This window comes from Mustela nigripes, chromosome 13 (genome assembly GCF_022355385.1).
Source record: "Mustela nigripes isolate SB6536 chromosome 13, MUSNIG.SB6536, whole genome shotgun sequence".
In the NCBI taxonomy this organism is placed as follows: Eukaryota; Metazoa; Chordata; class Mammalia; order Carnivora; family Mustelidae; genus Mustela; species Mustela nigripes.
Window position 1 is genome coordinate 80,805,927 of NC_081569.1, and position 144,179 is coordinate 80,950,105.

Genomic DNA, 144,179 nt, shown 5'->3' on the forward strand with positions numbered 1-144,179 from the left:
ACTTCTTCCAGCAATTTCTTTTGTCTGTTTCAACCACAAGCTTTGAATGAATTGGTGATAAGAGAACTTGGTCATTGTCATTCCAAAGGCATGGAGATCTGTGAGTGTGTGTGCAGGTAACTCAGAACCCCACAATTCAAAATAGAAAGTTAGAAAAGAGAATAGTGTGTGCTATTCAGCTATGCCCCCTAACTCTTAAGAGACAACACTGGTTCTTAGGATTTCTTAGCATCTCTACTGGGGCTGTGGAACCCAACAGCCCCTACAGGTGAGTGGAGAGGTGTAAGGATCCATTGCTGAGGGTGCTGCTAGGACATCCCAGGCTTAGAGTGGTCCACAAGTTCCTTCTAAGGAGCTCCTCCAGGCAATAAGGTTTTCCCAGTCAAAGTGACAGGAGTAACAATTCCATCTCTCTAACAGCCACTTCCCACAAATTTAGGTAAAGAGTTGCCTGTTTTCCCCAATACCTTGCAGGGAGACTTGTCCCTTGGAGTGTGTTCATAGAGGCTATATTTCCATGTCCCTAAATGTATTCTCAATGCCAGAAAAATTCCTATTGAAAGAATAACAGATTGTACAGGTCAGGTCTTCTGTGCCACTATCACATTCCTAAATTAATAGTGTAGTTTCTGAGGTATTAAATGAAATAAATTCCTTTTAGTACGACACAATGTAGCATAAATAAAAATGTATAAGTTCCTCATTTAAATCTCATTTGAACATTTTACACTGCTTACCTTAGAGATTGTCTCATTACCTTGGCAACTAAGGACAGGTAGGCAGAAACAAGCTAACCATTGTACAGCTGGAACTTGTAGACAAAAGAGGCCTTCTGGGAGATGGTATATCATATGGTCTATAAACATGTCAGATCTGGAACCCTGCTGCCTGGGTTAAATTCTTATCCTGCCATTATCACCTATGAATCCTTAAGCAAGTTGCTTAACTCTTTGGACTTCAGTTTCCTCATTTGTAAAATGGAATATGTAATTTACACATCTCAAAGGATTATTACAGAGGTTAACCTAGATCATTCGTGTCAAATTCTTGATAAATTTTAGCTGCCGCTAAGTATTTATCTACTTTGATATTCCTTCTTCTGCCCTTTCAGACACTGGGATTATTCAGAATTATTATTAGTTGGAATTGTTATTGAGACTAGTCTACCCAAATTTTGAATGTCTAAACAATTCTAGAAAAAGCTATTTGTTTTTTAGGTACAAAATAGACACATTTCCAGTAAAGGCCTATCTGTGTTTCTCTCAACATTGACAAGATATTCTTACACCATAATTATACCCAAAGTTATTTAAGTGGGCCCAGAGCCTCTACAAAATTAGGTAAATGCAAACTTTGCGGGTTAACTAGCATTCTGACGATTTCTGAAAGTCATGATTATAGACATCCCTGGCCCGCTAGGGACATAGTTTTCTCACTTGTCTTGGTAGAGAAAGCTTTGGAGTTCCACTGGCCCCTTTCAGGCTCAGAGAATTGTTTAGTTCATTTCAGAAGATGTAGTAAAATGTGAAGGGAGAAGATGCTTGAGCATCTACATAGCCTTGTGCCCACCTGGCCTTTGATGGGTTGTTAGTGGTTTGGTTCTGGAGTTCATATTTTGAGTTATATGTGGATTAGAGGCTATTGGCTGGCATTTTTTTAAAGCCAGGACAAAAAAAAGTTACTTTTGTTTTTTTAGGTCATAACACTATGAATGTTATTAAAGATTAGTATGGAATATAAAAAAAATTGTTTTCCTTCGAATTCTTGACCTAAAAAAAGTAACCTTTTCATTTTAACTTCTGAGCTTACCTTGCAATACAAGCAAATAGACTGTAGCAATATTATACTCCTTAGCTGCAGCAGAAAACATTTTATCTTTCTTGGATGCTGCAAAATCATAAACTGGAGAAGTCAAAGTCAATTTATGAACGCTCCAAGATCTTGCTAAGAAAGTAGCTAGAAAATACATAGAAAAGGAATATTTATCCTTATGATACATGTGAAATAATCTCAGAACACTTCCCTAAGTGACTCTACTCTTCTATATAGGCTATGTGAGATTATGAATGCTTTGAGTTTACTTAACATGATGCTTTTGGGAATGTGGTATAATTGAAAGCTTTGGAGATAAAACTAGCGTCAATTGAGTTGAAAAGTTCCTTTTTAAATAAGAGCTGTTAAATTATACTGCAAAATGTTGGAGGAAATATTACACACTATCTAAATGTGAAATTAATGTCTCCCTCAGCATTGCTATAAGTAGTGCATCTCAACTTAGTTCATAATTGAGCAAATTGTTTCTTTTGTTTCTGGTGATTCAGATTTCTCTTATAATAATATTCCTTTTTCTTATATCTCTATAATCAGGTTCTGTCACTAGGCTAGGCTGAGCTATCAAATTAATGCCTCCCAGGAAGGTGTTAATAAGTCATGGAACAAGGAGGTAAATATCTACGTGTTTTTCTGAAAGTGTAGCAAATTTGCATCATGATTTTCTTTGGTGAGTTAGAACCTAGACATTTCACCAGTGCTCCTCTTTTGCAACTTGTGTCTTCATTTATGTGACTCATTTCCTTTGTTAAGCTTGTCTCCATGGACACTAACCATTCAATAAGCCACACTTTGGGCATTTTAGAGGGAGTGCGCACACAAGTGGTGGGGGAGGGTAGAAGGAGAGGGAGAGAGAATCTTAAGCGGACTCCATGCCGGTGCCCATCCCTAAGGCAGGGCTCAATCTCATGATCCTGAGATCATGACCTGAGGTGAAATCCAGAGTTGTTCTCTTAACTGACTGAGTCACCCAGGCACCCCCACGTTTGGGCATTTAAAAACAGGACATAAATTAGCAATTCTCAACCTGTATTTTCAGTATCCATAAGTCAAGGCCACCTTTAGTTCTTTAAAAATAAGCTCAAAATAGCTCTGAACTTCTAGATGCTACTGAAAATTAAAATGAATAATTATTGTGTAACAACTTGCTTTCTAAGATTGGAAACACTGTATACTTGAAAAATTCTTAGTATAGATACAACTGCCTGATTGAAGAAATTGGTTGTTAAGCAAACAACTGAATTGTCTTAGAAATATAATATAAGTTACACCTGCTTTCATTTTTGGATTCCATTCCCTTCCCCTAAACCCATGATATTTAGAGACACTGTGTTGATATTTAAAAGTTTATGAAGAAAATAGACTCTGGATCTTTCTTTTTACCATTGAAATGTCTAGGCCCTATAGATCATTATCAGTTTAAAAATTGGCTTCCTTCAGCAAAATGAAATCATAGATGTGCGATTTTAGAAACTCTTCATTTTACAAATGAGGAAAAGTAGTCCCACAACATTTAAAGGAATTGTTTGAGTTTACCCAACTAGTTAGTAATAGAGTTTTCTATCAAGGCCTCTCCCACCAGTATTGTATTTCTTTTTCCGCTACACCAGGCAACGACTATTATAGCATGGCTCCATCTACCCTTTTTTTTTTTTTTAAGATTTTATTTATTTAATTAACAGAGAGACAGAGATAGCACAAGTAGGCAGAGTGGCAGGCAGAGGGAGAGGGAGAAGCAGGCAGAGGAAGAGGGAGAAACAGGCTCCCCACTGAGCAGGGAGCCCGATGCAGGGCTCAATCTGAGGACCCTGGGATCATGACCTGAGCTGCAGGCAGATGCTTAACCAACTGAGCCACCCAAGTGCCCCTCCATCTGTCTTAGAATAAAGCAAGTGACAAGGCAACGGAATAGTGAACTGAAATGTGGCAATTTGGGGTAAGGTCAATGACATTGTTTTTTAAAGTGTGATCTGAGGACCACTTATATTAATTACCTAATTGCCTGTTAAAAATATAAATTCCTAGACCCTACCCAGGCCTATTGAAACTCATTCTCCTGGGGATAGGACCGAGGACTATGCAGTTTAAACAAGCTATATAGGTAATTTTTTGGTATGCTATAATTTGCATCCATGTGCCAATGATACCCTACATGTTTCACTAAAATATCACCTAATATGTTTTAAATTGTCATAATAACATAATATATTCCCATTTGAGAAGAGTGTAATGTTTTGCAGTGGGTTCTAATGTGTAGTGCAGAGGAGTCCTGTGGTGAAAGGGAAGGGCATTGAGTTTAGGTTCCAATCCAGGTTCTACCACCTTGCTGTGTAGGTCTGGGCCAGTTACTTAACTCTCTGAGCCTCCAGTTTTTCTTCTTTAAATAAGAATAATGAAGCCCTTTCAGGATTGCTGAGAGATAATGGATATAAAATACTTGGTAGGCCCTGGGCCTAGTGTAGTAGAGGCATATACTTATTAATTACTGTCATTACCTAAGTTAATACAACTATGAATTTCCATGCCTCTTCCCTTACCTTGCAAAGTGGAAATACACTAAATTCTACACTGGTTCGCACCTATAGCTACCTCGTGTGGATTATTCCTGTCCTGTGCTCCTCCCTCTCTCCTCTGTGGCTTCCTGCCTACTTTTTGGATCTTTGACTGCTCGTTAATCACCTCCACCAGGAAGAAAGGTAAAATAAGAAATTGGACTCAAAGCATCCATTTTCTTCATATATCATTACTTTTAGTAAAAGTTTCAGTTTGTGGGAAAGAGACCGAATCACCAGCCAAAATAACATATTTTGGTTTTCGGAGAATTTAATTTACCTATTTTTTTAGATCGTTTCTGTTCCTGCTCTTATAATGGATAGCTTTACATGCTCTTGTTTGAAAAAATGACTTTAAGCGACACTGCATGATAAAAGGACATTTCTACATGAATCATCTTGATTTGGTTTTTTAGGGAAACTGAGAAGATTCGGTTCAACAAAAACTCATTAAGATCCTATGGAGAAGGAGGCAGAGTATGAAGTAGGTCAAATTCAGTCTTCCTGGTCATGCCCTTCAGGCATTGCTGACAGGAGTTTCTAGCTTGACAGAAGTAGACTGTGTGTCGATGAATTCCTCGTTTGCAGAGCTCCTCGGCACAGGCTCAGACCTAAGAGTAAAGTGCTTGGCAAGGCCTGTGGTCAGGAGTCTCGATTTTCACATAAAATGTTCTCAGTTTTTTAATTTGTTTCACGTTCTCCTCATGAAAGGCTCCATATTGGTGCTTCGTGTTAGGTATCTTCTGGAACTGAAAGGAGAGCGACAGGTTCAGCCACAGGAACTGAGCTAGAGGTGGTCACCACCCAGAACATCACACAAAAGAGAGTGAAGCATTAGGGAGAATTTTTCTCAACCTTGCTGGTATGTAGTCAGACTCCAGCAGGAGAGTGAGGTGAGGGACAGTGTAGGGGGAGGGAGGAGTGTCAGCTGTGTGGAGGCCTGGTCTTCTTATCTCCTCATTTTTATTCTTCTTCTTTTTCTTTTTTAAAATATAGTATTTATTTATTTACTTATTTGAGAGAGACAGAGATAGCAAGAGAGAGCACAAGTGGGAAGGACGGGGAGAAGCAGACTCCCTGCCAAGCAGGGAGCTCCATGTAGGACTCGATCCCAGGAGCCTGGGATCATGACCCAAGCAGAAGGTAGACACTTACTTAACCCACTAGCCGCCCAGGCACCCTTGTCTCCCCATTCTTTACCCATTGCCAAGCTTGGGTTCTGACAGGATGTCTGATACTGAATCCTAGCTGACTGATGATCTGGTTGAGATGCATGGCCTAATGGAACCACTACAGTGGAATCTTCTGGAGGGCAGGTATTTTTGTCTGCTTTATTCATTGCTCTCATCCCACATCTGAAACCAGGTTTGGCATAGAGTAGGCACTCAGTATATATTTGCTGAATAAATGGATGAATTAATTATGAGAGTTAATAAATGTTTGTTGAGAGCACCTGGGTGGCTCTGTGGGTTAAGCCTCTGCCTTCAGCTCAGGTCATGATCCTGGGGTCCTGGGATCAAGCCCCACATTGGACTCTCTGCTCAGTAGGGAGCCTGCTTCCTCCTCTCTCTCTGCCTGCTGCTCTGCCTACTTGTGATCTCTCTCTCTCTCTGTCAAATAAATAAATACAATCTTAAAAAAAAAATGTTTGTTGAAGAAAAGAAAGAAGAGGGGGGAAATGGGAGAGGGAAATGATGTGAGGGTGATGTGTTGGTCGAGTCAATCTGATTATCTAAGACTGCCTCTTCCAGACAAAAGAAGATACTTCTTTGGTCAAAGGCATATGATATTCTGCTACTGGGAGACCCTCCAAATAGTTTTAGGGTCTACCCCTGATAGTACTAAGGCTGGTGATTGGTTGGATTGGGAAAACACCAAAAGTGATGATGGATAACAACAGCAGCAGCGACTAACATTTATATAGCACTTACACCATGTGGATAATCTTTTCCAATCTGTTTGTAAAACTTGATGAATGATAATAGAAGTCTAATGGCACTTTGCCACAGCGGTGTGAATATTATATATCACATTCTGATATTATATGGTAGCAAGGCCATTTAGTCATTGGAATGTGATGTTACAAACAGGGCCTAAGGGCAACAGGCAAGTCTGGTTTTTCTAAAAGATATTTGGTGTGTGTGTGTATACATCTAAATGCCTAAAGCCTCCTCAAAATCATTTTAGTAATAGCCTCAATTCTGGAAGGTGGGTTGCTAGGTAAAGCTAAGTGTCATTTTTACCTTAATACCACATTCTTTTATTCAGATCATAGTTTTCTGGGAAGTTTCCAAAACCACAAATGCAAATGACACATGCATCTCTAGAAAATTCCCTTTTAGGAGAATGGCAGTAAGCCAACAAAGGTGAAGTATAGAGCATATTTTCAAAAAGAGCCCCAACTAGGCCTGTATTTTATAGATCTGCTATGGGACTCTTATTTTGTTCTCTCTGCTGCTTTAACACTTTGGCTCTTGAAGGCACTCTATTTAAATTCAGTGAAGGCAAACTGGAATGAATGGAACCATTAAATAAATTGTAGTGTCCTTGAGTGTGTCCTCTGTGAAGGGCCATGGGTTTGGGAGGAAGACAAACCTGATTGGTGTGAATTCCAGCTCTGCCAGTGATCATCTGTATGACCTTTGGTAACTTTCTTAGCAACTAGAATTCCCCACAAAATAAAGAAATAACTTCTGAGTGTTGTTATTAGGATGAAGTGGTTAATGGACATAAAAATGTGTAGCACAATAACATGGCATTGATAAGGTGTGTGCGTAATTACTTCTCTTATTCCTTGGTCTCAATAACCCCGGTAGCACCCTGCACAGTATAGACTGCTGGAATACCTGCACAGCCCAGAACTAGAGAGAATTAAGGAAAAAACTCAGTTGTTCCTTCCATCTTTCTTCTTTACTTTCACACAAAAACACTTCGCTTCGATACTCTGGTCAACAAATGTTTGGTTTTTTTCCCCTACAACAAGCAATTCTCTGTGACATCAGCTGGGTGTCCTACAATTTAACTCAATTCTAACACAATCTCCTTGGAGACAGTATCCAGATCCCACAGTTCAAGGGATCATTCCCACAAGATAGCTCCCATCGCACATCAGACACCAGTCTCAAGTAATAGGTCCCCAGGTTACCCAAAATTTCTGTCTGACTTGGTTTCAAGTTGGAGCGTCCCACCCATTTGCTAGAGCAGCTCACAGAACTCAGGAAAACTCTTATATTTACCATTTTATTAAAGGATAGGTTAAAGGATATGGATAAATGGGGCAGTTGGGTGGCAGTGGATTAGGTGCCCAACTCTTAGATTTGGGTCAGGTCATGGTCTTGGTGTCTAGCCCTCAGCTCAGAGTCTGCTTGGGATTCTCTCCCTCTCCATTTGTCCCTCCCCCAGCTTGCTCCTGTGTGTGTGCACACATGCGCACACACACACTCTCTCTAATAAAATAGATAAATAAAATCTTCTTCTTCTTTTTTATAAAAAGGATACAGATGAACAGTCAGCTGAAGAGATACTTAGGGTGAAGTCTGGGAGGATCCCAAGTACAAGAGTTTCTGTCACTGTGAACATGAGGCACATCACCCTCCTGATGTGGTTATGTTCACCATCCTGGAAGCAATCTGAACCCCATACTATTGGGATTGTATGGACACTTCCTCATACAGGCATGATCAAATATTAACTCCATTTCCCACCTCTCTCCCCTCTCTGGAGAAGTGGGGGTGGGGAGGACTGAAACTTCCAAAATTTTTTAAAAATTTATTTTATTTTTATTTTTATTATTTTTTAAAAGATTTTATTTGTTTATTTAACAGAGAGACAGTGAGAGAAAAAACACAAGCAGGGGGAGTAGGAGAGGGAGAAGCAGGCTTCCCGCTGAGCAGGAAGCCCAGTGCGGGACTAGATCCCAGGACCCTGAGATTATGACTTGAACCGAAGGCAGACGCTTAATGACTGAGCTACCCAGGCAGCCCCAAGAATTTTTTAAAAACATTTTTTAAAATCTGAAGCGCCTTGGTGGTTCAGTGGGCTAAGCCTCTGCCTTCGGAGGCCCGCCCACCTCTCTGTCTGCCTCTCTGCCTACTTGTGATTTCTGTCTCTCAAATAAATAAAAATTTAAAAAAAAACTTAAAAATTTTTTAAAAAATTTATTTAATAGAGAGACAGAAAGAGAGAGAGCGTACATACGGGGTGGTGTAGGGGTGTTAGGCAGAGGGAGAGGGAGAAGCAGGCTCTCTATGGAGCAGGGAGCCTGATGCGGGACTCAATCCCAGGATCTTGGAATCACGACCTGAGCCGAAGGCAGATGATTAATGACTACTGAGCCATCCAGGTATCCCAAATTCCAACCTTCTCATCCTGGTTTAGTCTTTCTGGTGATGAGCCCCTAACCAGGAGCCATCTAGGAGCCCTTTCAGAGTTACCTCATTAGAACAAAAGATGCTCTCAATGCTCCTGTCACCTAGGAATTTACAAAGGTCTTAGGAGCCCTATATCAGGGCCTGAGGACATAGAGCAAATACATATTTCTTATTATAAATCACTTATGAGCCTCAGGGAAGCCCATTCCCTCTCCCATACACTGTTGCAGTTATAAGTAGACATGGTAATCTAGCCCACTCTGTGACACAAGCATTATCTTAAACAAACACACACACACACACACACACACACACAAATTTTTATTTTACTCCCTTCTTAGCTTTCTGCTGCCTGCAGAATAAAGCCCAAGCTCCTGTTCAAGCATGTGAACTTCCTCTCTAGCTCTAGGTCTGTTGACTCACTTCTTGCTGATCCTCATCTGTTTCTTCAACCTTGCCATGCCCTTTTACACCTCCGTGCCTTTGCATATTTTGGGATTTTTGGTTTCGTGTTTTGTTTTCCAGCCTAGAATGCCCTTCTAGAATGCGTTCTTCTCCACCCAGGGAATATCCAGTATTCCTTCTTTCAAGGTAAAGTTCACATGATATCTCCTCTATAAATAATCTCTGGACTGCCTGAAGCCAAGTCAGTCACTTCCCTTTATGCCTTTCTGGCTCCCACAGCTCTTTGTTTATATCTCTGTTATAACAATATTATATAGTAATTAAAATTCAAACACACCTAGCAATGCCACTTTCTGTTTTGTGAGCCTAGGCAAGTACTTAACATCTATTAGCCTTGTTGTCTTCATTTGCAAAACAGAGACAATATTTGTGCCTGACAGTTATTTCTGATATTAAATGAGATAGTCTATGTAAAGCACAGAATACAGTGCCTGGAACATGGTCTTTTTCTTTGTTAGACTGTGAACCCTTTCATTTTTATATTCCCACCACCTAGAACAAAACCTGAAATATAGTAGGTATTTAATGGATGTTTGTTAGAAGAAAAGAAGGAGGCAAGCAAGCTACCATTCTTCCATTAACAAAGAAAAAAATGTTAAACTGTATTTCTGAAGAAGGCTCATTAACTGTTTTTTCTTCCATACTTTAGTTAATATTCTTGTATCTTCGGTTTCACCAGCTATAAAATGCAGGCCTCTCCCCTCCCAAAAAAGTTTACTAGGTATAATACATAAAAATGACACAGCCTTAAGTCCTCTAGATATTTCTTAGCTACAGAAACTGAGCCAATGCTGTCCCCAAAAAGGGAAGAAAAATTATCTCCTATTTTAGGAATATATATAAACAGTGAAATTAAAGAAACATGGTAAAATGGAGATAAGCCATTCAGTAGTTCAAGAATTTTCCATTTTTGTGTATAGTGTTAACACTTTTTTTTCCAGGAAAATTCATTTGTCCATTTATCAATTCTTTTCTAATTAATTGTTAATCATATAATACTATTGTCATTTACTTAAAACTCAAGACCCAATTATTAAAAATGAATACTGAGTTTTACTGTAATGATCTACTTCAGCCCATTTCTTTCTGTTCATTTAAAAGTTGAGCATTGGCAGTGGGTAGCAAGATTTTTGAGTTCTGGCGCAGGAGCAGGTATTGACAAATCAATGACTCCAGCCAAGTTTATAATTTGCCATCTTCATAGCATTGCTGATTATTTCTCAGATGCTTTGAAAATTTTTAACACTATTTTTTCTGCAATTTGAGTTCCTCATTTGCAAAAAGGAAGGTATAAATACTTGTGTGAAAGTATGAAGATTAAATTTAAAGGTTAAATGAAAAATGTATATAAAACATCTAATATCGTGCTTTGCCTGTAGTAGACACCCAGTAAGTGTTATGTTCTTTCTCATTAGGATTTTGTTTACAACACCATGTTTTTGTTCAGATTAACCTGTTTGCATATGGATCTACCTTACTCTACTATAGACCCACACAAGGCAGAAATTATGTCCTACTTCTCTTTGGATCCTTAACAGCAGCACACTGACCCATTACAGGAGTTTAATACATAATGATGGAAGGCAGGAAGTAAGGATGGGAGGAAGAAAAGCAAGAAGAAAGGGAAGAGGAAGCAACTAAATGCCATGAGTACCATGGGACAAAAGTCACTGTATAGTTATTCAAGTTATTGTGTTTTAAGTATTTATGTTTTATTATATTAATTCTAATAATTCTAAAACATTAACATTATAAAAAATATAGTTGAATTCTCTTTCATACTTTTGAAACAAAAAAGACTGATATATGTCTCCTTTTGTTTTATGCCATTTCATATGAACAAACATTACTGAATGAAAATTGCTTGTCAAAAATGTGACAAATGTGAGATAGGGCTGTGATTTTGAGAGCATGTGTCATTTATGCCAGCAAAATGAGGAGTGTCACCACATTTCAGGGCTCCTACATGGTGCTTAAAAAACCCTGTAGTCTGCAATCTACTCATTCTGTGACCTAGTCAAGGTGATTTATCACAGGTAAAAACCATACGTTTCATGCCTTTTTAGTGACATGCTTGACACATATTATAAAATGATATAATCTATATGGTATAAAGTCATAGTGCATACCAATCAGAGATGTTATGCTTTGTTGTTACTAATTCACTGTTTGAAAATAGCTTATCTGAGGGTGTCTGGGTGGCTCAGTTGGTTAAGCAGCTGCCTTCAGCTCAGGTCATGATCCTAGAGTCCTGGGATCAACTCCCACATTGGGTTCCCTGCTCGACGGGGAGTCTGATTCTCCCTCTGACCTCTCTCTTCTCATGCTCTCTCTCTCTCTCAAAATAAATAAATAAAATCTTAAAAAAAAAAAAACAAACCTTATCTGAGATCAAGAAAAGAAATAAGAACCCGCTACTAGGATAATTTTCAGTCTGCTCAAATAGGCTCCCAGTACCCTTTCTCTGATGTGTACTGGGACTCTTAACTTTCTTCACTTTAGGCTTTTTGTTGCATTGCTGTTCTTTTCCCTTAGTCAACAGTTAGTGAATGCTGCTTTCTTTTTAATCTTTAAAAAAGTTTTAATCATTCCAGTGTCAACAACAGAAAAGCGTTAAGAAATAACAAATGCCTCTTTGCCATCTTCTGCCTCCTTTCCACTCATTCTATCCACTTTCCCCACAGGTGGGCATCCTTCCCAACCTTTCCTACATATCAAATATATAGATATAGGTACCTGTACCTGCATATGCATTGTTGCATATGAATGGGATCCAGCTATACAGATGCATTATCAAGCAACATGTTTTTTTCACTTAATTTGTCTTGGAGATCTTTTCATGTTAGTACACATAAATAGATCTCATTCTTTCTAATGGTTGCATGATATTTCATACCATTGTTCTAACATAATTGATTTTTCCATTCCTCTTTTTAATCAGAATAAGTTTCTTTTCCATTTTTCATAATATAAATAATACAGCCATGGACATTCTTATCTTTACCTCTCCATAGGCCAGAGTCCTAAAAATAGAATTGCCCTGTTAAAGAGCACATCTCTTTTTGGAGTGCCACTGAAAGAAGGTTATTGCAACATTTAGTAAACACTTTTTTTTTTTGTTATTCTTCTCCATTTTGCAGGAGGTTGAAATTCCACCCTGTAACTGATCCTTCAAATATATTGAGATATCAATATAAAGAAGATTTAGTTTCTTAAACAGGAGGGGGAAAGGAAAGATTATGTCACTAATGTTAGTTTAATCAAGAAGTGTTAATGATGTGATATTTGGGTTTTCACCATAACAAGATTCATTTTTGAGTTCAGCTTAAGTTGTTTTTTTTTTTTTTTAAGAGTTTATTTATTTATTTGAGACAGAGTGAGAGAGGTAATGCACAATCAGGGGGCAGGGAGCTAGGGAGAGGGAGAAGTGGGCGCCCCACGAAGCAGGGAGTCCAATATAGTCTTCAATCCCAGAATCCTGAGATCATGTGGAGAAGGCGGATGCTTAACTGACTGAGCCACCCAGACACCCCTCAACTTGAGTTTTACATTGATTTTATCTTGTGCCACATCTGGGATTTTAAATGGGTATTTAAATGGGTAGTCATGTAAAAAAAAAAATTATCCCACATCATAGATTTGAGGAGTGAGGCAGGTAAATATGGGATGAAGTGCTTCTGAACATATTAGACAATTAAAATCCAGTTCTACTCAACCCCTACAAAATGATTTCTGTTAAATTTAATGTACATTTTCTGTTTTGGTTTATTTCTGTTTTTGTAATCACATAAATATTTCTATTATTTCCTTTAAATTAAAGAAAGGGAAGCACCTAAGAATTCTGACCTTTTAAGTGTTAAAAATGAGGAATGTAGGCTACAATTATGTGGGTCATGCTTTGAGCTAACTTCTAAAAAGGTAATGGAGATTTCCAAGAATGGGGATATATCACAGCCTCTCAAACAGAAGGTTATGAATAATGTTCAAAGAGGTTTGAGGAGCTAGGGCCACACTGGGTGATGTTTTTGTGGGTTATTTGATAATGTCTTTTGGACTCCCTCCTTTATTCTCCCAGTTCCCTTCGATACCTATCCTGACTGCTATAGTCACAAATGAACATTGACCTTTCTTACCACTTTACTGTTAAGTTTGTGTTGCAGCTTCAAAAATCAGATAATTTTAAGTGGAAAAGGAGTCCTTGGCCATTGATTCCTTTCTCTTGCCCTGAAGTGATAAAATTCTGAGCTGTAATCTAATGTAAACACACATCATCTGTCTTTCAAAAAAAGATTCCTATTGAGTTTCTTTCACCTTTTTTTGTACTTAAGAAAAGATGGTTGATGAGAATGGAATGATCAAATCCAACTCCCCTCTCTATGTCCTGTGCACATGTGCCTATTCCTTGGTCCTTTCTGACTCCATCCACCCCTACAGCTCCTTCTCCTCTTTCCAGCTCTGGTTGAAAGCCTTCTTGCTACATTCTCACTCACAGGGGAGAACCTTATTCTATCATGTTTATCACTATAATTTGAGAGGGTTCTCCTGTTTGTCTTTCCTATTAAACAGTGAGGATAGGGGATCTATTTTTTCTTTGTGTCTCTAGTACCAAACACAATATCCAGCACTGAATAATGATTAAATGAATGAATGAATGAATGAGCAAATGACTGACTAAACCAATTGGGAAAATAGTCCCAATTTATTTCATAAATATATTTCAATATAGAAGAAGAAAACTGGGTTTTCTCCTCTCAAGTTTCTGAGTCCAGGTTAAAGCAATATTATCTTACTTAGAATCTTTAAAGTCTTTGTGGAGGGGTGATAACCACTTACTTTGGAAAATGACTACTACATGATTTGGTGTTTGTTAATGTGTCAAAAGCCATCATGACGGCATTTGTCCATCCATCATTTGGTAATTTTCTGGATTCTTACGTAATCAATGGAAGTGGTTCCAGAGGTTTGTTGTAGAGACCTCTGATCATTTGGACTGGGCCAAACTAATTAATAAAAATTTTAATTCTCTGGGTGCCTGGGTGGCTCAGTGGGTTAAGCCGCTGCCTTCGGCTCAGGTCATGATCTCAGGGTCCTGGGATCGAGTCCCGCATCGGGCTCTCTGCTCAGCAGGGAGCCTGCTTCCCTATTTCTCTCTCTCTCTGGCTGCCTCTCCATCTACTTGTGATTTCTCTCTGTCAAATTAATAAATAAAATCATTAAAAAAAAAAAGTCAAATCTTAAAAAAAAAAAAATTTAATTCTCAGGGGCATTTGTACCAAGAAATATTCCAAAATTTTTGTGATTGTGTTTAGATTTCATTGCCTTTTTTTTTTTTTTAATTTGTAAGTTGAGGGCAAGAATGATAAGACTTGTATCAAAACAAAATATATTGTGAAAACTGCTAAACAGTGGCATTTGGGAAACATGGTGTGTGCTTTTGTAAAAGTGATTAAATGGAAACAGGATTAGCAAAAATTTAGGGTTCAAGATTAGCATAGAAATTAATTTCTGAACAAGCAGGTTGTCTTGTTTCATTTAATTGCTTCCTGTGTGATTATGTAAAGCTGAAATTAATTTCTGAACTTTTTTTAAGGCTTGCAACTATAGTTGTGTCTTTCAACTTCTTGTTTGTGTCTAGATTCCCATTTTGTCTCCTCCCGTCATGCAGGGGCCAACCAAGAGCCTATATTTTAAAACCCTTGTGAATTTCTTTCTTTCTTTTTTTTTTTTTTTTTAAGATTATATTTATTTAGAGAGAGATAGCGAGTGAGAGCATGAGCAGAGGAAGAAGTAGACTCCCCACTGAGCAGGGAGGACTACGCAGGACCTGGGATCACGACTTGAGTGACCTGAGTGGAAGGCAGCCGCTTGACCAACTGAGCCATCCGAGTGCCCCCACCCTCATGAGTTTGAGTTTCTGAGCAGTTGTTTCTGCCCCTATTTATCTCATGCAGCACTTTCTAGACTGTATCTGAACTATTCCTTAATCAGTATATTTTTGAGGAAGATCTTTACCCTGCTGAGCAATCCTGGGAAAGTTTTATGAAGTTTTTATGAAGTTTTATGAAGAAACTGCTCATCAGCACATCATCTTGGTGTGACTTCTCAGATTCTTACTCAGCAGAAGTTTTTACACCTGGGTGGAATGTAAACCTACTAAACCATTGTTAGACTGGGACTGGTTTGTTCTGGCAGAGTTCTCTTGTTCCAAATTGAAAGCTACTCTTCTTCCAAGTCCATTAGGTGCTCATTGCCCTTAAAACACTGGCTACCCAAAGTTTCTTGAAGGAACAATCTTTTTATTTCTAGACTTCCAAGATTCTAAAACAAAATGTTTTCCTGTAGTTCAGCTTTAAAATGATGGTGCAATTACAAATAGAAGCTATTCCTGTGGCTACCTAAAATATCTACTGAGAGTTCAAAGTGATCAAGAAGAGGAAGAGATATGTGCATGGCATTTATATGTGCATGCTTGTGTGTATGGTTATATTCGTTTGTATATAAACTCACTTCAGGAAAAATATAGAAGGGTAAAATAAATGATAAAAATAACACTAGAATCATATTACTGAAGAAAAGTAAACATATCGAGTAGGTATATAAACATTAAAATATGACTTAAGAAAAATGTATAAATATAAAGGGGGGAATGCCTGGTTGTCTCAGTCAGTTAAGCGTCTGCCTTTGGCTTGTGTCATGATCCCAGCATCCTGGGATGGAGTCCCACATGGGGCTCCCTGCTCCACAGGGAGTCTATTTCACCCTATACCTGACACTCCCCTGCTTGTGCTTGCACATGTGTGTGTTCTCTCTCTCTCTGGCAAATAAATAAATTAGATCTGTAAAAAATATATACATAAAATGTGACTTGATATTTTAAAATTTAAAAGTATATTTTAATTAATTTTATTGAAATTTACTAAGGACAACACCTGATAGAATTTCACTAACTCATTCATTCTCAAAATTTTCCTAAAAATGCTATTTACAGAAGAGATAATATTTCTATTAATTATTTTAAGGTAGAGTTTAGTTTCAACATTTAAGAAACACAGAAACCCAGATATAGCAGCATTATAATCTTTTAATCAATTCCAATCAAATAGCATAAACTAGAAAAATACTGAGTTAATAGTCATCAGTAATTAGGACAGTGATAATTTTGGAGAAGAAAATCACCTACAGTGATTATTTCAATAACTTACTCATTACTGTGAAGAGAGCATAAACAGCTTATTTTAGTGTTCTTTGCAGAAATAATCTCCTAATGACTGCTCCATTCTAAACTATGTCATTGACTTACTATGTGATTCTTTGGACAGACTTCATTGTTCCCATCTATGATATAGGGATAAACATGTTGAAACCTAGTTTTGGAGATCTATGACTAAATGAAATATGAAAAGTAAAACCATATTTAAGAATAGGCAAGCTGGATATTTAAAATGGGTTCACTAAACATAAACACATAGGAATATTGATAAATTTTTTGTAAGAACAACTTCCCTAGCACGAAAAGCATATTAATAGTGCCACACATTGACATTTACATCTACTTGTGACATTTAAATCCAGTTGTATATGGTTGCTAAATAAAAGACCTGATATAATCAAAGAAGTTTTAAAGCTCAAAGGATTCTTAAAGAAAGCTAGTTTAACCTCCTTATTTTTTTCTTTTAGAGATTTTATTTATTTATTTGACAGAGATTATAAGTAGGCAGAGAGGCAGGCAGAGAGAGAGGAGGAAGCAGGCTCCCTGCTGAGCAGAGAGCCCAATGGGGGGCTCAATCCCAGGACCCTGAGATCATGACCTGAGCCAAAGGCAGAGGCTTTAACCCACTGAGCCATCCAGGCGCCCCTTAACCTCCTTATTTTATGAATAAGAAAATTAAGGTTCAGAAAAGAGAAGACTTTTACTCATGTGTTTAAGGAGTTACTACAAATCCAGATCTCCTTGCTAGGGTTGGGTAGTTATTTCTCTTAGAGGCCTGAATTTGTTGGGACTGTGAATATGTATGCCAAACGTTGTCTGGAAACTTAACGCATAGTGTCCCATAGGTACAATTTTTCCAAATGTATATATGCCACTGGGATTAAAAAAATACATCCATTTAAAAAAATGCTAAAAAAAAATTGATGGTAGGTTTTTGTTTTTTGGGGTTTTTTTTTGTTTGTTTGTATTTGGTTATCATTTTGTATTCATCTCATCAATAGATTATCAAAATACAAAATATCACACAGAAACCATGGAAAATTTTTGAAGTGTATATGATGTTTGAGAACCATGACACAATATCTCTTTTCCTCTCTGTTCATTACAACTTGTAATGATTCAAAATGTCACAAAAATTAGAAAAGGGTAATGATTTCTTTATTTGTTACTATTATTATTATTAATATGAACTGAGGGAACAGAGGGCCAGTAGTACTGATGAAAAGATGAGTGAGACTAACGAAACAATAGAAGACAGTAGTAACTCTGACACTGGTAGGTACTCCATGCCCCTGGAGCATTGGTCACCATGCGCTTGTGTCAAGTGAAGGTGATCTCCTTGTTTTACACACATGTTAAGATACATGGAACATTTTATTTTAATGGCATTTTTCACTTGAGAAAAGAGGATCATAGGAATATCTACCTAGTCCTTTATCCTAACTTACCAGTGGCACCCCTGACTCTCTCTGTTGTTTTGTTTTTAAAGATTTGTTTATTTATTTGAGAGAGAGTGAGAGAGAGAGAGCTTGCACAAGTGGGGGCAGGAAGAGGGAGAGAGAAGCCCAAGCAGACTCCCTGGGGATTGGGGAGCCCAGTCCAGGGCTTGATCCCATGACCCATGAAATCATGATTTGAGTAGAAACCAAGAGTCAGATGTTCAACCAGCTGAGCCCCCCAGATGCCCCTACTCTCTCTGGTTTTTCAACATCTCTAGAGAAAATTACAAAATCCTATTTTTACAATCAGCACTGTCAGGTCTTCCTTCTTTTTAACCTTATTGCCATGTAAGCTCATTTCCTTTTGTTCATTCTTCACTGCATGCTTTATATGCTTCAAAGTAGTTTTCCTTTTCTGAAGCAAAAAAAAATCCAAGTTACTTCAACTCTTATGGAGCCTATTTCCCCCAAAGGAGCACCCTCTAAAGTATCTGTATTAAATTGTGCTGTGCGAGTAGGCTGTGAGCAGCACATCCCTAGAACGAAACACTCTGCCATGAGTCTGCACAAAGGCAGGGTTTGAGAAAATATGCCAAGCCTTTCCCAGATGAAATGAGGACCCGGAACACACAGCCCTTATTACAATTCAGCAAACCAACTGCTCATTCACTGAACGTTCTCAGAGTCTCCTCTGCTATTATAGTCTGTGGGTTCCATGCTCGCCTTGATGTATGCGGCTTCATCCCCATTAACTTTAATGAGTTTTACTCGCACATCAAAAGAGACTGACCCACGTATGTGGGGAGCTGCCTTCCGCTTTATTTCTCAGGAAGCAAGATGCCACAGGGGTAATCTTACATGGGATAATAGCCAAGGTCTTCCTTAAGTCCTTCTCCCCATAGCAGATTTTTTCCTCTTTCTCTTTGCATTTGAAGTGCTTGCAGTCCAACTAAACTTTTGCATTTGAAAGAAAAACTAAGATTTTTTTAGGCTAAAAATTTGGCAACCCAGAAAACCTAGTTTTTATTTAAATGATTTGAGAAATAGCACACATTGTTAAAGAATTGTGCCTGTTATTGTATTGAATCAACTAATACATGTACAAAAGGACATTTTTAACTCTTGGATTTTCTAGATTTGTTTAAAAGGGTTGGTGTTTTAAGTGTGTAGCTATATTACAATTATTTTTCTATACTACTATTTCTACTGGTCCTGCTGTTGCTACTATTAATATACTACCAAAAGTACTTGCTGAGTAAGAATTCTGCTTTGCTTGTCTTAAAACACCTCCTTTTCTCACTTTTTTGGGAATGTCCTGCTAAAAGTTTAGTTACATTGAAGGAAATGGAAACCGTATATGAAGGAGGGATGGTTTTTAAGAAATGGAATTTGTGGAATGCCCTTATTTTGGATGACTTGCAGACTTCCAAATTCCACAGAAACCCAAATAAAAACAGTTATATGCCAGTTAAAACAAGACTTCACTCAGTCTTGGAGCAGCCTGTATGTCATTTGGTGGTATGGCACTAACCTAAAGACTGCAAAAAACAAAGCCACAAGACTACAAAATTGACAACAGAAGAGAAAAATGAGTTGATTCAAAGTGCCTTTAACATTCAGAATGTAAGTCTGAAAATATCCTAATCATGAAAGTAATTTGAGAAAGTTAGTTGGTTAATTTGATTAAGAAGAAATTATTGCCCATTCAAATTTGTCCTTCTTCAGCAGTTTATCTCTATATTTATATACCCACAAACCAACTTACCTACCTACCCAGCTATCTATGCTTGTCATGTTTAAAATGAGAAATTGCACATGACAAATCTATTATAGCATAATTGAGATTGAAAGACTTATTTGCTCTTTGTTAAAAGATGCAAACTATGAGCCTACTTCTAAGACATGATACAATCCTGACATGAAAATGAGCTCATTGCAAATAGGAACCATGTCTTTCATGTTTATATTTCTAATTTGAACAATCTTTGGCACATAGTGGGTACAAATCGATGATAGTTAAATGTGAGGATATATCAAAGTAGTATTTCAAAGAGATAGCCTCCCTAAGTTTCAGAACTCCCGTACATTGTATCCTTCCAGTCAGTGTAATTTTAAGAAATGTTGTGAATGAGAAGGTATAATTAGTATGTGCAGCATTAAACAAAAAATCCTCTATTTCAAATTCTAAGAAAGTATGTAGATATATGAGAAAGTTTATATAAGGAAGTATCTAGGATGAACATATAAGAAAGTATATATGATGAAAATATTTCTCAGAAAATTACCCAGGGGTAGCAACTATTAATATTTTATGTATTTTTATCCAGGCTTAATACTTAATACTTAAATATATTCATATGTTCTTTTATATTTGAACAAATTTGGGATAATATTGAATCTCCAGAATGTATCTAACTCCAGATATATTTCATATACAAAATGTAGGAAATAAACTAAAAATACCCTATAGCCAGTATTATATTATACTTAATATAATATTACTTTGAAACGATAAGAGTTCTCAACAAGATTAAACTAAAAGCTAAAACCAAATAAGATTTGGGGCCAATGAGACTAAGGAGGTTCCTGGATCTCTAGATTGTCAGCATTCCTAAAATGTTTCTTATTCATATGAAGACACTTCTATTTTTAAAGGAGGACATTCTATCTCAGTAACTTAGGGTATTTATTCTCTATGATTTAGGAGAGTTTGATAGGCAAGTCTTCCCTTTATGCTGCAGGTGTATATAGTAGCATTTGATCTAAAAATATCCTTGCAAATACTTATTATTGGGATGATTTAGCTAAAAATACTTACCCGAATGGTAGGTTGTGGCAGCCGATTTCGGGCGACTTAACTGATGAGACGATTGGGGAAAGTGAAGAGTTTTACCCTAAGGTAAATTCAAAGAATTGTCAGCAGCCTGTTTCAATACAAGGTGAACATACAGAACACTGTCATAGCCAGGGTTCTTTTATTAGAATTAGGATGACACTTGGGATGCGTACCACAGTAACATGAACCCGCAGGCCACACCGTGGATGTACACACAGTAAATCAGAAGGCAGGATTGGAGCTGCAGTAGCCTCTTTTCTTTCTAATCCCTGAATCACTGTGGCACATGATTTCTTTGGTTGCCTTGCCCTGCAAAATATTAAAAGGCTTGGCAGTATTTTGAGGTATCAAATGAAAAGATCACTTTGAAGTGCTCTAAAATTATAGTCCTTTGGTTTAAAAGAGTTAACTCACTTTCAAAAATACTTATAACTGAAAATGAATCAGTCGCCAAGGAGGAAAAGATTTGTTGTAGTTACTCACTTTTGATTGAAGTGACTCAAAAGTCCTGCTCAAGGCTCATGTTATTGAAATCCTAATTGTTGTGGATCAGGAAGCTCACTGTTGAATAATTCTTTACCCAGTTTTTCTGATAGAATGAATATACTGCTTCTAACAACAAAATCAAATAAAATAATGGCATGAAGCTATCCTGTTTGAGTAAGGAGGAACTAGGAAATAAAACCTAAAAAACAATGCATTGCCAAATAAATAAACTGGCTGTAAGAATGTCCTAGAAGAGAAAAAGTACTTTACTTAACGACATCTTATCTTTTCCAATTTTTTGCAAGTTGGGAAAAAGAAATATTGCGATCATGCAAGGAAGTGATTCTTGAGAAGTATTGGGAAATATTAAAATCAAGTCATCATTGCCTTAAGAAAAAATCTTTAAGATTGTTTGTGGAAAATTCAATCCAAGTATTTAAGATCCGGTGAGGCTCAACTCAATTATAAGGCCAAGAGCCCAATTAAAAAATGGGCAAGAGCTAAATAAATATCTTATCAAAGAAGAGATACTGAAGCACGTAAGAGATGCTCAACATCATTTGTCATCAGAGAAATGTGAATTCAAACTGTAATAAGACATTACTTCATATCCACTAAAATGGCTATAATAAAAAAGACAACAAAAAATATTGTCCAGGTTGTAGAGGAACTAGAACCCTCATACATTGCTGACAGGACCGTAAACTGCTACAGCCACTTTGGAAAATGTTTGACATTAGCTTATAACATTAAATATACATTTACCATATGACCCATTAATTTTACCCAAAGGTATCTAAGAGAAATGGAAACATATATCCACAAAAATATTTTTATGGTCAAAGAAGCATTATCCACGACAGCCAAAAAAGTGTAAACAATCTAAATGTTCACTAACTGATGAATGGACAAATGTGGTATATCCATATTATTGAATACTAGTCAGCAATGAAAAAAGAAGGAATTATTGATGCATGCTAAAATATCAATGGACCTCAAAAATGGAATAGCAAATAAAAGAAGCCAGATGCACAAGACCACATATTGTGTGATTCCATTTATATTAAATGTCCAGAATAGGCAAATCCTGAGAGAAAGAGGGGCTGAAGATGGAAATAGGATTGACTACATGGACACAAGGGAGAAAAGACAGAGATTGTGGGGACCCAGTACTGGCTACTTGGATGCTCTGGATTATACTGCTTGTGGAGGATGCAAAGTGATGAATACATTGTGGGAGTATAAAGAACTGTGGTATTAGAAACCACAGAGTGACCTTTTGGCAGAGAAGGTTAAGAGCAGTTGACCTTATAATGAGGATGGGGCAGGGTTGCTCTGGGAAATCCAGAGGTTCAAAGCAAATGAAATAGATTTTAGGAAGGAGTTTTAGAGGAATATAAATTAATTCAGTTTCATCAGGATGAAGTTTGTTTTGTTTTTTCTCTTGTAGGGAGAAACAAAGTAAGGGCACTAGATAGAACTGATAGGGAAGCTGAGAGTAATAGCTTTATCCTGGGTGTGGTGGTGGGTATGAGTGGGTGTTAAACTAAGTGTGAACCAGGAAAAAGTGAAGCCTGGCTCCTGGACTAACCCTGCAAAATAATTTCAAACTTAATAATGTCAGAGTGGCAAACAGACAATTTTGTGGATGCAGAAATTTCAGCTCAGGAAGCTTCAATGTCTTCTGAAGGTCATACCATAAGCAAATCTTGAGATACAAATTCAGGTTTCCTGACTCCCAGTTTGGTGGGCATTCTACTGCAGATGAATTTGTGCCTCAGCATTCCTTTGCACTGTAGTAAGACCATTTAGGGATCTTCTTTAAACTGGTAATTGATTGCACTGTGTTGAGGAGGATAGTGAACAGGAATGCTAGAAGAGAAATGCCCCAACTTAAAACAGTAACCCTCAGTTCCCTGGGGTGATGGAAGCCAACTGTAACCTAAGTATCAGCAAAGCCACATGGGAAACCTTCCAAATGGAACACATTTTATCATAATTCTTGTGGTCCAAAGGGAAACACCAGACTATGTGGAAATCAGCATTATCAGCATTAGAGATACTATCTATTGTCTATACCTGAAAGCTTTGGAATAGAGTTTTAGTGCAGAAACAGCTTAAAAATAGAATCTGTGCTACGAGATCACCAGGAATATAGACAGTATTATTGGCAGATTTACATAATTAAAAATAAAGTCATTAAGTAGAATAAAATGTATTTGATATGTTTTGGTCTCTAAGACCTTTAAAGAAAAGAAGGCATCATCAATGACAGGCTACAATCCAGTGGTGGCAATAATATGTTTACCTATACCATTTCATTCCATTACATCAGAGGTTGCTCAAATGGAACCAGTCAATGCCCAAGGTGGCCTGTAAAAGACCCAAGAGAGAATGAAGAGAAAAGCAAAAGCAGATAGAGATTAAAAAAATAAAAAAGAAAGATAGAAGAAATGATCTAAAGTTGGGGTAAGAGGGAAAAAAGAGAAAAAAGGAAGTAATAAAAGAGCAAAAAATAGATTTATGTGGTAGGCAGTTATTGCTTCAAGAAAGTTTACCTTAAAAAAAAAAAAAAGAAAGAAAAGTTTACCTAATCCTGCTTTATATATTGTATCTCTCCATTTTTAAATACCATTATACTCCAGATTTTTATTTATTAATTTATTAAAGATTTTATTTATTTATTTGACAGAGAGCAATCACAAGTAGGCAGAGAGGCAGGCAGGCTCCCCGCTGAGCTGAGAGCCCAATGTGGGGCTCGATCCCAGGACCCTGAGATCATGACCCTCGCCAAAGGCAGAGGCTCAACCAACTGAGGCACAGGCACCGCTATACTCCAGATTTTAATGGCACAAGAAATAATATGTTCATTGTAAAAAATTAGAAATATAAAAAAGCAAAAAGGAGAAAATTAATATTAGCTATAATCCAGTGATCTAGACTAGATCTCTGTTAACATGTTGGTCAATAATATTGTCATCTTGTTTTCAAAACATTTTCTTTCTACAAAAATGGAATCATACTACTTTTATTTCTTTGTAGCCTGATTTTTTTTCACAGAAATCATTATGGATATTTTTCTATCTCAGAAATCTATACTTTTAAAATATTTTAAATATTTGCCTTCACTTAAATGTAATTTTACAAAAATTTGATCTACAGGACACGTTATGAATTTTTGCTACTTTACTTTTACTTTTATTACCATGTTTGTAAAAACTCAGAATTTTTTCTTTTAAGATTTTATTTATTTATCTGACAGAGAGAGAACACAAGTAGGCAGAGAGGCAGGCAGAGAGAGAGAGAGGGAAGCGGGCTCCCTGCTGAGCTTAGAGCCAGATATGGGGCTTGATCCCAGAGCTGAAGGCAGAGGCTTAACCCACTGAGCCACCCAGGTTCCCAACAACTCGGAATTTCTAAAGTAAATACTTTTTGAGGAGGAAATAGAATTACTTGTGGGTACTAAAGCTAGAAATAAATGAAGCATATGCTATCGTCCTGTGCTAAACTATGCTGAAGAGAGATTAGAAGCCTATTTCGGGAAGGAAGAGTATTATTATCCCTCTCTATGTAATAGATGTGTTTGAAAGAAGTTGTGTGTCCAATCAGAAAAACAGCATTATTATTTGAGAGGCTTTTTGAAGAAAATGCAAAAGCATGGATTGGCAAAGCAAACATTTATCATCTATTGCAGCTTGTAATAATAGAGAAAAATAACAAAGCCTTAAATGTGAAGTGATTAGACAGCTTCTCATTGATTTCAGAAACTCTTGTGCTGCACCAATTCTTTACAATGTTCCTTAATGTTATTACAGTTATTTGTTGCTAGTAACTCAGTTACCTTCTAGAGAGATGTGACCTAGAAACTATGGGTTACACTCAGGGTAAGACATCTAACTTGACTTTCACAGGTAAATCCAGCAATTTCTTTAAATGATTTATATTTTCCAAAGTGATTATCTCAGCTAGTATTTCAAAATATAATCTAAAGCCTTCCGTTAGTAATCCACAGAAATCCATAAAACCTAGAGTGTTTTATGTTATTATTCATCAAACATTCATTGAACTTTCTACTAACTATGTTCTACTTATTATACAGGGCCAAACATTCATTTGCATTTCTTACCTAGAGGGGCTCACAATCCAAAGGTGGCCTAAAGAGAGCAGGAATAAGGGGTATTCACAAAAATTATGTTCTTGCAGTTAAATAGTCAAGCAATATGAGTTCTTGTTACCCACTGTAATGATACAAATCACAGTGGTAATGATCTCAGAGAGAGAAATCAGTTAGCAACCTTTGCAATTATTTTTTTTAGCTTTGTGGGGTTAACCTTATTGGGGTTGATTAAATTCAAGCTGTGATCTTTCATAACAACTCAATGGAGGGTCCAGATGGCCCAATAATACCTCCTTTTGTGAGAGAAAATAACTTGAAGATTTTTGTCTAATGAAAGTATTGTGCCGGTGGGACCTGAATGAATTGTTATCCCTTTAAAAGGAGTCTACATTACAAGTAATCTTTATGAAATACTAATTATTCAAAAAGAGAGGTCTGCTTTCACTCTTCCAGTTATGTCCTAGGACCAGAGTGGCAAGAACATGACATTTTGAAGCTAGACTCTGATACCATCTTTGGGATTTCAGTCTGAAAGTACAATTCTGGAAAATCAACAGAACAAGGCTCCGTGGAACAAAATGCCAGGAAGGTCAATGCATTACTTTACTGCTATTCCAGTCCCATGCTCACAATTACCTTAACTCCTATGAAAATATTTTCTACAGTAACAGACAAGACATAATTAGCACCTTTTATTCATGCTGCAAAATATCATTGGTAGCCATAAAACAAATTTGAACAAAAGTCTTTCAGCGCACAACTCAGTGCATGGTTACTGGGCTTATTGGTTATATCACAATTTGCCACTTGTGAGAATAGCACTCCATCCCACTCAGCCTTCTGTCCACCTGATAGTCCTCACTATATCAGACGGGCGGAAAGAGAATTCTAGGCAAGAGGTGAGGGTTAGGTGGGAGGAGGAAGTGAGTTGTGAAATTCAATAAGAAATTACACAGTAAACAATCCTTTACTGCTTTGGTTATTTAGCTAATTTGCCTTCGTTATTCTCCAACTTCTTTGTGTAGCCTGTCTGTAATCAGGTGACATTCTGAAGTAGTTTGTTCTCCAGAAGCTTGTCTTGTATCAGACAAGCAACAAGTATTGGTCAACTTTATTATGAATGCAAAGGCCCTTTATTTGGCCTTTCATTTGTTCTTAGTTGAGGCTATAAAAGCCAAAGTAGTTATGATCAGAGATTTCCAGCAGGGGGTGCAGCTGCTTCTATAGGGTAAATTCTTTTGAAGTCAAATCACATCAAACATCTAAATATTGTACTGTTACCACTGATGATAGAGCTGGGATTTTGATAACATTTATGGCTGTCATTTCTTTTGATCTTAGAAAGACCATGCATATTAATATTTTATTAGGATGTGTTAAGGAACTAGCAATTTGTGGAGAATATTTAACTTAAAAACCTAAAATGCCTGACCAAAATCTTACTCTGCTAATTTTTTCAAAGTAAATGAAGAACAAAGCTTCGGGTATTTTAAATTGTCCAGTACAACAGAATAAGTACTTAATTTTTTATTTTAGAAAAGAAGAGTAAATGATCTGCGATATCTCTCTCTCTCTCTCTCTCTCTCTCTCGTGTGTGTGTGTGTGTGTGTGTGTGTGTGTATGTATGTGTGTGTAAAAAATACATTACTTATTTTTTTTCAAAATTTCTCCTTTGGGGTGGCAAGCGTGGGTGTTTAAAGCTATTTCTCTGAAGTTATGGCTCCTGATCAACTTTAAAAATACCATCTTATTCCTTGTTTTTTTTTCCCCTTAATTGCCTTTTATTTGTAAATATTTGAGCATTTTCAAGCACAGAACTTTGGCCTCCAATTCCCATGTTCAGATTTATATTTGTACATAAAAATGTACGTTTTATTTTCTGAGTAGAACAAGTAATATAAAAACAATAAAATATGTTAATTTTTTTATATTGGTAAGCAGCTTTAGATTACTAGTACTGATAAGGAGCAAAGTTTTAAAGTTCCAGACCCCATAAATCAAGATAGATGATGTAGGAGGACTAACAGTAATGTCAGCTATGAAAAGTATCCTTTGAAAATCATGGCTTTGTTTGTTACATTTTCTGGGTCTTCATTATGAGAATGTAACATTTCAAGACTTGTTTTTCCCTCCAGAATCATGTCTTGATCCTTTAGAATCATGTCCTGTTTTAAACATTATCAGGTAAAAGGTGTAATTTTCACCTTCTTTATATGATGATGCTTCTTTTATTTTTTTTTTTAAAGATTTTATTTATTTATCAGAGAGAGAGAGGGGGAGAGAGAGAGCACAGGCAGACAGAATGGCAGGCAGAGGCAGAGGGAGAAGCAGGCTCCCTGCTGAGCAAGGAGCCCGATGCGGGACTCGATCCCAGGACGCTGGGATCATGACCTGAGCCGAAGGCAGCTGCTTAACCAACTGAGCCACCCAGGCGTCCCTGATGCTTCTTTTAAAAGCCCTGATTTATTTGACTTGAATTTATGTTGATACATGTCCATAGTTATGAAATTTCTGATTATTTAGGAAGTAATTTTCAAAATATCTTTAGGGTGGACAACACTCCATAACAGTTAACATTTTAGAGTGTAAGTCGTGACTCTGAATCGATTACTGTATTTTTAAGGACTCTTAGTACAAAGGTCAAGAAATAGATTTAAATGCACGAACTTTCTAACCTGCACAAGTGGTATGGGTACTTATGGCATTAGAACCTCACATCGACAGTTCCATTCTCTTTTCCCAATTTCTTCTTCTCCTCTTTTTCCTTCCTTTCTATATTTACTTCCATCGCAAGTTTTCTTTTGCATCTTTCCTTGCCTATGGTTTGTAACTAAAAGAAAGAAGTGCCTAAGGATCTTAACTACTTAACCTACTTGGTACCATTCAGATGCAAGAAAGTGTCTGGAGTAAGGGATTTCAGTGATGCCTTTTTAAAATTAGGGAGGAGTAAGAGACATAGAGAAATTAAACATGTCTCTTCTACTTTGTTAAGTTTACCTTTGAGAAATGTGAACAGTAGAGGGGGAGGAGTGTGGAACAAACTTGTGCTGGAATATTGTGATAGATTTACTGACAAATATTTTCTGATTTTTACCAAAAGGCAGTTTTTGTTTTTCCAGTTTACCAGCAGACCATAAAGGTACTTCTGGTTGGCAGTAGCTGTATCATTATAACACAAAGAAGCAAACTTGGCTAACTTCAGTACCTTATGTAACATAAGAAATAAAGAGTAACTGGAACTTAAAAGATTTTTCATACATTAACTTTACTGATGATGAACTGTTTTCAAGATAGGAAACAAAGCTTTCCCCAGAGAGAAGTTCTCCCCCAAATTACTTCTTTTAGACTTAACAAATTGGGGGTGGATTTATGTTTCTGCTCATTCTTTTATCTACTGGCAACTATTTTAAGACCTCTCTATGAGACAGATTCTGATGACCTTGGGAAAGTCACAAGACTTCAGTTTCTTCAATGGTAAAAAACAAAGGTATTTTTTTCCACCGTCCATCTTTTCTTCACCTTTCAATACCAATGCTCGGAAGAGAAATACAACGAAAACCCAGTGTACCCCCAAACTTGAAAAATTTCCATGTCTCAAAAAACACTGAATACACTTAAGGTAGGATAATAAAAGCCTGGTTCCTAAGGTTGGGCTGGTAGTGGTGTGAACCGGGTCTTTGGGGCCACCCTAAGCCCCTAAATCTTGGTATCTCGCTTAACTTCCATAAGAACGGAATAAACCATGGGCCTGTCTGAGTCCGTGCGGTGTGGGCGGAGAAAGGGATTCTAGCTCGTATGGAGTTTTGCCTTCTGGGTGAGCATGGCACCAGGTCCGGGGCGGGTGATGTCTGTAGTTGGCGAGCGATCCCCAGGCGGAAAACTGGCTGCACACGTAGGAGCAGACATGAGAGCATGTCCCCGCGAACAAGCTAGGGCGCATATTTTTCTCCCTTGAATTCTTTAATGCTCTGAGACCGTAGGGGGATTTATCGAGAATCTTTCGGTGCCCGTACGATGTTTTGCAACGGCTAACACAATATCAGGTTCCTTTGCAGTATTGTGGTTCGCTCTCAGTTTCAGCCAGAAACCGGAACGGAAGGAAAGGGAGAAAGCAGGGAAGGTTCGGAGACGACCGCGCTCAGGGCTGCATGGTCTGCAGCTTCTAAAGCGTGGAGGATGGGACGGAGGAGAATACGGAGAAAGGGGAAAGCTGAGGAAAAATACCCACGCCAATGGGTAAAAGGGAAAAGGTGAGAAGGAATAGAGTAGGAGAGGGAACCAATGGGTGGGAGAGGCGGAGGAAGAAGGGGGAGGGGAGAAGCCAATGGGGGAGCCCGGACGCGAGCGAGGACGCGGCCCCGCGCCTGCTCCCCTCCCTCCGGCCCGAGCGCTCGCGCCTTCCCAGGCTCCCCGGAGACGAGGGCAGGGGCGGGCCCAGTCGGGCGCGCGGCGCGGGAGGCGCCGCGAGGTGAGGGCGGCGGGGGCGGGGAATTGTGGGGAGGGCGGTGCGGGTGCGCGGGTGCGCGCTCGCGCGCGCCCCGTCGAGGCTGCGCCGCCGCTCCGCCCCCGGCCGGGTGTGTGGCTGCGCGCGCGCGCGTGCGTTCCGGCGGTGCGCGCCGGGAGAGATGCTGAGGTAAAGTTCGGGAGAGAGGGAGAGAGATCCGTCAGCGCGAGGGAGCCGGAGTGGCCGCCATTACTGAGCCCGGCGCGGCGGCGGGCACAGGGGAAGGGGGGGAGGGACGGGGCCGCCGCTGGTGGCGGGAGGGAGGATGGGAGGGTGGGTTACCCGCCTGCGGGAGCTGTAGGGCTTAAGGTTTCGGGGCGTGTGTGTGTTGGGGAGGGCGGGGGGAGGTGGCTGAAGGGACGCGGCGCTCGGTGAGCGCGCCGGGGAAGAGAGGCGAGCAGAGAGTGGAGGAGGAGGAGGCGGCGGCGGCGGGAGCGCTCCCCAGGAATGTCGCTGCCGCCGCCACCGCCGGGGCCGCTGCCGTTGAGGAGGAGACGGAGGAGACCGACGGTGTTAGGTAGGACCTTGCGATCCCCGCTCTTCTGGGCCTGTCCGCTCTCCCCCCTCCCCGACTGGGACCCTCCCGCCACCGGCTGCCCCGCTCGGTAGCCGCCGCCGGTTGTAACCAGTTCAAGGCGCTGGGGCCCCGCAAGCACGGAAGGGAGCCAGGCGCCGAGCTCTGTCCTCGCAGGCCGAGCGGGGAGCGGCTGCCACGGGGGGCGGGGGTACGGTCGGCGTGAAGGGCAGAGAGGCCGGGGGAGGGGGCGCTTTCTCCACAGGTGACGCGGCCGGGGTCGGTGGAGGCCTGGTGGTGGCCGAGGATTGCGCCGGCCCCGCCAGGCGTCCGCTTTCGCCGCCGCCCTCACTTGCCTTGCTCTCCGATGGTACGAGGGGAGGGAAGGTGGCGGTGTCTGTTGGCTGGGTTGCTGCTGTTAACGAGTTCCACCTGGAAGGGGAGAGGGAGTAGGCGCATATTCGCGGAAACATAATCTTGGTTGCAAACTTAAGCGCCTTTCAAGGGGATCGGCCCTTCCACTTTTTCCCGATCTCCCCCACTTCTCCTTGGGTTCTCTTCACCAATTTCCCATCTGCGAAAGCTCGGGGTAGGGTGTGAGAAGTTGCACTGCGCAACGAAAACGCGGAGTCTTACCAGTTCACTGCGGCTGGGTTAAGGCTTTGATACTGAGTTTTTGTGAGAATAACCTCTAGATTCTCCCTCTGTTTCCACTAAAGAAAAGTATCGGGGTGGGGGTGGGGAATCGCGCGGGAGCGCGCGCGCACTTATCCACACATAAATACTCACTCCCTCACACCCTCCCTCCACAGCGTTATTAGAAATGCAAGTGAGGTGGAGACTGTGGGTGTAGCTGGCGCCGAAAGGTGCTCGGAAGTAAAGGCAAACTATTAGGGTGTTTGGTAAAAATTCCGGGAAAGTTGTAAGGAGACGCTTATACTTACGCCATATGATAGAAATCCAGTTTTGGCTCATGCTTAATAAATGGGAGTTTTAAGTGTTTTTAAACCTAGACCAAAATAGGCATACAGATTGTGTGTACACCCATTTTTAAGCTCCTAACGAAAATTTGCTTTTTTCTTTGTTATAGTTAAGAAACTACCCTTTTTTTTTTTTAAGAGTCAAGTGTAAAACGGTGGAGTACGTTGTATTTACTGATCTTTGCCATTGCTGCTTTCTACAGGTGTTGGCGGGGCATGTGTAGGGAAGGGTTTGCGGTCTTCATTTTGAACATCCAAAACCAGTACCCAATTTCAAAGTATATGGGGACAGGGGAGTTATTTGCATTCGATACACTTGGATTCACTTCAGGAAGTATTTCTCAAAATCTTCTAAAATGTTTCTTGTAGCAAAAATTTGATCCAGATACAACTATTTGGAAAAATACTGAGATATGTTAGTAAAATGTGTTTTGGAGATGTTTTATTGTCAATTCCAGTTTATTTGACTTCAATATGATAAACTTTTTTTTTTTTTTTTTTTTTTTTTGGACAGAGAGCACAAGTAGGCAGAGAGGCTGGAAGAGACAGAGGGTAAGCAGGCTTTCTACTGAGCAGAGAGCCCGATGCAGGGCTATATCCCAGGACCCCGAGACCATGACCTGAGCCGAAGGCAGAGGCTTAACTTGCAGAGCCACCCAGGCTCCCCTTGATAAAACTATTCTTAATGAATAGTTTTAGATATACATACTATATAGGTAATCTACTGGAAAGTTTGCAGACAGTTTCCATTTTAAATTCTTTCTCACTTTTGGCCCTTTCATCCATCCTTTCAGATTGACTCCCATTTCCTATATCTGTAGTAGAGCAGAGGAGATGTGTTAAGTTGTTGATCACCAAAAACTTTCATAGCCCTTAGAGCACTGTATGAACAAACATACATGATTGAAAAGCTGGGTATAGCTGTGTATTTAACTCTCAAGAATGGTGCTATTGCGCTATCGATCTGATTGACTTAAAGCAGACTTTAGTCAAGAGGACACAGATGACTAGATAACAATTGATTTGGTTGTCCTGTGCAGGCTACATTTTTTTTAACCCTCCTCAGCATGTGGTGTTATTTAACCATTCTTTGTATATGTTCGTTATAAAAGCATTGGGGAATGGGTGGGTTACACTTTGCTGTAAAAAAGACTTGTCACAGAAGTCTGGTATCTCTGTCATTTTTAAGCACCCACCCCATTTAAATTACTGTAGCAATTTTTAAAATGTATTGCAAAATTCATATTTTAAATTCTGTCACATCTCCAAAATGCTTTGAAATCCCTCCATGCACATACACTTTTTTCTGTTTGAAAAGCAGATTTAGTATACTTACTTTTTGGAGAAAATTATTTTGACTTTGAAAGTTAAGTTTTATTTTTTTAAAGAAATAGAATATCGTTTCTGCATTCCTTTTTTGGAATTGAAGTTGTGATACAGCTTAGAAAATAGTTTTGTAACTCAGTTTTTTAATACTGAAGGAAAAGTTTTGTCTCAGAATTCTACTAAAGTATTTTCAACATTAGCAGGCCCTAAGGTAAATTTTGCCTTTTAGTATGAAATGGCATAATAAAAACTTTCTGGTGGCTACAGAGTAAGTTTCAAACTATAGTTTCTATACAAATTATTTTAAAACTCGTTCTAGACCTGTAAGACCCATGATTTTTTTCTTTGCACACCAAGAAGTTATGCAGAGAATGTAATTTACCCAAGAAGTGCTGTGTTGTATGGTGTTCTGTTTAGTAATATCTGTGTTCCTAAAAAATGTTTATAAAATACATTTAAAGTACACCAGGGGAGCTTGGTTTTCTATAACAAATGGTGAAGAAACCTTGATAAAGTGACACATCATTTGGTGACTTAAGTAATCAAGCTCCTTATTTGTTTAAATGAAGGCTTTAGTTAATCATTTTCTCAAACCAGGAAAAACTGTATTAGAAATTTTAAAAAATAGTTCGGTGTGAAGGATTTTAAGCATGAACTTTAACTTAATTGGTTTTAAAACTCTGTTACTTGAACCCCTTATGGATTTTTCCTGGATGGCTTGAGACTTCCTCTGAAAACCCAGCAGTTACTATTTTTGTTTGTTAAATGTATTGTACTTAAATCTAAGAATTTCTTTGTAGAAAGAAATCTGCATGTAAAGGAAACTTAAAGCCTGTGTTTTTTAATTCATTAATTCATTAATTCATATTACCTTTATTTAGCATTTACTGTGTGCCTTGCCTTGGGGATACCAAGATAAATTAGAGATTGTGTAGCTTGAGCTTTAGTTGAAGAGGAACTATAAAGGAGTAAAAATCGGCGAGCCTGGGTGGCTCAGTGTGTTAAGCCTCTGCTTTCTGCTCGGGTCATGATCTCAGGGTCCTGGGATGGCCATCGCCCCCGCCCTTTCTCTGCCTACTTGTGATCTCTGTCTGTCAAGTAAATAAATAAAATCTTTAAAAAAAATTTTTAAAAAGGAGTAAATATGTACATACAAGTACTAAGAAATGCAGAAAAGAGAACTATTATCTAAGATGCTCTTAGGGAATCATTTACAGAATAATCATTTGAATATGGATGTATTAACTGCAAATAGGAGTTTGAATATAAGAGGGATGGTAAACAAGGTTGGTCTTTCTGGAGGTTAACTCTACAATACCTTAGATTTGCAGTAAAAATAGATTGTTAATGTTTGGTCATGTCTTTTTTCTTTTTGACTCCTTAGAACTATTACTTGGGAATAAGAGTTACAGAACTTCATAAATTTTAGGTTTAAAATATGACCTGTGTATCATCTGGTTAGATTCTCAAGTTTTTTTCATCATGAAGAGTTAGTGGTAAAAGTGAATTTTCATTTTTCTAGCTTCATACTAGGTTTAACTGTTTTGTTCCTACACGTTATTTTATTGAGCAGCTAGGGCATTGTGAATAATACAAAGAAGTATAAGATACTACTCCCTTAGAAGAGCTTACAGCTTTGGTGGGGAGAAAGCTTGACAATTTAGGAATGGTTAGATGCCAGTTCAAGATAGAGTAGAAGAGCCATATAGAAGGCAGGGCATAATGATTTTTAAAATTGATGTAAAGGAATTTAGATAAAGGAAATAAGATTTAGAATTTGGGGAAGATGGGGATGAGTGAGAAAAAAGACAAGTTAAGGACACTGTGGACCAAAAGCACAGGGAAGTGAAGATAGATTGGCTGATGAGGGGAAAATATAAAGTAAAAATTTAAAAGCATCTGTACCTTTTGAGTGAAATGCTTAGGGGAAAGTTTTTAACACAAGGTTAATAGAAGTGTTGGGGAAATAGCTTTTGTGTTACTCTTTATCTTTGCTGTGTTTGGCATTACAAGGAACCTTGCAAAAACTTGTACGTTGATTATTTTATAGTTTGTTCATTTTCTTCCTGTTGATGATGTATTCTTCCTGGTCCAAAAATTTGTTTCTTTCTATACTTATTTTTTTCAGAGCCAAATATTAACTCTTTTTATTTACTTATATTTTTATTTTGGTTGACTGTTTAGAGAACTAGTGGAAAATTAACATTTCTATGATCTGGGGGATTGAAAGATCCAGATTTCTTTATTAACTAATAACTAGGTGTTTCTTATAAGAGTATTGAATTAAATACGCTCTTAAATGATTTTTCTTACATTTATGATCTTGAGATTTATGTTATTAATTCTAATGTTGCCTTATTTAATTTCTGTATTTTCATTTTTCTTTAGAAATACTGTCACCTGAAACTCAAGTGACACCACCATCTGTTGCTGAAACTGATCAGTTTTTTGTTAAGAAACACTGACTCATTTGTCTTTATTTCTTAAAATTAGCAGCCAGTCATCAAATTCTTTTTCTTGGATTGTTCTTTCGAATTCTTTGGTAGTTGAGGTACTTTCAAGCCTCCAGGATTTGTCCATCTTTTGGGCTTTGTGCCTCAGCAAATTAATTTTGTATTCCATTTCTAGCTTATAATGATTTCTTATTGCTTATTATAAGGTCTAACACCTGCTTGTCCTTGAAGACCTTCTATAGTCATACTTTATATCTTCAGAAACAAAATAAGTTTGCTTTTCAGCATGGCAGCTGTGCTCAGCCACTCCACCCTAGTCACACACCTGGAATGACTTCTTTCTAAAATTCAAATCCAGTTTATTTATCCTTCTTTCTTTCTTTTTAAGATTTATTTATTTGACAGAGAGCCAGCAATCACAAGAAGGCAGAGCAGCAAGCAGAGAGGGGGGAAAGCAGGCTATCCCAGGACCCTGAGATCATGACCTGAGCTGAAGGCAGATGTTTAACCCACTGAGCCACCCAGGAGCCCCAAATCCAGTTTATTTTTCAAAGTTGGTTCAAATCCTTTCTCCTCACTATTACTTAATCTATTCCAGGGGTCTGCAGTTATGGCCCTTGGATCAGATTGGCCTTCTGTCCTGTTTCTGTATAATGGCTTTTTACGTTTTGAAATGGTTGAGGATACAATTGAAAGAATAATGTTTTGTGGTTCATTAAAATATATGAAAATTCAAATTTGTGTTCATAGACAACAACCATGGTCATTCATTTAAGAATTGTTTATGGCTGTTTTTGTGCTGTGACAGCAGACTTGAATTGTTACTGACAGACACTATGTGGTATATAAAACCTAAAATATATACTGTCTGGCCAGTTTTCCAAACCTCATCTGTCCCAGCTTACACTGATCTTTCATGTTTTGGAATTCCTGTTGCATTTATCAGTTCCATGTTATGGCACATCACCTTTGTCTTCTCAGCTATGGTACCATAAAGTTTCTTTTAAAATTGTGGGGAAAGTGGTTTTGAGCCTTTTTTCCCCTGCATATCTATACCTTCTTTTTAGTCTATATGTCTTCTTGAGATTCTTATTTAACCTTAGTGTTGCCATCAGTAAGAAAATTGTTAAGACTTATCTATATTATTTTGTATAATGAAAATAATGATTTTCCGTTGTTATAGCATTATAATCTTGTATGTCAAAATCATGACCTTTCCCTCACTTCTCTGTTCTCCGGTGAGAATACCTCAGAATCTGGAAGGGAGGTGAATATTCATAGCACTAGCTTAGTGGACTTCCCTATACTATATACCTTTGTACCCTCGAAACCTCTGACATAAAGCTGAGATAGGCACAGTAAATACTTACTGGATTGTTCACAGAGGTTGATATAAATGAAATGACCTTTGTTTCTTCTGTTTTCACCACAGAATGAGGATATGGTCTAGAAGGAGTTTAGAATAACTTCATACCAAGGCGTTGGACATAACGTGTTGTTAGAGGAAACTGTTGATTAAATAATAGGGTAGTTAATCGGTTTGGAAATAGTTTAGGTCATTGGTTTTCAAAGATATTTAATGAAGTGAAACTTTTTTTCAAACAAGAAGTACTTGAAATATCAAAAGATAAAAATGAATAAAAGCAGAATTGTCTTTGTTGAGTAGGACTTCACTGCTCCCAAAGTACTGCCTCCTCGGACCCTCCTGGAAGTATTTCCAGTGAGCCTTCAGGGCTACCTAATCTGTCTTAACAAGTGGACTCTTGAAAAAAACTGGAGACTTTATTTTAGAATATATTGCTATACTAATAGTGTTTGGGCCCATAACATGGTTGTAATTTTTGTTAATTTTGACTATAAATACGACTTCAGGATTGCTTAGTGGTTTAGGATCTGAGTCTGGAGATTGACCCATGTATTCATCAGTAAGAAAATATATGAGTACCTGCTGTGTGTCAGGTGCTGTTTAGGGTGTTGGGAATATGGTTAAAAATAAATAACAACAACTACAACCAAAAAAACCAGAATAAAATTTCCATCCTAACATAGTTTAATTCTGAATCCTACCAAGATATGCTTCCAGGTTATTTAGTTGCTGTGTAAGTTGTTGAAATTTTTAATAGATTTTCTTTTCATTAACTTGGTTATAGTTTTGTGTAAAGAGCAGTTCATATGAATGATGTCTTTAGCATTCCATTCGGCCTTAAGATTATGTGCTTATGTGGTAGAAAACTTGGTCAAAGACATTATTATGGAATATAACTGACTTTTCTACAGGTATCACATTGTTTTTAGTTATCTTGTATGTTAAAATGGCTTTCCCCTTGTGATTTTTCATGGCATTGATAAATTTGTTACTGAGAATGAGCAGTGTTAAGAAAAGTAGTGCTATATCGGTATTGTGCCGTATTCATCTTTAGTAATTCAGTTGCTACTTTTATTAAGCTAGTCTAGATTGTCTGACATTGTGAAATATATGATAGTCTTAGGGCTTGGAACTGTCTTTTCTCAAATATTTGTTTATATAAGGGATATTATATTTGGCCTAAAGAAGATGGAATGTGTAATTTCTTATAATTATGATTCTAAAAAATATTTTTGAAAAACTAGGTGGTTATTCTGACTGAAGATACTATAGATATAGATCATAGTCTTCATTTTGGTGGCTTAATTTTTGACTTGTAATGACCTTGAAATCCATGTGCACTTACTCCATTAAAGCTATCTATCTATTTATCTATTGATTTATTTTAGTGAGAATGGCGTGGTGGGGGTAAGGAGAGGGACAGAGGCAGAAGAAGAGGGAGCGAGAGAACCTTAAGCATACTCCGTGCTGAGCACAGAGCCTGACTCAGGGCTAGATCTCACTAAACTGAAATCACTACCTGAGCTGAAACCAGTACGATCAGCTGACTGAGTCACCCAGGCTCCCTTCCATTAATAGATTTAGAAAACTTTTAGATTAATACGTTACAGAGCTTATTTAGTAAACATCATGTGATTTCCTCTTTTTTTTTTTTTTTTGGCCAAAGAATTAACAACATTGTGATTTGAACATTTATTAAGATTTCATGAATTTATTGAGTAGCTAATACATGGGAAGCACTGTTGGAGGCTTTTGGAATACATTGATGAAATAAAGATTTGAGCCTTTGTGGATCTTTATTAAGTATGGTCTGGGGTGGGGAGAGGGAAAGAGTTAATGACAAGTAATAAATAAATAAGTTGTATAGTAACTTAGGAGTTAAGAGGCAAGGAGGATTTGGGGGGTTTTCGGGAAAAGCAAGTGTAAAAGCAGAGATGCTGAGGAACAGTGTTCCTCTATGTGACTGGAGCAGAATGAGAATGGGAGAATATATGAGAGTAGGTCAGAGAGCAAGACAAGATTGGAGAAGGTAGATCTTATAGTATCCCACAGAAAGGATTTGACTTTGACGTTTAGGAGTCTCTGGAGGGTTTGGGGCCTAAGAATGGGAAGCTATGACTTAATGTTTTAAAGGAAATTCTGGCTACTCTGGTAGTAATAGATGGGAAGAGGAGCAGGAATGGAATCAGGGAAACTAGTCTTTGGAATAATCTGGGGCCAGATATGTTGGTGGATGGGGTAAAAAAATAGAGCAATAAATGTAATGAGAAGTAATAAATTCTCAATATATTTTGAAGATAGGACCAAAGGGAATTTCCTGACAAAGTATAATAATTTAAAAGTATAAAATAATTTTTAAATTCCACCTTATATTTATGAACACAAACTTTGTGAGAAGGTACAAAACGAATTTTGGTTTAAGTCCAGAATCACTAAGAATTGATTTTTCCTAGGTTCCCTGTAGGACTTAAAAAATTTTCTTGCAGAAAGCACTTGATGTTATTACAACTCCATCAGAGGTAGTATGTTGTGTTTGAATGGCTATCACGTATCTTAGAAAATTCCGTCATATAGATGGCTTCATTTTTAAGACAGTTTTAGGGACCACTCAACAATATCAGGCAGATAGTTGGTGTATCCCTCCATCTCTCTCATCAGCTATAGTTCTACTCAAATTATACATTGTTGTTAATTTCTGGGAAGGTACTTAATCTAAACATTTCCTTGAAAGGGTTGTAAAAGAACTTAAAGGTAGAATGAGAAAGAAACTGCATTGCTGGGGCACCTGGGTGGCTCAGCTGGTTGAAAGCCAGCCTTCCGCTCAGGTCCTGGGATCGAACCCCACATCAGGCTCTCTGCTTAGTGGGAGTCTGACACCCCTCCCTTCTCTCTCTCTCTCTCTAAAATAAAAAAATCTTTAAAAAAAAAAAAAAAAAAAAAAAAAACCCCAAACAACTGCATTGCAAACTGCTGAAAAGCAGTACTTTGCTTAAGAGAATAAAGATTGGTCATCCAGAGACTCCTTTTAACTGGATAGCTTTGAGTCGATGATTGCTACTTTTGTCATGGTTTCTTCAGGGTAAAGATAAGAGAAAATGAGAACGAGTTACATGAAAGTAAAGTCACATCAAAAATCGGGCAGTTGGGGGCACCTGGGTGGCTCAGTGGGTTAAAACCTCTGCCTTCGGCTCAGGTCATGATCCCAGGGTCCTGGGATTGAGCCCCACATCAGGCTCTCTGCTCGGCAGGGAACCTGCTTCCTCCTCTCTCTCTGCCTGCCTCTCTGCCTACTTGTGATCTCTGTCTGTCAAATAAATAAAATCTTAAAAAAAAAATCGGGAAGTTGTATGGATCAACATAATCAAATATTATCATTAAACATTTGAAAGGAATTTTCAGATTAAATTGAATAGCCTGCATACAGATATCAGCTATTAGTTTATTACTAGGAGCACACACAAAAAACAGGGGATTCTTTTATTCTTTTTTTTTTAATCAGTGCAGAAGAAAAACCACCTTAGTTACTTAATGGATAGTAATTTTGACCTGGATGTTGAGGGCCAGTAGAAAATTCATGTATGTGTAAACTATCCAGGTGGCTGAAATTAAATGCCCTTGTATCCTGTTACAGCCAAATTCATGAATGCTATCTTTCTCTCATGAGGTGGTAACACCATACTCTCCCAAACAGATAGCAAAATGTTTTTGAGGGCGGGTTATAGCAGTTTTTTTCCTAGTCTTCTGGTTTCTCAAACTTTTTAAACTCTGAAAACATTTTTTAAATATTAAAGCTTTTGGAAAAACATTTTAAAAGATCTTTTGAGTTAAGTAAACCCTGTAAATCAGATAAAGCATGTACTGCTTTTGATGATTGAGTTGGAGGGAGAGAGCGCTTATTTGTCCAATATTTTTTACTACATGTAAGTGAAAGAATTTTCCACCACCGTTTGAAAATCACTTTGTAGTGACTCATGACATAAGCTCTGGAGCTGATTTCAGAGTAACCAGGTAGCCTTCCTGGAAGAACATGGATGTTCTTCAGTGTCTAATTGGTAGTTTACCGTGAATTTGGTGTGAAAACCATAAATGTCACACAAAGCTACCTCATTTTTAATTTAAACTTTAATATTCATGATTCAGAGCCTGCCACTATCAAATTTATTAGGATGTGTGTTGAAACCCCAATATTAAAATTTATCCTCCATATAATAATTTTATTCTCATTAGATATAAAGCCTCCCCAAAAGGGTGGTAACTTCATGCTCCACTCATCTCCATTTAATTTTAAGGCCCTTTTCTTCCTGTAGCTTTAAAAATACATTTTATGTTAAGAGTGTTTTTATTTCTGCTTACACTCTATAACTTAAAGTAGAAAGTATTCTGTATTCTCAGTATTCTGAGGTATATGCTGTAGGAGAGCAGGAATGTTTCTTTTATTTATTTTTTTATTTTTTTATTTTTTGGAATGTTTCTTTTAATGTGTTTGGAATAAGCATATGAGAAATGAATAAAGTGACTTAGGGCAAGGGATTAGGTTTGTAGTTGAGAATTTTCTATAATACTTAGGTTCATGTGACTTTGTACTGTTAACCTTTCTATTTGTGTCTCTTAAACTAGAAGGCAGGGAACAGTCTTACTTGTCTTTGAATTGCTCTTAGTTTTAGAACAGATTTTTGTTTAATAAAGAGCTGCATGTAGTACTAGTGTATATACTATTTAACATGAAAATTCCCCAGAGTAACCACTAGGTATGTTTTCTTTTGATGTACATCTTAAAGTGTACTGTCTGCAGTTTTCTGCTTTTCTAGTAAGAAGGAGGGTAGGCCTTGTATTTTCCTTTGTGTGTTTTCCATTTTTTTCTCAATTGTTATAGAATCATGCTGTTTTTGTGAATTTTGTTTTACCTTTTTATCGTTGTATATAACTTTGTTATCCAGTTCATTCCCTTTTGTTTTCTTATCAGTAAATACAAATATTTTTTTATGTAGGTTAGGTAAAGAAACTGGTGCTAGGTGCAAGTACCCAATTTAACCAGATGAATATTTTTTAGAAGTTCCACTAATGAAAAAGAGTTATCAGGATTGGATGGGACTCCCCTAATTTCTTTTACTTCTAATTATTGTATATACTGCTGCCAGGTAGATATTTTAAAGTTGCAATCTGATCATGTAATTTTTTACAAAAAATCTTTTGACAGCTTCACGGATTCCAAGAGTCAGACTGATACATTACTTATTAAACTTCTTTTGTTTGCTAGGCACTTATTTTAAAAAATGATTTCATTTTTAAATTTGTATAGATAGCACAACCCCATTTTATAGGTGGGGATGCTATGACTCAAAGCAGTTTCGGTTTTGCTGTTTTCATAAACTCATAAATAATAGATTTAAATCAGTTGTATTTGTGGTTTTCTACTTCTTGTGTTGCTCCTTCAACACAGGATTATTTTATCATGAAAGTGAATCTAATAAATGCTTTGTTTGTATATCATATGGCAGATACTAATATTTGTAGTTGAAGCTAATAGAATACACTTCAGAAGTACAAAAGTAAATCTGAAATTTTAACTTTTAACATTGTTTTACCAAAACTATTAGTCATAATTTTAAATTCTAATAGTTTTTTTAATCATTAATAGTAGTATAGTAAATGTATAGTATAATTTGAATAGATGTTTACTTCACACCAATAGCTGTTTACTTATTTACTTGCAGTTGAGGTCAATGTAGAAGCCAGGTATTTGGGGGCAAGTGATGGTTCCTTTCTTTTTTTCCCTGTGTTCTTTATTTTGTCTGGATTGAAGATAATTTTCATGTATGTTGATGTATACAACTGGATATTTTCCCTGTCTTGTGAAACTTTGGCGTGGGAGAAATGATATATTACTTTTAATTCAACTTCAAAAGTATGAAGAATCTGCAAATAAAACTTACATAAAAGACTGACTGACTGCTTTCACGTAAATAACGTAAATTAAATTACATTCAATTCTTAGGGTTATTTCATGTTGCTGGTATGTCAAATAATTCTAAACGATTGTCTCAAGTAGACAATCTCAAAATTCTTCAGCTTGGTTCTACTCAAAATGTTATCCATGAGCTTTTTATAACTATTCTGACAGGAAATGAATATAGAAATCAAGAACATTTAGAAGTAGTTGGACAGTAATTTTATGTCTCTTGAATCTTATTAGGGTTTGGATTTTTGAAAAAGGTTCACTTTGGATTTTACAGAATTGGACTCGCAGATATGAAATAAAAATTGATCCTTCACCTTGATAGTTTGAGAAACATTGGTCTAGTTAAATACTTTCAGTATTTGTATTAACTGTCCATTTCAGTTTTCCTATTGAAGTATTTGAATGTTTTGAATTCGTTTTGGGGCATAAAATTTGATAGATTTCACAGGAGTGTGTTAAACTTTGTGAAAAATTTTACATAATTGTAAAATCTTCCTAAATTTATATGAGATTCCATTTTAGGGAACAAGTTTTGAGGAACGATGTAATAGGTTGTTTTTGAAAGTTGTAAGGGAGTTGTTAATGGCAACTGATACATTTAATTATCAACAAGTATAATGTAGTCACAGAAGGCAAGAAAATTGAGGAAGGGGGAAAGACTAGTTATTTCTTCAAACTTAAAGGAAGGAGCAGAGGTAAAATAAAATGCACATTTGGTTATTAGGGGCTTATTTTAAATTTCTTGAGACATTACCTTAAATTATGTGTGTAGTTATTTTAATTGTTAGATTTGTCTTAAATTTTGAAGTCATCTTGCATTTAAAGCAATAAATCATAAACAGTCTTTATGGTGGCTTCCAAAAATACATGTAATATTTATTGTTAATGTCCATAGTTATTTGTTATAAATATATTTAGTGTGTATATGATGTAATGTGTAATTTCATGGTTAAAGTTTTTCCTTTTTCTCTTTCTAGGAAGATGATCCATATGATTTTGAAGACCTTTCTGCACAGAAATGAGGGAAATACAAAGAACCAAATATAGTTCTGAACTTTGGGATCTGTATTTTGAGAGGATTTTATTTTCAGAATGAGAAGTATATCTGGTTATCTTTATGAATGTAGAGACATGAGAAGAGAGTTATGATGGCAAAAAACAAAGAACCTCGCCCCCCATCCTATACTATCAGTGTAGTTGGACTCTCTGGGACTGAAAAAGATAAAGGTAACTGTGGAGTTGGGAAGTCTTGTTTGTGCAATAGATTTGTACGCTCAAAAGCAGATGAATATTACCCAGAACATACTTCTGTGCTTAGCACCATTGACTTTGGAGGACGAGTGGTAAACAATGATCACTTTTTATACTGGGGTGACATAACACAAAATGGTGAAGATGGAATAGAATGCAAAATTCATGTCATTGAACAAACAGAGTTCATTGATGACCAGACTTTCTTGCCTCATCGGAGTACGAATTTGCAACCATATATAAAACGTGCAGCTGCCTCTAAATTGCAGTCAGCAGAGAAACTAATGTACATTTGCACTGATCAGCTGGGCTTGGAGCAAGACTTTGAACAGAAGCAAATGCCTGAAGGGAAGCTCAATGTAGATGGATTTTTACTGTGCATTGATGTGAGCCAGGGATGCAATAGGAAGTTTGATGATCAACTTAAATTTGTGAATAATCTTTTTGTCCAACTATCAAAATCAAAAAAGCCTGTAATAATAGCAGCAACTAAATGTGATGAATGTGTGGATCATTATCTTAGAGAAGTTCAGGCTTTTGCTTCAAACAAAAAGAACCTTCTTGTAGTGGAAACATCAGCACGATTTAATGTCAACATTGAGACATGTTTTACTGCACTGGTACAAATGTTGGATAAAACTCGTGGCAAGCCTAAAATTATTCCCTATCTGGATGCTTATAAAACACAGCGACAACTTGTTGTCACAGCAACAGATAAGTTTGAAAAACTTGTGCAGACTGTGAGAGATTATCATGCAACTTGGAAAACTGTTAGTAATAAATTAAAAAATCATCCTGATTATGAAGAATACATCAACTTAGAGGGAACAAGAAAGGCCAGAAATACATTTTCAAAACATATAGAACAACTTAAACAGGAACATATAAGAAAAAGGAGAGAAGAATATATAAATACTCTACCAAGAGCTTTTAACACTCTTTTGCCAAACCTAGAAGAGATTGAACATTTGAATTGGTCAGAAGCTTTGAAGTTAATGGAAAAGAGAGCAGATTTTCAGTTATGTTTTGTGGTGCTAGAAAAAACACCCTGGGATGAAACTGACCACATAGATAAAATTAATGATAGACGAATTCCATTTGACCTCCTGAGCACTTTAGAAGCTGAAAAAGTTTATCAAAACCATGTACAGCATCTGATATCAGAGAAAAGAAGGGTAGAAATGAAGGAAAAATTCAAAAAGACTCTGGAAAAAATTCAGTTCATTTCACCTGGGCAACCGTGGGAAGAAGTTATGTGCTTTGTTATGGAGGATGAAGCCTTCAAATATATCACTGAGGCTGATAGCAAAGAGGTGTATGGTAGGCATCAGCGAGAAATAGTTGAAAAAGCCAAAGAAGAGTTTCAGGAAATGCTTTTTGAGCACTCTGAACTTTTTTATGATTTAGATCTTAATGCAACACCTAGTTCAGATAAAATGAGTGAAATTCATACAGTTTTGAGTGAAGAACCTAGATATAAAGCTTTACAGAAACTTGCACCCGATAGGGAATCTCTTCTACTTAAGCACATAGGGTTTGTTTATCATCCCACTAAAGAAACCTGTCTTAGTGGCCAAAATTGTACAGACATTAAAGTGGAGCAGTTACTTGCTAGTAGTCTTTCACAGTTGGATCATGGCCGCTTACGGTTATATCATGATAGTACCAGTATAGATAAAGTTAACCTTTTCATTTTAGGGAAGGATGGCCTTGCTCAAGAACTAGCAAATGAGATAAGAACACAATCTACTGATGATGAGTATGCCTTAGATGGAAAAATTTATGAACTTGATCTTCGGCCAGTTGATGCCAAGTCGCCTTACTTCTTAAGTCAGTTGTGGACTGCCGCCTTTAAACCACATGGGTGCTTCTGTGTATTTAATTCCATTGAGTCACTGAATTTTATTGGGGAATTTATTGGAAAAATAAGAACTGAAGCTTCTCAAATCAGAAAAGATAAGTATATGGCTAATCTTCCATTTACCTTAATTCTGGCTAATCAGAGAGATTCTATGAGTAAGAATCTACCAATTCTCAGGCACCAAGGGCAGCAGTTGGCAAACAAGTTACAATGCCCTTTTGTCGATGTACCTCCTGGTACATATCCTCGTAAATTTAATGAAACCCAAATAAAGCAAGCTCTCAGAGGAGTATTAGAATCAGTAAAGCATAATTTAGATGTCGTGAGCCCAGTTCCAACCAGTAAGGATGTATCAGAAGCCGACCTGAGAATTGTCATGTGTGCCATGTGTGGTGATCCCTTTAGTGTGGATCTTATTCTTTCACCCTTCCTTGATTCTCATTCTTGTAGTGCTGCTCAAGCTGGACAAAATAATTCCCTAATGCTTGATAAAATCATTGGTGAAAAAAGGAGGCGAATACAGATCACAATATTATCATACCATTCTTCAATTGGAGTAAGGAAAGATGAACTGGTTCATGGGTATATATTAGTTTATTCTGCCAAACGGAAAGCGTCAATGGGAATGCTTCGAGCATTTCTGTCAGAAGTTCAGGACACCATTCCTGTACAGCTGGTGGCAGTTACTGACAGCCAAGCAGACTTTTTTGAAAATGAGGCGATCAAGGAACTAATGACTGAAGGAGAACACATTGCAACTGAGATCTCTGCTAAATTTACTGCACTGTATTCTTTATCTCAGTATCATCGACAAACTGAGGTCTTTACACTGTTTTTCAGTGATGTTCTAGAGAAAAAAAATATGATAGAAAATTCCTATTTATCTGATAATACAAGGGAGTCAACCCATCAAAGTGAGGATGTTTTTCTACCATCTCCCAGAGACTGTTTTCCATATAACAACTATCCTGATTCAGATGATGATACAGAAGCACCGCCTCCTTATAGCCCAATTGGAGATGATGTACAGTTGCTTCCAACACCTAGTGACCGTTCTAGATACAGATTAGATTTAGAAGGAAATGAATATCCTATTCATAGCACCCCAAATTGTCATGACCATGAACGCAACCATAAAGTGCCTCCACCTATTAAACCTAAACCAGTTGTACCTAAGACAAATGTGAAAAAACTGGATCCAAACCTTGTAAAAACAATTGAAGCTGGTATTGGTAAAAATCCAAGGAAACAGACTTCCCGGGTGCCTTTGGCACATCCTGAAGATATGGATCCTTCAGATAACTATGCTGAACCCATTGACACAATTTTCAAACAGAAGGGCTATTCTGAAGAGATATATGTTGTCCCGGATGATAGTCAGACTCGCATTATTAAAATTCGAAACTCCTTTGTAAATAACACCCAAGGAGATGAAGAAAATGGATTTTCTGATAGAACATCAAAAAGTCATGGAGAAAGGCGGCCTTCAAAATACAAATACAAATCTAAAACCCTGTTTAGTAAAGCCAAGTCATACTATAGAAGAACACATTCAGATGCGAGTGATGATGAGGCTTTCACCACTTCTAAAACAAAAAGAAAAGGAAGACATCGTGGAAGTGAAGAAGATCCGCTTCTTTCTCCTGTTGAAACTTGGAAAGGTGGTATTGATAATCCTGCAATCACCTCAGACCAGGAGTTAGATGATAAGAAAATGAAGAAGAAAACCCACAAAGTAAAAGAAGATAAAAAGGTAAGTTTAACTCATAGTAAGTGATGTTTATAAAAATGTTTGTTTTTGCTTTTTAAAATATGTATTTTTTTAAGATAATGAATTTGACATCATTGAGAACTTAGGATGCCTATGTCATTCAGTAATTTTGTGAATATTTTGTAAGGATGAATATTTTCGTTACTTTTTAAATTGCCTTTTTATTTGTGCCTTATTTAATGTAGAAGTTTGAATTCATATTCTTCAGTATAATCATTCTAGGTGAATATGTTTATTTTCCTAATAGAAGCCCAGATATAGCGTGATTTTGCTCTATTTTGTTGTAAGCATCCCATTTATCTCTCTTTTTGCCTTCTTGACCTATCAGTTTTGGAAAATTATTTTGAAATACCTGTCTCAATCAAGGATCATGACAATATAGTCAAAATGATAATTTGTAATATTGGAAATTTAACAGTTCTAGGATTCTTTTTTGTTGGTGGTGGTGTTTTGTCTAAAGACATGTAGAAAAGTTTGTGAAGTTTGAGTTGTAGCATTTTGACTAAATAGCAGTATCTGTTTTTAGTAGATAGTGATTGTATTAAGCACTGAAAACTTAAATATGTATGCTAAGTTGTATTTTATAATTTCCATTAGATCTTTATTACAGTGGTACTTTAGCATCTTCACTTCTAGTATTCTTTGACTCTTGAGTGTGCACAAACTTTGCTAAAGATTTTTGTGGTTTTGAGATCGCTTTCAGCAGGCTTTTTTTCTGCATATTGATAGTTTCTTCATCAGTTATGTCCATAGTCTTAATACATGTTTGTTTACTACAGGTACTCTCAGCACATGCTACTGGCTAAGTATCTTTGGCATCTTTTGTACTCAACCTGTTATCACTAGTTCTCTCTACATGTTTAATCACTGTCAAAAAATTTCAGCATTTTTTCTCAGTTTGTTATTAATACTACTTAATGCTTATTAATGAGGATAAAGCATTTACAGTCATTTCATTTTATTTTATTTTTTGAAAAGATTTTATTTATTATTTATCTGAGAGAGAGAAAGAGCATGAGAGAGAGCAGGATCAGGGAGGAGAGGGAGAAGCAGGCTCCCTGATGAGCAAGGAGCCAAGGTGGGACTCTATCCCAGAACCCTGGGATCATGACCCGAGCTGAAGGCAGACACCTAACCAACTGAGCCACCAGGTGCCCCTTTTTAAATTGCTTTTGTGTGTGTGTTATTTTTCCATTTTTGATCAGAAGTCTGCTAATTGTTTTGGTAACTTTCTTTTAAAATTTCAACTTCAAGAATAGCTGCAGGAAGAGTAAAAGGAGCTTTTATTTACCCTTTACTGAGATTTACCAGCTGTTTATTACATTTTGTCCCTCTTCCTTGATTTATTTCGTGTGGGTATTTATTGGGGTTTATTCATTTTGAACCCTGTGAGATGAAGTTGCAGATGTTGCGACTCTTTTTTATTTCCTAAGAATAAGACTCTTTTTACTGTTAAATACTTTATTTCCTAAGAATAAGAACATTCTCTTAAATAACAACTGCATAGGTATCAAAATCAGGAAATTTAATTAGGTTAAACAGTATTATTATTTAATAGGCAATCTGTGATCAAAAACAGATTTTGAACATGTTGAAACCTTTCTCATTAGTTTTCTTTATATCTTCTCCCAATTTTCCCTAATTTCCATTTAGTTCCAACAGTAATATATATGTAGTTTTTATTTTTTCACTTAGTTGTATTTTTCCCTGTTGCTCCATAGTATTTTGATTATACTTCTTATTTTTATTTTTTTATTTTTAAAAAAGTTTTTTCGATAATACGTTTTAGTCATTATGTTTTTCATTTACCAAATTATATTAAAAATGGGTGGTTAGGCTTCCAGGTTTTAAATTTTGCTATCATTTTTTGTTACAGTGACCAGTTTACATAAAAGTTTATTCCTTTTCAGTCATTTATTTAGGATGAATGTACAACAATAGAATCACTAGATTGAGGACATGAGTATTCCAATGACTTGGTATTTATTACTCTACTTTTAGTATTAATTTCTTAAGTATGAGTACTATGCAAGGAAGGAATATGCCAAATCTGTATTAATATTCTGAAATTTTAGCACAACCTCTGATTCCAGTTAGTTTATTTTTTTTTTAAGATTTTATTTATTTATTTGACAGAGATCACAAGTAGACAGAGAGGCAGGCAGAGAGAGAGAGGGAGGAAGCAGACTCCCTGCTGAGCAGAGAGTCTTATGTGGGGCTCAGTCCCAGGACCTTGAGATCATGACCTGAGCCTAAGGCAGAGGCTTTAGCCCACTGAGCCACCCAGGTGCCCCTCCAGTTAGTTTATTAATAATGATATTCCTCAAATTGAAGCAAATCTCCTTATACCTGATTTGTCTTATGTAGTCACTTAACTGTACACATGGTACCTGGCTTAGGATGGTTCAGTCTAGGATTTTTCAACCTCATGATGGTGCAAAAGGAGTATTAAGTAAAAACCATGTTTAGAATTTAGAATTTTGATTTTTTCCTGGGCTAGGAAGATACACAGTACAATACACTCTTGTGATACAGGGCAGTGGTAGTAAACTGTAATTCCAGTCAGCCCGATGATCACAAGGGTAAACAATCATTCTGTTTTTCACTTTCAGTACAGTATTCAGTAAATTACAAGATGCTCAACTCCTTATTAATGGAATAGGGTTGTGTTAGATGTTTTTGCTCATTTGTAGGCTAGTATGTTTTGAACGCATTTAAGGTAGGCCAGGCTAAAGTATATGATCAGACTATTAGTGTATTAAGTGCGTTTTTAATAAAGTATATGATCAGACTATTAGTGTATTAAGTGCGTTTTTAATTTAATGTTTTCAATTTACAGTGGGTTTATTGGGATGTAACCTTATCATAAGTTCTGGAAGATAAATATTTTAATTGATTATAAAATCCAGGGTTTTGGGTTTTGTTTGTTTGTTTATAGCTCCTGAATCTGGTATGTCTAGTAATTGATGGCATATCTTAACACAGGATTTTATTCTTTCTTTTTTTTTTAGAGATTCGTAAAGTATTGGTGGTGTTTATAATCACCTCATCTTAAAGTCACTGACTATAGCAATTTGTCTTTAATTTTTTATTATCATCCCACAGACAAAAATGGGCCTAGATTCTCTTCCTCCACACCTGCAAATGTTTCATATATTTGATTCCACTCAATCTTCTGTTTAATACAACTCTTTCATTTGGTGTCCATCTTTTCCTCACTTCCGTTGAAGTAGTGAATCAACTTAGAATCATATTTATAATCTGCTTTCAGTTACCTTAACTCCGTAGTTTCAGCTGTCTTTTAGAGTTATCTTAGAATTTCCTTGCACTTCTCTATAACATTGCTTTAATTTTTAGATTCATGTATTATATTTGAAATCTAAAAATATTGGAGGAATTGTATTTTAGAAGACTTCTCGTCTGTAAGTAATTTTTAAATCAGGTGTCATTTAAGTGTTTGGCTTCTGTACCTGTGGTCTTAAAAACATAGGTAACAGTGAAATTTCACACATACAGTTTTGTGTCAGAGTTTATATTTTATGGTTTTGTATATATGCACAGTGAAATTCTTTAGCGCACTCAAGGCTAACTTTATTACTACTTTTAACTTAATTTAAATTCAGTTAATTAACATAGTGTATTATTAGTTTCAGAGGTAGAGGTCAGTGATTCATAAGTTGTATATAATACCCAGTGCTAATTACACCACTTGCCCTCCTTAATACCCATCACCCAGTTACCCCATTCCCCCAACCTTCTCCCCTCCAGCATCCCTTAGTTTGTTTTTGTGGTTGAGAGTCTCTTATGGTTTGTCTCCCTCTCTGATTTCATCTTGTTTTATTTTTATTGTATCACAGTTATCCATGGTATCTTTTTTTAAGCATTATGGAAAGGCTGGAGCACTTCTGTGCAACCTAATTTCTCTAAAAATTATATTCATTGTGTCATCTGGACTTGAGTAATTGTCATCTCATGTTTCAGTTCAGTAAGCATTCATTAAAAACCTGCTAGACACTTAAAGTCTGTACAAAAAGCTGTTGAAGGATAAGAAAAGTTAAAAATGATATGCTTCCCCCCTTAAAGAGCTTAAATGGAATTTGAGAGATCGTACCTTGTGCTTGGGGCAGTGTTAAGAAAGTACTACTAGAGCAATTTAAGGAAGCATAGTGTAATTCTTAAGAGCACATGGTCTAGAGCCAGACTTCTAGGATTTGAATTGAGGCTCTGCCACTTACTAACTGTAAGTGCATAACTTCTTTGCACTTCCAACTAGGAAAATAGAGATAATCATACTACTTAGGACTGCTTTGAGAAATCAGTTCCTATTTATTTACAATGGTGCCTGACACATTGGTAAATTTGTTAAATAAAAAAGTGTATCTACTATTTTGTGATAGTTTGTTTAAATATAAATATTAAAAGAATATAGACAGAAATTGCCATGGAGTATGTAGTATGTCACAAAACTTCATGAAGAGAAAGGTGTAAATCACTACTTTTGGGTTTTTTAATTGGCTTAGAAGAAGGAGTAAAGATATTTTAGGTGGGGAGAATCATTTGTACAGGGACATAAAATTATGACTGAAGTAAGGTGAGAGGTGATAGGAAAGTGCCCTTATTTGGGTATTGAGAAATAGCATTGTATTTATAGAAATCTACAAAACTGAAAAACTAGTTTAAATCCAAAGCAGTTAGTTAATAAGCAAGGCCAGAGGAGCAACGAAGGTTGTGTTGGTTAGGTGGAAGGTAGGATTGAGATTGGTATCACATAGTCTCAGTGGGAAGCTGATGTACATATATAGGGTTTTTTTTAATTATATTTTTTAAGTGCACTCTCTGCTGAGCATCAGGCTCAACATGAGGCTTGAAATAACTCTGAGATCAAGACCTGAGCTGAGATCAGGAGTTGGACACTTACCTGACTGAGGCATCCAGATGTCCCCAGTTTTATTTTTATTTACTTAAGAATTTATTTTAGGGGCGCCTGGGTGGCTCAGTGGGTTAAAGCCTCTGCCTTCAGTTCAGGTCATGATCCCAGGGTCCTGGGATCAAGCCCCAAGTCGGGCTCTCTGCTCAAAGGGAAGCCTGCTTCCTACTCTCTCTCTGCCTGTTTGTCTGCCTACTTGTGATCTGTCTGTCAAATAAATAAACGCTTTAAAAAAAAAGAATTTATTTTAAAATAATCTCTATATTATACGCAGTGTGGAGCCTGAACTTAGAACCCCAACATTAAAAAATCACATTCTCTACCAACTGAGCCAGCCAGGCAGATGCCCCTACATATTCACCTTTTTTTTTCTTTTTTTTTACATATTCACTTTCAAAGTTATAGGGGTACAGAGACCAAATGAGAAATCAGTAAAGCTAGAAGTTGATTCTTTAAGACTAGAAAAATAGATAAAAATCCTGCAAGACTGATGAGAAAAAAAGAGAAGGCACAATTAAATACTGAGAGTGAAAAAAAGAACATAATTGTAGATCAGATTAAAAAGAGAATAGAATACTGTCAAGAATTTTATGTCAAGACATTAGAAAGTACAAACAAAATTAGCTTCTAAAAATATATAATCACCTAGACAAGAAAGCTTCGAATAATCCTGTAACTATTAAATAAGTTGTAGAAGTTCTGTCTTGCACAAAAATACCATGCCCAGATCATTTTCCAGAAGGCTCTTTGAGGAACAGATCATTTCAGTGTTCTACAAACTGTTCCAGCAAACAAGGCGGGAGAATACATTTTTAATTCATTCTCTGAAGTCCTTTAGTATTAATTTCAGAACCAGACAAGGATGGTATTAGAAGGGAAGATTATAGTCCTGTTTTACTTAGGAGTGTATATGGAAGAATCCTAAATAAAATACAGATCAACAGACCCTTGAATGCAATTTTGAAAACCATCAACTTAGGAAAACCAAGGTGTGGTTTTTTTGGTTTTTTGTTTTTTTTTTTTCCAACTTTGCAGCATAATCTGATTTGACCTGTTCTTGATGGCGGAATCTGATGATTTGAGGCTGTTTTTAATCATCATTTATCTTATAGAGTAAATATCTATACCAAGTCACAAGCAAAAATACTAGTGTATTTGAAAAGAGTACAGCGTACTGACCCACAATTTAATTGCATTAAATAGGGGTGCCTGGGTGGCTCAGTGGGTTAAGCCTCTGCCTTCGGCTCAGGTCATGATCTCAGGGTCCTGGGATTGAGTCCCGCATCGGGCTCTCTACTCAGCAGCGAGCATGCTTCTCTCTCTCTCTCTCTCTGCCTGCCTCTCCATCTACTTGTGATTTCTCTCTGTCAAATAAATAAATAAAATCTTTAAAAAAAAAAAAAAGAATTCAGGTTGAGATACCAGTTTGGCAGTTAGATATACCATTCCTCATAGGAGAGCACTGAGTTGGAGATACATATTTAGGAGACAATGAAGTAGAGATGGCAGTAGATGAAATTGACGTAGGGAGAGTACGTACAGAGGAATGTCTTCAAGCCTTGAGGAATTGCCAGTGTTGAATGCTATGTAGTAAGATGATCCTTAAGAACAGTAGGTCGAGAGTAATAGTAACACTTACTGCTTCTGAGCTGATTCCTTCACTTGTAAATGAGTGATTTTAATATTTGGAATTGTGATAGACATGAGAACTATGTGTTTCAAATGCTTGGCATGCAGCAGTGCTTAATAAATGCTACTGTAGTATGTATTAGGCCTAAAATTTCCCCGTGTACTCTGGCTATATTTCACAACAGTCCTTTGTCCCATAATATTGGATTAGTTTCTGGACTTATTTTTAAATTAAATACTCTTACTAATTCTGAATCTGAGTTTATGCATTTCTTTGCCTTTTTTTTTTTAAATCCTCTCTGAGAGGAAAGGTCATCTTGTTTACCTTCATCCTTTGATTCCAAGATGGGAGCTGTAGTCCAGGAATCTTTTCTCAGATTTCTTAACACCTGGAAAATCATAACCTTTGGGCCCTAGTGGCATCTGAGGAAGGCTCAGAGATCTGAGCTTGTCATTCAGAGGCTCTGTGCTTGATTGTCCTTTATACTCCAAAATAAGTTTAGTGTTAGTTATGAGATCCAAACCTTGTATGACATTTTCTGATTGCAACCATAGGAATTATTTTGTTTAAATCATACACATAAATGTTTCTACATAAGTGCAATCTCAAAAAATAATACTTATTTCTACTGTATACATTATTTTGATTTTCTTGTCTGTTAGAGTGGAATGAGGGGGTGCTGGTTGTGACCTACTGAATTGATTTCATAACCTGCAGGTGTTTGAAAGTGCTTTGAGAGGATGAGAAATTTGAGTTGTATTGATAAAATTGCTGGTTTGTAACACACTCATTCAATGAAATGAGGTATAAGTGTGTTTAATCCAGTTTGGTTTCTCTTCAGTTATCTCTTTCAGTGCTGTTAGCTTGATTCAGACAGGAAATAGTAAAATATTTGGTGAATTTTATGGTGCATTAGAGTAGTTGTTACGTTGATTTTTCATTTCCAGCTTTTAAAATTATTTTCCGATCTTCCAGGTCCTGAATCTTTTCATTCTCTTATTTGTATTAACAACTACCAATTCCTATCTTATTTTCAAATGTTGCTTCCAGTCCATATTCTTTTCTCTGTTTTATTGCTTTCTTCTTACTAAACCTGATTCTCAGATAATGTCTTAGAAGAATCTACTGCTATAGCCATTGTAACAGGGTTTGGGGAAGAATACCAAAATAGTTATGTTACCTTCAAAACAAGCTGTAAGGAGATAGATGTCTATCTGTATATATTGAATCAGAAAATGTTAATTTAATACTAGTAAATAGTGAACTGATACTTAATTAGTATGATCGATCCTTTAGAATGTAATCTTAAGTTTAGAATTATTTGACTTCTGACTTCTAGAATCTTAGTCTTTATTAAGTAAAATACCTTTTAAAAATACTCTTACCCAGATGGTGGTGGTGAAGATTTTCTCTTGATTGTTCATTCCAGATAGAAAAGTAATCATATATATGTCTATATTGAACTCTTGTTTGTCTATATCGAAATGCATAAATTATAGGGTAAGTTTTCATTTTTAGTGTGTATCATTTAACCTCTTGGCAGTTATTTGATGGTCTGTCAGTGTTCACATCTGAGAGAAACTAAAATTCTTAAAAGAATTTTAATTAAGGCTAAATAAAAGTTGGGTGCTAAAAAGCTTCCTATAGAAAGAACAATACTTACAGATCACATACAGATAGTAGTACAGATAGTGTAAAGTCTACTGACTTTTTTCATGAGCAAGGTCATTTAACAGTAGACTTTGTTTCATGAGCAAAGGTCACTTAACAGTCTTGAACTGCCTGAAAGTTTGAGATTTTTATATTTTTTACCTATTCTGGGAGAGTACCTTGGTTAGATTTCTTGCCAGTTGAGAGTATCCATTATAACCATTATGGTCTTGCAGAATTAGTTTGGGGAGGCAGTGTGGGTTACTCTTATAAAGGCAGTATGTGCAGAAGAATGAGAAGGTTGCTTTTCCAGACTCCTCAATCAGCATCTTTTCCAACCTATTTACCGAGTCCTATATCCATTCCTAACCAGTGAACTCTGGCCAGGAGAATATAATTTATGGTACTGAATGTAGGCCTGAGCCTTTATCCCTAGAGCTTTGGGTGAAGTTGCCTTTTCCCCAAATTGTGGGGTACTTTTTATGGGACAAAAACCATAATACCTATTACAAACAAGATTTATAATTAATCTTATGGCCTAGTACATTACGTTGACTGTTGTCAGTTGAAGTCAGTTTGAGTATGTGGCTTTTGTTATGGTGATGACAGAACCATTTATGTGGGTTGGGGTTTTTTTGTTTGTCTGATTGTTTTGTGTTTTTGTTTTTGTTTTTTTAGTAATTACCATTTATTTTAACTTAAGAAAACTGTCATTTTATTCAAAGAGCACTTTACTAAATGTCTGCTATGCCTGAGCACTGTTTGAAGCTAAGAATACAGAAGTGAATTGGTTATGGGTTCTGGTCTCAAGGAATTCAGTCTAGTAAAATGTGATTTTGTTGAAAATTAAACATTTTATGTTTTCAACAAGATTTAGCTTTTTAATCTCATTTGGGAAGAATTTGGTGAGGTGTTCTTTAGTAACCATTTCATTTGCTTTCTTACTGACTGGCTAAATTGGTCTATGCCTGATTGGTTATATGGAGTTGCTAAAATTTCTCATAAAGTTGGTGTCATTTCTGGTATTGGGTACATCAATTTATGGTGTTATATAGGTATGGATATATAAGGTGAGTATTTCTGTTTATATTTTACTATTTCTTTGAACTTGTTCTATGGTGTCCATTTGACCATGATTTAGTACTTCTCAATTCAGATTGAAATGTAACTAGATGGTCAATTTTTAAAGTATATTTATTTCACTCATGTGTTATAATGGGGCTTAATTTAAATGATTGTATCACTGGTGTGCTTGTTTTCACTAACTTAAAAGCACATGTAAATTTCTTTGGTGTGGCTTTCTATTCAAACTTTTTGTCTTGGCTTTCATAGCAGCATATTTTGAATGTTTAGCAAAAACTGGCATACTGCAAATATTGAAATTACTCCTCTGCAGCACATTAATTATAATTGTTGGGATGTATTAGTATATCAAGGAGTCACTTAACTCCTGTATCATAGAATATTCTTACAATTTTTTATTATTGGATAATTGTTACTATTCCAGGACTTATGGGTAATTTTATAGGGTTCTTTATTTTATGTACTCCAAAATTTGGCATACTACAAATTGTTCCACTTAATCCTAGAAGAGTTATTTCTACAATAGGTATAGTTTTATTATTTCTAACTTTGTAATGTTTTCTTATCATCTCAGTTGATGTTGTAAAAGAGTCCTCAAGTAAATAGGGCTTAAGCTATGATTGCAAAAAAGGAAACCCCAAAAGGACTGCTTTTTAAAAGTAGTAATTTTTGTGGTTTCCAAATTTTAGAACAAAAAAAGTGTGTGACAGAAGTGATCTTGTGATTGTATCTAATTTTGTCCAAATAGAAGGTATACCTTGAGTACTTTGTACAAAATAATCATTTTGAGCTTCAGGGGAAGTGTTCTTAGCCTTTGAAAATTTGAAGAAAGATTTGGGTACTTTTCCTGGAAAATACACATGTACAAAATTTTACTGAGTTTTAAGGGTTTCCTATACTTTCTAAAGAACCTCTACTGATAATGAGGAAGGAGGAAGAGACACTGAATTTTTTTTCCCTCTCTTGATCCTCTGATTGACAATCATTAGACTAAGGGAAAGTACTTTACAAATTAGTTGCGAAGCAAAAAGAAAATCAGTGGCTTTAAGAATGAAGTGCTGGTATAATAAAAAAACCCATTTTCATGTGAATATACTTAAAAATATCTATGTGGGGAAACTAGGAGGAAATCCATCCATTATTCATTTGAATAGTTAGATATTTTGCTAGGACCCTCTCCAGATGATTACATGTTTATTTTTTGGTTTGTGAAGTTGTTAATGTCATTAATAAAGTCACTGTCAGGTAGATAATTTATTTTGAAATGCTTTATAGAGAGATGGCATCTTAGAGATGAATCAATGCTAGAAGCAGTCTGTCTGTTAGTATGTATAAGAATCCAGATCACATTTATTTACCCTCAGTTACTGTCTCCCCTCTTTTCACAAAGGATGTGAAAGCCTTGACAACATCCCTCATTTCCAAATTGTGGGCCCTCAGTCAGTACCTGTAGCTTTAATAGACTTTTTTTAAAAGGATTAAGTAAATCTTCATGGAGTCCTGGCTCCCATTAAAGGCTTCTTATATGGATATAAGTGTATGCTCTGATGTAATACTTATTTCTCTCATCTAAAGTAATTGCTTTGTAGTAGCTTCATCACTTTATAGTTTAATAAGTTTTTTCTTGCTACGCTGTAAGTTTCTTGACGGCAGTTACGATTATTCATCTTTGTGTTCCCTACAGTAATGTTTTTTCAATCATGAGTTAAGTACTCACCTTTTTTAAAGTTAAAATTTTCAGACTTCTCAGAATCTGTCTGTAGCTATCTCCCAGACTTGAGTTCTTTGTTCTTGTTTTTAATGAGCCTAGGACAGTAGTTCTCAACTGGGGTCAGTTTTACTCCCCAGGGAACATCTGGCAATGTCTGGAAACATTTTTGGCTGTCACAGCTGGGGTAGGGAGTAGCTACTGGTAGCTCTTGGGGAGAAGCCAGGGTTTCTGCTAAGCAATTCATAGGTAATCTCTCACAACAAAGGATTATACAGCCCAAAATGTCAATAATACTAAAGTTGAGAAACTCTGTATAACAGAATGTGGTCTTTAGGGAAATTCTGTGAGATTCTAGAAGTCAGTTATGTAAGACAAGCTTGTACCTGCTCTTTATGAAAGACAGAATTTTCCTCAGAGGTCATAGAATTTATTTCCCTCTTCTTACCTTGATTGGATGAGAATGTATTTTCGGGAAGGAGCTGCTATGGGCCAAAGCTACATGCTGTTGCTGTTTATCTTACTTGGCTGGTGTTCATTCTGCTGTAAAATATGTTGATACATTTCATTGTCGCAGTCTCGGTTAAAGTTGTCATAACTTCTTACTTGGATTATTGTGGTGATCTTTTTTTTAAATAGTAATTTTAATATATGGGATAATTGTAGATGGACATGTTTTTGTAAAATAATGCCAAAAGGTCCCACATGCCCTTTGCCCAGTTTCCCACAAATGTTGTAAAACTGTAGTACTATATCACAGCCGGGGTTTTGACATTACTAAGATTCACAGATCTTACTTAGATTTCCCCAGTTTTACTTATACTCGTGTGTGTGTGTGTGTGTGTGTTTAGTTCTAAGTAATTATTCACATGGGTAAGTTTGTGTATTGACAACAAGATGCAAAACAGTTCTATGACTGACAGATCTCTTCTGTTGTCTTTTTATAACCACACCCTCCCCTTATTCATAACTCCTGGCAACCAGTAATTTGTTTTCCATTTTGTCATTTCATAATTTTGCCAGTTCTAGAATGTTATATGAATGGAATTATACCATATGCACCTTTGAGATTGACTTTTTCTTTTCAGCATCATTACCTTGAGATTCAGTCAAGTTGTTACCATAAATCATTAGTTTGTCCCCCTTTTTGCTGAGTAATATTTCATGGTGTGGATATACCACAGTTATGTAACCTGTTGAAGGGAATCTGTTGTTTCTAGTTTGGGACTCTTATGAATGAAGTAGTTATGAACCATAAAGAACAGATTTTTATGTAAATACAAGTTTTCTCTTCTCTGAGATAAATGCCCAAGAGTACAATTGCTGGGTCATTTGGTATTTTCATATTTAGTGTTAGAGAAACTGTCAAACTGTTTTCCAAAGTGGGTATACTATTTTAGAGTCCCACTAGGAATGTGTGATGGGTTGTTTCTGCATAGCTTCACTAGCATAGGTGGTATAATAACTTAAGTTTTTGTGTCTTTTGTTTGTCCTTGCTTCATACTTTTATGTTACTTTCTGAGGGATAGTACTAAAATAAAGTGCCTAACCTTTCTCCCTCCAAAATATATTTTGTAGCCCCTGTATAAAGTTCAAATTTCTTAGGGACTTACCTAACGCCATTAATAATGTGGCCTTTACATCTCTCTGCCCACATTATTCATTCCTGCATATTACAGGTGTATTGAAATAGATGTGAAATAGATACAGAATAGTAGTAGTCTCAGAGCTATTGTGACAGTTACGGTTATACATGTAATATTACCAAGTACCTAATACACAGTAAGGAATAAATGCAGTGTATAGTGATTTCCGGGTTCTAAGGCTGAACTCAAGGCACCCAAGTGTTTAAATGAGTAAATACAGACCAGATTCTTTCTAAATTTCTGAAATATCTCTGACCTCATCACTTCCTTTTTAAGTTCTAGTTTTTGAAGTCCGGATTTAAACCTTGCTTCTGGTTATTTTGACACTTAATCATGTACTATTTTTATATGTGCTGTTAATTAAATGATAGGTAGTGAGGTTTCTTTTTCTCCATAATGTATTTCTTGAGAGCATTAACATTACCTTTACGATTTTTATATTGTGAACAATATCTAGCATGATGCTATGCACATAGTACTCAGTTCTTATACACTGTTGGAAGTACATCACCAAACACTAGTACACAGTCCAAGATGACAGAGAAATAGGAAACTTTAGTTTAATCTGGTACCAAGAATTGAGCTAGAGAGCTGTCAAATCATTCTGAATACCTGTGAACTCAACCAGATATCTAAGAAAAGAATATTCACAACTCTATAAATAGAAAAGTGACCATTTTCTTCTGTTAGAATGACAAGATAGAAAAACTCACCGCAGAGAGAACAAGAGGTAATACTGAGTGCCAGGGACTTGATCAGTATGGATATAAGTAAGATATCAGAACTAGAGTTCAGATTAATGATTATAGATATTAGCTGGGCTTGAAAAAAAAAAAAGGCATCAAGGACACTAGAAAATCCCTTTCTGGAGAAATAAAAGAACTGAAATCTAATGAAGTTTAAATAAAAAAGGTTATCAATGAAATACAATAAAAAATGGAGCCTCTAACTGCTGGGACAAATGAGACAAAAGAGAGAATTAGTGATACAGAAGACAAAATTATGGAAAATAAAGAAGCTGAGAAAAAGAGAGATGAGCAACTATTAGATCACAGAGGGAGAATTCAAGAGTTAAGTAATACCATAAAATGAAGCATTATTAGAATAATTGGGATCCCAGAAGAAGAGGAAGTGGGGGGAGCAGGAGGTGTGTTGGAACAAATTATAGCAGAGAACTTCCCTAATGTAGGGAAAGAAACTGATGTTCAAGTCCAGGAGGCACAGAGAACCCCTCTCATGATCAGTAAAAATAGGTCAGCACCCCAACATAGACATTATATATAGTGAATTTTGCAAATCTCAGAGACAAAGAGGAAATCCTGAAAACAGCTCAGGATAGGAGGTCCATAAGCTCAAGGGTAGAAACATTAGACTGGCAGACGACCTATCCACAGAGACCTGGCAGGCCAAAAGGGACTGGTATAATATATTCAGGTGCTAAATGATGAGAATGTGCAGCAAAGAATACTTGAATGACTGGGATGTCATTCAAAATGGGAGGAGAGATAAAAAGCATCCAGAACAAACAGAAACTAAAGGAATTTGTGATCACTAAAACAACTCTGTAAGAAATATTAAAAGGAATCCTTTAACCAAAGAGAGAGTCCTAAAGTAACGTAGACCAGAAAGGAGCAGAAACAATAATAGTCATTTTACAGGTAATACAATGGCACTAAATATTATCTTTCAGTAGTTACTCTGAATGTAAATGGCCTAAATGCCCCAATCAAAAGACACACGGTATCAGATTGGATAAAAAAAAAGCAAGACCCGTCGAAACGCTTTCTGCAAGAGATTCATTTTAGACCCAAATACACTTCCAGATTTAAAGTGAGGGGGTAGAAAACTATTGGTCATGCAAGTGGACATTAAAAGAAAGCTGGGGTGGCAAGCTTATATCAGACAAATTAGATTTTAAACCAAAGACTATAATAAGAGATGAGGAAGGACATATCATAATTAAAGAGTATCCAATAAGAAGATCTAACAATTGTAAACGTCTATGTTCCTAACATGGGAGCAGCCAATTATATAAGCCAATTAATAATAAAATGAGACACATCAGTAATAATACAATAAAATTAGGGAACTTTAACACCCACTTTACTGAAATGGACAGATTTAAGTAGAAGATCGACAAAGAAACCAGGGCTTTGAATGACACACTGGACTTCACAGATACATTTAGAACATTTTTTCTCAAAGCAACAGAATACACATTCTTCTCTAGTGCTCATGGAACATTCTCCAGAACAGATCACATCCTGGGTCACAAATCAGGTCTCGACCAATACCAAAAGATTGGGATCATTCCCTGCATACTTTCAGATCATAGTACGTTGAAACTGGAGCTCATCACAAGAAGAAATTTGGAAAGAACTCAAATACATGGAGGCTAAAGAACATCCTACTAAAGAATGTATGGGTCAACCAGGAAATTAAGAAAAATTTTTAAGAGTTCATGGAAACAAATGAAAATGAAAACACAACTGTTAAAAACTTTTGGGATGCAGGAAAGGCAGTCCAAAGAGGGAAGTGTATACTAGTACAAGCCTTCCTCAAGAAACAAGAACAGTCTCAAATACAGGATCTAACCTTACACCTAAAGGAGCTGGAGATGGAACAGCAAATAAAGCCTTAGCCCAGCAGGAGAAGAAATAATCAAGATTAGAGCAGAAATCAATGAAATACATGGAAGAAATACAATTATAAGAACATATTATGAGGAGATTAGGCAATCTGGAAGAAATGGATGCATTCCTAGAAACATACATATTCCCAAAATTGTACCAGGAAGGAATAGAAAGCCTGACCAAACCTGTAACCAGCAAGGAAATTGAAGCAGTAATCAAAAATCTCCAAACAAGGGTCCAGGGACAAATGGCTTCCCAGGGGAATTCTACCAAATATTTAAATAATTAATACCTATTCTTCTGAAGCTATTTCAAAAAACTGAAATGGAAGGAAAACTTCCAGATTCTTTCTATGAAAAAAAAAAATCAGACAAAGACCCCACCAAAAAGGAGAATTACAGACCAATATCCCTGGTGAACATGGATGCAAAAATTCTTACCAAGATGCTAGCCAGTAGGATCCAACAGTGCATGAAAAGAGTTATTCACCATGACCAAGTAGGATTTATTCCTGAGCTGCAAGGGTGGTTCAGCATCTGCAAATCAATCAATGGTGATACACTACATTAAAAAAAAAAAAAAAAAAAAAGAACAAGAACCATATGATACTCCCAGTAGATGCAGAAAAAGCATTTGACAAAATACAGTATCCCTTCCTGATTAGAAGTCTTTACAGTGAATGGAGAGAGAGAATATACCTCACTATCATAAAGGCCATATACAAAAAGCCCAGAACAAGTATCATTCTCAGTGAGGAAAAACTGAGGGCTTTTCCCCTAAGGTCAGGGATGTCCACTCTCACCACTACTTTTCAACATAGTACTAAAAGTCCTCATCTCAGCAATCAGGCTACAAAAAGAAATAAAAGGCATCTGAGCTGGCAAAGAAGAGGTCAAACTCTCACTCTTTGCATATGGTATGATACTTTTTGTGGAAAACCCAAAGGACTCTATCCCAGAATTGCTAGAACTTATACAGGACTAATGGGTATTTACCCCAAAGATAGAAAAGTAGGGATCTGAAGGGGCACCTGCAGCCCAGCGTTTATAGCAGCAGTTCCGACACTAGCCAAACTATGGGAAGAGCCCAGATGTATGTTGACAGATGAATGGGTAAAGATGTAGTAAACACACATAACAAAGACTGGAATTTTACTCATTTTTTTAAAAAATGAAATCTTGCCATTTGTACAACGTGGTTGGAACTAGAGGGTACTTTGCAAAGCAAAATAAGTAAGAAGAAAATTATGTGACCTCACTCGTACGGAATTTAAGAAACAAAACAATCACAGGGAAAGAGGGAAAAATAAAACAAGGTGAAATCAGGTAGGAAGACAGACCATAAGAGACTCTTAGTATAGGAAACAAACAGGGTTCCTGGAGGGCAAGGGGGATGGGGTAACTGGGTGATGGACATTAAGGAGGGCATGTGATGTAATGAGCACTGGGTATTATACAAGACTGATGAATCACTGACCTCTGCCTCTGAAACTAATAATACATTATATGTTATTTGAATTTAAGTTTTAAAAAGTGCATCACCTTATATCCAAATGAATTCACATAGAGTTGGCTATATAATTTTTCTTGTAATTTTATGATGTGTAATCATTGTATGAATCCTTACTTTATTAGGTTTGGGTGCTTAAGTGTAGGTATACCTACATAGTGACTCCCATAGATATAAAGAATTTGGTATAATGAAACTTTCCATAGACTGGTAAATAAACCGACAAACAGTACTTTGTGTATTTATTAACAGAAATCTTACATGGTAAAGGCTTTCTCTGGTTCTTGTTTGTAATTTTGTGTGCTTCTGTAAGTGTTTACTGAACATCTGTTTATCATGTGCTGTGTATTTTGCTAGTACAGATGCCAAAAAGGGAAAAGTGGATAGTTTCTGCATAATATTTTGGAAATCATACCAACGGGGCTTTTTATGCAGTTGCTGTGGAGAGTAAGGGAAGAGGGAAAATCAAGATCAACTCCTAGATCTGTGGGCTAAGCAACTAGGTAGATATACTGAGACAATGAAGACTAAAGGTGAAAGGTTTCAGACCAGAGAAAAGAGATCTACTATGTGCTTATTATGTTAATGTTTAAAATGCCTGTCAAGGTCCTAGTGAAAGTAATAGAAGTTAAGCATATGAATCTGGTACTTAGAAAAAGAGGCATCAGGATTTAAAGGATTTAAAACTCAAAATTAGATAAATTCACCTAAGGGTGTAGAGTAGTGAGAGAAGAATGGAGGGCTCAGAACTGAATTTGGTAAACCAGAATGTTGGCAGGTGAAACTGAAAAAGAAATCCTTTGAGAAAGAGTAATGAAATGGGAGCTGGGAAAGCAAGTGGTTAAGGAAGCAGTAGTCAGGAAACAATGTTTCTGAGAGCTCAGGAAGGGTAAAGCGAAATGTTTCTTTTTAATTTTAAAGTGTAGAAGTGTTTGGTCTAGACAAGCGGTTAAGTAGAATGGAAGAGAAAACCCTGATTGGAATAGGTTGAAGAGTGAATGGGATGTGAAAAGTGGATGGTGGATAGTAGATGTAGATGGAATCTCCAAGAAGTTTTGCTGTGAAAGGGAGTAAAACACCTGAAACTAATATATATCATTGTATGTTGATTAACTGGAATGAAAATGAGAACTTAAAATGCCAGTTTAAAAAAAAGCACAAATTGGGGTGGTAGATAGAGGTCAACATGGGATCAAAGGAGGGTTTTCATGTTTGTTTTTAAAGATGACAAGTATTAGAAACTAATGATAAGTTCAGGAGAATGACCCAGGGAAGGACAGATTAATGTTATAGGAGAAAAGGGTTAGAGAATAGGGGTGATTCTATAGTTCAAAGCATTTTCCCTTGAAGGCAACTCCAATTTAACATTGCTCTTAAAAAAGAAAATGTCATTACTTTTCTTTTCCTTTTATTTTCAACTCTTAGGAGTCCCTTTGTTTAAATGGCATGTGTTTAGTTGGGTTTAGGTTTTTTTGGTTTTTTAAGATTTTATTTGTCAGAGATTGAGAGAGATACAGAGCGTAAACAGCGCGAGCTGTGGGGAGGGGGAGAAGCAAACTCCCCCTGAGCAGGGAGGCCAGTGTGGGACTGAGTCCTGGGACTGAGATCATGACCTGAGCCAAAGGCAGACGCTCAGCCAATTGAGCCACCCATGAGGCCCTCGTTGGGTTTAGTTTTTACCAAGTCTGAGAATCTTCTTTAGTTGATCTTACTTCATTTGTATTTATTTTTGTAAGTTTCAATTTGCTTTTGTCTTATTTCCTATTTTTATTCCACTTCAGTTGGAGATGAAAAATGTAAGAAAGAAAAAGAAAAATGAAGAAACTCTTATTTTGTGTGTTGCATATTTTTATCATTAAATACATATTGAACCCCTATTTCAGTTTCTCTTTCTTACTCCCAGTAGTCATGATAGTCTGTCCTGCATTAGTATAATTACACGATCTCTTATTTTTTTTCTCCTTCTCTTTTAGGGTATATTGAGGCCTTTGGTTTTGGCCTATTATCAGATTATTTTTACATTTTGTAGTTTGAGCCACTAAATTGTAGATGTGATTTTATTACATAGCCAAACCACTGTAGTTTAGAATTAGTTCTGTGTGTAACTATTAAAAAAAAAATTCATTCTTTCTTCCATAGCACAGATTCTCAGCATATAAGCTCTTTATTATCAGTGATGTTTCATCACATGTTTTCTTCAGGAGTTTGTGCTGTTATTTAAATAATATTACATATTTGAGAACTTTAAAAAAATTTATAGTTGCTTGTAGTGCACATCCAAATTGATACACTAAGTAAAGAATTTTTGACAATTCCTTTCTCATGAATATCTCTATAAATGAGTCTTCTGACTTCCCAGTTTTCCTGAGAACTTTAAAGCTAGCCTGATACTTTCCCTCTACTGTTCTTGATTTCTTCTGCCTGGATGCTTCTAAGGTTCTTTGAAGCTTACTGAGTTGAATATGTCTGTAACTTGATGGTCCACTCCTGTTTATCTTTCCTAGTACATGATGAGATCATTTAATCTATGTATTGGCGTTCATTATTTCAGAGACCTCAAATCTTTTTACTTTGCTCTTTTTTGCAGGCAGTATTCTAGATCTTTGGGGTATGTTGATGAGCAAAACAGATAAAAATCCCTGCCCTTGTGTGGAGCTTAAATTGTAGTAGAAGACACCAAGTAATAATAACAGTAATAATAATACATAAGTAAAGAATATAGTGGTGTGGGTAGAAACAGCAGTAGAATGGATTGGATTGGAAATACTGGACAGGAGCTAGAAGACAGGGATTAAGATAATAGTTCTTTTTTTTTTTTTTTTTAAGATTTTTATTTATTTAGTTGAGAGAGAGACAGTGAGAGAGAGCATGAGAGGGGAGAAGGTCAGAGGGAGAAGCAGACTCCCCATGGAGCTGGGAGCCCGATGCGGGACTCGATCCCGGGACTCCGGGACCGTGACCTGAGCCGAAGGCAGTTGCCCAACCAACTAAGCCAACCAGGCGCCCCAAGATAATAGTTCTTAATAGGGTAGTCACTGTTGGCCTCACTGAAATGGTAAAGGGAACAGCCAGTATATAAAAACCCTTAGGGGCGCCTGGGTGGCTCAGTGGGTTAAGCCACTGCCTTCGGCTCAGGTCATGATCTCAGGGTCCTGGGATCAAGTCCCGCATCGGGCTCTCTGCTCAGCGGGGAGCCTGCTTCCCTCTCTCTCTGCCTGCCTCTCTGTCTGCTGTGATCTCTCTCTGTCAAATAAAAAAAAAAAAAAAAAAAAACCCTTAGGAGCATGCCTGGCATGTTAAAACAGCAAGTAAGCCATGTGGCTGGAGGAAAGGAGTAAGTGATGAAGGAGGTAGAGGGAAATGAAGTCAACAGTACAGAGAGGCAGAGCTCAAGGCATGCTGATTGTATATGGCCTTGTATGCTGCTATTTAGAGAGCCATTATCATTCTGGTTGCTTTATTGAGAATGGTCTGAGGGGATTGTGGTAGAACTTGGGGGGGGGTGGATTGAGGAGTTGATTAATAATCTAGATGTATGAAATGATAGCTTTAAGAAGTAGTTAGATTCTGTATCTAATACATTTGCTTAACAGTTGGAAGTAGTGTATGAGAGAGAAAGAGAGATGAAGAATGACTTCCAAGATTTATAGCCTGAGCTACTGAAAGGATGGAATTGTCAGCATCTGAGATGGAGAAGGTTGCAGTTGGAAAACATTTTAAGGAAATCATCAGTTAGTTTAGTTTTGCATATGTTAACAAAGATATCTTTCTTAGACATTCAAGTGGTGATGTCCACTAGAATGTTTTAAATGAGTCGAGTTCAGGAGAAAGAGCTGAGAAGTATCAGCAGATGGATGACAGTATGAAGAGGGTGGATATAGATGTTGAGAAAAAAAGATGGTCAGGGACTGAGGATTGGAGTTTTCACAATATTTCAGGGATGGCTAAGAGACATCAGTGAGGAGACTTGTATGGGGAGCGTGAGTGAGGAAATAGAGGTGGTGTTCTCAAAGTCCAGTGAAGACATAGAGTGACTGCTGAAAGGTCAATGAAGTTGAAAACTGGGAACTAACTGTTACAAAACAATCATTGGTGACCTTAATAAGAACAGATTTAGGGGAGTGATGAGGGTGATAGACTAATTTAAGTACATATAAGAGAACTGGAAACATATATATGACTTTTGCAGAGTTTGCAAAAGGAATAGCACTATGGGGCAAATACCTAAGGAAAGGAAGATTGAGACTTCTTTTTAAAATGGAAGCAGAAGGGATGCATGGGTGGCTCAGTTGGTTAAGCCACTCTGCCTTGGTCTCAGGTCATGATCCCACGGTCCTCGGATCGAGTCCTGTATCGGGCTCCTTGCTTGGCAGGGAGCCTGCTTCTCTCTCTGCCTCTGCCTGCTAGTGCACACTTGTTCGCTCTCTCTCTGACAAATAAATGAATAAAAATCTTTTAAATAAAATACAATGGAAGCAAAAGAGTATTTTTTTGGAATGCGTCATAGGAATGATACAATAAAGGGGAACCAATGATCACTTTATTTTGATCTTTACAATTGTATGGAGTCTTACTAAAGAGTTTTCATTCCTCTAACGGGTTTTCTTTTTTCCTCTGTTTCTTTACATTTTGCTTTCTGTTGTCTCATTTCTTTGATATTTTTCCCCCCTCTGAGAATCCTATCTTAAATTTAAGAGAATAGAGAATACCAAGTTTTCTCATTTCTTGGATTGGCTCTTTGGAAGCTTCCTTAACTGCTTTTTTTCTTCAGTTTGTTCATTATGAAAGAAGCGGTTGAGGTATATTTTTTTAAATGTTACTGATAACAGTATTTATTTGAGGATGTTGCTTAGGTGCCCTCCCTTGTTGTATTGCTAATATTATCGGAGTGTGAGGGCAATTTCTAGAAAGAGTTACTTATATACCTTTTTCTGATCCTGTTTTCTTATACTAATGATAGTTTTTAGTGTCTATTGAACACTTAATGGATAACATTGTATACATTATTTGTGAATGGGATGTTTAATTTTCTGTGGCTATTCATTTGCAGCAGCTAACATGACATGAGATTTTCCTGAGTGGCCAGAAAAATAAGATTGGGCATTTGCATTTAAGCAGAAATAAAGATAGTGTGACTGTAGTATGAATTAAAACTTGGGTTATCATAAATCAGATGTTTTCCTGCTGGCATAATTATTTAAATTGGGGGCTGCCATTTCTGACAGTGCTTCTTCAAAAGTTATGGAAATAATTACCAAATAACCATACTCCTCCTCCTCTTCTTGCATTTCAGAGAATCTTGATGGCGTTTTATAGCAGTTACAATCATCCAACCTTAGTTTGTAACTTACAAAATTCATTTTGAGTTGGTATAAATGTATAGCTATAGATCAGCATCTCTTAGTTAAGGGATGTATATCAGAATATGTAGAGTTTTTCATAATTCACATATTATAAAAGAACTCCCTGAATTCTGATGATTAAGAACTGTCACTGTTAGAAAAAAGGAACTATATACATTTTTATCATCATAAAACCTAATAGAGGAATGTCTATTTCAAAACTTTTCCTACATAGAATGTTTTATATCAGTGCCAGTTAGTAGAAAAATTAGTAAAATCACGGAACTTTTTATGCTTTTTTTCCTCCTAATATATTTGAATTAAAACTTGAGCTGTCAGGGCAGTACTTTATTAGCAAATTATCCGTTTAGAGTTTGTCAGAAATGCCATGCTACATGACACTTAGCCTTTCATTATCTTAGATTACTAGCCCTGCATCTTGGTATAACCACAGAATTAAATAATTTGCCCTTGTAATTTTATAGACCATGGGGGATGTTCCCTGAGCATAAGCCAGAGAAACTACCTTACTTTGTTTTGTTGGCTTTAGCCTCCCAATTTTAGTCAGGTATTCAGTGCTTACTAGATAAAGTTTACAATTAATTGTTTTTTCTTTTCTATTATCCCAGGGATAAGGATGGAATGTTTTCTGAGTCATCTGGGAGTTTAGATAGATTCCTAAAAGGCAGTATTAAAAAGAGGATTTCTTAAGAGTTGACTGGAACATTGAGGACCAGCTAGCTTACTTTTCTTGTAACTGTTCTTTATTTAGGTAGCAAATATCTATTAAGATCTTCTTATCATTTCATTACTGATGCTTCTGTCATAGGCTGAGCATTGGTCTTTCCATTAATCTACCTAAGTGTAATCTTTTTCATTGCTGTATTATCACTTTAAATAAAATACATCCATCTTTGCCTCAGTTTTCAGTTTTCTAATAAAATTTTGCACCTGGTAGTTTGCAGGCTAGAAAGCACCTTAATGTTTCTGAGAAAAAGGACTCAGCCACTGTCTACCTAAGTGTCTTCATTTCCATTTCCTTGCATATTGTTCTGTTTTGGTTGTGATAGTGTGGTACTGGAAGGATTATTTAAGGAGTAAGGATTCATACTGCTTGACATGGTAGATTTAGGTCTTGAGCCAGATCAAACATTCCAGTGTTTTGTTGGCAACATTCCAGATATCTAGTTATATTTTATGTTATCTGTATGTATCAGGGTTATACGTAATCCAATCATTGAGATGCAGTATGTGAGAATTGAGAAATTGGATTTCATGAGCTCTGGAAGTGTGCTAGGTGGAGCAGCCTGAAATCAAACTGCAGAAAGGACTTATTTATTCAAGATAGCCAGAGACTTGGAAGAATACATTGAGGGATCCATGTAAAGGAGAGACTCCTCCAGCAAAAATGGGAAATTAAGATGAGTATTGCTTTAGGCATAGGAAACTCTCGTGTCTCCCCCCCTTATCTTATTCTTCCCCCACTTTCTGAAAAGAAATAGTATGCTTTTATCCTATTTACAAGTTAGTAATGATACTTACGAGTGATACTTAGGACAGATTTGAATAGGTTTGTGATTTATCAGAGGAAATAACTTTGTAGTTGCCTGGGTGGCTCAGTTGGTTAAGCAACTGTCTTCACCTCAGATCATGATCCTGGAGTCCCAGGATCAATCCCACATTGGGCTCCCTGCTCAGTGGGGAGTCTGCTTCTGACCCTCTGACCTCTCCCGTCTCATATTCGCGTCCGCACGCTCTCTCTCTCTCTCAAATAAATAAATTAAAAATCTTTTTTAAAAAATTTGTAGGTAAACTAAAAAGGGAACGATAAAAATGCTCTAACATCTTCAAATTTCTGAAAAATTATTTGCATCTTCCTGTAAAATTATCTTTGGAGATGCTTAAAATAGCTTACTCCAGAAAAATTGACTCAGAATCTCCATAGCAGTTGAATTCTGGACAGTACTTCCTTAAGTTTTTGAGATGTTCACTCCCTTGTTAAGAACTCCTTTTCTCCCAATATGCTAGATTGAAGTTAAACTCTGAAAATTAAGATTTCATTTTGTTTTTACTATTGTGAAAATGTTTTTTCTGTTACTTAAAAAAACCTGTCTTTAACGTTTAAGAAACAGAGTCAGTGGATAGGAAGAAAATGGGAAAATAAAGGACAAATGATGGGACTAAAATTCATGAAGTTACACTGTTTCATTGTATAATCAATAATTATAATTATAATTTATGTTCTCATAAATACAGCTACGCACAAAAACCTCACTTGGACCTGCCCCAAAGACCAAATAGAATCAGTAGACTGCACCTAAACTGAATTAACTGTTATTTACTTCCAGCTTTTCCCTTGAGTTAGCATTGAAAAATGATCTTTTCTAATTTCCCTACCTATTCAGTTTCCTATTACTTTCCAAAAGGAACTTTCTTTCTAGTCATTTTTTTTCTCTGTTCATGTTTTGTTTTTTTTTCCATTGCTCAAGTTGTTTCTAGCGGGATTGAATGGATTCCCATATTCAGGGTCATTTAGGTGTGATGTGGCTTTTAAATACTTTTTTTGATACAAAATATGTGTTTGCATTGCTAAATACTACTGTTATTCTGAAGGAAATTAATTTTAATAGTTTTAACTTGAATATGTTTTCTTATAGCAGAAAAAGAAAACTAAGAACTTCAATCCACCAACACGTAGAAATTGGGAAAGTAATTACTTTGGGATGCCCCTCCAGGATCTGGTTACAGCTGAGAAGCCCATACCACTGTTTGTTGAAAAATGTGTGGAATTTATTGAAGATACAGGTAGGATAGAAGTATCATTGCAAGAGATTTAATTTAAAATTTCAGTTTTGCTATACCAACAGTTTGTCAAATGTTCATGATTCATAAAAGCTAAGTTTTGAAAGAGGTGTACAGTTCTTCTTAGGATTGATTTGTTGAATAGTAACTCTAGACATAACTGTCTGGTACTTGAAAAAAGCTCTCTTTTTAGCCTTTAATGCTTTTGTTGGACTTCTCTTTAATAAATGGGTGAGTTGAATGCTAAAATTTTATTTCTCTTACTCTGTAATTTAGAATTATGCTCCTATTTATTCATAGTTAGAATTTTAAATAGATGATTTGAAAGTTAAAAATTTTTTAAGTCTAGTACTGTTATTATTACCCATTTTACAGATAAATTTTTATTTTAAAGTTCATAGTGATATTTATAAATGTATGAAAGGCTACTTATTTGAGATGTTACTGTTTATTTAGCAGCACTATCTTGATGTGTTGTTTATGGTTTGAGTTGTATTTTTAAGGAGTGTACAGATGCCCTCATTATTTTAAAAACTAGCCTGTGTTATTATCTGAGGGCTGGATTAGTCAAAATTGAAGAATAAAGATAGAATCATTTAAAAATAAAATTAAAAATATAAAAATTTAAAAATATGAGTTAACATTAAACCTCAGCAACTGAATGGACTACAAAATTTAATGGTTTGAAAACATGAGCTAATTCCCTCTTAGCTTTATTTGTTCTTAATGATCTTTGCTAAATAAGCATTGTTTAAAAGACAAAACTAGGACATCTGTCCTGTTTAAAATGTCAGGCTCCTTTTTGCTTGGATGTACAGTTCTATACCTATTAGATTTTCTGTTTGGTGAGAAGTGCTGACTTTAAGTTTTAATAAAGTAGTAGAATATGGGACAGTAACCTTTACCCATTAGTATTATAGTTGAAATAACTTATCTTCCCTATTTCATTAATAAGGGTTAATTTGTGGAGCCTGCATTTGGATATGCTCTTAAGCATTTGTTTTTTCCCTTCAACAAAGTGTGTTTTAGCCAAATTTCTTGTCTATTTTTCTGCCCATCTTTAGCATAGTAGAAGTGCAGATGTTTTTAAAATATTAGCTTTCTGCTTTGAGCTTGAACTCTCATTTACTCTAGTAAAATTTGGCTTTATGGGTATGACTGAGAAATTAGGAGGTTTTTTTTTTTTAGTAATTAGAAAGCAATAAATTAAAAATTGATAGTATTTTGTACATTTATTTTATATAGTTAAAAATTCCTATTTCTTGGGGCTCCTGTATGGCTCAGTGGGTTAAAGCCTCTGACTTCGGCTCAGGTCATGATCCCAGTGTCCTAGGATCGAGCCCCGCATCGGGCTCCCTGTTCAGTGGGGAGCCTGCTTCCCTTCCCCTCTCTCTGCCTGCCTCTCTGCCTACTTGTGATCTCTGTCAAATAAATAAATAAAATCTTTTTTTAAAAAAATCTCCATTTCTTGAATATTTTTACGGTAATTGAGTGATTTGGTATGAGGAAAATGAATTAATTCCAAGTGTAAGATAAAATTAAATTCTACTCCAATTCTTAGCATAATTTGAATTAATTCGGTTAACTGACAGGAAATTTTATATATTTAAAGTGCTTTGTTAGAAGTGTACTGAGGAACCATAAGACCGTAAGAGTAGTCATACAGAAGATTAAAGCCCAATTCTTTGGTGGTGGTAGTGGTAGTGTATTTGATTTTACGAATTAATGCAGATGAGTTTTAGCAGAAAATTCTTAGTTGCTCGAGTTCAGTGTTGAATTCTCTATATGCACTTACAGCACAACCATCTTTTGAAGGTTTTATTTATAATGTAAATACATATCAGATACTTAGTATTAAAAGTCGTTCTTCGGGTGCCTGGGTGGCTCAGTGGCTTAAGCTTCTGCTTTTGGCTCAAGTCATAATCCTAGGGTCCTGGGACTGAGGCCCATGGCAGGCTCTCTGCTCAGCGGGAAGCCTGCGTTCCTCATTGTCTGCCTGCCTCTCTGCCTACTTGTGATCTCTCTCTCTCTCTGTCAAAGAAATAAAATCTTTAAAAAAAATAAAAATAAAAATCGTACTTTGTTATTTGGAGTTCCATAGACATAGTGCTGTAAATGAGCAGTACTTTTACGGTTAGAATCAATCAACATGCCTTATTTAAAGGACTAAACTTTTTAAACAACCTTGAAGAAGCCGTTATGTTAGTTATAAATTCAACTTCATTGATGATTTACATACAGTGAAATTCACCAATTTTAATTGTACAGTGAAGTTTTGATAACTCTGTAGTCATTTAAGCACCACCGCAGTCAAGATACAGAACATTTTCATCATCCCAAAAAACATCCAGTGTTTCATCATGAAGTATGATGATAATGATAGCTAGCTGTTGGGGATTTTGTAGATGCTCTTTATCAGATTGAGAAGTTCCCTTCTGTTCTTGTTTCCTTGTATCCAAAATGAATGTCGATTTTGTCATGTGACTTTCCTTCATCTGTTGAGGTGAATCATATTGTTCTTTTTAAAGTCTGTTTATATGGTGAATTATATGAATTGATCTTCAAATGGTAAACTAAACTCGCATCCCTGGGATAAATACCACTTGGTCATAATGTTTTGTCTTGTAAATACTGCTGAATTCAATTTATTGAAATTTAAGTATTTCTGCTTCCTGGGGGATATTGGTCTATAGTTTTCAATATTTGCGATGTCTTTTTCTGGTTTGGTATCAGAGTAAAATTGGCATCACAGACTTGAGTCTTTTCTAAAAAGTTTATACAGAATTGGTAATATTTCCTTCTGTAAATTTTAGTATAATTCACCAGTGAAACTGTTTGGACCTGGAATTTTATTTATGAGAAACTTTTTAACTATGGATTAAAAATTATTTTAAGTAGATCCTGGGCTTTATGGATTTTTGATTTCTTGAGTAAGCATTGGTTTTTTTGTGTGTCTTTCAAGGGGTTTGTCTATTTCACCTAGGATGGCATAAGCTTGTTTATAAAATTCCTTATCCATGTTTTAATGCCTGTAGCATCTGTAGTGGTATCTTCTGTTTTGGTTTTGCGTCACTGATTTGTCTTTTTTTACCCCTCTCATGAGATATTTATCAATATTACTGATCTTTTCAAAGAACCAACTTTTTGTTTTATTGGTTTTTATTTCCTGTCTTTTGTCTATTTTTTAATTCAGGAATTCAGTATAATTCCCTTTTCTGCTTTCATTTGGCTTCTTTATAGTGTCTTAAAGTAGAAGCCCAGATTAATGATTTTGACCAGTCTTTACTGTAACATTGAATTTTAAATATTTTCCTCTAAGCATTTTTTTACCTATATACCACAGATTTTGATAAGTTTACATTTTTATTCAGTTTGGGATACTTTGTAACTTCTTTTTTGATTTTTTAAAAAATTTAATTCATTGGTTATTTAGAAGTATTTTATTTTTTTAAAAGGTTTTATTTCTTATTTATCAGAGGGAGAGGAGGAAGCAGGCTCCCCACTGAGCAAGGAGGATCCCAGAATCCCAGAACCCTGGGATCATGACCTGAGCCAAAGGCAGATGCTTAACCAGTATTTTATTTTGAATGTTTTCCAGATATCTTGTTACTCATTTCTAGTTTAATTCTATTGCATTCAGAAAACAAGCAGTTTGATTTCACTGTAAGTTTATTTAGATTGTTTTATAGCTCAGAATATACTCTTGTTTTGAAGACTGTTCCATGGGACCTTGAATAGAATGTTTTATTAAGCTGTTGGGTAAAGAGTTCTGTAAATGGAAGTTAGGTCACAAGATGTTCTTTAAGAATTCTCATAGATCCCTACTGATATTTTTGTTGACTTTTTTTTTTTTAATTAAAAAATACTGTTGAAGTCTGCCCTCCCTCATGATTATGTATGTCTCTCTCCTTTTCCATTCTGTTAGGTTTTGCTTCGTGTGTTTTGAAATTTGTTTAGTTGCATATACATTTAGGATTATGTCTGCTTGATGAACTTAGTTATAATTATAAAAAAGATGCGCTTTATGCTTTATAATATTCCTTCTTAAGCCTACTCTATGTAATATTAAGATAGCCAGTGGTATTTTCCTTGAGTAATGTTTGCATGGTATATCTTTTCCATCCTTGTAGCCTATTTGTATCTTTATATTTAGTTTAGCTTCTTGCAGGCAGCATGTTAGTGGATTTGGTAATTCATTTGTGGCATTGGAGTATTTATTAGGTCATTGATTTTTATTATAATTATCAGTTTAACTGGTTTTAAATCTCCCATCTTGTTTTTGTTTTCTTTTTGTCTGTGTGATTATTATTCCTTTTTTCTTCTTTTCCTGCCATCTTTTGGATTAATTGAATTTTTTGTTTTAACCCGAATTTTGGGTTAAAACTTCTAAGTGATATGCTTAGTGTTTGAGATATATATCTTTAATCACAGCTCATTGTCAAATATTACACCCCTGTAATGTACAATTTAGAACCTAGTAACAATATATTTAACCTTCCATCCCTTGTTCCATTGTTACACATTTTAATTCTGCAATTTTTTAGAAATTTCAGTGTAGTTAACATAGTGTTGTATTAGTTTTAGGTGTACAATATAGTGATTCAGTCATTCCATACATCAGAAATTGTAGTATGAAAAGGAGAAATGATATTTTGGTAATGGATTCATTATGTACATGTTAAACTGTCAGTTGCCTCTGGGTTATCATATAAAAGCCCCAAGACTCCATTGAATGTATGGCTGTGGATCTTTGGAAAATGATTTAGTCTTAAGACTTTGGTAACTGTGAAAAAAAAAATTGGTAATTGTCATTATATAGTTATTAATGTAAGCTATGTGTTGATGAAATTGAGGGTGAATATACAGACTGAGAAGAAAAGCTCAGTGCAAATAAGCTATAAAAAGAATAGGCTTGGGGCGCCTGGGTGGCTCCGTGGTTAAAGCCTCTGCTTTCGGCTCAGGTCATGATCCCAGGGTCCTGGGATCGAGCCCCACATTGGGCTCTCTGCTCAGCCAGGAGCCTGCTTCCTCCTCTCTCTCTGCCTCTCTGCCTCCTTGTGATCTCTGTCTGTCAAGTAAATAAATAAAATCTTAAAAAAAAAAAAAAAAGAATAGGCTTTAAAACACTAGAGAGGAGGAAAATTTTAATAAGGAAGCATCAGTATCAGCATTGAAAATAAAGAAGTCAGGTGACTTAGAATGAAACATTTTTGTTGAGATAAAATTCATATGACTTAAAATTAGCTATATAAAAATGTCCAGTTCAGTGACCCGTAGTGCATGTACAGTGTTGTGCAACCACCAGCTTATCTAGTTCCAAAGATTTTTATCACCCTAGAGGAAACTAGCCATTGAGTAATTACTCCTTTCCCTATTCCTCTCTTGGCCCAAGACTGTGGCAGCCACCAACCTGCTTATTGTCTCTGTGGATTTACTTATCCTAAATATTTCATATATATGGAATCATACATTATGTAACCTTTTGCCTGGCATCTGTTACTTTGCATAGTTTTCATCTGTGTTGTAGCATATGTAATTGTGTAGTAGATTTACCACATTTTATTTATTCGTTGATAAGTTGGTGGACATTTAGCTTGTTTCCACGTTTGACCATTGTAAACACTGCTGCTGTGAACATTCATATACAAACATTTGTTTTGATTACCTGTTGCAGTTCTTTGCGGTATGTACCCAGGAGTTGAATGTTGAGTCATATGGTAATGCTGTGTTTGTCTTTTTGCGGAGCTATCAAATTATTTCCTGTGGTGGATTCACCATTTTATATTTCCATCAACAATGTATAAGAGTTCAAATTTGTCCAAATCATTGGCAAATTGGAAGAGCAAGATAAGATTATCAGCAGCAGGAGGCATACTACCAGCAAAGCAGCAAAGTGAAAAACTGTAAAATATAGGGAAAAAAATTTCAAAGACTCTAACCCAAGAATGCCCAAATAGATTCTGAAGGTAGGACTCTTTCAAAACCAAAGAAACCAGGAATTATGTTAGTCTCTTAATGAACTTCCTTAGTTTTAGTATGTTGTGTCTAGCAGAAATTCCTTGAGGTTTTCCTGGTATATTAATACTACTTTTTTATGGTTTCTGGCTCTGAAATATATTTTTATCTGTTAGCAGGAATATGTCTTTCTTAAGTAGATACTCATTGAGTCTTAAGTAATGCTTTTTTGTCATTGTTGTTGTAGTTTGTTTTAACAAACCCATGGTAGTGGCACATGTAAGTAACTCCTTACTTAATAAACGTTTAAACAGTTTTTTCATAATAACCATATTTGTCCTTGTGACGTTGTTACATATGATATTTCAGTCTTTTTATTTTCCAAACTATAGTTAACATTTATCGTTTTCTCATGTGGACACAAAGACTGCATGAAAAGATGAGAAATGGAGACATTTCTGTTGCAGTGAAACTTACAATAATATAAATGTATAGCAACAGGATAATTTGCATTATGCTTGGCCCCACTAAGTTATAATATCATAAAAACACAAGTTTTGCATTGTAATAATGATGAGGGTGATACTCAATGTGTAAGATATTTTCTGGTTTTTCTGTGGAAAGAGACTGTTCTTAGGTGAAAGCTGTTCCAGATGCTTCCTTTATAAGTTAATCAGCTTTTACGGAATATTTACTGTTTGTATAGTAATTTTTAGTATACTGTAAAATAACTTGGATATTCATGTAGTTTTCAACCTGTATGAGTTGTATGTATGATTGTTTTATCTGTTTTACAGAAGTAGAAACATGTCAGAGAAATTAAGTAACAGATCTGAGGTCATACAATTGGAGTCTAGTTCCATTTACCATTACTGCTTACAGGTGACTTTTGATGATCTTCAGAATTGTTTTATTGTTCGTTATAGCAAGAAGAAAAGTGCAGATAAATCTGTAAGAAGTAGACTGAAAAATCACTTTTAACTTTATTATGATCAAGAGTTAAGGTTTTCTATACCTTTAAGCATACATAGCTTTTTCAGAAGGGGATAATTAAACATGGTTTTATAATGATTTTAGTACATGAACAGCAGCATTCTGGTCATGGTTTATTCAATTACCCTGTATTTCTGAACATAAGTCTCCAAACATTCAATACTGGCAGTTACCCTCTTATATGTACATTTTTATATGCTTGTAGTTTTGTTCAGGAAAGTATTTAAGACATGAGTTTTCTATGCCCAGCCTGAAGTGGTAGAAAGTATGCCCCATAAAACAAGTAAGCCTGTACTGAATGTGACAAACTAATTACCCTAGCTTGTTCAGTGTGTGACCTTGAGAAAGTCACTTCACTTTTCAAAGCTTATTTCTTTATCTTTAACATAAGGCATTGTTATTTTGAACAGGGGATGAAAATGTTATAAAGTAGTATCGTTTTTATGAACTTTATTTTTTTTTTAATGTATTAAGTAATCTCTGTGCCCAGCGTGGGGCTCAAGCTCATGACCCTGAGGTCAGGAGTTGCATGCTATACCGGTTTAGCCAGCTAGGTAAGCCTGCTTATGAAATTTGAATCATTATAGTAAGGAAAAAAACAAAATGAAAGATTGGAGAGCTATTATTTTTTTTTCTCAAATATTAAAGATTTAGTGGCTGGAAAATATAGTGACATGTTTCTTAATTTGTTTTAAAGATTATATTCATTTGAGAGTGAGAGCACAAGCTGGAGGAGGGACAAAGGGAGAGGGAGAAGCAGATTTCCTACTGAGCAAGGGAGCCTGACATGGGGCTTGATCCTGAGACCCCCAGATCATGACCTGAGCTAAAGGAAGTCGTTTAACCGATTGAGCCACTCAGGTGGTGACATGTTTTAATTCAGTAAATTTGAGTTGTAATAATATACATATCTTTTCCACCCTCCCCCCAGTGGAATTTAAGATACTGTTTTTTATTAATTAAGAAAATACTGCAAAAAAGAAAAAGTACTGCCGTTAACTTTATTATTCCTGTAATAGCCTTTGCCTATTATGTTACTTAACACTGGTAGAAGATTCTTACTGCATTGATTTTAGTTCATCCTTTTATTTATTTATTTATTTAAGATTTTATTTATTTGTCAGAGAAAGAGAAAGAGCACTAACCGGGAGCTGCAGGAAGAGGGAGAAGCAGGCTCCCCACTGAGCAAGGAACCCAATGCGGAACTGGATCCAAGGACCCAGTGAAGGCAGATGCTTATCTAACTGAGCCACCTAGGTGTCCTGATGTTAGTTCAGCATTATAAGCTTGATATATATAAATAGATGCATTTTTTAGAGCAATTTTAAGTTTATAACAAAATTGAGAAGAAGGTATATGTTCCCATATATTCCTTGCTTCCACATATGAACCTCACCCGACCCGGCATTACTAGCATCACTCATCAGAACACTACGTTTTTTACCAAGGTTCAGCCTACATTAATGCATCGAAATCACCCAAAGTCTCTAGTGTACATTAGACTTCACTCTTGGTTTTGTACATTCTGTGGGTTTAGACAAATGTGTAATGATAATATCCATCATTTTAATAACATACAGACAATTTTCACTGCCCTAAAAATTCGCTGTGTTCCACCTATTCATCTTTCCCCCACTCTCCCTTCCTCTACCCTAGGCAGCCACTGAACTTTTTATTTGCCATCATTTTGCTTGTCCATGATATCCTATCGTTGGAATCATGGAGTATGTAGGTTTTCCAGATTGGCTTCTTTCTCTTAGTAGTATGCATTTTAAGATTCTTCCAGGTCTTTTCATGGCTTAATAACTTATTTCTTTTTGGCACTTAATAATTCCATCATGTCTGGATGTGCTACAGTTTGTCTGGATTGCTTCCAGCTTTTGGCAGTTAAGAATTAAAATGCTGTGAACATAGTCTTCAGATTGTTGTGTGAATATAAGTTTTCACTTCCTTTGGGTAAATAGCAAGAAGTGCAGTTGCTGGATGGTATAGTAAGGAATGTGTTTGTTTTGTAAGAAACTGCCAAACTGTCTTCCAGAGTGTCTTCCATTTTGCTTTCTCACCAACAGTGAATGAGAGTTACTGTTTTCCACATCTTTGCTAGCAGTTGGCTTTGTCGGTGTTATTTTAATAGGTATATAGCGGTATCTCATTGTTTTAATTTGCAGTTTTTAAAATGTAGAACATATATTCATCCTCTTATTTGCCATCAGTATCTCTTCCTTTATGGTGTCTATTAACTATTAAGGTCTTTAGCCTGTTTTGTAATGGACTTGTTTTCTTACTGAGTTTTAAGCGTTTGTGTATATTTTGGATAACAATCCTTTATCAGATACGTCTTCTGTAGATATTTTTCCCCCAGTCTGTGATTTGTCTTCTAATTCTCAAAATACTGTTATTCACAGAACAGAAATTTTTAGTTTTAATGAAGTCCAGTTTATCAATATTTCCTTCAGGGATTGTGTCTTCAGTGTTGTATCTAAAAAGGCATCACCATACATACTCAAGGTTATCTAGGTTTTCTACTGCTGTCTTCTAGTCTTCTGCTAGTTTTCTAGCTTCTACTAGTTTCTAGTTTCTAGTTTTCTACTATCTGTCTTGTATTTAAGACACACTGTATTGCTGTGTTTTGTATTTAAGCCATTTAACTTTTACATTTATATTCCATTTTGAGTTCATTTTTGTCAAGGGTGAAAGGTTTATATCTAGGTTTGTTTTGGGTTTTTTGTTTTGTTTTGTTTTTAAATGCAGATATATTGTTTTTCTTGCACCATTTGTTGAAAAGATTATCTTTGCCCCTGTTGTATTTATTGCCTTTGCTCCTTGATTAAAGATTAGTTGACTCTAGTTGTCTGTTACTGGGTTCTCTATTCTGTTCTGTTTCCCTATGTTTTCTTAATACCACATGGTCTTGTTTACTGTTGCTCTATAGTAAGTTTTAAAGTTAGGTAGTGTCAGTCCTCCAGCCTTATTCTTCTCTCTGAATATTGTATTTGCTTTGAATCTTGGCCTCTCTGGGTAAAATTTAGAATCAGTTTGTTGATAACTTATTTTTTAATTTATTTTTAGTTGATATTTATAATAAAACGACTATAATTTGATAATAGAAATAGGAATTTGATTGGATTGTGTTGAATATGTAAATCAAGTTGGGAAGAACTAACATATTGACAATATTGTATCTTCCTAACTGTGAACATGGAATATTTCTCTACTTAGTTCTTCAAGTTTTATCATCACTTTTGTGGTTTTCCTCATGTAGGTCTTATACAAGTTTGTTGAATTTATACTTAAGTATTTCATTTTGGGGAGTGCTAATGTAAATGGTATCGTGTTTTTAATTTCAAGTTCCACTTGTTCATTGGTATATAAAGGAAGTAACTGACTTTCGTATGTTAACCTTGTATCCTGCAGCCTTGCTATAATTACTTACTCCAGACTTTAGCCTGTTGACTTAATACATAGAAGATTGTGTCATTTAAAAAAAAAAAGATAATTTTTCTTCCCAGTCTTTATGCTTTTGATTTCCTTTTTTTGCTGTATTGCTTTGGCAAGGGTTTCCAAAAATACTGTCGAAAGGCATGGTGAGTGGGGACATCCTTGCCTTGTACCTGATTTTAATGAGAAAGTTCTAGGTTTCTTACTATTAAGTATGATGTTTGCTATAGGTTTCTTTTTTTATAGTCTTTATCATATTAAGGAAGGTCCCCTCTGTTCCTTGTTTGCTGAGAGTTTTTATCATAAATGAGTGTTGGATTCTGTCAGATGCTTTTTTTTGTATATTGGTATGATTGTGTGATTTTTCTTTTTTAGACTAATGATTTAATGGATTGTTTAATTGATTTAATGGTTTTTGAATATTGGACAACCTTGATTACCTGTGATAAAACCCACTTGTTCATAGTATATCATCTTTTTTACACTTTTTAAAAATTCATTTTGCTAATACTTTGCTGAGGATTTTTGCATCTGTGTTCATGAGAGATATTGGTCTGTACTTTTATTTTCTTAAAATATTTTGTCTGGATTTATAAGCTTTTACCATATGAAAAATTACACGATACTCAGCTTGAAATTGATGGACATTTTACTTTAGCCATTGTTTTAAGACTTAAAATAAGTGGCCTGTTGAACTACCTACTGCTTCATATCAGGGACAGTATATTTTATGTTTCATCACATGTATATTCTAATACACAGCCCATAGTATGTGTTGTATTAAGGAATATTAAATCCTGGTTCAAATAAATACACACCATAGCAGGGATCCACATGTTCATATCTTTTCTGCATTTATGAAGTACACTTTTAATTAATTTCAATAAGATATAGCTGCCTCATTTAGTGTTCATCTCATTTATGCATATTCTGTCACACATTTTGTTTTAGGCTTGGGATACCACATCTAAGAAAATTACTCCCCCACACCACTCCTTCTCTTGATTTCCTTTTTTCCGATAGTGCCAGTTTCTTTTTCCCAGTTAATCTGGGCAAAGGTATTTCATTTATCTGACTACTCTTTCACCCTTTGTGCCCACACAGCATTAATTACTAAGCCTTGACCTTTCTTAGTAGTATTTTTCTTCTGTCTTTCATTGTCACTACCATATCAAGATCTTTTTAAATCATATTTACACTGTTACTGCTTTACTGCTTCTATCTAATCCAATTGTCTTCCTACCCCCAAATGCGTCTTCTGCTTAAAAATACTGAGTGCTTAAAAGAAGGGGGAAAAAAATGAATCTGTAGCCTAGGAATTAAGGCTTTTAAAATCCTAATTTTGTTGCCAGAAACCAAATGCAAAAAGTAACATTTAATTGAAAGGAAATTTATTTCTGGAAGCCAGGAGAATCTGTCCCCAGTGGACTAGAATCAAAGTAGTAGTATCATCTGTTTTTCTGTGTCCTTTTCTCTCTCTAGACTTACCTTATCTGTTTACACATCCTACATTTTTATGTCTCAGTTTGAATTACATGCTGAGTCCCAATTCCATATTCTCAGAGAATCTGATGAGTATATCATAAGCATACTATAATGACAAGTTTGTTGATTTAGCATTTCCAAATAAATTATTTAATTTTTTAAATAACTGATTAATGTAGGTTGTTTTATTTTGTCTAAATGCACATTGCATTGTGCAGTTTTCTTGAAATAGTATTTTGCCTTAATACTACTGTTTACCCATATACCTCCCTCTGTGGTGTTTACATTTCTGTCAAACAATAAGAATGGATTTTTAAGATTTTATTTCTCTCTTCCCCTCTCTCTACCTATTTATTTTAGAGAGAAAGAGTGTGTGCAAGTAGGGGGGAGGGGCAGAGGGAGAGAGAATGTCAAGCAAACTCTGTGCTGAGTGTGGAGCCCACTGCAGGGCTTGATATCATGACCCTGAGATCATGACCAGAGCCGAAACCAAGAGTCCAGGCGCTTAACCAACTGAGCCACCCAGGCGCCCCAACAATGCATTTTTAATTGTGTAACATCTACCTTGAATAGCTTATATACTACCACCAGTGCTTGATTCCCACCCCCCACATGAGATTTTGAAATTTTTTTTTTTTGAGGTAAAAATTACATAACATATAATTAACCACTTTAAAGTGTACAATTCAGTAGCATTTAGTATATTCACAGTGTTGTGTAAACATCACTTCTCATTAATTCCAAAATATTTCATCACTCTGGAGGAAATCCTGTACCCATGAAACATGCAGTTACTCCTTATATACATTTTGTTTGTCCATTCATCCAGTGATGGGTCTATGGGTTATTTACATTTTGTGTCTCTTGTGAATAAATAGTGCCTTTATGAAAATCTGTATGTAAGTATTTCTTCAAAAAGCTCCCGTCATGGAGCCCAGTGCGGGTCTGGATCTCACAACCCTGAGATCATGACCTGAACCCAAATCAGAAGCTAAACCCTCAACCTATTAAGCCATCCAGGCACCCCTTGGCCATTTTTTCTTCAGATATTTTCCTTTCCACCTAGGAAAGCCCTTGTGCATATGTTCGTAAACCTGATGGCGTCCCAGAAATATCTTAGGTTTTGTTAATTTTTCTTCATTCCCTCAAACTAGCCAATCTCAACCAGCCAGTCTTTAAGGTCATTATTTCTTCTACCTGCTGATAAAACTCTGCTGATAAAATCTGCTCTTAAACCTGTCTGGTGATTTTTTTTTTTTTTTTTAAGGATTGATTGATTGATTTGAGAGAGCACCCATGTGAGTGGGAGGAGGGGCAGTGGAGAGAATCTTCAAGCAGACTCCCTGCTGAGCATAGAGCCCAACTTAGGGATCACTACCATGACCCATGAGATCATGACCTGAGCGAAAACCGGGAGTTAGACACCCAACTGACTTACCCAGGTGGCCCTCTGTAGTGAATTTTTCATTTTCTTTATTCTGATTTTGAGATCCAGAGTTTCTCTTTAGTTCTTTTTATAATTTTTATCGGTTTATTGATACTCACTATTGTAATCATTCTCCTTGTTCCTTTCAGTTCTTTGTTAATGCATTTTTTTAAACAGTTGATTAAAAGTTTTTGCATAGTGCAAAGACGGTTTCCTCATGGACAGTTTCTGTTTATTTTTCTTGTTTCTTGAGTGTACCATTTTGTTTTGTTCCTTTCTCTCTCTTAATATGTTTTTGAAAACACATTTTGGGGTTTTTATTATTGTGGTATCTTTGGAAATTCTCCTTAGCAGGGTTTCTGTTGTTGTTTATTGATTATGTTTGCTAGTTTGGTGACTTTTCTAAACTACTCTTGTAATGTGTGCATTCTTTGTCATTTGTGACCACTGAAGTCTGTACTCCATTAGCTTAGTGGTTAGCTAGTGTTTTGACAGATTAAATACTTGATGTCATTGGGAAAAGTCCTTTCCAAATCTTTGCAGATTGTATTGGGGCACTCTTTGAACACTTAACCCAAGCCATTTATCACTCGCCTGAGCCTTCACTTCCAGGTTGAGCAGAGCCTGTGGTCAGCCTAGAAATGAAAGTTTCTAACCTTGTCAGGCTTTTTCTGAGGGTGTATCTAGCCCTGAGCATGTATGTGGGCTTCTTGATTCCCCAGTATATGTAGGAGCGTGTTAAAAGCCGTAATATGCCACTGTCTCCCTGGTCAACATCTTCCATCATGGGCTTTCCCTCCCATTGCTTGTCCTGACTGTTGTCCCTTGCTCCAAATTGCTACAGCCTGTACTTGTGCCTTTACATGCCAGAGAAGCCACCTTAGCCCTGGGATACTTCATGTTGAGTGAAACACAAGTAAGCCCTTGTGCTTTTTCCATCTGGGAAACAGGTGAAAACCCATCACCACAGTTCTTTGAGAACAAGATCGCTGTTCCCTCTGGCCCTTGAAACCTTTGCCCAGAGCATAGACTGCATCAGTATGGTCATGGCCAATCTGAAATGTAAGGGTATTTCAGTGGTAGATGGACAATTAAAAGCTCCTTTCTTCACCAAGCCTTTTAGTGGTTGTGGCTCTTTTTTTTTTTTTTAAACTAGATTTCAGAGTTCTGCAAAAATTTATTCTGACACTTTTTAACCACACATTAGTTGCTTTTCTGGGGGAACCAAGCCCTGAAATTCCTGCCTCCATCTCTTACTGATGCCGTTCCTCATGGAGGTATTTTCCTAATTTATGGGTTATCTCCATACCTTAATTTGTGATCTGTTTTATGATTTAGGATTATTTCAACCTAAAGGTATACAGAAATAGTCTGTAAAACTCTTGTTTGATATCCTATATTAGTAATTCAAACAGACCATTTTGAGATACTAAGAACCTTGTACAGCACAAGGGTTAGGCATTTTTCTAATAAAAGAAAAAAGAGGATACTTGGTTAAAATTTCTAAATTTTTATATTTAGTTTTTGAGTGTTAGAATAGATCTCTAATGTCTTTATTATTTGGAGGCCCACAATAGATTCCTTGGGTGATTTAAGTCCTGGTGAAACTTTGATAGTTCACATCTAGGTAAGTGAGTTGGGGATGTTTTTTATTTGTTTATTTATTTTATATCCTTTAATTATTAGTGAATGGAAGGCAAGATTTTTAGTACATATGATTAAGTACCTTAAAATTTTCACTTCGCAAGAAATAATAAATGCTCATCACTATGTCAGTGGTTGTCAACCTCAGCATTATTGACATTTTAGGCCATTTAATTCTTTATGAGAGGGACAGTCTAGGATATAATTTAATTTAGGTGCATTGCATTTAATGTTCATGTCTTTTTAAACCCCTTTAATTCAAAAGAATTTATGAAATTATCATCAGACTTCTAGCCACTAGTTTTAGTCTTCATTGATTTTTAAAATCTCTATTATTTCTCCTGTGTTAATGGTTGACATTTCACCATACAGATGAACTCTTCTTTCTCTTCAATTTGAGTTTGTGTGGTATTTCCTAGTTACTAGATTTGAATTATGCTTTTTTGTTAGAAATACCACCAGGATGATATGTCTTTTTAAGTACATCATCTGTTGAGACAGAATGTCAGTGTGTCCCAATATAGGTGATACTGATTTTGATTATTTGGTGCTGTATCTACCAGACTTCATCACTGAAGTTAAAACTTTTTAAATTTTTTGTTTTTTATTGATACAGATTTATTCATTCTTTACTATACTCAATTGAGCTGTAATCCATTAATGTTTTTATGTATTTTGATAATTCAGATCATTGCAGCTTAGTCTCTCTCCTTCATGGCTTCTGTGTCCTTTGAAGATATGTCCCCATAATTCATTAAGTAGTTTTCCGTTTTCTGGCACAGGATGTAACCAGCCAGGATTGGCTTGTGCTTTTCCTGATTCAGCTTTGGAATTAGCCTTTGTTTCAGATTGCTCAGATTTGTTTTGGTGGAGAATGGTATTTAGAAACCACTATTAGGGCTGCTTATGGACCATTTTAGCAAAAAAGCTAGGAAAGCTTAGAAATACACTTGTGTATGTATCTGTACTTATTTCTGTAGCAGTGTGTTAAAAACCCTAATTTTTAATTTCCTTCTCCAACAATGAGAATCCTTGCTCCTTTTGTTCTCCACATATTTATTCATTTGCTGAAGTCTGGAATGTGCAAAAAGTATACATTACACTCTAGATTTAAAACCTGCTGAGCAGGGGCGCCTGGGTGGCGCAGTGGGTTAAAGCCTCTGCCTTTGGCTCAGGTCATGATCTCAGGGTCCTGGGATCAAGCCCCACATCAGGCTCTCTGCTCAGCAGGGAGCCTGATTCTTCCTCTCTCTCTGTCTGCCTCTCTGCCTACTTGTGATCTCTGTCTGTCAAATAAATAAATAAAAATCTTTAAAAAACAAAACAAAACCTACTAAGCAGAGTTCCATAAGTGCTCGCAGTTTTAATTTTTTAAGGTCCAGTTACATAGAGTGAAGTGCACCAAACTTAAGGGTACACTTAGATTGAGTTGAGACAAATGCATACCCCTGTTTGATCTATACATACCTGTCAAGAGACAACATTTTCTTTGTCCTTTATGTCTCTTCCAATTAGTTTTCCAACTACCCACAATAACCTTCTGATTCCCCTGTCCCCCACTTCTAGGTAAGTATTACCTGTTTTAGAACTTGATATAAATGGAATCATACAAAATAAATTCCTTTGTGTGTGGTTTCTTTCATTCATTACAGAATAATTCATGTTGATTATGTCAGTAAAATTTTGTAACATTTAAAAAATACAACTTTAGCCCATGAAACTTTTGTCATTGGATTTTTGCTCCCTTTTACATTCATGGATTTCTGAATATTACCTTTTTTCCTCCAGCATGAAATATACTTTGTTCTTTCCTGTTGTGTTTTCTTTGTAAACACTAAGGTAATTCTAATAACTAGGTGGAAAAGTAGAAGGAATTAGTAATACATTATCCCATGCAAAAGCTGTGACATTGGTCAAGGAATATTTCAAATAATCTACTTTTTCATTCTTTTTTTTTTTCCTGTTTGTTTCTTGTTTTTTGTTACTCCTGTGATCATAAGAGTACAGTGCCTTATCAAATTGAGTTTCTTTTAGAAGTGCTTTGAGGAACTTGATGAAACGTAGAAAATAGCTATAGACTTTTGACCAGTGACATATAAATGTTAGATCTTTGTTAACTTTCTACAAGTCCCTGAGGCTTTTCTTTTTTCCTTCTTTCTTCCTCCCCCCTTCTTCAGTATAATTTCTTCAACTGTTTAGATTCTGTAATTTCAGTTGGTTTTCAAGGTCATTCATTCATTACTCTCTCATCTCCATTCTGGTTCTATTATTTCTTAGTTTAAAAATTTCCAGTTCTTACGTTATTTCTGGTTTTTTTGGTTTTTTTTTTTTTTTTTTTTTGCTAAAACTTGTTTTTTTATTTCTAGTGTGTTTATGATTGCTTATTGAAATATTTAATGATAGCTACTTTAAAATTCTTGTGAGTTCATTCCATAACTGAACTGGTGTCTGTTAAATTGTCTTTCCTTATTCATGTTGAAATTTTGTTTGTGGTATGATGAATGAAGTTAGCTTTACTGTTAGCTTTATTGTTTTTTCCCAGACATTTTGGAGATTTGCTACGAGATTTTGGATCTTCTGTTTTAGCAGGCCTCTTCTGACACTGCGCCAGCAGGGAAGGAGAGCTGCTTCATTACTTCAAGTTAGGGTTGGAAGTCCAGATGCCCTACTTGGTCTCCATGGGGCTCTACTGACACTGCCGTGGTGGGGAGGGTAATTTCCCTCTTACCTAAGGGTTTAGTCTCCATTCACCCTTATTTGACATTCCAGAAAGGGGAAGGCGAGGGGTCCCTTTCTTGCTGCTGGGCAGAAGTGGAATTCTAATCTCGCTGCTTGGTCACAACTGATGTCTTTGGCTAGAGAAGGGCAGTTAACAATTAGAAAAAAAAAAAAGTTTTGTTTTACTTTCTTTTTGTTTGTTTTGTTTTGCTAAGTCTACACTTTTCACTAGAGAAAGCAGGTTTTTCTTGTTGTGGTTGCTTTTCTGTCACTTTCTTTTTTTTCTTTTTTTGCCTGTGCTTAGTGGTAGTTCTGGGTTGCAGGCTTCTGTTGCCCAGTCCAGTATAAGGCAAAAAGAAAACTCGGAGAACTCCTTGTCCTATTGTTCTTCAAGTTCCAGAGTCATTAGTTAGGTCACCTTCTCTCTACCAGTCTTTTGACTTTCTGTTCATTGTGCTCAGGAATTTTAGCTGTATTTGGTGGAAGAAATAAGGAGAAACTCTGTTTCTCATTTTGCATGGAACCTGGGTGTCTTAAATTATTAAACAGAAAAAATAGTCCATTGAGAACTTTAAAAGAGATGCTTTAAAAAAATTTAATTCTTAACAGTAGTTTACCACCATGTTTTTGTAAGTCACTAAGATGTACATAAGCTTAAGTATATTCTTTGTTGTAGATAAGTATGTATGTGTAAAAGCTTGTGTATTTCTTTCTTCTTTTAGGATTATGTACTGAAGGACTCTACCGTGTTAGTGGGAACAAAACTGATCAAGACAATATTCAAAAGCAGTTTGATCAAGGTATAGTATATAAAATAAAATCATTTTTTAAATTATTTTCCTTATTGAAATTTCATGGTGGGAAGATTGATTTTCTAAGGTTATGGGATTTTGAGGGGTAAGAATTTTAAAACAGGATTAGAAGTATGTGGGGCACCTGGGTGGATCAGTGGTTAAGTGTCTGCCTTCGGCTCAGGTCATGATCCCAGAGTCCTGAGATCGAGCCCATCAGGCTCCCTGGTAGTGGAAGCCTGTTTCTGCCTCTCTCACTCCCCCTGCTTGTGTTCCCTCTCTCACTGTGTGTCTCTCTATCAAATAAATAAATAAAATCTTTTTAAAAAAAAAAAAAAAGGGTAAGAAGTATGTGATAGAATAAATACCATAGTCAGGAATAGAAGAACTATAAAGATCCATTACCAGAATTAGAAAAGCAGTAAATTATACTTATGAGATACCAGCATCTTTGTATATCAGAGACAGTACTTACTTAAAGATGTAGTTGACATTTTTTTTCATGCTATAGGGCGTTAGCCATTAGGAATAAAAGCAAAACAATTCTCTACTCAAAGCAAATTCTTTAAGAAATCAAAGTTTTAAATAGGAAAAATGAAAACAGCATTATGGAGAAAAAGGAGTGGATATTTTTATAATCGTAGAGTAGGGAAAGGCCTAAATTTGATATGAAGCCCAGAAAGCATAGACAAGATAATAAGTTGGACTACCTAAAAATGTAAGGATTCTATGTGAGATGATGGATAAAACATAAAATCAGGAGACAAACTATAAACTTGAAGAAGGTATAGAATATTACCTAGGCTAGATTAAACAGTTCACATCAGAAGAAAGTGACCAGCCAAGTGTATGAAAATGTGCTTTGTCTCTGATTTATAGATACAAAATTAAAACAAAAAGATTTGGTTTTGATTTATTATTTCTGAAAAAGATTGTTGAAAGAGTGTAGACAAGCAGGTATGTTGACTTTTGAGAAGCAGTTCATGTATATCTATTAAAATTCATATTATCTTTGTTAGAAAAATTACACTTAAAATATTTATGTTACCAAAGTCTTAGTTTAAGCTTACCAAGATATACTTGAAAGGTCATTTATTGCAGCATTGCCTGAAATTTTTTTAAAAGGAGGAGGGGCCCTGTCCACTGGGCTTATGAGTAGAATATTAGATACCCATGTAAAATGTAGATTAGTATGTGTTTTCATTACTTTAAAAGTATATTGTATATATAGTACGTAATTTTAAAAAAATATTTTGTTGGATAAACTGGACTTTATAATATCAAATTTGTGCATTTTCACTTAACAATAATGAAGGAGCAGGTAGTGGTCAATACTAGGGCCTCTTGAATTAGATTTCCTGTTTTGTTTTCTAGTTCTGCCACTCACCGTCTTTGGGCCATAGGAAAGTTAATTTTTCTAAATCCTAACTTTATCATATTTAGAATGGGAGTGATTTAGAGGAACTATGATGAATAATGAGATAATGAAGAGTTTTCTATACAACCATATTAAATACTCTTCAGGTAGCTGTTGTTACAGAGAATGTAGACTAAGAAAATAAGATTTATTATATAAAAGTATTTATCATAGTATCTGTAATGCTTTTAAATAAAATCCAAATGTTCAGTAATAAAATATTATATAAATTGTTAGATCTGGGAGAATATTTGGGGGTCATTAAAACTAGGGCAAAAGGCCAGTAATGGGTTAAGGATTATATATAGGTTCTTGGTACTGTTTTTTCACTCTCAGTTATATTACAATTAAATGTTACCTAGCATACACAAAAAAGTTTTTAAAAGTTGCCTGTAAAATTTTAATAATCTTAGGTAATGCCTTAAAAATGAAATCCAGTATAAAATGTATTTATGATTTTTCTGATTGTTTTATTTTTTTAATGAGTAGAAAAGGGCTGAAAGGAAATATGCTAAAATAAAGTATAAACAGTGATTATCTCTAGGTGATGTGGTAATTTTTTCTCTTGTTAGTCTGTGTTTATACATTTTCCATCATAAGTATCCATTGTACTTATAAAAGGGAAATATTGATTCTTTTAACAGCAAATTAACCTTATGATACACCTTTAGTATGTTCCATTCTTGTCTTTTAAGTCAGAATTTCACTGATAAGTGTTGAAATTTAAATATTTCATTTAAAAAATTAACATAAGCCAGAAGGTATAAACTCAGATTTATGTGCTTAATTCCTATCTTTTGTCTTTCAGTTTTCTTATTACCTTTTTAAATAGCTTATGTAAACAAAAATTTTAAAAGACAGATGTTAGTGAAAGCTAATGTTTTCAACATACTTACAAGCCTAACAGCATTTTTTGTTGTAATAGAAGATGCTTCTTGCTCTTCCCTTATGTCAGGCAAACTTACTAGAAGAGTGGGGGAGGAGGGATGAATCAGCCTATAAAGAAACATGGCTGATGAGAAGATTCTAAAATCTCTGGATCTACAAATACCTGTTTAGCTTACTTCTCTTATAATATATTAAAAATTTATTTTATAAATTTAAATTTTTGTCTTGTAGATCATAATATCAGTTTAGTATCAATGGAAGTAACAGTAAATGCTGTAGCTGGAGCTCTTAAAGCTTTCTTTGCAGATCTGCCAGACCCTTTAATTCCATATTCTCTTCATCCAGAGTTACTGGAAGCAGCAAGTAAGTCATAAGCCTCCTTTTTTGGAGAAGGATGATGATGGCGGGTGTTATATATTATATATTGATTGCTATGTGATAAAATCAGTTATGCACTAGAATGTGTAGCTAATAAAATGTTGACTTACAAGACTCTTTTTAAAATTTATTTTCCTCCAAGTAAACAAAATCAACCTGTGGGGGGTGTAGGGGGTGTTCCCCAGGAATATTTAATTTTAGCTGGTCTCTCAAGTGACTCAGAGCTTCTAGAAGTTTGAAGATCATTTTATTAGAAATTTGAGATTTGCGTTTTTGCAAACTAAGAGGCTTTGTAAGAATTAAATGAACTTTTCAAATGAATGTATCTATAATGTATTTCAGTAAAATTTTAACATATGTATGGTGTGTACATGTGTGTATTTAAATTTTTTAAAGTCAAATTAACTTTGGCCTCTTGTCTTCATTTTTTGAAAAAGATAGGAAGATAGGTACTTACTGTCTGTTCTCTTAGACCCTCTCTGACTAGCTTTATTTGGAGAAAGGCTGTTGTAGTAAATGATGAAGTATTTAGCAGGTTCTTTAGAATATTTTGGTTTTGTTTACCTATCCTAATGTGCTTCAGAAGGATTGTTCATTGTCTTTTACAATAAGCAAAGCAGAAAGCTTTATCAAATATCTTAAATGTGTAAGTTTCAACAGATTTCTCTCTACTTTAATTTTACAGAAATCCCAGATAAAACAGAACGTCTTCATGCATTGAAAGAAATTGTTAAGAAATTTCATCCTGTAAACTATGATGTATTTAGATATGTAATAACACATCTAAACAGGTATTTTCTATTTTTTGTTTTTGCAAATACACTATAAATTTCAAACTTTAAACTTTATAAATATAAGAGAAAAGGCAAACTAAACATACAGTTCAGTTTTGTTTCTATTTTTTCTGGATTTTTAAAACAGAATTTTCACCAACTTGTTTAAAGAAAGGCATATGACTTTTTTAGTACATTTAATGATTATGAATAGTATAATAGGTACATCTTCCTGTTTTTTTATTAGTTATTTTTTAACACTTCTCTTCTGTAGATTCTTGGAATTATAGGTATGAAAGGACTCTTAACCATATCAGCCTCATTTGAAGTTGGAAGAATTGAGGTTTCTAGTCAGATGTAATGGAAATTTCTTTCTTCTAAAACTAACTTACTTTCTGAGGGAAAGTTACATGCTCAGAGGGAAATTGTATGCTCAGTGTCACATAGTAAGTGACACATCTTATAAGTAGAATCTAAGTCTTATTAAGACATTTCATTTGCTTTTTGTATCACACTGTGTTGCTTTTGAATATTTTGCCTGTTTTGTTTGGATATAGCCCACAAGGTGGTATTTCATGAGACATTTAAATTCATATTATAATCTACCCTGTTAACCTGAAGTGCAGGATACTAATCCTGTATTAAAAACCTTAAGTATGTTAAGCTTCAAGTTTATTCTTTTTTCTAAAATGATACTACTCACAATGCCATTTCTTAAGTGAAAGACAATATTGAATAGTAGCTTAAAGCTCCAACTGTTGAGTCAAACAGGCCTGGTTCTTTGACCTTAGGCAGATTACTTACCTTGTGTAAGTCTTCATTTTCTTAACCATAAAAATGAGAAAAATAACACCTCACAAAGTTGTCCTTGGGACTACATAGAATTAATAGTATTCATGCTAATTTTTTCGAAAGTCCATTCTTCATAATATTTTCTGTTGACACTTCAGTGAACTGAAGTTTGGGTGTTTGGGTTTTTTTGTTTGTTTGTTCTTAATAAACATCAATGCTATTTGTTTTTAATAACATCAGTGTTAAATAAAACCCAAGTACATATCAGTTTCTACGTCTTAGAATATTAACCAATGTTTAAGGTTTTATTGTTGCAGTCAATGTAGTATAAAATTATACTAACATTCCTGGTAATTGTTCTCTGAAGTCTCTCTCCTTGAGAAAATACCAGCATACTAGTATTAACATGTAATTAGTGGAATATCATCTTTTGAAAATTACCATACAAGTGGTTCTTGATATAATAACATGTATACATGGTACTGTCAGAGACCTTACCCAATATGGAGTGTAAGGATGATTTGTGAAGATATTATTGTCTGGCCAGATTAGAATGCTGAAGTAAGAATTGGACTCTTCCTTTGATTTCATCAGAATGATCTTTCTATAAATATCTCTTCCCATTGAATAACATCCTATATCCTAAAGAAAAAACTCTCTAAGTGGTCTGGTTCTACCTCTTCAGTTACACCTTCTTTCCATAAATTTCCCCCATGCACACATCAGGTAACTGTACTAAGCTAATAGCGCTTAATCAAAAGTATCAGTTTACACCTGTCTGTCATTACATCTTAATGTCACTGCCTTGGTCCTCAAACCAGCAGCAGCAGCATCACCTCAGAACTTGTTAGGAATGCAAATTATTAGGTCTCCCCTCAGACATAATTATCAGTCTGTGTTTTAACAAGCCTTCCAGGAGGTTCTGATACACACTTAAGTTGAGAACCACTGTTTTGACGGAATTCCCTTTCCTTCTACCATTTTACCAGTTGCCCTTCACTCTTAACTCACACATCAAACATTATCTCTTCAAAGAAGCCTTCCCTGGCCACCCTCATCTCTTATTTGGTACCTTTCTTTTATGATTTTTGACCCTGCGGTTAGACCTGATGTCCGTACTCTAATTTCTCTCAACTTTAAGGTTTTTTCTTTTTTTCAGAATCTATATTTGACTGCTGCACAGAAACACCTGACTGGGCCCACTATATTTTAATAAGAAGTTAATTTTATTCTAAATATTCTAACTTTGTCTCTTAACAAATAGTAATAATTTTTACCATAGAACACATTTTTAAGACACATATTTTACCTCAGATGAGCAATTCTTTGGTTGGGGAGAGGGGATTCTTTGGTTTATATTTTAAAAGTTTTGATGTGCAAATTTAATTACGAGATTTTTTTTTTCACTACCTTGCATAGTGGGCTGTGTCTTTATGTGTGGAATAAGAAGGTCAGATAAAAATACTAAGATTCTTTCCCAATTTAATAATTTTGAGTTAAAAATTCAAGATTTGCCTCTTAAGTTTGTTTATTACAGATAATGGTAGAAGTGCTTGCTCACATATTTAAAGAACTAGATGTAAATTTTAATAATGTATGATCATTTGTAAATTATTATTAAATCCTAAGAATTTTAAGGTGGAATGTATTTCTGTGAACTATTGTCTTCCAAATTAAATTTGTAGCAAGGTAAAATATTTAATGATTAGAAAAATTCTTTTTTGCAATACTGGAAACTAATTTTGTTTTTAAGTTAAAAAGCCTCTTGGAGCATTATAATAGAGTCATTTTTCTAGAGTTTGGTTTTTCCAAGGTTCAAAGGGATGGCCTACCATACTTTGTCTCTTCATCTCTCATAATAGTCAAGGAATTTGTATATACAATTAGAATTTTCTGTTGCCAGAAACTCATTAAAATTATCACGTTTTCTTTTACTATGAGAAAAAGGTTGGGTTTTTCCCCCCACACAAATTAAGGAGGCTTCTATAAGTCTAAAACCCCTATGTACAACCTTTTTATAAAGACTATCTTTGGTTTTCATAAGGAATCAATTTTATTGCTGTCTCCTGATTCTGGAATTTAGTTTAACATCTTAGAATATACAAGAAGAAAAATGGTCTAAATTTGAAGTTAGGATAAAAGATTTTAAAACTATATCATCTGAGATCTACAATACTTAAGTTGTCATGAATTTTTATTGGTTTCTAACTGTTTTTTCCTGTCATAATTTCAGGGTTAGTCAGCAAAATAAAATCAACCTAATGACGGCAGACAACTTATCCATCTGTTTTTGGCCAACATTGATGAGACCTGATTTTGAAAATCGAGAGTTTCTGTCTACCACTAAGATCCATCAATCTGTTGTTGAAACATTCATTCAGCAGTGTCAGTTTTTCTTTTATAATGGAGAAATTGTAGAAACTGTGAACACTGTGGCTCCTCCACCACCTTCAAACCCAGGACAGTTGGTGGAACCAATGGTACCGCTTCAGTTGCCACCACCCTTGCAACCTCAGCTGATTCAACCACAGTTACAGACAGATCCTCTTGGTATTATATAAGTAGGTATTGATTGCAGACAGCCTGAAATTGACAAAAAGCAAAACTAAGCATGCATGTTTCAGGGTTCAGTAGTATACTTGATTTTTCTTACAGGTAATTCACATTCAAAATGATGAAACATTTTCTCTTTGAACTGTATGGTATTCCTTATTCACTTACATTACAAATCTAAGACCATGGATAAGCATGACTGGAGAGGTTTAATTTTTATAAACAAAAATAGCTATAAAATACAAAGCTGCTGTTGCATGCAACCTTATTGCAATCAGTATATCATTCCTGTGGCATTTTCTGTCACATTATATTGTGAATAAATTTTTCTATAGAAATTAAATGATTTAAAAACTCACATATATGAAACACTTAATGCTTTTCAGCCTGCTTTATGGCTGATTTTGTTATTTGATGTTTTAATTTGGGCAGCTGAATTTACATTTTAGCAATCTGTGTAGATAACTAAAAGCCCAGTTAAGTATTTTATAATTTCAGGCTACTTATGCCATGCTTGGGATGTTGTTTGAAAGAAAGAAAAATACACTTAACATTTCTGCTCCTTCATCTTCTAAGTAAACCTGTGGATAATTTGATGAGGGGTAAACAAAGATACTTCTTGTACACACATACCAAGGACATACTTGTGGCTAAAGTGGGTTGATAATGTTGTGCAAAGGATAGTTGTCACCAACTCATTTCTTTATGGTCCATAATGACATAAACATCTTGTATACTGTTAATTCTGTAAACAGATGCATGTTCAAAAGATCTATGATGGTCTTATAATCTTAATCTAATATATTTTAGATATTTTAATTTTTTCCCTCTTGGGAAATACGTTTAGTATAGTGTAGAAAATACTTCATGACATTTTCATATAAGGGTTATATAACTTTTCGTACATAAACATGAAATTTGTTGTAGAAAATTCTTTAAACCAAACATTTTAATCTAGGACTTCAATTTAATCTGTTCCTTGAATCTATTTTTATGTGGCCCTTAAAAACATATCCAAAAATCCATTGCTAATATAGCAATAAAAATACTTTGGGTACTGACAACCTCTTTGAAGTGTGTATATATAAAATTACAAACTTGTATTCTTATTCTTTTCTGTGATATGTTGTACTAAAATCAAAATGCTTTTGCACCATTTTTTAAAACAGTTTTTTCTTTTGACGTTGGTACCAGATTTGCTGTAAATTACTGCTGCTTTGGGGGTTAAACATTTTGTTAGCAAAGAAAAAACCAGAACACTAAATTATGGATAAAAATTTCAGAATAGGTGGCATAGGTAAATATTTTTAGACTTTATTCCGAATTCATTTATTATCAGACGTTCCATTTTTTTTCTGGAAAGGAAAAAAAATGGTGTGTTTTTCATTGTTCAATTACATTTTTCTGTAGGAAGAGGAAATTCTTTGGTCCATATTGTAAACCTCATTCATACTGCAATTTTAAGGTTGTCTTATGTGTATTATAGTAAATAGATGATTTTTGAGATTCAAGGCTCCTAAGAGTTTGATTTGCTCATTTTTCCCTAAAATAAATATTGTCTTTCCCAACTGTTATGTCCTAGGTATTGTACTTCTAATTTCAACTTCAGAATCAAGATGTCAACCTGAACCAGGCTGCTGTTGAAGTACATGTATATTATAAATTATCTTATTTGTGTTATACTCTTATGTGTTATTATCTTTTCTAAGAAAACAAATTCCCTATTATTCCTATTGCAAAGCACACAGGAATTAAGAAAGTACAGTAATTTTTAAAAAGAAAAATCCGGTAAATGTAGTATTCTTAACTTGTTCTATATTACTTAATAACCTATTGTCTATATAGCTTTAATTTATAGCTGTCAGTTTAACATTGGCATGTCTGGCAAAGAAAATTAAACTTTAAGAGTTTTATAAACTGTTTCTAGGTTGCTAAAGAATTTATTTTTCTACTATATATGGTATAGACAAAGCTCAAAACTATGTACAGGAAAAAAAGCCTGACTATTTCTTTTAGAAGTAGGCTGAAAAAAGAATTTTCAGAACTGTTCTTGTCTTCAGTTCATTCGGTTACAACTTTGCTATTGTAATATGTGAATCCCAGTTTATTTAAGCTATTCTCTTTTATACTGTGTTAATTTAACTTTCATGTACATTTAGTACCATTTTTGTTATTAAAACTAGCATTTACCATATTCCACATTAACTACCTTACACCTTCCCCAAAACTTATCTCTGCTTTTCTATGCGTTCTATAATTGATTTGAAAACCTTCGGTAGGGGTCATTTAAAATTCTGCATTTGGTTCAGTTAACCTGTAGGTTACAGTTAATTGAAAATTAAAGTACAGTTTAAAGCTCAGTCTGTTACACTGAATTGATTGCGTTTGTTTTTGCCAAGGGCTTAGATGTTTTTAAATATTAGAAAAATAATTCTAAGAACAGAATAATATAATTAAACTTTTTTTCTGGTAAGTTACTGGAAGGTTTCACTGTTTAGGAACATAATGTATATGAGACTTAAAGGATGAATATTAGGTAGTCTCATAATTATGGGTAAATATTAAGGCATTATATTTTACAATTTTAAATAAAATTCCATCTACACACATGTTGCCATTGTTTCATTTAAGCTTTAGTGCTTATAGTTATTACAGTATTATACTTAACAGTGTCTAGATTAGCAAAATAAAGAAGCATAGTGGTACTTCCTTTCAAATTTTTAGTAGATATATTGGGAGACAAATTCTATTCAACAGACACTAGGATATACAATTGATTTTAGAACAAAGTTCTAGGCATAATACATTTCCATTTGAAATAGTATTTGTTTAGTAGTGCTTTTTTCCCCCTAAAATTTACTATATATATACTATAGGTAACAGCAATCTAACTTAGCCAAAAAGCAGCTTTTATTTTCCATACTGTGTGTAAATAATGTAGACCTTTTTTTTTTCTTTTGGTGATACTGGAATTTAATTTCTAATATCTCTTAGATAAAAACAAAGGGAACAATTGGAATACGAATTTAGGCCTTAGCGTCCATGGTGATTTTTAGTTTTTTATACAGTAATGTGATGCTATTTGTCAATTGAATATAAATATATATATATATAATTTTAAAAAGTCAGAAGTGCTTTGTTTCTTTGTTTATAATTAATGTAATTTTGTGCTTCACCCACAGGATGCTGCAGTAAATTAAATATCAGTGAAGCTTCTTCTGTGTAAAGAATGCTATGAATAAAACATTAAGAAGCTGTGTAATTTTAAGTTATAGTTGCCTCTAATTTTACCATTTCATTGGTAAAAAGTTTTTTTGGGGGGGTGCGTAAAATAGGAAAATAAAAATAAATTTGTCAATATGATGAGAGTTTTATTAGGGAGGTATATTACTGAGTTTTTACTGTACCGTGAGTGGAGATCCAAAGTTCGTTTTGGATATATACATACTGATGGAGATTCACTTTTTAAAAATGTTCAGGAAAAGATGGATTGCTCAGATTTCTCACTCAGCTGTTACATGTTACAGCTAGCTGTTACATGTTACAGCTGTTATATGTTACAGCTAGACATTCTTTTAAGCCACTGGAAATCTTTTTTGAAGCCCATTCTAGTTTATTAGCAGAGCTGCTAACACTGAAGAATATACTTTTGTTTTCTCTTCATGGATTGTGAGTATTAGCCCAGTATTGTGGATGTATGCTCTCAGATTCTATGGATCTGGTAAAGTTTTTTTGGCTTTAGTCTTTGTGTTTGTCTTGAATTCAGTCATTTTAATTAATTACTTCAATTTTTAGGCTGAACACTTTCTCATCTGGGTCAGTGCTTTATAGGTCTTGCTTAATTTTTTATTGTATTTGAACTCTTGGAATTCTAAGCAGCCTTTCCAATTTATCAAATATCTGGAAATAAAATTTTCTAAGATTTAATAGGGGAAAGAATTACTCTTTTAAACTGATTTCTCATGGTAACGTCTATGTGTAGTTGAACAGACTGTGACAGGCATTAATATCTCATACCCAGCATCTAGCTATTAGATATGCAGGTACCATGGTCATCTTAAAGTAGTTAAAATCTAATTGTTGAACTTTGGACAAAACATTCACTGTTAAAGTTGAATCTTAGGATCCTTTGACCCTGATTCCATTTACCCCCCCACCTCATACTTGTTTTATTTCTTTGTGGCTAGGTGGGTCTAGGTGGGGGGAATCCATAGTTCTCATATCATTTAAATCTTAACATATTTAATACTAGTCTTACAGAAATCTTTCAGGCAATAGGAACGATATTGAAAAGCTAATCAGTGTAGTCAAAGTTAAGATTTTGATTGCTAAGTTAATATATAAAATTATAAGTCTTAAAATTAATACAGTGCTAGCAGTTCAGGTTTAGTCATTTTACTGAAAGTCTAAGACTTGCATTATATACACACTGAGTAATTGTCATGGAATTTGTGGAAATCACGTTTGTATATTCCCTCAATATAGATTTTCTGTTCAATTTTATTTGCCTCACGTGGTAAAAATTATGAACAATTTAATAATACTTCTCCTGAAAGTTTACGTTATTTTTAGTTAAGATTCTATTAGTGTTGTGACCTATTTTTTCAGATTTATTTCTATTCTGTATTAAATCTTACTTCAGTACAGGTGATAGAGGCTTAACAATTGACCTGTTTATTCATTGCTTCACTAAACCATCCAAGTTACTTGTAATTAGGTATTGTACTCACAAGATCATTTTCTTGTGGCCTTGAACTGAAGGTTTTGTCCTAATCATTTAATGTGTTTTAAGTGCTTGCCAATTTTTAAAAGATCTTAACCATTTTAAATTTGGAGCTCTGTTTTCTTTCTCTTCTCTAGATTTTTGGTATTTCATTTTATTCAATTAAATGTCTTTTTAGTTCATTAAAGCCACCTTATATTTAATAACCTAAAATAAGTAAGATCAGAAGCCATCTATACTATCCTTGCTGTTATTTGTATAGGACTTAGGTTATTTTAAGAGTGTAGGTGAAAAGATTTAAAAAATAACAAAACCCAAGCTGTCTGAAAGAACATAACCTTTAGATATCCTCTCAAATTTACTTCTTGGAAATTCATTTTCAGGTTTTTCATCTTTGTTGGTGCTCAGAGGTATAATTGCTAAATGCTTTTGGTTTATAGAGAGAAACCATTATCAGGGATGTCTTTTTCAAATACAAACTAAAATGCTCTATTAAATTCTTTAGTTACAAAATGATGGTTATGGGGCACCAGTCTGGCTCAGTCAATGAAACATGTGACTCTTGATTTTAGGGTTGTGAGTTCAAGCCCCACATTGGGTGTAGAAATTACTTAATAAATTTTTTTTTAATGGAAGTTGTAAGTTACTTAAAAATCCATTTATAATAGTAATTTTCATGGTGTAGATCAAGGTGAGCAAACTTTCTGTCGAAGAGCCAGATGGTAGGTATTTCATTCTTAGCAGGCCATATGATCTCAGTTCTATTGTTGTAGTGCTAAAAGAGCCATAAACAATACAGAAAAATAAAGGAACATGACTATGTTCTGGTAAAACTGTGTCTACAGAAAATATGGAGCAGACTGACTGAAATTGCCCCATAGACCAGATGATCCCTGGCATAGATTGTTAGTAAAATCCAATCTTCCAAGTTTCCAGTTATATGTAGTAATTTATGATAGATTAACTCCAAATAATATAGGCTGAAGTAATATTTTACAGAGGGTGGTGATAATTGTCCTCTATTTTAGCACCCTTTATTCCTAAAGGGAATTATCTTTTTTAGTTGTAATAAAGTAAATGAGCTATGTGGAATAGTTCTTTAAAAAATCATAGTAAGTTATTGAAGTGTTAAATCCAGTGTTTTAAGATTGGTGATATAATTGTATATTATCAGAATTAAGTTACTTCCACAGTTTTCTTTCTTTTTTCTTTTCTTTTCTTCCTTCCTTTCTTTCCATCCTTCCATTCTTCCTTCCTTCCTTCCTTTCTTTTTTAAATTGAGGCTGTGAGCAGGGGAGGGACAGAGGGAGAGAATTCCAAGCAGGTTCCATGCCCGGAGCAAGGCCCAATGCAAGGCTCAGTCCCATGACTCAAAATTATGAACCGAAACCAAGAGTTGGACGCTTAAGCAACCCAGGCATGCCCCGCCTTCTTAAAGATGAAGTAACATTTTTTTTTAAGATTTACTTATTTTTAGCTTGAAAAGGGAGAGTGGCAGAGGGAGAAGAGAATCTCAACCAGACTCCCCACTGAGCACAGAACCACAGGGCTCAATCCTGAGATCATGACCTGAGCTGAAATCAAGAGCTAGATGCCTGACCACCTGACCCACTCAGGTGCTCCTTACAGTAGTATTTTTAGTGGTGGTAATTGCATCTCTACACACTATACATTAATCATGAGCATACATTAAATACTTCAGTAGATTGTGATGTTACTGAAAGAGTTAATATTTTTAAACAACTAGCCCAAAATGCCAAAATCGTGTCCATAATGGATCTGGAAGTATGTGACCACTATTTAATGGATGATCTCTTCAAAATGTAAGTTTCTGCTTCTGAATCTTTTCGCTATTTTTAATCTATTTAAATGCCATATGAGGTGTAAAAGATTCAGACAAATTCAAGCAAGTTCCTCCAACTAAGAATAACGTTAAAAGTTTTCAGAATGTGCTGGCTTTTGAGTATTCTTCTGTTTATAGCCATGGTTTCCAAGTCTCAGAATCACTAGTCGAAACTATTTAAGCTATCCGGAAGTCATCCAACTATACAAATCTCTGAGGTGCAAGAATAAGAGATTTATCCCCAGTTATGTGCTTACATGTATTCCATCTGGGGAAGATTAAATGGAATTTCTGGAAGAAAAAGTTCGTATGAGGACGGTTCATTGCATAGAAAAAGCCTTGGCATTCAAATTTAAACTTAACTTTGTGTCAATATGTAGACTTAATAGTTACAATTTTATGGCTGTAAGTTGTCATAAACTAGTCAAAACTGAGTATTTTAATGGCAAAGATCTGAGCGTATTATTAAGGAAGCTTTTGCTGTTATTAAAAAATTCAGCTGTTTAGTCTTCTCCCTCCTTAACTCTTTGTGAATTAAAAGGTTCTGTCCAGGGTGCCTGGGTGGCTCAGTTGGTTATGCTACTGCCTTCAGCTCTGATCATGATCCCAGGGTCCTAGGATCAAGCCCCGCATCAGACTCCCTGCTCTGTGGGGAGCCTGCTTCTCTCCCTCTGCCTGCTACCCCCCCCACACACACACTTGTGCTCGCTCTCTCTCAAATAAATAAATCTTTAAAAAAAAAAAAAAGATTCCATCAAAGAGGAAACTGATAGTCAAAGGATATGGAGTGATTTGCATTGCAGAATGTGTGTGTGTTTTGTTTTGTTTTGTTTTGTTTTGTTTCAAGATTTCTTATTTGACAGCAAGAGAGGGAGCATAAGCAGGGGGAATGGGAGAGGGAAAAGCAGTCCCTCCCACTGGGCAGGGAGCCCAATGCGTTGCTTGATAGCAGGACTCTCGGGTCAAGATCTGAGTCAAAGGCAGATGCTTAGCCACCCAGGCACCCCAGAATGTATTCATTATTGTAAATTTATACATTCTGAATTTTCCAAAGTCACAATTTTAATTTTTCTACTACTTTTAATTATTTGTCTTAGAAAGAAACACTAGATTTCCAGTTTTTCTCATGAGAGGATATAGCTCACTTAAGGTCAACAAAACACCATCTATTAAGCAGGATAATTTTCAAAAGCCATACTTCAAAGTATGTGATGTGGAGGGAGGATGTACACGACTCAATCCCATAAAGGGGAGAATTATTCAGAGGTTAGTGGAAGATCACAAACTCTTTTACACTCTAGTTTACTTTGTTGAAGCTGGGCTTAGTCTGGGCATCAGGATTTGGCCCAGGTAAAGGGCTATGTTAGGGAGAGAAACCAGCTATGCTTTTACTGATTGCATAGAACAGGAGTGACAAAATTGGAAGGTTTGAAAGCCTTAAAAGAATAGCCAGTTTTTTTTACCAAGGTTTTTGTTAAATGTGAAATTGGGGCTAAAAAGCTAAGCTGAAAAATTCTGAAAGGTAAAACTATTTGTTGCAGTCTTTCAAGGCCGAGGAAACAAAAGTCCATCCGGCTTCTCAACCAAAAATTTCTCTAGGCTTATACTCTAGGCATAAGGATGAGTTTGGGCTAAATCTAACCAAAAGTCTGCCTAACAAAGCCAAGGGGAACTCTTTTTCAAGAGGAATAAACAGTCTTGGAACCTCTACAGTTCTTTATACACAATATCCAGCATACAGTTCAAAGATTACTAGGTATGTGAAGCAACAAAATTATATGACAAGAGGGGAAAGAAATGTACACTTGTATCCAAATTATATTGTGTAGAACTATGACTTTTTAAGTAATTGTGATTTAAAGTGAAAGAAAATAAGGTTGACATGAAATAATGAAATTTTTCGTCAAGGAATGATTTTTGTTTGAAAGAACCTCTAGAACTCAAAAGTAAAGAACTTCCTACATCAGGGACCCCTGGGTAGCTCAGTCTATTGAGTATCTGACTTGATCTTGGCTTGGGTCTTGATCTCAGGGCTGTGGGTTCAGGCCCTACATAGGGTTCCACACTGGGTATGGAACCTACTTAAAAACGGGGGCAAAGAACTCCCTAGAGGAGATAACAGATAGTGTGCACCAGAAGAAAAAAAAAAATTAGAAGACAGGATTTTCACTGCACATTATCAATCAGGATATGTTCAAAATGTTTGACATAATTTGGAGTGGTAGGGGGAGAGGAGAGTAATTAGAGCAGAAACAATGCTTGAGGTTATGGCTAGAAAGCAGTTTTGCAAAAATGATGAAAACCCATAGATTAAAGTTCATCCAATACCAGTCAAGCAGAACTAAATGTTTAAAACTATTAGGTACCCATGGCAAAGTGGTGAAAATCCAAGATGGGCCTTATTTTTAAAGCTGCTAGAGAAAAGACACATTACCTTCAGTGGATCATCAATAAGACTGACAGTTGATATCTCAATAGAAATGATCGAGGACAGAAGAAAATGAAATGACATCTTTAAAATGCTGGCAGTATGGGGAGGAGGGGGAGCAGTATCTGCCAAAGAAAATGTACTTGTGGAGTACATACAGCTGTAGACAAAAGGTAAGGTACATCATCACCAGTAGGCCTTCAATAAAAGCTAAGGAAAGCAGAAGTAGTCCTCAGGGAGTTTACTGTTACCATTGAGATTTCCAACTATAGTTCCTAAAAGACTGATTACAAATCAAGCTCCTTCTAAAACCTACAAGGTTTTTAGGTTTTGGTGTCTCAGAACCTGAGAGCTCAGTCCTGAGATTAATCTAGCTCTTCTAGCAACTCTGATTGGAACTTAAAGACAGCTGAACCTCTTTAAGACCCCTGTGAAAAATAAAAATATAGGCCTATATCCTCAGGGATATAGGTAGGGATAAAGTAGGAAAGACCTTGCCCACCAATGATTACTTTGATTCCTTTGAAGAATTCATATAAAAGAATTACATGTGTACAGAATGTGAGCAGGTCTCCATTCAGAAGCCATTTGCACATCAGACCATTTGTTTTGGAAAGAAACATGGTACCTGGGAAATTGAAGTCACACAATGGTTGAATATTTGCGACCATTCAGAACAAAAATCTTAGACATGCATTTAAAATGTAGAGATTTACCAAAAGATGACATATCTTTGAACACTGTAATGCTCACACTGGAGAGAAAACCATGAATGTACTGAAATTTGGAAAGGTCTTTACCTGTTAAGTCTTGGTTACACTTAAGAAAATTCGCACTGGCAAGAAGCCATTTGAATGCAATGACTGGAAGAGCCTTCACCCGGAAGTCAGAACTCTGTGTACATCAGAATTTCATACTGAAGAGAAACTGTATTACGTACTGAGTTTGGCAAGTCCCATCAAACTCAAGTTAAACTGGCTTACTAAGTGATAGCCAGCTCCCAAGATGGCCCCTGAGGCCCTGGTATCTGGTGTTCGCATATTTGTATGATCCCCTACATTCTACCAAGATTGGTTTTCTGTGACCAGTAGCACAGCAGAAGGGATGATATGTTATGTCCAAGACTAAGTTACAAAGGACTATGGTTTCCCCTCTTGGGCGTCCCCTCTATATGATGAATGAATTTGGAAGCTGATTCTTCTGCCCCCAGCTGACACCTTGAGTGAAACCTTAAAAGATAACCAGAACTAGATCTATGAAACTAAGCTTCCCCCAGATTCTTGACCCTTGGGAGTATAAGTGTTTTAAGCTGCAGCGTTTTGTGGGTAATTTACACAGCAAAAGATACAACTAACACAGCTGCAGGTAGAAGTTCATAGTGGGAGATACTTTATGAATGCATGGTGTGTTTTCTTCATTTCCAAGTCACAATGCCAAGTGTATCAGAAAATTCACAGAGTGAAACCATATATATGTAGTGAGTAGGAAAACACTAATTGCTCAAGTAAATTTCAGTATCAGAAAATGAGTGGAAAAACTTTTTACAAAATAAGAGCACCTTCATGGAGAAATATTTTAAATACATGTCAGAGAATGCACTATGTAGTAACTTCTCTAGAAAATACCACAGCAACATCAGCAGATTGACAAAGTAGAAAAGGTGCGTGGGGAGGGGGGAGTGTAAGGCCTTCCCCAACAGATTGATACGACCATAGTACCTGAGTCACTATTGGTGCACTTACTGGGGAGAGGCCTTGGCATGAGTTTGCAGTATATATCAGAATTCATAAATGAAAGAAAATCTATAAAGTGAGAAAGCTGCTCACAGAATTGCACATTACAGATTCTATGCAGCTCAGAAATAATATGGATATATTTGTGAGAAAAATTCTGAGGAGAGCATCTAAGAATGTGTTGAGCAAAGGGCATCTTACTGCACTTAATAATTCATAGGAAAAACTTGCTAGTTTGATATATTAGCATGTGGACTGGCAAACTTTATGAAGTGTCAGATGGTAAATATATTTTTTAATTGAAATATAGTTGACAAACTGTGTTATATTAGGAGATGGTAAATTTTTTATGCTTTGCAGCCCAGAAGGCCAAAAGCAAGGATATTCTAAAGACAATTAGGAAAAAACAAATGTCCATAAATAAAAATTTTAAATGCCATTATGTTACAAATTAATCATTTCTAAATAAAGGTTAGGTGGAAATTCCACAATCATGTGGTTAAATAAATTTCCTTTGGAAATCCATGAAGGTCCAAAAACTGCTAGACTTTTAATGTGGGCTTGGAAAATACATCTGATACAGATTTGGAATTGGCATTTTTTTATTTTAATTTCTGATAGTATAGAAGATGTATAAAGCATCTTGAGATTTGTTTGTGATTCAATCAATATTAATTATCATGAAATGAGCATTGCAGCGTAAGATTTTGCAAGTTACCTACTTTGCCTTATAATTTTAGGTTGAATTCATTGAGAAACTTCAAGTCAGCAACAATGAGGTAATTTTGAAAACAATTCAGTGTTCAGCAATGGTGGTTGGGGTAGGTCCTCTCATCCAGAAAAATTTCAAGTCCTGGCCCTGACCTCAAAAAATTACAATCAAACTTTATCAGTTCTAAGAAATTGAATTGCCATGTGGAAGGGCAAATCAGGGCATGTGGCTGCTTCTGACAAATTCATGATATTTACAATGGATACGTGTGTAAATATTGATGAAGTCAAGCACTGGTACTGCTAGTTTAATAACATGATAGTTTCAAATATTTTCTGTAAAGGACCTTTAAATAATATGATGAATAACCACAGATTTGAAGCCTTAATGTTGCAAAAGCTTGATCAATTTGTCTAATAAATCTTTCTATTTTACCCCTGTGTTTTACCACCATCAGTTCTAAGAACAGATTCTATTTAAGGTTGTATTGAACATTTTCTCAGCTTACTTTGGTTGTTCCACAAAACATCCTTACAGGTTGTTTAATCAGTTCAAACTCAGCATTGACTGAGTAGATAGTAACTAAGCAGTACGGGTAAGATCTGTGACTCAAGGAAAACCACTTGGAATTGTTCGCATTGTTTTTAAACGGATGTTACCAAGTTCTAAACTAAGCAATTGTTCTCGTCAAAAAGCTAATAGCCTTCAGCAAGTTTCCTCTGCACACATTTCTTTGGCTACTGTAAACGTGATTTCATTAACTCACTACATGCTATTTCTGCCGTCTCTTCAAGGAAATCGAAGAGGAGCATTGTGCCATCTAATTCTTTTTTTTTTTTTTTTTAAGATTTTTATTTAATTATTTGTCAGAGAGAGAGAGGGAGAGAGAGCACAGGCAGACAGAGTGGCAGAGGGAGAAGCAAGCTCCCTGCGGAGCAAGGAGCCCAATGTGGGACTCGATCCCAGGACACTGGGATCATGACCTGAGCCTAAGGCAGCTCCTTAACCAACTGAGCCACCCAGGCGTCCCTGTGCCATCTAATTCTATAATGCAAGTGTTACCCTGATACCAAAACTATAAGAATATTAGAAGAAAAATACAGACCAATATATCTCTTGAATATAGATTTTTTTTAAAATCCTTACCCAAAATTTAGCAAATTGAAACTAACAATATACAAAAAGGATAATATGCTATGATCAAAAATGCAGGGTTGGTTTGACTTTTGAAAATGAATGATAAAATGACATCGGTGAAATTGGCACAGTAGATAACTCCAAGGGCCATCCCTCCAAAAAAGAAAGTTAAATCAATCATTTTATGTGAACATAACACATGAAATTTTAAAGGGAAGGAGCAAAATTTAGTTACAAAGGTTTATTTCTTTACTGCAGTTCCCACCCTTCTTATGCTGTATTTGCCTTAAAGTCAGAATCCTATATAGTTAGAATGTAAGTGGCATAAAACAAGAGATTTCCATTTATAGTAATGCCAGGTAGTATCATTTGGACCAATCCTCCAGCTTAGGACGCCTAGGAAAGAAAATGGACAAATTTGTTTCAAAACATCAATATGAAGGCCATTAAAAAAACTAACAAGATCAGGGCTCCTGGCTGGCTCAGTCAGTAGAGTGTGCATCTCCGGATCTTTAGGGTTCTGTTCTCAATCTTTTATTCTATTTTCTATTAACCACTTCTAATTCATGAATTATATTTTCAGCTGTGTCTAATCTACTATAAACTAATCCTGAGTCCTTAAAATCAGTTAATAGATTTCTCGGTTCTTTAACTTCTACTTGGTACTTTTCTCTCTTCTTGTAGTCATCTGCTGAAATTCTCCATCTTGACATTTATTTCCTTGGGCTTAGCATATAGTCCGTGTTGTTCATTAGTTTTAATTCATGCTGTCTGTATACATCTTGTTATTTTGTGTAGGACATCAAATTTGCAAAACTGTAGAAACACTGAGGCCTTGAAATCTAATTCCTGCCCACTTATAATTACAGAAGGCCATCAGAAGCATTATCCAGATTCTGTTACCTAAATAACTGGACGCCAAAAGCAGGTTTACCTATGTTGCCCTTTTTTCACCCCTATTGCTGACTAATCCCTCACTCTCCTGTTAGCTTTTTTTTTTCCTTTCTTTTTTAAAGTAACTTCTACAACTAATGTGGGGCTTGAACTCATAACCCTAAAGATCTCTTTTTAAGGATTTATTATTCCATTTCCCCCCTTTCTACTGGTTTCAATGTTACACTTTTTACTTATCATTAACATTAGATTTACCCACATATTCACCACTGTTGTTGCTGCTGCTTCTTTTCTATATATTAACATTCTATCTGGGGTTAGTTTCATTCTGCCTGAGAAACAGTCATTTTAAGAGTATTTTAAGAGCATTTTCTACTTCATCTAAAAATGTCTTTTACTTTTAATCTTAATAGCTACCTTTTTTTTTTTTTTTTGCTATTGAATTTTAGGGAGATGTTTCACATTCTTTGGCTTCTAATATGATCAAGAAAGCAGTTTGTAGTCTAAGTGGTACTCTTTCTATCCTTTATCTCATTGCTTTTGTCTAATTTTCAGTCTAATTTTAGTTTTAGTTTAGTTTTATTTTGATCTGCTTCATTATGTATTTTCCTGCTTTCCGTTGATTCACTTGAATCAATTGTTTGTGATTTGATAGCTGTGGAAAGATCTCAGCTATTATCTATTTAAATACTACTTCTTTCTCTCTCTGCTCTTTCTGGAAAGTTCAATGAAATTTATGACAAGACTTTCCTCTCACTATATATTTTCAGTAGAAAGGGAGGAAATGGAATAATAAATCCTTAAAAAGAGAAAAGGAAACAAAAATAGGACAAAAATATATTATGGTACATTACATCCAAACATATTAAGTGCATTGAGTTTGAAAATTTAATGTTCTAAATAAGTGATATGGGAAGTCAGACTGGATTCAGAAAATGACAAAATCACATTTACCAGGGGCTCACCAAAAATCATAAGGATACAGGAAGATTAAAAGGAAAAAGATGGTATTATAAACAAATAAATGCCAATATATTTGAAACTTTGAGTGAAATAGAAAAATCCCCTCAAAGCACAACATACAAGAAAGGAGTAGAAATTACTACTAATTGGGTATCTACTGAAATGAATTTATAACTTCAAAGTTTATATGCATTCATAGGCCCATATACATTTGCTGGTGAATTTTACTAAAGGAAGAAATAGCACACATGTTTTATAATGTCTTTAGTAGAATTTAGAAAGAGGAAACACTGGAATTGATTTTATGAGGCTAACATCTTGAGAAGTAAATTCAATGGTGACATAGGACACTATCATATAAATAAGTGAAAAATCTTATTTAGCAAGATATTAAAAGGAAAATACAGAGTTGATATAACTTTAAAAAATCAGTCACTGTAATGTGTGTTTATAGAATAAGAGAAAAAGTATTTGACTTAATAGATAAGTATAAAGCACTTTATGAAAAAGATGTATTGGGCAAATACTAAGAGCTGATATTGCCATACTATTGTCAGACAGTAAAATGTAAGAAGGTAAAAACCATAGAGATAGAGAACACTTAATAATGGTAAAGGTTTGATTCAGCAGGAAAAGATAGTAATGCTAAATTTGTAAGCACTGAGTAGCATACCATTAAAATAAATAAAGCCAAAACATATGTTAGAAATACAAGAGCTAGATCTCCACTATCCAAGTAAGAGAGTAACACACGGGACAAGCAAATTAAATAAAATAACAGTAAAAGTATCAAAGATTCAACAGGATAAGAAAACATAATATAGAGGACCCATGTTAGACACTGCACCCAATAACTGTAGATAATTACATGAAACTACTCCAAAATTGAATACATGCTGAACCACAAAGGAAATCTCAAATTTCAAAGGATTAAAATCATATAGAGTTTATTCTCTGGTTATATTAAAATTAAGATAAAAGTTAACAGCAAGATAAAATCCCCAAATGCTTGGAAATTAAGCATATACTTGTAAAAAAATAGTTTGTGGCTGAAAAAGAATATAAAAATGGAAATATTCTGAACTAAAAGATAATGAAAATATCAAATCTTGTGATGTGTTGAATTGTGGAGATCTATGGCTTTGCACATATATAAGCAGAATTCATAGCTTTGAATTCATATATTAGGAAACCTAAATTATCAGCAGGGAGAAAAAAGTAAAAACTAATAAGGTAGAAAACAAATGTACAGAGTAAATCTTTGAGAAGATATGAGTTATGAGAAGGTATGAGAAGAAATAAGCAGCTGCCTATATTTTTAGAAAGGCCCGTGTGACAGAATGCAGAGTTTATGGAATGCCCCAACAGGAGAATTACAACATAGACTCAGAGTTTGGGAGCAATCCACACCATCTCCTGTAGAGAATTATATACTGTTCAAGAAGTTCTTTGCATGCTCTACACCTTGGAAAAAGAGCATGACCATGGCTATCAAGTAACCATGTCGCCAGAACTATCTAAGATAAAGTAGGTTCTGTTAGATCTGTCAGGTCGTAAAGTCAGGAAAGACCCAGCAGCAATCTGTCATAAGATGGAAGTGGTACCTCTCTGAGTGGGCATTAGTGCCAATCAAGTTGCACAAACAAGTAGCCCTGATCCTTATTAACTCCCGTTGCCCTAGTGCTTCTTTCTCAGTTAAAAATCAGGTCCATATGGCAGCCATGGAAGTGCACTGCTCAAAGCTTTCGAGAATTGCCTTTAGGACTGCGGTCAGTTGATCTTTCTCAGCTGGTGTACTCCCAGAATTGACTACAACATTTAAACCCAAGACATACTATTCTTGGGCATCCATAGCCAATGATCAAGTAGTGGGTGGGCATGAGCAGATATTAGGAGCCAGACCTTTCTGTGTTCACAAAGAAAGACCCTGTGGCCTCACATTTTACAAGAATAAGGAATGTTTTGTGTGGTTTAATTTTTTTAAGATTTTATTTAGTGAGCTTTGAGTACAGAGTGGGAGGGAGGAGAAAGAATGGGAAGCTGACTCTGTGCTAAGGGTTCAAATCCCAAGACTGACTGAGAGTTCATGACCTGAGTTGAAACCAGGAGTCAGAGGCCTAACAGACTGAGCCACCCAGAAGCCCCTTGACTGTCAGGAATGTTTTTACAAGAGGGACACCAGTATCACAAAGAGTTTATTGGTCGTTCTTCTCGTCCACAGGCTGGAAATGATAGTAGGAGAGGTGGTCACAGAATTGAGCTCATTCATAGCAATAGAAATAATGGCATCTCAAAGCAGGTAGCACACTCAACTGCCAGAAGCCACAGAGATATACTTACCATATTGATCTCTAAGGTTGGAGAGAGAGCCATGAAGGCTTAGCCAGGAAATTGTGGAGATTGGTAATAGGACACGGCAACCCTCCCTGCAAAAGAGATGAACATTCAGTGATGGTGCTACTTCATATCTAAGATATTCTTAACAAGTGTGGAGAAGTGAGAGGCCAATGGCAACCTTTCCAATAAAAGTTAAAAATCCTTTGTTTAGTTGCTTGAACTGAGCCAATGTTCAGACCTGGAATCAACTGACTAGAAGGTAAATAGATCTCTAGGAGGAAAGACCCCACAATATCTCAGCAAGTACATATTAGATCTCCCGTGTAATTTCCCAAAACGGACTAGGCTATTCAGATAGGTAATTGATTGTACACTGGGGAAAATGGAGGATCTTACATTTTGAGGAATATTAGACACAAGGTCTGAGTTGATGTTTGATGCCTAAAAACCCCCTTTTTAGTATAGGAGTATAGAGGGGCCAAGTAAGAGGAACCCTGTCCAAAGTCTAGCTCATAGTGGGTCCACTGTCTCAACAGAGCCCCACAGTGGTTATTTGACTGACTCTTTAAGTGTGTATTTGGGATTGATGTACTTGTGGTTAGACTAACCCTCATGTGGTCCTTGACCTATGGAGCAAGTGTTACTGTAGTGAGCCAAGATATGATCCTATCTTCAACCTTTGGCCAGGATAGTAAAGAAAATACATTATCTCATCCCAGAAATGGGATGAGAAAAGGGATTAGTACCACCCTTAAAAATGCAAAGTGTGGTAGTCTCTATCAAATCTCTAATTTGCTCGTCTGGCTTCTAAAGAAACGAAGTGGATCCTGAAGAATGATTATAGACTTAGTAAGCTCAACCAAATAGTAGTCCTAATAACAGCTGTTATGTTAGACATGATATAATTGTAGAGCATGTTAGTAATACTTGTAATACACGGTGTATGGACATTGATTTGGCAAGAATGAGAATATACCCAGTTAGGAAAGAGAATCAGAAACATTTTCATCCATGTACAGCTGACAATATTCATTTACAGTTTTACCTTAAAGCAATGTCAATTAACATCTCTTATAATGCATTTTGAAGAGATTTGAGTGTCTGGACATCCCATGGAATATCACTTTGATCCATTCTATTGATATTTTACTGATCGGGCAGGTTGACTGAAAGATAGCTAGTATGCTACAGTCCCTGATAAGATAATATACACTAGAGGAAAGAAATAAACCCAATAAGGATCAGGGAACTCTCACTTCAGCAGAGTTTTTAGGAGTCCAGTGGTCAGACTAGATATTCCCTGCAAATAAGAGAAATTTGCTGCATCTTGTATCCCATGCTACAAATAAGGAAGCACAGCACCTGGTGGGCTTCATGCTCTGAAGGCAACACTTTCTACACCAGATTTTCTCAATTTTGGCACTACTGGCCCAAATAATTCTTTGGGAGTTGTCTTGGGCATTGCAGGATGTTTAGCAGTATTCCTGGCTTCTACCTAAATTGATGCCAATAGTACTCCTCCTATTCTAGTCATGAAAATAAAAAATGGCTTCATACTGCCAAATGTCCCCTGGGGAGCAAAATCATTCCTGGTCTAGAACCATCATTATATACCTAAAAATTCTGCTCTGACCCACATACTAATGACAAGGGAAACTGCCAGATTTCAGAGTGGTCCAAATAGCAAAGAGTTCCATAGAAGGTACAGGCTTTGGTATATGCAACTCTGCTACTAGGGCCTTACTATCCAGCAGACCCTATCAATAGTGGGAAAGATATAATAATGTAGAGTTTATAGAAAGTCTTAAAGGGATGATTAGAATTCAGGTCCCTGAAGTTCTGGAGCAAAGCCATGCCATCTAGAACATAAATTACTATGTCTTTTGAAAAATAGCTCCTGGCATGTTCCTGGGCTCTGGTTGAGAAAGGATAATCAACCATGGACACCAAGTGACCATGTACCTGGGATTGCCCACAATGAGTAGGTTCTGTCAAATCCTTAATTCATAAAGATGGGCAGACCCAGCAGCTATCTACTGAAAGAGAAAAATACTATATTCGGGATCATACCTGAGTAACTAGAAAGTACAAGTAAGCTTTTAAGGATGTAGTTCAGATCCTTCTGTTACCCACCACAACTCACACCTCTAGCTGAATAGGGGTCTCCTATGATCAGCTGAAAGAGAAGAAAGAAAAAAAAAAAAAGCTTGGTTTATAAATGGGATATTGCTGTAAGAGGGTACAAATTGTTAATAGATGCAGCTACATTATAACCACTCTTGGGAATGGTGCTGAAAGACAGTAGTATAAGAAAATATTTCAAATGGGTGGAACTAAGAGTGATGTTTCTGGTCGTTCACTTTTTGTAGGAGAAGTAATCTGAAGTGAGAAAATCTATGGACATACAGGTAGTGGTGAATAGCCTCGGAAACCAGTTAAGGGCCCTGAAAGAGAAAGGACTAGAACATCAGAGATAAGGAGGTCCAGGGTCAAGGCATATAGCTGGGATTATGGGAGTGGGTATGAAGTACGAATAATAACACTCATCAGAAAGCATTAACCGTGGAAGAGGACTGAACAACCAAAGAGATGTCATCAGTTACCCCAGTGGTACCGTGAGCCCACTCTGCTCCTGAGCTCACGGTACCACTGGGGTAACTGATGACAAAGGCAGGCTAATGTCAACTGGTCAAATCATTTAATCTATTTAGTTGTTCAGTCCTCTTCCATGGTTAATGCTTGCTTTCTTATTTATTTATTTATTCATTTATTTATTTTGACAGAGATCACAAGTAGGCAGAGAGGCAGGCAGAGAGAGAGAGGAAGGGAAGCAGGCTCCCCTCTGAGCAGAGAGCCCGATGTGAGGCCCAATCCCAGGACCTTGAGACCATAACCTGAGTTGAAGGCAGAGGCCTTAACCCACTGAGCCACCCAGGTGCCCTGGTTAATGCTTTCCGATGGGCATTATTATGTAATACTAAAAAATACAAATGAAGACTTGATAAAATAAATGTAAGAAGAATAATTTGGTAATGGAATTTTGCTGGGACTTTTAGTAGTCTGGATTTAGGAATTGTCTAGATTGAGACCATTACAAAGAACATGACCCCCTTCATTCCCAATAGCCCACCAGCCCCACTGCATCTGGGACCTGCTATCAGCTTTTTAGATACCTGGAGCTTCTTCTTTTCCCACATCCCTTTCCTCCTCCAGCATGTATCTTTGATGTGCAATGTCAACCAAATATGCCACCAACAAATGATTTTGTGGACATGTATATGTGATAAAAAAAATAAAGATTTATTATTTATAATTTCTGAAGAGAGTGATTCATGACAGGAGCAGTGCATTTGCTTTTTCATTGAGGATGATGTTAAGTGATAGGTTTGAGGAGACAAAATTGGAAGAACTAAAATGCTTTGTCTCAGAAAAGGAGAGTGGTGAAGAGAGGCCCTGGAGTGGTAAAGCTCCCTCAGTGGAGACCAGGGGAGAGAAGACCAAGTGGCCAGTAGTCTCCATAGAGCTTTTAGAGAAAAACCCAGAAGCCTGCTGGGGACTTTTGTCATACCAGTAATATGCATACTAGGAGTAAACCTCCTTACTTATCTCCCTCACTGAGACCAGTAAAAATCTCTATTTGCTCACTGTTGCTTATAGAGAGGCTGAGTTTGTTTGTGTTCGTTTTGTTTGAGGGTATAGGATGGATACATACAACAAATAGTCCTTTGAAAATAGAGGCTGCCATAGAGACCCTCCCCAGCACTGCAGCTTGGGATCCTTCCTTCCCTTTCCTGTTTCCAGCAAGTTCTCCTTCTCCTACTGCGAGGCTGTCACAGTCCAGACACAAGGGGTGGGGGTACCTGAAGGAAGAAAAAGCTGGGGAGGCATCTAGGGCCAGAGCCTGAAGGGATTCCACTGCAAGCAGGATCGTCCAACTCCCCTCAGCTCTGCTAGGACAGGCCTCCCACTCTCCCTCTCCTCCATTTTTTTTTTTTTTTTTTTGGTCTTCCCCCTCCACCAAGTCCCTTCTCTCACTACAGGATCACTGCTTAAGCAGAGGTGGAGTGTTGGAGAGCAAAGGTCCATCTTCACAACCTGGAAGTAGAGAGGAGGAGGAAATAGATAAGTAAAAAAGAAAACACTGAGTATTTTATTAGGTGTTTTTACATTTACTCCTTTATAGTTGAAAGTTATTTATATATTTATATATATACTTTTTAAAAAATTAAATATTTATATATTTAGATGAGGGAATAGAGGCCAAGAAGGATTTGGTGACATGCTCAATGTCATAGAGCCAGAGGCTGGGCTGTTTATTTTTACCGTAAATTTTGTGCTATTCCCTCCACCCACAACTATTCTGCTGTAGGGACAAAGGTGGGACACTAAGGAAGATATTGGATCTTCATACTACAGAACAAGAAGAAGCCTTAAAGATCCTCTACATCTCTCCCCTGAGGCAGCTAAATCCAAGGATATGACTAATTTTCTCAGAATCATCAGGTTTGTGGCAACCAAGTTAGGTCTCTTTTATTCCACATTAGTAAGTATCTTACTTCATAAAATGAAAAGGATTGCATTGTTACACACAATTCTTGGGGTGTTTAGTACTATGACTATAGTATGTTACTGGTTAAAGAAGATTTTCTAGGCTGGTTTGATAAATCTTTCTCTTACATAATGGATTCTGAGTCCTCAAAAACTGACCTACAAAATGAACTTGAACACTAAGAACTGCTTGGTGGGTAGGGTATGCATGTGAGATATGCCATGAAGTCTCAGATTTTAGAACCAGGAGAGAATCTTACCCTCTGTTCCTGCTCCATACCTTTCTACCAGTTCACAGCAGCTTTCATTCTCATTTTGACTAAAACCCAGAGTAAGAAATACTTTTGACATCATGACCCACTCTATGCGGGTACAGCCACACATCCACATTCACACATTTAACACAGATGTGAAAGTTTCCTAAATATCCATTACTGTATATAATGCTCTCTAACATTTTCTATATATTTTTTCAGTATTGATCATAACCAACTAATCATCACTGCAGTCCTCCAAAGCAGGTGATTTCACAACACAGTAATAGGTTAGGTGCAAAAATTTGTGCTGAGAAATACTATCCAAGAAATTCTAGGCTCTAAATATAGCTTGATATCAATATATAGTCAAAGATTAATTTGTCAAATATGAATGTTGGAAGTCAGTTGTTTGCATGGAAGATATATTTCCCACTGGTGGAATGTATCTTTAAAGGTATAAAGGAAGCCAGTTCACAAAAGTTTATTTTCATATATTTATACACATGAGCAAGACACACTAGTGGAGCAGCATGTCAGGGTGGGCAGCCAACAACTTCACTGATGGCTTTATGTCTTCTGTTGTCTTCTTCCGTAGCCATTTCAAAGAAGGACATTCTTTTTTTTTTTTTTTTACCTTCTTCATTTTATTTTATTTTTTTAATTTTTAATTTTTAATTTTTTATAAACATATAATGTATTTTTATCCCCAGGGGTACAGGTCTGTGAATCGCCAGGTTTACACACTTCACAGCACTCACCATAGATCATACCCTCCCCAATGTCCGTAACCCCACCCCCCTTCTTCCAACGCCCCTCCCCCCAGCAACCCTCAGTTTTGTGAAATTAAGAGTCACTTATGGTTTGTCTCCCTCCCAATCCCATCTTGTTTCATTTATTCTTCTCCTACCCCCTTAACCCCCCATGTTGCATCACCACTTCCTCATATCAGGGAGATCATATGATAGTTGTCTTTCTCCGATTGACTTATTTCGCTAAGCATGATATGCTCTAGTTCCATCCACGTTGTCGCAAATGGCAAGATTTCATTTCTTTTGATGGCTGCATAGTATTCCATTGTGTATATATACCACATCTTCTTGATCCATTCATCTGTTGATGGACATCTAGGTTCTTTCCATAGTTTGGCTATTGTGGACATTGCTGCTATAAACATTCGGGTGCACGTGCCCCTTCGGATCACTACGTTTGTATCTTTAGGGTAGATACCCAGTAGTGCAATTGCTGGGTCATAGGACAGTTCTATTTTCAACATTTTGAGGAACCTCCATGCTGTTTTCCAGAGTGGTTGCACCAGCTTGCATTCCCACCAACAGTGTAGGAGTTTTCCCCTTTCTCCACATCCTTGCCAGCATCTGTCATTTCCTGACTTGTTAATTTTAGCTATTCTGACTGGTGTGAGGTGATATCTCATTGTGGTTTTGATTTGTGTTTCCCTGATGCTGAGTAATATGGAGCACTTTTTCATGTGTCTGTTGGCCATCTGGATGTCTTCTTTGCAGAAATGTCTGTTCATGTCCTCTGCCCATTTCTTGAATGGATTATTTGTTCTTTGGGTGTTGAGTTTGCTAAGTTCTTTATAGATTCTGGACACTAGTCCTTTATCTGATATGTCGTTTGCAAATATCTTCTCCCATTCTGTCAGTTGTCTTTTGGTTTTGTTAACTGTTTCCTTTGCTGTGCAAAAGCTTTTGATCTTGATAAAATCTCAATAGTTCATTTTTGCCCTTGCATCCCTTCCCTTTGATGATGTTCCTAGGAAGATGTTGCTGCGGCTGAGGTCAAAGAGGTTGCTGCCTGTGTTCTCCTCAAGGATTTTGATGGATTCCTTTCTCACATTGAGGTCCTTCATCCATTTTGAGTCTATTTTCATGTGTGGTGTAAGGAAATGGTCCAATTTCATTTTTCCGCATGTGGCTGTCCAATTTTCCCACCACCATTTATTGAAGAGGCTGTCTTTTTTCCATTGGACATTCTTTCCTGCTTTGTTGAAGATTAGTTGACCATAGAGTTGAGGGTCTAGTTCTGGGCTCTCAATTCTGTTCCATTGATCTATGCTTCTGTTTTTGTGCCAGTACCATGCTATCTTGATGATGACAGCTTTGTAATAGAGCTTGAAGTCCGGAATTGTGATGCCACCAACTTTGGCTTTCTTTTTCAATATTCCTTTGGCTATTCAAGGTCTTTTCTGGTTCCATATAAATTTTAGAATTATTTGTTCCATTTCTTTGAAGAAGATGGATGGTACTTTGATAGGAATTGCATTAAATGTATAGATTGCTTTAGGTAACATAGACATTTTCACAATATTTATTCTTCCAATCCAGGAGCATGGAACATTTTTTCATTTCTTTGTGTCTTCCTCAATTTTTTCATGAGTACTTCATAGTTTTCTGAGTATAGATTCTGTGCCTCTTTGGTTAGGTTTATTCCTAGGTATCTTATGGTTTTGGGTGCAATTGTAAATGGGATTGACTCCTTAATTTTTCTTTCTTCTGTCTTGTTGTTGGTGTAGAGAAATGCAACTGATTTCTGTGCATTGATTTTATATCCTGACACTTTACTTAATTCCTGTACAAGTTCTAGCAGTTTTGGAGTGGAGTCTTTTGGGTTTTCCACATATAGTATCATATCATCTGCGAAGAGTGATAGTTTGATTTCTTCTCAAAGAAGGACATTCTTAATATTCATAATACTAACCCAGACTTTTAACATGCTGATCAACCAGCCCCCCCTGGAAAATATGATAAGCCAAAAATGCAAAATTTCTCAAAACTGAACATTTTGGTCCAAACAAAAAGATTAAGATGTTTAGAACTTCCTAAGCCACATCCTAGGAGAAGCATTTTCAATGTGTGTGATTATATCCACTTAGAAACTATGTTTTGGAGCACCTGGGTGGCTCTGTTGGTTAAGTGTCTGCCTTCGACTCAAGTCATGATCTCGGCGTCCAGGGATTAAGCCCTGAATTGGGCTCCCTGATCAGTAGGGGTCTGCTTCTCCCTCTCCCTCTGACCCTCCCCTCCCTCAAGCTTGCAATGCACCCACTCTCTCTCCTTCTCTCTCTCAAATAAACAAAATCATATATATATATATATATATATATATATATATATATATATATATATATGCATGTTTTGCCCACTAGCACTGAGGAGTCAGGGATTAGAACTCTATTATAGAGAACCTGCAGATTCTACAATAAACACTCTGTATAAAGACACTATACTGGGCTGAGTACATCTATAAAAAAATCCCCTATCTATTTTCAAGATGAGAAAAATGAGATGCAGATATATTAAATGTAATACTAACTCTATGGTGGATTTAAACCCTGGTTGTTCTAACTTCAGAGCCCATGGTTTTGCAGTCTCATCTGTTCTCAGTCATTTGATTTGTTAATTTGGCAAGGTTGGTGGAAACTCTCAGTCATGCGAAGAAGTCCATAATGTTAAGAGTTCTTACTGCACCAGGGAGCCTTCAAAGCTGATATTACTCCAGCTTTGATCGAGTTGGGAAAAACTCCGACTCCAAAGGTAGTGCTGTATTAATGGACACTTGAATTTCTCATGAACAGAAATGAGTACTAGGGACATTTTTTAAAAAAGATTTTATTTGTTTGACAGAGAGAGATCACAAGTAGGCAGAGAGAGAGAGCAGGAAGCAGGATCCCTGCTGAGCAGAGAACCCAATGCGGAGCTCCATGCATGGCTTGATCCCAGGACCCTGAGATCATGACCTGAGCCAAAGACAGAGGCTTAACCCACTGAGCCACCCAGGTTCCCCTAGGAACATTCTTTTAATAGGAACTAATATAATTCTATACTTCATATTACCTCTCACGGTTGCTAAGGTGCTGATATTTAGCCCTTTCGCACCCCACTCACACCCTATTTAAATACTATTTAGTTTGTCCTTTATCATACCATCACAGGTTTAGCATGAAATTTGAGAATTCAGACAATCCTCCCTTTTCTGGGCAGAAGGTATCCAAATAATCTTGGAAGGTTCATCTAAAAAGTCACCCCTGATTGGTATGAACCTTTATAGACTTAGTCAATTTCTAATTCTTAACATTCTGTAATCATATCAGTCTGATTATGATTGATATTTTCCGAAGTTTTTCTTTTTGTCTAAACTTTCAAATCTATCGACATAGTTATTCATATTTCTTAATTATTGTTTTATTTCCTGTTTTATCTGTAATGTCCCCCACTCTCCATTCCAAATATGGCTTGTTTATGCATCTTCTCTTTATGTCTTGATTGGTCTTATCTAAAGTTTAGCAATTTTATCAGTATTTTCAAAGAAATCAACTTTTTGCTTTATTGGTTCTTTTATGATGTCATTGTCTTCTATTTCATTTTCTACTTTTAATCTCTTATTTCCTTCTTTCTTTAGGCCTATTATGTTTTTTTCTAACTTCTCCAGTTGGTTGCCTAAATCATTAATTTTTAGTTTTCTCTTTTCTTTAATATGCATTTAAAGCCACAGGTTTCTCTGTGTGTAACACATTGCCTGTACTCTATACATTTTGATATACAGAAACATTTTTAATATTTTATATAGAGAATACTTATATTTATGTCTTTTATTATTTCTAATTTAATTGAATTCTTAGAGATCATGGTTGTTCTAATAACACTAATCTGAAATTAGCTGAGATCTATTTTATGGACAGTATTAGTTTTCTATCTTTAGAAAACTAATTTGGAAAGAATGGGGAGTCTCTAATTTTTGGTTACAATTCACTTTCTATACTGTCCATTATACAAAACTTATGAAATTGTGGTGCTTCAATTTTTAGTACTTTTACTGATTTTGAGGGAGGATCTATTGCTCTCAATACTAAGATAAGTGTATTAAAATCTTCCATATGACATGGAATTTGGCAGTGTCTGGGTGTTTATACTTTTTGGCTTAACATCTCTTTTACTTAATATAGATATGTTGCTTTCTTTTGGTTAACATTTACTGGTTAAATCACTCTCTTTTTAAAAATCTTTTACTGTTTGTTTTTTTTTAAGATGTTTTTTTTTTTTTAAATCTCTATACCCAATGTGGGCCTTGAACTTACAACTGAGCAAGCCAGGTGTTCCTTTAATTTTTTACTTTTAGCCTTTGTGTTGAAACTTTATCTCAAACTATAGATATTTATAATGTAAATGGCATAGAGATGGATTTCTTCTTATCTTAGAGCAGCAGTTTTTTGTATTTCAGTTGGAATGTTCTACCGTATTTTTTGTAACCATTTATTTCTCTGAATTTCTTTCTATCAAGTTATTTTGTGTTTCCCATTTGTTCCACTTTCTGTCTCTCTCTCTTTGTCTCTCTTTGTTTCTTGCCTTCTTTTGGCTTTGACTGAGTTTTTTGTTTTATTTCTCCTCTACGAATTGGAAATTTTGTCTATTTCTATTTTTTCAGGGTTATTCTCAAAATTTTCACATGCTTTTTAAACAAATTCTGAAGTTAACCAGTGCAGTTATGCTTTTCTGGATCGCCACAAGGGCTTTGAATATTTTCTTTATAACTCTGATCAGCCCTACCCCACCTATGTGTTATTATTTTCCAGTATTTTGTTTTTAATTTATAGCCCTAAAATTAGTTCCCAGTATTATTTTATACAGTGAGCATTTGGTTTTATTTACCCGCATCATTACTATTTCCTTGTTTACCATTCTTTCATCTCAGGCCTTTCTGGGTTCCTTTCATTCTTCTGCAATATATTCTGTATGATTTCTTTTTTTTTTTTTTAAGATTTTATTTATGTATTTGTCAGAGAGAGAGCACAAGCAAGGGGAGCAGCAGGTAGAGAGAGAAACAGACTCCTGGCTGAGCAGGGAGCCTGATGCAGAACTCAATCCCAGGACCCTGGGATCATGACCTGAGCTGAAGGCAAACGTTTAATCGATTAAGCCACTTAGGCATCCCTGTAAGACTTCTTTTAGTGAGAATTCTCAGTCTTGGTTTTTCAGAAAATATCTTTATTTTGCATTTATTATTTTAAAAAAGATTTTACTGAATCTATATTTCTAAGTTCACAGTTGATTTTAAAGATATCATTGCATTATCTTTTTATGTCATCGAAGCTGAGAAATCAGCTGTCAGTCCAATGGAGGTTCTTTTGTAGATAATCATCTCTATCTGCCCTTACCATTATTTTTGTCTTTGGTATTCTGTAGCTTTGTATGATGTATCTGAGCATGTGTTTCTTGTCGTTTATGCTGCTTTGAATTTTTTTTAGCTTACTGAACATTTGCTCTAGAAGTTTTCAATTTTCATGTCTTTGTATCTCTTCCCCCTTCTACCTAGTCTTATGTACTTTTATGGACTATTGTTATGGACTATTGTGTCCCACCAATATTCATTTATTAAAGCCCTAGCCCCCAATATGGTTTTACTTGGAAATAGGGCCTTTATAGAGGGAACTAAGGTTAAATGGGATCAAAAGGGTAAGGCCCTAATCCAATAGGACTGGTGTTCTTGTTAAGAAGAGGAAAAGGGGGAACCTGGGTGGCTCAGTGGGTTAAGCCTTTGCCTTCGGCTTAGGTCATGATTTCAGGGTTCTGGGATCAAGCACTGCATCGGGCTTTCTGCTCGTCAGGGAGTCTGCTTCTCCCTTTCTGCCTGCCTCTCTGCCTAATTGTGATCTCTCTCTCTGTCAGATAAATAAATAAAATCTTTGGGAAAAAAAAAAGAGAGAGAAGAGGAAAAGGGACCAGAACTCTCTCTCTCTCTCTCTCTGTGCACATGAACAGAGCAAAGGCAGCTATATACAAGCCGGGAAGAGAAAGCCCACCAGAAACCAACGGTACCTTTATCCTGGATTTCTAGCCTCTAGAACTTTAAGTTTGAATATCTGTTTTCATCAGCATTTTCCAGAGAAACACAATCAGTAAGATCTATCTACCTATCTCTCTATATATAACCAATAAGATACACTTACATCTGTATCTATATTGATCAAGAGAGACAATGAGAGAGAAAGAAGAGTTTTTAGTGTGAAGAATTTAATTCTGTGACTATGGAGACTAAGAAGTCCCATAGTCTGCTATCTGTAAGCAGGAGATCCCGGAAAGCTGGTGATATCATTCTAGTCTGAGTCCAAAGGTCTAAGAACCAGGAGAGTCAGTGGTATAAAGCCCAGTTTAAGGGCAGGAGGTAATTAATGTCCCAGCTCAAAGAGGCAAGCAGAAAGGTCACAAATCCTACTGTTCTATTCAAGCCCTCATCTGCTTGCTTGATGCCCACGCATGTGGGGAGTGCAATCTACTTTACTGAGTGTATTGATTCAAATGCTAGTCTCATCCCAAAACACCCTCACAGACACACCCAGAAATAAGGTTTAACCTGAACGCCCTGTAGCCCAGTCAAACTGACAGATAAACTTAACCATCACAGACATACGCATGCACACACACACACACACACACACACACACACACACTTAACCACCACGATATCTTTGTGCCATACTCTATATGATTTTTAATTCTACCATTTTAGTAATTTTTTAATTATGGACAATCTGACATTTAACCAACTATTGAATTTCTTTAGTTACACTTTTCATTTCTGGATGTTGCCTTTGATTTTTTTTTTTTTTTTTTTTTAAGTTTCTTGGTCTTGTTTTTTAGTCTCTTGTTCTGTGAGCACACTCTTGACACTCTCTTGCTTTTTAAACAAGTCACTACAATCTGGCCTCATTTTAAATTGTAATTTTAGTTTATCTAATGTGAATTCTCACCTGATGCTGGATGTGTGTGATTAGGAGAAACCTCAAGAGAACATTTTCCCCACTGTGCTTAGAAATAAAGCTGAGACTAGCATGTTTCCTAATTATCTCCCTTTAGGTGGAAGGGTTTTGCCCCAAGTTCATCCTTCCACTAGAATGACACGTTTCAGAGTCTCAACTATATGTCAATATCTTATTTTTATTTGCCACTTTATATAAGCGTTCATTTTGTCTTCTGTCTCTTGCATGCAATCAGTTAAAGCCATGTCTCTTGCATGCAATCAGTTAAAGCCAAAAGCTCTACACCACCAGGGACTGTCAGATGCTTCAGGCAGCTATCATCCCCAGTGCTCATTATCTGGAGGTAACTTTCTTGCCAGCTCCGCTCTACATTTATGGAGACTTTTAAATAAGATTTATCCATCTATCTCTCTCTCTGTGCATGTGTGTGTGTGATATGTGTGATAGACTGAGACATTTCTTCAGGGTATCTGGTTTTCATATTACCAGAAAACATATTTTACAATTAATAGTCAATACTCTCTGATGCTTTGCTTCCAGAATATTCAGTTTAATTGTACTATCAAACTTCTTGCCACAAATCCAGGTCTGTGCACAAATAGTTAATCTCCAGGCATAGCTAAAAACTATCAATGCAGCCTTATTTAAGTCAGTAATGTATATGACAGATTGAGTCTGAAATTAATTCTTGTATTCAAATATGTAATTCTGTTATATGTCAGTTTTGTTCCAGGTGCTGTGCTAGGAACTAGAAAGGAAAAAAAGAAAAGAAAAAGACTAAACCATGGTCCTCAAGGTTTTCGTGACTTAGAGAGGAAGACAGACCAGTATAGAGACAAATACAGCTCAATGTTATAAGAGCTTTGAAGACAATTTCTCCAGGGAATGTGAGGGCCCAGAAAAGGACACCTACCCCAGTAAAAGGGGGGAGGACTCTTAGAAAGCCAGATTTGTGTCAAAAAGTGATTGCCTGATTAACAAAACTGTATTTGATCAACTGATAGGGATGAGTTGTTTTTGAGGCCAAATATAAATTCTTTTTTTTTTTAAATTTCTTTTCAGCGTAAGAGTATTCATTGTTTTTGCACCACACCCAGTGCTCCATGCAATACGTGCCCTCCTTAATACCCACCACCTGGCTCCCCCAACCTCCCACCCCCCGCCCCTTCAAAACCCTCAGGTGGTTTTTCAGAGTCCATAGTGTCTCATGGCTCACCTCCCTTTCCAATTTCCCTCAACTCCCTTCTCCTCTCCATCTCCCCATGTCCTCCATGTTATTTCTTGTGCTCCACAAATAAGCGAGACCATATGATAATGCACTCTCTCTGCTTGACTTATTTCACTCAGCATAATCTCTTCTAGTCCTATCCATGTTGCTACAAAAGTTGGGTATCCATCCTTTCTGATGGAGGCATAATACTCCACAGTGTATATGGACCACATCTTCCTTATCCATTCGTCCATTGAAGGGCATCTTTGTTCTTTCCACAGTTTGGTGACCGTGGTCATTGCTGCTATAAACATTGGGGTATGGATGGCCCTTCTTTTCACTACATCTGTATCTTTGGGGTAAATACCCAATAGTGCAATTGCAGGGTCATAGGGAAGCTCTATTTTTAATTTCTTGAGGAATCTCCACACTGTTCTCCAAAGTGGCTACACCAACTTGCATTCCCACCAACAGTGTAAGAGGGTTCCCCTTTCTCCACATCCTCTCCAACACACATTGTTTCTGGTCTTGCTAATTTTCTTTTTAATTTTTTTAAATCTTACATGCTCACTTTGGCAGCACATGCATTATTATTTTTATTTTTTAAATGTAGTTTAATTTAATTTTTAAAGATTTTATTTGTTTATTTGACAGAGAGAGACTTAGCAAAAGAGGGAGAACAGGCAGGGGGAGTCGGAGAGGGAGAAGCAGTCTTCTCATCTGAGCAGGGAGCCCAATGCTGGGCTTGATCCCAGAACCCGGGGATCATGGCCTGAGCCAAAGGAAGCCACTTAACAAATGAGCCACCTAGGTGCCCCCATAAATTCTTTTTGACAGAAGCTTCTTAACTTTTCCCAGCCCTGATCAGATTGCCCTACAAATGCATGGACCTAGGCAAAAGAGAGTGAATGGATCCAGCAAGATTTTCCCTTACTAGAGTACAAGAGCTTAGAGCAGATGTCTCACAGCTGCCATATGGATAGAAACATATTCTAAAATGAGGGATAAAGGGTGTTTATTCTAGTGAACAGAAACTATGGCTCCTCAGTGGAGCATTTGAAGGTATATTCAATACGTTGACAATTAAAAATAAATTATTTTGCTATTGCCTCTGGATTCTGTACATGAACAACCTATATCCATATATATATATATATATATATATATATATATATATATTTATTTAAGATTTTATTTATTTATTTATTTATTTGACACAGAGAGAGAGGGAACACAGCAGGGGAGCAGCAGAGGGAGAGGGAGAAGCAGGCTTCCTGCCGGCAGGGAGCCCCACAAAGGCTTGATCCCAGGACTTGGGGATCAGGGCCTGAGACAAAGACAGCTGTTTAATGACTCAGCCACCCAGGCTCCCCAAACTATATCCATATATTGCACACCTTTCCTGCCTGGGATACCTGTCCTGCCCTCCTCTGCCTCTCAGAAAGTATATATTTTTAATTAAGACTGTATTGAACACTGGGACGCCTGGGTGGCTCAGTTGGCTGGATGACTGCCTTAGGCTCAGGTCATGATCCAGGAGTCCCGGGATCGAGTCCCGCATCGGGCTCCCAGCTCCATGGGGAGTCTGCTTCTCCCTCTGACCTCCTCACTCATGCTCTCTCTCACTGTCTCTCTCTCTCAAATAAATAAATAAAATCTTAAAAAAAAATTAAAAAAAAAAAAAAAACACTGTACTGACACAAAGGATAGACAAATAGATTAACAGAACCAAAAGAGAGAACCACAATTTAAGGTCAAACATATGCACAAAGGTAACATTGAAAGTCAATAGGAAAGAATCTGTTTAATAAGTAAAATTGGGTTGACCTTGTATCTGTGAATAGAAAACAAATCTTGATTTCTGTCTCATGCCATACACTAAAAACTCATTTTCTGTAGAATGTATATCCAAATATGAAAAGTAAGATAATAAAGTTTCTAGACAATAATAACATAAGGGAATATCTTAATGACTTTGAAGCATGGAAAATTTTCTAAAACAGGACACAAAAGGAATCTACTACATTAAAAATAGGTATTTATGTTCATACAAAAATTTAAATCACCATTAAGAAAAAGATAAACAGGGGTGCCTAGGTGGATCAGGGGGGTTAAGCCTCTACCTTCGGTTCAGGTCATGATCTCGGGGTCCTGGGATTGAGCCCTGTGTTGGGCTCTCTGCTCAGTGGGGAGCCTGCTTCCCCCTCTCTCTATGCCTACTTGTGTTCTCTCTCTCTCTGTCAAATAAATAAATAAAATCTTAAAAAAAAATAAAAGATAAACAGTCCAAAAGAAAAATTAGAAAAATTTGTAAAAAGGCAATTCAAAATATCTGTTAAGACATGATTATCCTCCTAAGTAATTATGGAAATGCAAATAAGAATCATAATGCGATACCCTTTTACACCAATCAAACTAGCGAAAATTTAAAAGCATGATAATATCAAGTATGTAAATCAATAGGAATTCTCATACATTGTTTGTAGTTGTATGAGTTGAAATAATTACCTGGAGACCAAATTGGCTTGTATATGGCAAGACTGATGAACCTAGCACTCTATGAACTCTATGAGCTTCTGGAAATATATCCTAGAGAAAAGTTTACGTCTGTACATACATACATGTAATAGGAATCAATCAAATTATTTCTGTGAAAGATCAGATAGTAAATATTTAGGCTTTACTAAGTATACGATGGTCTTTACCACAACTATTCAGTTCTGCTGTATGTGTTTTAGAAAATACATAATTAAATGAGCATTGTGGTGTTACAATTAAGCTTTATTTATGGACACTGAGATTTGAATTTTATACAATTGTCACAATTGTGTCACAAAATATTATTCTTTTTTGTTATTTTCAATTATTAAAAATTATAAAAATCATTCTTAGCTCATGGGCCATACAAAAATAGGTAGCAGTGGGGTTTCTGTCCTGGGTGACTCAGTTGGTAGACATGCAAATCTTGATCTAGAGAGTGTGAGTTCAAGACCCACACTGGCATAAAGATTATTTAAAAAAAAGTGCTGGGCTACTTTTTGCCCATGGGTTGTAGTCTGCAATCCCTGTTCCATAACCAATGGTTTCAGCAGCAAAATAATTGATACAATCAAAGTGTTTTTGTGAGTGGGTAAATAAATCAGATAATAGTGGTATTGTAGCAAGAATACCATCTAGGAACTATATGTATTGACATGGATGAACATCAGAAATATAAATTTAAGCCAAAACAAAAAGTTACAGAAAATTATTATAATATGATAAAATTTAAACAAAGTTTTTAAACCTACGAAAGAAATCTATATGTTGTTTATGGAGATATATATGGAAAATTATTTTTATTTATTTATTTATTTTAGAACTCACGTAAATTAGAATTTGGGAAGAGAGGAAGAAGAATGGCAGCTGAGAGAGGTACAGAGTGGGTGTAAGAAACTGAATGGGAAGAAATCAGAGAGGGAGACAAACCATGAAAGACTCTTAACTATAGGAAACAAACTGGAGGGGAAGTGGGTGGGGGGATGAGGTAACTGGGTGATGGGCATTAAGGAGGGCATGTGATATGATGAGCCCTGGGTGTTACATGCTTCTGAGGAATAACTGAACTCTACCTCTGAAACTAATGGTGCATTATATGTTGGCTAATTGAATTTAAATAATAGAAAAAATTATAAAAGAAAGTTTGAAGCAAACTGGGCAAATTAAGATTTTATCCATAGGTTTTTCTGTCCTGGTGCTCATATATTTCAAATATTTCATAATTTTAAAAATTATTTAAGATTTCATTAGTTTGCATATCAATATCAATGTGGTATAAAGTGCACATACTGCTTTGGGAGAAAGTTTGGAGATGTAAAAAGACAAAAATGTGACCTCAGACAACTTTTGGATCAAGTAGAAGAAGTCTGATTTGTCAGACTGTCATCTGTGTCATCAGACTGTGTCATCTGTCTGAAAGCAAACTGAGAAACATACAACACTCTAAAAATCCAAGCAGGTATTCTTTTCTGATTGTTTTCTTCACACACACACACAAAAATTTTATTTTAAACCTTTTCCACCAAAACATGACACATGTATAGAAAACTGCATAGAACGTTAACATATAGTTTAACTATCATATTATTTATTACATTATTATTATCAATTATTATCAATTAATTATCATAAAGTCACACCAGATAGCCACTACCTTGATCCAGAGCACTGCCAGCTCCCAGAAAACCCCTGAGTGCTCTCTTCCCAGGTATGGTAGTCACTTCCTTGCTTTTTTTTTCCTGGTAGTATTTTTCAAGGTAATGTTCTTGATGAAATTTACTGTGAAAACAGTGTTTTGAGTAAAAGATCTTTGGAATGCCTGTGGACCCTGAGAGAAGGGGACTGGGAAACTCCTTCCTACATTGTGTCCTCTCTCATGAAGGGGAAATCCAGGTTTAGGCTATGCCTCTAATGTCAACACCAAGGTGCCCAGCTGTGACAGCTTCAGCCCATCCTGGGCGGCAGGCACTAAGTTGGGCACTGTGTATACTTGTTTACTTAATCCTCAAAACAAGGCTGAAAGGATAAAGGAAAGTTGCTCTTAATTCACAAATATTCAAGAACTATGAATTTACTTAACACTTTTTCTCAACATAAAGTTTACAAGGCATGGCCCTATGTGACTAATTGGAATTAATCTAATTTGCCTCTTTAAAGTATTTGTATAATTGGCATTTACTTTATCTGTGGAGAACTTGAAAAAATAAATTTCCTTGGATGAAAGCATTTTGAACACGTTTGGTGCTCTCTAAAATTCTTCTGAGTCATATTAAAAATGTAATATATCTTATATATGTTGTATATATTATATTTATATGGTCGGCTATACTGTACATTGCAGCTAATGGATGTTCAGTTGACAAAAAAGTGGAATAGTTTGGTGGATTTATTCCTTGGGCTCCTCCTGTTTCACTGGAAAACTCATCTAACCATACATGTCACAGACTAATTCGGGACAAAAGCAAAACCTCAGCTGAATCGTGAAAACAGCCTATCTAACCTAGGAAGACTCTGTCTACCTGAAGTAAAAGGCCATCAGTCTAAGTGAATGCTCCAGAAAGACACGTCTAAAAATAAAAGCAACCGGCCTATTGGAGAAAAGAAACATCACTAGACGTTTTGACGAGGGTTTTATTTCATTAAATTGCTGAGTGCCTGCTAAGTTACAAGAAGTAAAATTGAATATATCATTGATATCATATATCATTTCTTCTATTTCATCAGTAGCAAACCGGTGGTTTTTATAAAATTAACATTATAGTATGCTATATAAACATGTTATATGAAATAAAAGTATGCTGAACTGTGAAAAAGTAAAGACTTGGAGTTATCGGCAACCTTTATGTGCACTAAGGCAAACCCGCAGTTAGGCCCCCAAAGTGCTACCCTTCCCTACCATTTTACTTTGTTTGCCTTTGTGTGTATGTTTAGATTGATACTGTAAAGCTAGCTATATGTTTTCCTGCCCTTGACTGACATTTAACACATTTTTCTCAAAGCTTTTTTTTTTTTTTTTTTTACAAAACTCAAAATAAAAAGATCAACTGGCTGAGCTCATCTTCTTTTGCATTTAAAAAAAAAAAAAAAAAGATCGACCTGTGCCTACTTTGTTTAAGGCATTATGTGGTGGGCTCTAGGGGACTCAGAGATGAATGACAGGCCATCCTTCCTAATAAAAAGGTTACAGTTTAAGGAGAGGTAAACAATAAGACATACACAGATAACTGATTATGTGAACCATGTGTGACAGGACCTAGGGAAAGAAGCACAGGAGAAATTAACCAGTAATTATTTGAGTATCTTTCATTAGCCAGGCATATTTCATATATCCTTTTTTTCCCTCTTGACCCTGAGATCAAAACCTGAGCTGAGGTCTGGAGTTGCATAGTTAACCACCTGAGCCACCCAGGGGCCCTCATGTATCATTTTTAATATCATAATAACACGATGAGGTTGGTATTACTTCCAGTTCAAGGAACTGGTTAAGTTCAATCAAAGAACTAACCTAGGATCATATTAGTAAATGGCACAGCTGAGGTTGAAATCCAGTACGTGGCCCCGGAAGCATGTGTTTCTAACAGCCTCACAGGTTAAGAGCCATGCGATCTATGGAAAAGAGGTCCTTACTGACCATGTGCCTCAAATGAGGAAAAAGGAACCAGGAGGTTAAGTCATTTTGGGATGACATCACATACCATTATATATGCCGTCCAAAGGTGATTTGGAATTATTTTCTGAGCCTGGAGTATAAAACACTTCAGCAGGAAGGCATGGTACAAGATTTAATCTGCAGGCATTCTCCTGTCTCTGCCATCAACCTCAAACCCTGTCTTTAAAAGATAAAACTAATTGAGTTTTATTGTTCCTGAGAGTACCAACACTGGATATATATTCATAAAATAGAAAAAATAAAACTCAACTTTATTGTATAAATAATTGTAGGGGTCCATTTTCACTCATTAATATTACTATTTATACAAATGATTATTTTGATTCTTAATTATTATTTGTTCAGCTATGGAGCTATGCAGCTCCAGTTGTCTTTCTCCTTAGTTGATTGCCTTCACTTGTTGGTCCATGGTTTCTCAAGAGCTATCATCATTTTTTTGTAAGGTGAATGAACATAAATACAGGGTTTTCATCATGTGTATGCTCAGCTGACAATCAGAAAAGGTTTTTCTTCCATTTGAACTGTGGGATAACGAGGGAATGCCAGAGGATTAACTCAAAAGAACAATTCAGCCCTCTCTGGTCTGATTTTAGGTCTGCCAGTAAGGTACTGTGCAGAGCATGCTGCCTCTTGTCACGGTCTCTGACTCTAAGCAGGTAACAACTAACAGTGCTTGTCACCTGTTGTTTTCCCTAAAGTGCTGAGAGGGTTTGCTAATGAAAAATAATACCATTTCTCATTTCTCAAAATGGTATACATCATACTTAGAAGCTAGAATACAGGAAAAGAGTCTCACCCACATTTCGACTTGCACAAGTCTACCTGGCTTTGTGAAAGCTGGTTTTATGATGGGGATTGATCTGCCATAGTTGAGACTACTACAGTTTTAGCTTTTCATCAATGTCAGAGAAAGCTAAAACATTAATGGCTAGCATCTCTTTCTGTTCCTCCACTTACGAGAACCAAAATAACCTTCAAAAGATGGAAAGTAAAAATATTATTGTGTGGTAACATGCTTAAAACAGTGAAATCTTGCAGGTCAGCTACAGGACTCTCAAACAATTCCAAGGTACCAGATGCTAATAGACTTTTAGTGTCTGAAACTTTTGCTCTCTATACCTTGCTTGATGTGATGAATGAGCTGTTGCTATGTAGTCTGATTTTCATGGGTCCTTTAAAAAATTCTCTGTTACTTAGTAGTCTAACTCCTTAAATATTCAGGCCTTAAGGAGAAAGGGACTTCCCAGTGAAATTATGATGGTGGATCTTAACAGTGTGGTGTACTTTACTTAAATGCACAGTCCATATGCTCTGTTATTTGTGTGTGATGATCTGGTGAATTGTCAATCTGTCCTTTTTAAGAGTGTGTGAGAAGTTGAAGTGTACATAAATGTGCACGGATGAAATAGGGCTTCATGTTCTCATTTTCTGAAAAAGTGTTTTCGTCACATAGTGGGAACAAAAGCATTCAGGAATTGATCTTTGAAATCATAATGGAAATGAACATGACATGTAATTTGACATGTAAGTATGTAACTCACACATAATTTTTCAGAAATGAATAAAATATGGCCAAATATTTCATTTTCTTCATTGCATTTATCACCACTTGAAATAACTTCATTTACTTATTTGTGTACTTGTCTCTTCCCCACTCAAGTGAAACTCCATGGAGGAAGGGGTGTAGTGACTTGGCCACTATTGTACCCCTGGAGCCTGTGATTTGCCTAGAGCACAATAGGTACTCAATAAATACTTATTGCATGAAGGAATTAATATAAGTTGAAGAATATTCAGTACACTGCATCAGAAGTATATTTATGTGTTTGTGAAATCAACTTGAAGTCTCCACAGTGACAACACCTATCACTAAGTGCCTTGTTATTAGATGGAATTGATAAATTTATTAAAGGAGTAGAGCTAGAGTATAAAGTTCCAGGAATCATGCTACACTGGTTAGAAACAGCAAGCCCTTCAGCATGAGATTTCAGCAACAGTTATTTTGTTACTGATGCTTTCTTCTTTTTCATTGAAGCATACTGTCTTGTTGCAGTGTAATTTATAAGGGAGATATGTACACATCTCAAGTGTATACTTGGTATGTTTTGATAAATGCATATACCTGTGTAACCCACACACAGGTCAAGAAAACAGAACTTCACATCATTCCAGAAAGTTCTTCTATACCATCTTTTAGTCAGTTCCCCATTTACCTCCCTTCCCTAAGCAACTTCTGATCTCCATCACTACTGAATTAGCTTTTCTTTTTTCTTTTCTCTTTTTTAAAGATTTTATTTATTTATATAGCAGACAGAGATCACAAGCAGGCAGAGAGGCAGGCAGAGAGAGGAGGAAGCAGGCTCCCACCGAGCAGAAAGCCCGATGCGGGGCTCGATCCCAGGACCCTGGGACTGGGACCTGGGCCGAAGGCAGAGGCTTTAATCCACTGAGCCACCCATAACTTCATATGAATAGAATCATTCAATATGTACACTTTCATGTTTGGCTTCTTTTGTGCAGTATGCCTGTGAAATGCATTCAAGATGTTGTGCTTTTGAGTAATGTGTTCTTTTTTTATTCCTGAGTAGTATTCATTATATTAATATACCACAGTTTATCCCTTTTCCTGTTGATGGACATTTGGATTGTTTCCAGTTTGGAACTATTTTGAAGAAAGCAGTTATAAACTGTCTCAGATGAATCTTTGCGGACACATGCCTTACTTTCTCCTGGACAAATATGTAGAAGTAGAATTGTTGAGTCACAGTGTAAGTATGTGTTTATCTTTATAAGAAATTGCCAATTATCTGAAAGTTATACAAGTTTACACTCCCACCAATAATGTATGAGTTCCAGTTGCTCCACATAATTGCCAATGTTTGGTATGGTCAATCTTTTAAATTTTTAGCCATTCTAATAAGTGTGAAATAGTAATTGTGTATTAACTACCAGTTCTCTGATCATTAATGCTATTGTACATCTTTCTATTTGCCTATTAGCCATTGATATATCTTTGTGTGTGTATGTGTGTGTGTGTGTGTGTGTGTGTGTGTGTGAAGTGCCTATTCAAGTCTTTTGCTCATATTTTATTTGGGTTTTTGTTCTTTTTATTTGCAAGGTGTAAGAATTCCTGATTTTTTGGATGTATACACCCTTTTCCTGATATTTGACTATGAAATTTTCCTGACTATTTTCTCCCAGTCTCTGGATTGCCTATTTTTTTAAAGTGTATTTTGATGAGCAGTTTTTAATTTTGATGAAGTCCAGTTATCAATTTTTAAAAAATCTCTTTATTTATTTATTTATTTTTTAAATTTTTATTTATTTATTTATATGGCAGACGGAGATCACAAGTAGGCAGAGAAGCAGGCAGAGAGAAAGAGGAAGCAGGTTCCCTGCTGAGCAGAGAGCCTGATGTGTGGCTCGATCCCAGGACCCTGAGATCATGACCTGAGCCGAAGGCAGAGGCTTTAACCCACTGAGCCACCCAGGCACCCCCAGTTATCAATTTTTTAATGGCTTCTGCTTTCTGTGTTCTGCCTTTGAAATCTTTGGTAATCCTACAGCTTAAAAAATGCTTTTCTGTTAACTTTTAAAATCCCCATTTCTATTTTTTTTTTTACATGCTTTTTTAGGAGCTCTCAGAAATGCTAGAACTCTGTGTAACTGTACTGGGATTCTTTAATGAAAATTATTTGGCCGATTTTGGTTGCTAAAACACGCATTCAAATAATGAATTATTATTTATTTATCTTGTCCAATTATTTTTCAAGAACTACATTTTATTTTATTTCATTATTTTATTTTATCAAAGAAAGGAACACGAAAGACAATTCTGAATCATTTGTTTTAATGGAGGACAACATGGGCACAGAAGTCCTGTCTTGGGTCATTTTATTATTATTATTATTATTTTATAGTTGTAGGTTTTTTTCTTTTCTAGGAAGCTTCACTAGTCTAAAAAGGTAATCTTCAAGCATTTTGGAAAATAGAAGTGAGCTGGTCCGAGATTGAAATTTTTTCCCTTCATAATCTAAGAACAGTACACGTAGAGCTGACTGAAATTTTTCATCTTCTCATGTTCTGTTATATTGATTGCCCAAAAATTTCAAGAGAGTTCATAAAGATTTTCCTGGTTAAAGTTATGTTAGGATATTTCTCATGTTAAATCAAATCACAGAATAATAGATGCATAATGGTTTTGGATTCTGAGGATCCCGAGTTTGAATACTGTCTCTCCCCCAATCTATTTTTAGTACCCATCTGAATTTAAGGAAGGCCCGTAATTCTTTTGGGCATTATTTTCCTCAGCTACAGAATGAGATAATCTCTACCTCTCAGGATAATTTTTTCTAAGATTTTATTTATTTATTTGGGATAGATAGCATGAGCAGGGGGAGAGGCAGAGGGAGGGAGAGAGAGGGATAAATAAGCAAACTCTCCACTGAGCAGGGAGCCTGAGGCAGGGCTAGATCCCAGGATCGTAGGACCATGACCTGAGCTAAAGGCAGGTGCTTAACCAACTGAGCCACCTGGGCGTCCCTCTCACAGTAATTGCAAATATAAATGCATTCTTTTGGGTTAGCTGGGTGGCTCAGTGGGTTACGGCCTCTGCATTTGGCTCTGGTTATGATCCCAGGTTCTTGGAATCGAGCCCCCTGTTGGGCTCTCTGCTCAGCAGGGAGCCTGCTTCCTCCTCTCTCTCTGCCTGTTTCTCTGCCTACTTGTGATCTCTATCTGTCAAATGAATAAATAAAATCTAAAAAAAATGCAATCTTTTATTTTTAATGGCTGTCCAGTAATTGGTTTTCAATAAATATTACTCCCCTTGCACCTTTTGTTTCTTTTTCTTAAAATCTTGTTTTAATTTCAGTGTATTTAACATACTGTGTTATAGTCATTTCAGGTGTACAAATAGTGACTCAACAATTCCATATATCACTCAGTGCTCTTTGAGTAAAATGTATTTTTAATCTCTTTCACTTGTTTTACACATTCCCCTACCCATCTCTCCTCTCTGGTCACCATCAATTTGTTCTCTATAGTTAAGAGTCTGTTTCTTAATTTGTCTTTCTCTCTATTTGTCTCCTTTGCTCCTTTGTTTTTTTTCTTAAATTATACATATGAGTGAAAACATATGGTGTTTGTCTTTCTTTGACTGAATTATTTCACTTAGCATTATATACTAGATTTATCCATGCTGTTGCAAATGGCAAGATTTCATTCTTTTTTTATGGCTAATAGTCCTGTGCATGTGTGTGTGTGTGTGTGTGTGTGTATGTTTATACATTCTTCTATTGATGGACAATTGGGCTGCTTCCATAATTTGGTTATTGTAAATTCTCTAAAAAAACATAGGAGTGCATGCATCCTTTAAATTGTGTGTGTGTGTGTGTGTGTGTGTGTGTGTGTGTGTGTGTCTTTAAATAGGCTCCAAACCCAGCACAGAGCCCAGTGCCAAGCCTGAAATCATGACCCTGAGGTCAAGACCCAAGCCTAGCACAAGAGTTAGATGCTCAACTGACTGAGCCACCCAGGCACCTCTGAATTAGTGTCTTTGCATTTTTTGGGTAAATACCCAGTAGTGCAACTGCTGGATCATAGGGAAATCTATTTTTAATTTTTTGAGGAACCTCCATACTGTCTTCCACAATGACTACACCAGTTTCCATTGCCAACAATAGTGCATGAGGGTTCCTATTTCTTTACATCCTTGCCAACACTTGCTGTTTCTTGTGTTTTTCATTTTAGCCATTCTGAGAGGTATGAAGCAATATCTCATGGTGGTTATGATTTGCATTTCCCTAATGATGAGTGATACTGAGCATCTTTTCTTGTGTCTGTTGTTCGTCTGCATGTTTTCTTTGAAGAAATGTTTATTCATGTCCTCTGTTCATTTTCTTAAAGATTTTATTCATTTATTTGAGAAGGGGAAGAGTGCACACTATTGTGGGGAGGGGAAGAGGGAGAGGGAGAAGCAGAATCCCAGTTGAACATGGAGCTGGACATGGGGCTCAATCCTAGGACCCTGAGATCATGACCTGAGCCAAAGTCAGACACTTAACCGACTGAGCCACTCAGAAACTTCCTGCTCATTTTAAAATCAGACTATTGGGGGATTTTATAGTTGAGTTGTATAAGTTCTTTATATATTTTGGATACTTACACTTCATTGGATATGTCATTTGCAAATATCTTTTTCTCATTCAGTAGGTTGTTTTTTAGTTTTGTTGGTTATTTCCTTTGTTGTGTAGAAGCTTTTTATTTTGATGTAGTCCCAACAGTTTATTTTTGCTTTTGTTTCCCTTGATTCAGGAGACATATCTAGAGATATTGTTATGGCCAGTATCAGAGAAATTATTGCCTGTGCTCTTTTAGGATTTTTGTGGTTTCAGGTCTCACACTTAGATCCTTAATCCATTTTGTGTTTAGTTTTGTGAGCAGTTTTGTTTACAGTGTAAGAAAGTGGTCCAGTTTATTCTTTCACATGTTACAGTCCAGTTTTCCCAACACCATTTGTTGAAGAAACCGTTTTTTTCCAAAAGTTTTTATTTTAATTCCTGTTAGTTAACATACAGTGTTATATTAGTTTCAGCTATACAATATAGTGAATTGACAGTTCTATAATTCACCTGTGCTCTATCACAACAAGGGCACTAGTTAATTTCCATCTCTATTTAACCCTGTCCCCACTCTCATCCCCTTTGGTAACTATCGGTTTGTTCTCTATAATTAAGAGTTTTCCTTGGTTTATTGCTCTCTCTCTCTCTCTCTCTTTTGATTTCTTTATTCCCTTTGCTCATTTGTTTCTTAAGTTCCACATATGAATGAAATCATACGGCATTTGACTTTCTCTGACTAACTTATTTTGCTTAGCATTATACTTTCTAGCTCCATCCATGTTATTGCAAATGAGTCTTTTTCCCATTTTATATTCTTGCCTCCTTTGTGGAAGATTAATTGACCATATAATTGTGGGTTTATTTCTAGGCTTTCTATTCTGTTCTGTTGATCTATGTGTCTATTTTTGTGCCAGTACCATAATGTTTTACTACAGCTTTTGTAATATAACTTGAAGTCTGGCACTGCAGTATCTCTAGTTTTGTATTTCTTTTTTCTAAGATTATTTGGCTTTTCAAGGTTTTTTTGTGGTTGTACACAAATGTTAGAATTGTTTGTTTTAGTTGTGTTAAAAATGCCTTTGGGATTTTGATAGGGATTGCATTAAGTCTGTAGGTTGCTTTGAGTATGTATAAACATTTAATAATATTAACTCTTCTAATCCACTAGCATGGAATGTCTAATTTTTTGTGTTGTCTTCAATTTTTTTCTTTTTTTTTTTTTTAAAGATTTTATTTATTTGACAGAGAGAGATCACAAGTAGGCAGAGAGGCAGGAAGAGAGAGATAGGAGGAAGCAGGCCCCCCACTGAGCAGAGAGCCTAAAGCAGGACTTGATCCCAGAATCCTGAGATCATGACCTGAGCCAAAGGCAGAGGTTTAGTCCACTGAGCCACCCAGGCTCCCCTTGTCTTTAATTTCTATCATCAACCTTTTATAATTTTCACAGTACAGGTCTTTTACCTTTTTTGTTAAGTTTGTTCCTAGGTATTTTATTATTTTTTGCCCAACTGTAGATGGGATTCTTCTTTTAATTTCTCTTAATGCTTCATTATTAGCATATAGAAATGCCAACAGCCTTTATTTATTTATTTAGTTAGTTAGTTAGTTAGTGAAAATAGGCTCCAGACCCAATATGGGGCTTGAACTCATGACCCTGAGATCACCAGTCACATGCTCTACAGACTGAGCCAGCCAGGTGCCCCAGAAAAGCAATGGATTTTTATACATTAATTTTTGTGTTCTGTGACCTTCCTGAATTCATGTATCAGTTCTTGTAGTTTCTTGGTGGAGTCTTTCAGGTTTTCTCTACATAGTGTCATTTCATCTGCTAACAGTGAAAGCTTTACTTCTTCCTTACCTATTTGGATGCTTTTTATTATTTTCTCTTTGATTGCTGTGGCTAGGACTTACAGTACTATGTTGTATAAAAGTGGTGAGAGTGAACAACCTTATCTTATTCCTGATCTTAGGGGAAAAGCTCAGTTTTTCCCCACTGAGTATATTAGCTGTGGATGTTTCACATAAGGCCTTTATTATGTTGTGGTGTGTTCCCTCCACACCTACTTTGTTGATTATCATGAATGGAGGTTGTATTTTGTCAGATGGTTTTTCTGGATCTATTTAAATGATGATATGATTTGTAATCCTTTCTTTTATTGATATGATGTATCATGTTGATTGGTTTGAGACTATTGAAACTTCTGTTTCTTTTTTTTTTTTTTTTTTTAAAGATTTTATTTATTTATTTGACAGACAGAGATCACAAGTAGGCAGAGAGTCAGGCAGAGAGAGAGGAGGAAGCAGGCTCCCTGCTAAGCAGAGAGCCCAATGTGGGGCTCGATCCCAGGACCCTGGGATCACGACCCGAGCCGAAGGCAGAGGCTTTAACCCACTGAGCCACCCAGGCGCCCCTGAAACTTCTGTTTCTAATTCTTGGTTTATTCTTTTAAAAGAAAGAATGCATATAAAGTTACACAAACTCCAGAAATTACACTTTTCTATGTCAGCCTATAGTGTTTCCCAAATTGATATTTAGAATCTCTTAGAGTCTTCAGACAGATCCTTAAGGGTCAAAGGATTTTCTACAGGATTTTTAAAATAAACTGTTCTTATTGGGATGATTGCCTTAAAATATTGAAATAAGCAGAATCTGACACATCAGAATAAGTTATATTCAGCTTATAACTAAGTATTGCCATGAGATTTCAAAGTGAATTTGCATTTACATTTGCCATTTCATATTACTGAGCTAAAGCACCATCAATGTGACAGTGTTTATAATTGGCTGATATTTGGTTCTTGTGTCCTAGTTAAATGATAGCAATGGCCAGCACCTGTTATTATACTTATGTTGTCTATGAAGGCAAAGTTTCTATTTCCTCGTGATAATATAAGTAGCATTTTCAATGATCAAGATTTTAGTTTTTTATGTTTTTAACAAATCAATACTTTGATTTCACATCATGAAAATGACATGCCACTGAGTAATGTACTATTTTGTAGAGGCTAATGGGAAATGAATAGAGGCAGAATAAATAATATAAATGATGTATTTGTACCAAGTGAAAACCAAATGCTTTCAGGACATTCTATACAAATAAAGATTTAATGGTAATTTGAATATTCTAAATTGAAAACAGAGTTGAAGCAATAATAATAAAATCTGATTTATGATCAATTTTGAAATGGTGTAAATGAGATACTAATTGCCTCTGTGAAACTCTGCATTCTCAAGCCTCATTCATGGCATAGTGAATGAGTGCTCAGACATAGTGCTGAGCCTGTTTGAAAAAACACAAGGCCTGTGATGCCTGTGTCAGACTTGTTTTGCTGTAGGAACGTGTCTGCCTTGTTTTGGGGGTGAGAGGGCATTTCTGACTATACAGATTCTCTGTTAGTTCTTTTCTATCTTGCCAACAATTGTTGAAATACAAGCCAACATAGTCCCAAGCAGGTATAAAGTAAAACACTATGAGAGACCTAGTTCTGTCTTTATCTTCAACCGTCTGACTAAGAGCTCAGGACTGAAGCAAAACAAAAAAAATAATAATAATAAAAAAATAATTTCTAAGAACTTAAAACTAATTTTGGTTATTCTTTTCTTGTTTCAAATTTCAGCAAAATTTAATTACACATTTAGTGCTTATTTCAGTTATATTGTTATACTAACTCCATGTTGAAATAAATAATACAGCTTCACAGAGTCATCAAATCATATTGGCATTCAAGGATTTCTCACTAGCAGGGTAGTAATATGAGGTCTGATTTTCTTGAACTACCTTATTTTATAGACTGTCAGCACCCAACTACTGTATACTG

The 144,179-nt window shown here is 36.0% G+C and overlaps 1 protein-coding gene across 4 annotated transcripts; it reads left to right on the plus strand.

The window, feature by feature from the left end:
• The first annotated feature begins 29,856 nt into the window (after positions 1–29,856).
• On the plus strand, positions 29,857–100,739 carry ARHGAP5 (Rho GTPase activating protein 5). Of its 4 annotated transcripts, XM_059373055.1 has the most exons (8): positions 30,097–30,326; positions 43,385–47,272; positions 72,076–72,223; positions 90,602–90,679; positions 93,207–93,338; positions 94,039–94,144; positions 97,152–97,479; positions 99,054–100,739. In XM_059373055.1, exons 2-7 carry the CDS (start codon positions 43,553–43,555, stop codon positions 97,477–97,479), a joined length of 4,512 nt encoding a protein of 1,503 aa, XP_059229038.1. In that variant the 5' UTR covers positions 30,097–30,326; positions 43,385–43,552; the 3' UTR covers positions 99,054–100,739. The 4 variants fall into 4 exon arrangements, with proteins under 4 accessions (XP_059229037.1, XP_059229040.1, XP_059229038.1 ...); XM_059373054.1 differs by lacking the exon at positions 30,097–30,326 and adding an exon at positions 29,857–29,938 and having other exon boundaries at positions 97,152–100,739; XM_059373057.1 differs by having other exon boundaries at positions 30,096–30,326; positions 72,079–72,223; positions 97,152–100,739.
• Positions 100,740–144,179: the final 43,440 nt, after the last annotated feature.

Coding starts and splice junctions, on each gene's coding strand:
- ARHGAP5 (XM_059373054.1), top strand. CDS start 43,553: ATGATGGCAAAAAACAAAGAACCTCGCCCCCCATCCTATACTATCAGT. Junction 93,339..94,038: donor AGAGTTACTGGAAGCAGCAA/GTAAGTCATAAG, acceptor TTAATTTTACAG/AAATCCCAGATAAAACAGAA. Junction 94,145..97,151: donor GTAATAACACATCTAAACAG/GTATTTTCTATT, acceptor TCATAATTTCAG/GGTTAGTCAGCAAAATAAAA.